The 143,849-nt window shown below is 40.0% G+C and overlaps 9 protein-coding genes across 17 annotated transcripts in view; 7 read left to right on the top strand and 2 right to left on the bottom strand.

Annotated features, from left to right (window-relative positions):
• LOC119477937 (inositol polyphosphate 5-phosphatase K) overlaps positions 1-212 on the top strand; it is a 12,589-nt gene extending 12,377 nt beyond the window's left edge. Inside the window, exon 13 of the mRNA XM_037752209.1 lies at positions 1-212. This exon is cut by the window's left edge and continues 1,164 nt beyond it. The gene's annotated coding sequence lies outside the window, so the exon portion shown is untranslated.
• Positions 213-6,584: 6,372 nt separating this feature from the next.
• mat2aa (methionine adenosyltransferase II, alpha a) lies at positions 6,585-23,110 on the top strand. The gene is made up of 9 exons (XM_037753828.1): positions 6,585-6,910; positions 14,410-14,487; positions 15,738-15,860; positions 16,300-16,412; positions 16,553-16,696; positions 18,601-18,819; positions 19,004-19,186; positions 20,149-20,282; positions 20,370-23,110. The coding sequence occupies exons 1-9, from the start codon at positions 6,817-6,819 to the stop codon at positions 20,470-20,472; spliced, it is 1,191 nt and encodes a 396-aa protein (XP_037609756.1). The 5' UTR covers positions 6,585-6,816; the 3' UTR covers positions 20,473-23,110.
• Positions 23,111-24,157: 1,047 nt separating this feature from the next.
• On the bottom strand, positions 24,158-34,363 carry LOC119478827 (prosaposin). Its single transcript, XM_037753829.1, has 10 exons — positions 34,235-34,363; positions 34,056-34,114; positions 30,018-30,092; positions 26,504-26,629; positions 26,261-26,374; positions 26,082-26,162; positions 25,731-25,914; positions 25,316-25,374; positions 24,846-24,905; positions 24,158-24,738 (listed from the first exon to the last, which is right to left on the bottom strand). The coding sequence occupies exons 1-9, from the start codon at positions 34,284-34,286 to the stop codon at positions 24,855-24,857; spliced, it is 801 nt and encodes a 266-aa protein (XP_037609757.1). The 5' UTR covers positions 34,287-34,363; the 3' UTR covers positions 24,158-24,738; positions 24,846-24,854.
• A 17,812-nt stretch (positions 34,364-52,175) lies between these two features.
• LOC119478823 (eosinophil peroxidase-like) lies at positions 52,176-95,399 on the top strand. 8 transcript variants are annotated; one of them, XM_037753825.1, is made up of 17 exons: positions 52,176-52,264; positions 52,619-52,684; positions 52,816-52,903; positions 53,069-53,244; positions 53,575-53,707; positions 53,896-54,022; positions 54,115-54,321; positions 54,411-54,768; positions 55,261-55,421; positions 55,536-55,794; positions 55,878-56,048; positions 56,132-56,369; positions 56,470-56,678; positions 56,845-56,873; positions 68,489-68,548; positions 80,128-80,145; positions 95,241-95,399. In XM_037753825.1, the coding sequence occupies exons 2-16, from the start codon at positions 52,621-52,623 to the stop codon at positions 80,134-80,136; spliced, it is 2,289 nt and encodes a 762-aa protein (XP_037609753.1). In that variant the 5' UTR covers positions 52,176-52,264; positions 52,619-52,620; the 3' UTR covers positions 80,137-80,145; positions 95,241-95,399. The 8 variants fall into 8 exon arrangements, with proteins under 8 accessions (XP_037609753.1, XP_037609750.1, XP_037609749.1 ...); XM_037753822.1 differs by lacking the exon at positions 95,241-95,399 and adding an exon at positions 57,091-57,160 and having other exon boundaries at positions 68,523-68,548; positions 80,128-80,151; XM_037753821.1 differs by lacking the exons at positions 80,128-80,145; positions 95,241-95,399 and adding exons at positions 57,091-57,160; positions 69,336-69,474 and having other exon boundaries at positions 68,523-68,548.
• On the top strand, positions 89,338-95,394 carry LOC119478825 (eosinophil peroxidase-like). The gene is made up of 16 exons (XM_037753827.1): positions 89,338-89,347; positions 89,622-89,687; positions 89,819-89,906; positions 90,072-90,247; positions 90,534-90,666; positions 91,050-91,176; positions 91,248-91,454; positions 91,544-91,901; positions 92,396-92,556; positions 92,672-92,930; positions 93,014-93,184; positions 93,268-93,505; positions 93,605-93,813; positions 93,980-94,008; positions 94,226-94,285; positions 95,223-95,394. Exons 2-16 carry the CDS (start codon positions 89,624-89,626, stop codon positions 95,229-95,231), a joined length of 2,289 nt encoding a protein of 762 aa, XP_037609755.1. The 5' UTR covers positions 89,338-89,347; positions 89,622-89,623; the 3' UTR covers positions 95,232-95,394.
• An 11,036-nt stretch (positions 95,400-106,435) lies between the features above and the next one.
• On the top strand, positions 106,436-113,275 carry loxa (lysyl oxidase a). Its single transcript, XM_037753612.1, has 7 exons — positions 106,436-107,303; positions 107,952-108,060; positions 108,534-108,671; positions 109,866-110,022; positions 112,316-112,411; positions 112,551-112,666; positions 112,757-113,275. Exons 1-7 carry the CDS (start codon positions 106,646-106,648, stop codon positions 112,761-112,763), a joined length of 1,281 nt encoding a protein of 426 aa, XP_037609540.1. The 5' UTR covers positions 106,436-106,645; the 3' UTR covers positions 112,764-113,275.
• A 1,521-nt stretch (positions 113,276-114,796) lies between these two features.
• Positions 114,797-121,796, top strand: snx24 (sorting nexin 24). The gene is made up of 7 exons (XM_037753372.1): positions 114,797-114,984; positions 116,646-116,729; positions 118,104-118,208; positions 118,728-118,822; positions 118,916-118,945; positions 119,174-119,238; positions 120,088-121,796. The coding sequence occupies exons 1-7, from the start codon at positions 114,916-114,918 to the stop codon at positions 120,156-120,158; spliced, it is 519 nt and encodes a 172-aa protein (XP_037609300.1). The 5' UTR covers positions 114,797-114,915; the 3' UTR covers positions 120,159-121,796.
• Positions 121,797-123,475: 1,679 nt separating this feature from the next.
• Positions 123,476-131,590, bottom strand: ggcx (gamma-glutamyl carboxylase). The gene is made up of 15 exons (XM_037753054.1): positions 131,360-131,590; positions 130,896-131,099; positions 130,626-130,784; positions 128,820-128,985; positions 128,658-128,736; positions 128,472-128,578; positions 128,226-128,389; positions 127,827-128,128; positions 126,811-126,942; positions 125,885-126,036; positions 125,640-125,809; positions 125,386-125,516; positions 125,157-125,304; positions 124,471-124,666; positions 123,476-124,386 (listed from the first exon to the last, which is right to left on the bottom strand). Exons 1-15 carry the CDS (start codon positions 131,382-131,384, stop codon positions 124,227-124,229), a joined length of 2,295 nt encoding a protein of 764 aa, XP_037608982.1. The 5' UTR covers positions 131,385-131,590; the 3' UTR covers positions 123,476-124,226.
• A 3,783-nt stretch (positions 131,591-135,373) lies between these two features.
• On the top strand, positions 135,374-143,211 carry gmcl1 (germ cell-less, spermatogenesis associated). 2 transcript variants are annotated; one of them, XM_037753424.1, is made up of 15 exons: positions 135,374-135,778; positions 136,715-136,892; positions 137,019-137,142; positions 137,263-137,359; positions 137,454-137,551; positions 137,672-137,784; positions 137,887-137,952; positions 138,225-138,309; positions 138,407-138,497; positions 138,606-138,746; positions 139,567-139,636; positions 139,793-139,868; positions 139,950-140,095; positions 141,037-141,124; positions 141,233-143,211. In XM_037753424.1, exons 2-15 carry the CDS (start codon positions 136,717-136,719, stop codon positions 141,371-141,373), a joined length of 1,512 nt encoding a protein of 503 aa, XP_037609352.1. In that variant the 5' UTR covers positions 135,374-135,778; positions 136,715-136,716; the 3' UTR covers positions 141,374-143,211. The 2 variants fall into 2 exon arrangements, with proteins under 2 accessions (XP_037609352.1, XP_037609351.1); XM_037753423.1 differs by having other exon boundaries at positions 135,375-135,778; positions 136,710-136,892.
• Positions 143,212-143,849: the final 638 nt, after the last annotated feature.

The raw sequence follows: 143,849 nt of genomic DNA, 5'->3' as shown, positions 1-143,849 counted from the left end.
AGCTGCGTGGCGTGTTGTTTTTTATTTCGGCGTCCATGCTAACAGGTTAGAGCAGCCACACTGCCGGTCAGAGGTCTGGCCTATATTTGACGCGAGCTGCGCGTCTCACAGCAGCAACAGACAGTGAAGGTGATCTATTGACAGTATATGGACATCATATCAGCTACATTACTACAGTTTCAATGTCTAGACATCTGTAGAATATGTCACAGACAGTGAAAGTGATCTATTGACTGTATATTGACTTCATACCAGCAAGACTTTACTACAGTTTCGAGGTCTATCTGTAGAATATATTACGGAGATGATAAAAAGTAAAGACTTATTTTTAAATCAACTTTTCCTGCTTTCATTTCAAAATAAAAGCCCTCAAGCATTTTTTCTATGGACAGAATTCCTTCATTCTTTTATTCTGAAATATGAGCAGTCAATGCTGGGGAACTCGAAGTGACTTGGAGAGCTCCATGAATTGATAAAGTATGGGGTTTAAATCAACACTTCCTGCTTTCATTTAAAAATAAAAGCCCTAAAGCGTTTTTTTCTGTGGACAGAATTCCTTCATCTGTTAACACGAGGCTTTTATTCTGAAATATGTGCCGGACAGTGTTCTAGAACATGCAGTGACTTGGAGAGCTCCATGAATGAATATAGTACAGTGTTTTAATTGTGGATTATTACTATTATTTACAAATTATCACACGTTTCTTAACCTTTCTCTATCTAAAATAAATATAAATCTCATTTATCATGACGTTAAATGGCCATTAAAAGGCAAACTCTATAAGGAAAGGGCTGACAGCAGCAGCAGACATGCAGCGCCGCGCAGCGCCACACGCTCCTGACGTTGTATGTGTGCCCCAAGGCTTACACAACCTGTTCTCAATTGTGAAATATGGCCGCTTTGTATGTGGAGACTTGTGCCTCGGTGTCAGAAGCCAACACAGCGGCGGCATTTGACTGCCTGAACGGGTGATTGACTGGAGGTTACACCCCCACGTGGGTCCCAAAGGATGTTTGCAGATGCCCAAAAGCGTCCTAAGTAAAGCCGTATAGGAAGAAAGGAGAAAATACAGGCAGAGGGCTGCAGGGTCTCTGCAGAAACAGACACCATCACTCACTTCTAGTGGGACATAAGTGATGATTGAGAGGGATTATTTTTGTATCAGTCTATACATTGATTTTTAGTTAATTCTTGCATATTATACCTTTAACAAACATATTGAATGTGAAACCAAAGTCAGAGTAAACCTGTGATGGATGTGACCAGTTATTACTGACAGCAATATGGATCCATGTATACAGTCTCATATCAAAATAAGGACCCTGGACCAGAAGTATTGATGGTATCATAGTTCACATCAGAGTGTGTTTGTGTGTGTGTGGGGGTGGGGTGGGGGATATGTGTTAAAATACATGTATGAAACCAACATTTTGGAGAGAGTGTTTAGGCTAATGTGTTTGTTTTGCTTCAAGGAACAGATACAAGTGGGCAAATAAAACAAGAACAAACAAAACTGACAAAATCCGCTTTACTGGACAAACACTCATTCACACTGTTAGAGGAAGTATATATTTGTGTGTACATGGGAGTTGTATAATGACACAAAGTGAGTCTATAAGGTTAATGCAAGACAGCTGCAGATAGGAAACAGCTTGTTCAGCATGAAATCATTGATTTCCTGATGGTGTTTTCACACAGACCAAATGCCACGAATTAATCTGACAATTTCAAACAGAAACAACAAAACAATATGTCAATCTCGTGGAATATCCGTACAATTAGTATGAAAAGAAGACAAAGAAGATCTTGAGGTTTCTACAGAAGCGTGGCAAAACATCAGTAACGCTCCCTCCAGCAGGATAACTGGACATCACTAACCCTAGAAAAATACATACATAAATATTTGGGTATACCACATTATTGACACACATTTTAATATATGATACTGTCTCCTCCACTCTGAGCCACTTGAGGAACTAGTTTTGAGAGGTCTGTAACTTCATTCTCAGGATCTTAGGGACGCTAGTATACCATGAAGTGCAGGCATAGTCAAAATGGCATTGTACAAGTTCCCCTGTCAATATTTCAAGAGCATATCTATCAATTAAAGGGCCAGTGTGAAGGATTTCAGGGGATCTTTCAGAAGAAATGGAATATAATATTCATAATATTTTCATTAGTGTATAATCACCTGAAACTAAGAAGTGTTGTTTTTTCGTTATCTTAGAATGAGCCCTTCATATCTACATAGTGAGCGTGTCCTCTTTACAGAGTCCGCCATGTTTCTACAGTAGCCCAGAATGGGCAAACCAAACACTGGCTCTAGAGAGAGCCTTTTACATTTTTATGTTACCTGAAGGCCACCGTAGTTCGAGGAGTGAGCGGAGGGATATTCAGTTGATTGCAATCTGCAACATCACCGCTAGATGCCACTAAATAAATCGTACACACTGGTCCTTTAAAGTGGATATTCTTGCAAGAAATTTGATTTTTTTTTATTCACATTTGACTTTTACCGCCATACTCTCTCTATATAGTTTATTGTCTAATATACACCCTAAGTATATAACTGATTCCTTGGCTCTAACTTCAAGGTCATCTACTACCACTCTGAACCCGGGAGACTTCTTTAGTTTTGCTTTAACCCAGAGAGTATTGACTCTGTTTTACCAAGATGGAGAGACAACTTATTTTCTGCTAACCAGATGCTTACTTTGTGGAGAACTTAAAATAAGAGAGTATACTTTCAGTTAACTTTTTATGCATATCAGAGATATACTTAACAAAAGTATACTTGGCTTATACTGACAAGTATACTTAAAAGTCTAAGTATACTTGACTTATATTGACAGGTATACAGAAAGGTCTAAGTATATTTGGCTTATAGGTCTACTTACTACATTGTCATCAGACACTTTAACAAAAGAAAACACATCAGCCTGGAGTCCTTTCTTTTGGTAAAATAACTATACATGTCTTTCTCCATTGTACCCTGACTGACTATAGGCACTAGCTGCACACACAGAGAGGAATCATCCAATGAGTAATAAAGGCCATCTGATGGGCAGCCAAAATGAAGGCATCTGATCCCAACTGCAAAGTCCCATGTAACTGTCTTCAGAAAGTTAAGGAGTCAGCCCTCAGTCATCATTACAAATCCCATCAAACAACTGCCACTAAGGGCTTTTTTCCTATAATGTTTGGTAGTGGAGGAGATGATATTCAAATAAGGTTTTCAAATTAGCTCAAGTAAATCAGTGGCTCTCACAACCTGGGGGGTTAGGACCAAAGGTAAATCTGCTGGGGAACGTAAAAACATTTACAGAAAATGATTTATCTTTTCTCAATTTCTGCTTTTTTTCTTGTGAAATACTGGATACGTTCACCTCTTCAGGACTATAAAAATCCTTAAAATAAGCAAAACGTGATACGTTCACCTCTTTAGCAATCCCTCAAATAAATACTGATACTTTAATGTTTGCCGGCCTCTGAAATTCTTCAATAAGTGAAATACTATATGCTTCATTGTAACTTTAAATCTGGTCAATTGTATTTGTAGCCTATTTTATTTAATTGTATCTATTTTTTTAAATCTAATTTTATTCTGCTTTTTATTTCTAACAGTTTTGGATGTCATCCTACTTCGCCTAGGCAAAGATCTTGCACTTGTCTGTGTTTGAGATGTGCCATAGGCTGTTATTAAAGCTGCCTTGCCTTGCCTTCAAGCTCCTACTAACAACTCCTCAAATACTGGCAATACTTTCACCTCTTCAAGCCTCTAAAGAATAAGTCGTGCAAAACACTTTTTTCCTCCAGTGTTTAAGGACACTATAAATATCCTATACTTAACAAAATGATCCTTAAGTATATTTGACTTATACTTGTACTTAATCTTTTTTTTCAATATATAGTTAAGAAACTTATAATTAAGTATTCTTGCCTTATAGGTCTACAGAAAGGTATACTTGGCTTGTAGTTGTGCTTACTATTTGATAGAGTAGCCTATTAAAGTGTTTGAGAATTATAAATGGATGTTTTGATATGAATTTACTTCAATTCATCAAGAATTTTCTACATTTTTGGATTCTCTGTTCACCATAGATGCATGCGAGATAAACTTTTTTTTCTATCTGTATACCTATCGCATAGTTTACTACAAAATAAAACTGAGATGTAAACTAGTAGTGTACTCAAAGTTTACTATTCTTACACTTAAAGTATAAGATAAGATAAGATAAGATAAGATAAAATTAACCTTTATTAATCCCCGGAGGGAAATGGAGGTGTCAAAGCAGCAACATCAGCAAACAACAGCAAACAGAGTGAAACACAGGAGAGGTAAAGGTATATAAAAATGATAAAAACAATACTAGAGATATAAAAGATACAGAGTGAATGGGTGAACATAGTGTGTACAGTCCGTCAATAAATAAATGTAGTATGTACAATAAATAAATGTAATATGTAAATATGTGCCGTCTATAAAGTGGTATATAGGATGTATAGTGTAAAGCATGTGTTAAGTGCGCCAGTGGTTACAGTCCAAGATGGTTGCAGATAGTGCATGTTTAAAGTTTTTAAAGTCCTCATAGTTCTCATATGGGAGTCAGCCTTGGTTGTGGAGCCTGATGGCAGCCTGATACCAGCATGAAAGACTGACCCAGGCGCTTTGTGTTGTGCCGAGGGGGGATCAGTATGTGGCTGGAGGTGCTCCTCATCTTGACTTGCTCATCATAGAGGGGGTGGGCGGGGTTGTCCAGGATAGCGTCCAGCTTCCTCCTCATCCTCCCCTCTGCCACCACCTCCAGTATGCTTAAAAGTATACTTTTATAAACGAAAAGGTGTGCCAATTTAGCCCCAAGAAGTATTGAAGTAGTACACAGTACAGTATATAATAATATATATTATAATAAAGTATACTTGGGTGGGAAATGTACTTGAACTTTACTAAAGTATGCTTCGTAAAATAAACTTGAGGTATACCACTTTTTGTAAGGATATATATAAGAAAACAACAATGACATTTGTAAACACAACAGTGCAGTGGTGCAGAGTGATGAATGTGAAAGGTTGCTTTATCGATAGATAGATAGATAGATAGATAGATAGATAGATAGATAGATAGTAACAGTATTGATCCCGAGGGAAATTCAAGTTTCCAGTATCACTGTTCCATAGTGCAAAAAATATGTTAGTAAAAAGGCAGTAAAAAAGTTAGTAGTACAAAGTACAAAAAAAATACCAGATATAAAAATACAAGGAGATGAAGAAAACTGTTAAAACTGAATATAGTGCAGGGTAACAGCTGTGGTACACGACTATTAAAAAAGTGAATATAGTGCCGAAGAGAATGTTAAAAGTGAATATAGTGCATTATTATATGTCCTGCAGACCGTCCTCCTTTGTCCCCCCCCCTCCCTAGAGTAAGTATTGAAGTAGTACACAGTACAGTATATAATAATATATATATAATAAAGTATACTTGGGGGGGAAATATAATTGAACTTTACTAAAGTATGCTTCATAAAATAAACTTGAAGTATACTACTTTTTGTAAGGATATATAAGAAAACAACAATGACATTTGTAAACACAATAGTGCAATGGTGCCGAGTGATGAATGTGACAGGTTGCTTTATAAACATGAGGTAGGTATATTGCTTCATTTTAAGGGCCCCAAGCCAAAGAAATGCTGAGGAATCAATTCCAAAGTAAACACGGCATGTATGTACACTGTAAACTATTGCATTTAATTTGCAGCAGGATTTCAACAGTAGTAACCTGTTATTGCTGAAAAACAGCGCTTTACTGTTAATACAAAAGAAAACCTGTTAAATTTCGCTCATAGGCCGTTTTTTAACTGAACTATAATGCATTCTTAAAAAACAGCACTTTACTGCTGATCAACTGTCTAAAGTATCATCAGTAACAGTTTCATGCAGTATTTTTTTAATTCTGGGACCTGATCTGCACATGTGAGGCTTGTACATTGTACATGATTGTAAAATCAGTGAATTAGCTCTGTTCTTCACACACATGTTGTTATACTGTGCTTGTAGCCAGCTATAGACAGACATTTTTGGGAAAAGTGTCAACAAGTCTATTATAGTGCCTTTAATTGTATTTAGTGTGACTATTCCTATGTCTGTAACCTGCTAAGTCTATTCATCTACGCAAAAAATAATGTTTATTATAATGAATGTAAAAAATACAACCTAAATAGTGCATTAAAACAAATCAGTAAGATAATGTAAAAGAAAGGTGGAAAAACAGCTATATAATGTATCTTTAAACAGTAAATTAACTGTAAAATACTGTGAAATTAATAAAAAACAACCAGTTCAAACTGTATTTTTCATTAACAGTACAAAGCTGTAAATTTCAGCGACAGTATAATAATGTTAATTTTACAGTAACATAAAGGCAACCCTGCTGCCAGTTCTTTACTGTTATTTTACTGGGAAATTCTTAACAGTGCAGCCGTTGAAGCTGAAGGTGGTCGCCTGGAGGAGTTATTAATCCTCCATGGGACTTTCTAACCTTCTTAATCAGAGCACGGCCCTCTGCACCACGTGCTCTGTGCTCAGCAGCAACATTGGCTGCAGAGAAACGACTCGAGGGGTCTGAAGAAGTTGTTCAGTCTCATAAATACAGCTGTCCTAACCCCCCTACTGCACTTCTTCACCCTGTGAGACACAACTTGAAGCAGCGTGCTCGCTTTGTGTGTGTCACCAGGAGACACAGGTAAAACACACTCTAACCTGTGCTATCTAACCAGGCTAGCTTGTGAGCTAACAGTGTGTTTATTGGCTAAAATGAACGGCCATCAGAACGGTTTCCATAACAACTCGCTCATTGATGAAGACTGCTTCCTCTTCACTTCTGAGTCAGTCGGAGAGGGACACCCCGGTGAGTTCATAACCTCTAACAGCCTGTTTGTCATGTAGTTTACCTCCTTTTAGCATAATAATCAGCCTGATAGCCTCTCAAACAAGGTCATGTTGCTGTTAGCTCAGCGTGTTGTTGTGTGTCAGCTGTCCACTACTATACCTGTCTGTCCTCTCTGTCCACTACTATACCTGTCCGTCCTCTCTGTCCACTACTATACCTGTCTGTCCTCTCTGTCCACTACTATACCTGTCTGTCCTCTCTGTCCACTACTATACCTGTCTGTCCTCTCTGTCCACTACTATACCTGTCCGTCCTCTCTGTCCACTACTATACCTGTCCGTCCTCTCTGTCCACTACTATACCTGTCCGTCCTCTCTGTCCACTACTATACCTGTCCGTCCTCTCTGTCCACTACTATACCTGTCCGTCCTCTCTGTCCACTACTATACCTGTCCGTCCTCTCTGTCCACTACTATACCTGTCCGTCCTCTCTGTCCACTACTATACCTGTCCGTCCTCTCTGTCCACTACTATACCTGTCCGTCCTCTCTGTCCACTACTATACCTGTCCGTCCTCTCTGTCCACTACTATACCTGTCCGTCCTCTCTGTCCACTACTATACCTGTCCGTCCTCTCTGTCCACTACTATACCTGTCCGTCCTCTCTGTCCACTACTATACCTGTCTGTCCTCTCTGTCCACTACTATACCTGTCCGTCCTCTCTGTCCACTACTATACCTGTCCGTCCTCTCTGTCCACTACTATACCTGTCCGTCCTCTCTGTCCACTACTATACCTGTCCGTCCTCTCTGTCCACTACTATACCTGTCCGTCCTCTCTGTCCACTACTATACCTGTCTGTCCTCTCTGTCCACTACTATACCTGTCCTGTCCTCTCTGTCCACTACTATACCTGTCCGTCCTCTCTGTCCACTACTATACCTGTCCGTCCTCTCTGTCCACTACTATACCTGTCCGTCCTCTCTGTCCACTACTATACCTGTCCGTCCTCTCTGTCCACTACTATACCTGTCCCGTCCTCTCTGTCCACTACTATACCTGTCCGTCCTCTCTGTCCACTACTATACCTGTCCGTCCTCTCTGTCCACTACTATACCTGTCCGTCCTCTCTGTCCACTACTATACCTGTCCGTCCTCTCTGTCCACTACTATACCTGTCCGTCCTCTCTGTCCACTACTATACCTGTCCGTCCTCTCTGTCCACTACTATACCTGTCCGTCCTCTCTGTCCACTACTATACCTGTCCGTCCTCTCTGTCCACTACTATACCTGTCTGTCCTCTCTGTCCACTACTATACCTGTCCGTCCTCTCTGTCCACTACTATACCTGTCCGTCCTCTCTGTCCACTACTATACCTGTCCGTCCTCTCTGTCCACTACTATACCTGTCCGTCCTCTCTGTCCACTACTATACCTGTCCGTCCTCTCTGTCCACTACTATACCTGTCCGTCCTCTCTGTCCACTACTATACCTGTCCTTCCTCTCTGTCCACTACTATACCTGTCCGTCCTCTCTGTCCACTACTATACCTGTCCGTCCTCTCTGTCCACTACTATACCTGTCCGTCCTCTCTGTCCACTACTATACCTGTCCGTCCTCTCTGTCCACTACTATACCTGTCTGTCCTCTCTGTCCACTACTATACCTGTCCGTCCTCTCTGTCCACTACTATACCTGTCCGTCCTCTCTGTCCACTACTATACCTGTCCGTCCTCTCTGTCCACTACTATACCTGTCCGTCCTCTCTGTCCACTACTATACCTGTCCGTCCTCTCTGTCCACTACTATACCTGTCCGTCCTCTCTGTCCATTACTATACCTGTCTGTCCTCTCTGTCCACTACTATACCTGTCTGTCCTCTCTGTCCACTACTATACCTGTCCGTCCTCTCTGTCCACTACTATACCTGTCCGTCCTCTCTGTCCACTACTATACCTGTCCGTCCTCTCTGTCCACTACTATACCTGTCTGTCCTCTCTGTCCACTACTATACCTGTCCGTCCTCTCTGTCCACTACTATACCTGTCTGTCCTCTCTGTCCACTACTATACCTGTCTGTCCTCTCTGTCCATTACTATACCTGTCTGTCCTCTCTGTCCACTACTATACCTGTCTGTCCATCCTCTCTGTCCACTACTATACCTGTCTGTCCATCCTCTCTGTCCACTACTATACCTGTCTGTCCATCCTCTCTGTCCACTACTATACCTGTCTGTCCATCCTCTCTGTCCACTACTATACCTGTCTGTCCATCCTCTCTGTCCACTACTATACCTGTCCGTCCTCTCTGTCCACTACTATACCTGTCCGTCCTCTCTGTCCACTACTATACCTGTCCGTCCTCTCTGTCCACTACTATACCTGTCTGTCCTCTCTGTCCACTACTATACCTGTCTGTCCTCTCTGTCCACTACTATACCTGTCTGTCCTCTCTGTCCGCTACTATACCTGTCTGTCCATCCACTCTGTCCACTACTATACCTGTCTGTCCTCTCTGTCCACTACTATACCTGTCTGTCCTCTCTGTCCACTACTATACCTGTCTGTCCTCTCTGTCCGCTACTATATCTGTCTGTCCTCTCTGTCCACTACTATACCTGTCTGTCCATCCACTCTGTCCACTACTACACCTGTCTGTCCTCTCTGTCCGCTACTATACCTGTCTGTCCTCTCTGTCCGCTACTATACCTGTCTGTCCTCTCTGTCCGCTATTATACCTGTCTGTCCTCTCTGTCCACTACTATACCTGTCTGTCCTCTCTGTCCACTACTATACCTGTCTGTCCTCTCCGTCCACTACTATACCTGTCTGTCCACTACTATACCTGTCTGTCCATCCTCTCTGTCCACTACTATACCTGTCTGTCCATCCTCTCTGTCCACTACTATACCTGTCTGTCCAGCCTCTCTGTCCACTACTATACCTGTCTGTCCACTACTATACCTGTCTGTCCTCTCTGTCCACTACTATACCTGTCTGTCCATCCTCTCTGTCCACTACTATACCTGTCTATCCATCCTCTCTGTCCACTCTGTCCACTATATACCTGTCTGTCCTCTCTGTCCGCTACTATACCTGTCTGTCCTCTCCGTCCACTACTATACCTGTCTGTCCACTACTATACCTGTCTGTCCATCCTCTCTGTCCACTACTATACCTGTCTGTCCATCCTCTCTGTCCACTACTATACCTGTCTGTCCAGCCTCTCTGTCCACTACTATACCTGTCTGTCCACTACTATACCTGTCTGTCCTCTCTGTCCACTACTATACCTGTCTGTCCATCCTCTCTGTCCACTACTATACCTGTCTATCCATCCTCTCTGTCCACTCTGTCCACTATATACCTGTCTGTCCTCTCTGTCCGCTACTATACCTGTCTGTCCTCTCTGTCCACTACTATACCTGTCTGTGCATCCACTCTGTCCACTACTATACCTGTCTGTCCATCCTCTCTGTCCACTACTATACCTGCCTGTCCATCCACTCTGTCCACTACTATACCTCTGTCCACTGCTATACCTGTCTGCCCATCCTCTCTTTCCACTATTATACCTGTCTTCTCACTACTAGACCTGTCTGTCCTCTCTGTCCACTATTATACCTGTCTTTCCAACCTCTCTGTCCACTACTATACCTGTCTGTCCATCCTCTCTGTCCACTACTATACCTGTCTGTCCTCTCTGTCCACTACTATACCTGTCTGTCCTCTCTGTCCACTACTATACCTGTCTGTCCTCTCTGTCCACTACTATACCTGTCTGTCCATCCTCTCTGTCCACTACTATACCTGTCTGTCCATCCTCTCTGTCCACTACTATACCTGTCTATCCATCCTCTCTGTCCACTATATACCTGTCTGTCCTCTCTGTCCACTACTATACCTGTCTGTCCATCCACTCTGTCCACTACTATACCTGTCTGTCCATCCACTCTGTCCACTACTATACCTGTCTGTCCATCCTCTCTGTCCACTACTATACCTGTCTGTCCATCCTCTCTGTCCAATACTATACCTGTCTGTCCATCCTCTCTGTCCACTACTATACCTCTCTGTCCACTACTATACCTGTCTGTCCATCCTCTCTGTCCACTACTATACCTGTCTGTCCATCCTCTCTGTGTCTCTGTCAACACTTAGCTAAAGAAGTGATCTGTAAAAGTGGCCTAGCTACATGTAATTAAGACAGAACCACATAAGCTTCTTGTATATTTTGTTTATAATGCTAATCTTATAGTCCTGTATCACAGCTGTTACTCTGCACTATATTCAGTTTTAACAGTTTTCTTTTTCATCTCCTTGTATTTTTATATCTGGTATATTTGTTTGTACTTTGTACTTTGCACTTTTAACTTTTTTTTACTGCCTTTTTACTAACATGTTTTTGCACTATGGAACTGTGATCTGTGAACTTTATTAATCCCTCGGGATTAATAAAGTTACTATCTATCCATCTATTTTAAGTCAGACAGGATAGCTATAGCTACCACACGGTGTTGCATCTTTGCAGTGTGTCACCTCACTAGATGTGTGACATGTGCTCTGTGGCTGCAGGTTTGTTATTGTGTGGTCAAGGAGAAACATGTTACTTTGGCAGAAACCCACAGACTACAAATATATGATGTATTGCTTTAATGCCAGTGGTTGCTGTCAAAAATTCAAACCATATGCTTTAAAGTCTGTTCATAAATGAGTAATAAGCCATCAGTTTTCTTGATTTCCTAATTCCAGAGTTAAAGTTTTGTTTTTAAAAACTGCACTTTGACATAGAAAATACCAATCTTTTGTAATATAAACTCATTTGCCAGTTCATTTGCTACACCTTGCTAAAACTGAATGCAGTCTCTAATACAACAACCCTTCATAAAAGGGACTGTTTGTAAGAATCAGAAATGCTTGTTAACAGCGACACCTGCGCCCGTTAAGTCAACGAAAGTCAGCGTCGGGCTCACGCTTGCTCGGTCTACATAGACATGAACGAGCATCGCTCAAAACAGTGAGGCAACACACGTCAGCTAAAACCACAATATCACTCTATGGTTTCACCTGCTTGGCAGTAATGTTAGCTGACCAGACGAAGGTCTCTCCATGAATCAATGCTGATCCTAGTGTTGGCTTTTACTGCTTCAACAACCTAACCGCGGAAGGAGGGAGACACCGGCACCCGGTCGGAGATGATGACATTTCTCGCTGCGGAGCCCTGTCACTTCAAGACACAGAAAACCTCTGTTGGTCTGGAGGAGCTGCAGCAGTTATTTCTGCACAAATGTCCACTGTACATTCACTAGATATTCTCAGAGCTACGAAGTCTTCTGCAGTGTGTAGTTTGCGCTCATGCACGTGAGGTGGAGCGAGCGGAGTGAAGGCAAGCAGGCAGGCAGAGGAGCAGAGTACAGCAGAGACTCCGGTCCTGGAGACCAAGGCTACGGTCTCCCCCGCGTACTCAGACCGCGGCCAACACTGTTTTGCAAGACGGGCTTCACTAGATATAACTTTGCGGTTTTGGTGCTTCCGTGTAGTTTGTGCTGGAGTCTTGCCTGAACAGCGTAGCCACACGTGAGCGAACATGCATTGGACACCGACCCGGGTGATTTATACGTGTAAGAAGTTACAAACAGTCCCTTTAAATCCTACATAGGGATGCACCGATACCAGATCAGATATCGGGCCGATACAGACTCAAATAGCTGGATCGGATATCGGTGACAATGGGGGCCGATCTATCAAATTCAATTTTATGTTAATATCCTATATACTGTAATTTTAATTCCTCTTTAAGTTTTGACCAATATGTTGCTGCTTTAAAAAGGGTTACACTTGAATTGCAATTCCTGTTAATTTTGAAGATTTTTACCAAGTTGCTGGTGTACGATTTATTATTTTAATAATAAATAACAATTCAGTTAAGTTATATGTTTGTTTTACAAAGTTAAGAAAGCAATGTTTGAGTCAAGCCTAATGTTTCTTTACACATAAATGAATGATCACTTCCACACAGTGAGGCATACAGCTTATTAATTAAACACTGGTATCGGTTCGGTATTCTGTATCGGTCGATAATCAAAGCCCTGGTATCGCTATTGGGACTGAAAAAGTCTTTGTTGAAGTTGTTTTTGGAGAGTTGATTTAGCTTTATAGTCATTTTGGTGCTGTGCTGTTATGTCAGTGAGGGTAGACTAAATGTTATAACACCTTTCAGCCTCCAAAACGTCCATAAACACCTCTATAAAATGGTTTCAATAAAAATTGCACAGTATAACCTTCATGAAGGTAGGATTTATTGTAGGGCTGCTGTTGTATGAGACTGCGTTAGTTCTAGCTATGTGTACCTAAAACTGCCAACAACTGTACATCTGTAACATACATTTTAATTGCAGAACTTCTCATCATACGCTGCAGTTTTCAGTCTTACATTGGGGCAGTGGGGGCAGCTCCATTGCAACAGATAATAGGCTTACCAGTAGTCCTAAATATAGGTACTGCAGGGGCTGCTGCTCTACTGTGGGTGTAACATAGTCACATATACACACTTTATGGTTGCAGGGCAATAGAAGCACCTACAGAGATCTCTATGATGTGCTTCGAAGTGTCCTTTCACTGCGTTTACAGAGGGCAGACTAAATATTCAAAACACATCCAGTCAGCTTCAGTCATTGCCTTGAAATGCTGTCACACCGGTTCTGAATTCCAGTACATTTCAGAGAGGGAGAGCCTCCAAGCCTTGAGGGATGAAGGAGGGGAAAGTAAACTTAAAACCCAAACTTGATCATTCACTGTGAGCTCTTGAACTAAGAAGAAAAAGTCAGAAGTTATCCCAAATATTCAGTGAGGTGGAGATCATCACTCTCCAAAAGTACATTTGATATTAAACCCTAACGAAGGGATCGCCAGTGACTGTATTGTAAATAATCTCATCAAGAAATCATTAATTCTCATTTTTGGAATTTGTTTTGTGTTTAATTTGCATTTGCTGAATTGTTAACACCAACACTTTCTTGGTGGCAGCTGTATTTAGACTATTGTAAAACTAATTCTGATAAATAGCTGCATCATGAAACAGGTGCAAGTTTTAAAACACTGTTCTGTTTAGTAAGCGCTACGCATCTGACCCGGATAAATATGCCATTGCTGCTGGAGTGGAATGAACCTAACGCCAATGTGTTGTCATCCGTCTTGCACCGAAATAATTTATTCTCATACATCCAGTAAAACAAGCAGAGTTTATTTTAATTAATGATCATTTTAATCTCTCCTTGTACCAATATAAAACCTCATTAGCCTGGAGTGTAAGCTAATCCTAAATGTTTTTATTTTTAGTGGAGTGAAACTGGTGGATAATCTATTTGCCAAATGTATTTAGTATAACAACACATAAGTCTTCAACAACGTGTGCATATTTACCAATAAACCAAACTGAAGCATTGCCATGTTTCCATTGGGGTTGACAGGAATTCTGAAAAATACTTGTGTGTTTATTCATGTCTATTCCACAGATAAGATTTGTGACCAAATCAGTGATGCCGTGTTGGATGCACACCTCAAACAAGACCCTGATGCCAAAGTAGGATGTGGTAAGTCTTCAGAAAGCAAAGCAGGTGGACGACAGAGGCTTTCGTTTACTGATGACTCATTGTTGAAACATGGATGTGCAAGCTGAGGCATTTAGCAAAACAGAGCTCATGTTACTTATTGCATCTTATTGATGTTTTCTGATGCATCTTATTGTTCCTGTGAGGTATAGGGCCATTTCAACCAAATAATGCCAGGAACTGAGGAGCCCCTGGAAGTAAACTTAGGGCCTAAAAGTCCCCTCTGGACATTTATAGTGTTCTTTGTTTTCATGGACATTTTTGAAATGACTACGCAGTGCACACCTGAATACACCAGCGATACAGGTGATGAAAGCTGGAAAGGCTTTCAGGTAGGGCAACTTTCCTGTTTGCTATGATAGCCTCTTTACCCTGCGACAGCCACACCTCTATATCACTGAGAGTCCAAAGTCAAAGCCTCCTAATATTAAAAATAAATGTAGCCATTAATTAATCGATAAACTGTGACATAAATTATATATGCCCTTATCTATTTACTCTTTTGTTTAATTTTCCCTTTTATTTATTTCTGTATTTATTTTTATTACTTTTAAATGTATTTATTTTTTTACATCTATTTTTTTATTTATTTATATTTTTGTATTTATTTTGTATTTATTTTATATGTAAGGGATAATGTAAAGCTAGCGGGTCATTGTTGTGAAATAAACCCAGTTTATTTCACAACAATGACCCGCTAGCTGTACATTATCCCGTTTATTACACGGCTACTTACTTAAGAAATCAATTATTTGACACAAAAATGGTCTGACAGAGTATTCAACAAAGCCGTGTAATAATTATTTTTAAAAATATGTATTTATTTATATGTTTATGCATTTATTTATTTCTGCATGATTTTCCCTTTGCACCCCATTTCATTAAAACAGAAATGTCAATTTATGTCACATTTTATCAATTAATTAATGGCTACATCTTAATATAAGTTTTGCTACATTTAATGACTTATTTATTTATTTATTGAGTAATTTATTTATTTATATAGGTTCTGTCCTCCATAGTGATGCACTTCATGCAACATATGTTTGCTTTAAATGTTGGTGACAGAGCTGCAACAATTGGTCGATTTATTAATCAATTAAAAGAAAATTCATTACCAACTACTTTGATAATTGATGTGTCCTTAATTCCCTTTCACCTCCTTGTTCTTAATGATCTACTACACTTAGTCTTACTCTCATCCCTCACACTGCATGTCATTGTGTCCTCAGAGACTGTTGCTAAGACGGGGATGATCCTGCTGGCGGGGGAGATCACCTCCAGGGCCAACGTTGACTACCAGAAGGTTGTCAGGGACACAATCAATCACATAGGTTATGATGACTCCTCCAAAGGTACTGTGATGAAAGTTGGAAGCTGTGAGTTCAGTTTGCGATTCATGCAGTTAAAGCCTCTTTCTTAAGTACAAACTTCAGCATTGCTTAGTGCAGTTATTCAAGTTTGTGTCAGTGATTATTAAGATTTACACATAGGATTGCATCAAATCCTTCATTCCTCAGTTCTATCGAAGTAGTAGAGGCATAAAATGTAGAGATAGAAGTAAGAGAGTCAATAACCAAGAGCTAACTGTCATTGTGCACTGTGAAGACGAGTCTAACTAGCTGGTAGCCTGAAACCAGTTAGGCTACCTGTTCAGGAGGTGATGAAAGTTATGTACTTTCCCAGGTAATGCCTTGTGGGCAACTTTTTATATTAAAGTGCATAATTGAAGGAGGCTTGGTGAGGATTGACATGTGAAACTGTTTACTGAGGCTCAGTTCTCTCATTCTACAGGCTTTGACTATAAGACCTGCAATGTGCTGGTGGCTTTGGAGCAGCAGTCCCCCGACATCGCTCAGGGTGTTCACCTGGATCGAAAAGAAGAGGACGTGGGAGCCGGTGACCAGGTAGGAAGATTCATCATGTTTGTTTTCTGATCAACAGCCGGGTAACTTCAACTGTAACCAGAAATGTCGCGGTAACGGAAGTTTGTGATGTTTATTTTGATCTCTGTTCATCCTGTGATTTGTGACTGCGCCTCTCACAGGGTCTGATGTTTGGATATGCCACCGATGAGACTGAGGAGTGTATGCCCCTCACTATTGTCCTGGCCCACAAGCTCAATGCCAAGATGGCTGAACTGCGCCGAAATGGAACGCTGCCGTGGCTCCGACCCGATTCCAAAACTCAGGTAGGACAAGGAAACGCTGCCTCCACTTTCACACAAATAAAACACTGAATCAGATTACAGTACAGTATGTGTGCACATGCAAGGAATTTGACTCTGTCATTTTGCATCTCTCTCGATGTAGTTTTACATAGAAATAGAAATAACAACTAGGAATTGTATTGCAGTTTTTTTGTTTTCCTCCTGGAAAATTTGATTTCAATGTGTCTTATTACCAAATATACATTTTTAGAGACTCAGTTCAGAGACATATTGCAACTACTGTAGATGAGCTGCATCAATGATTGCTTTTGTTATCGGTTGATACTTTTTAAGTGTATTGGCTATAAGATGTCAGAAAATGGTAAATGCAAATTTGCAAGTTCTCAGAGTGACGTCTTTTAAGTGTTTTGTCTGACTTAAAGTCCAAAAACCAAAGTTATTCAATTTACAAGGATATTAAACCGAGGCAATTATGTCCTTGCATCAAATATGATACCGCTCTAAAGGCCTTTTCAAAATGCGATATCCGTTGCCGATTTTTTTTGCGTTCAAACCTTTCACGCCAAGGCCGGCACGAATACGTTCCGTGCATTCCACCACAAATTCAAGTTTCGCACCGTCACACAATCATCGATGCATACGTTGTTTCTACTATATTAAAGCCACACTCAACTCTACACACTGGAGACGAGCTCGTCATTATTCCAAGTGTGCAGGTCTGTGTAGAAAAGTGACATAATTTCCTATGAAGCATGTTATTGTAACGTCTGTAAATGCTGAGCTTATTGCACTGGTTTTCATCATTCATGACTGGACTGGATATATGTAACCTATGTGTTTATTATTATGTGATACATGGCCTTTAATACAAGGCTTAATGCTCAGTTTACAATGGTCAGCTTACCTCTGGGGCTCCGTGGATTTCTCAAGGAAAGACCGTCATATGCTTCCATTGCTGGTAATAACAATAATAGGCTAATAATAACAAGGCTGTACCGGATAGTTTGAAGTGTCATTCATAACGTTGATATTGTAATTATTATTACTAATAATTTACAGAAACATTGCGTGAAATAGTCCTCCTTCTCTTTACCTCACGCACACAGAGAGCGAATTGGCAGCTGGCGTGCACCTGTATTAACTGGGCGGTCTAGCAGCAATCAGCTCCATAAACATAATTATGACATTGAGGTCTGAGAAAATCTATTGATCCTATGAGAAGAAGTCATTAGTTTATTGGTTGGTTGGTTTTTATTGGCATCCGAAATTCGCAGAAATCGAAACGGCTGCGGGAAAAATAAAATACTCCATTGCGAAATATAAAAGTTTCTGATTCGGTGTGGATAGCCTGGATAGACTCATAGTGATAGATGGGTTCGAAGTGAAGTGTAATTTATTCGCAATAATATTTGCGTTTGGTCTTAAAAGATCTTTTTAGAATCCCTTTAGGAAAAACTTAACATAATTTAAAAGTACATATTTACATTAGGAAAGAGAGATAACCGGTTGCTCGGTGTGTTCAATCGTAAGGCAAAACGTGTTGGGTGATCTTGGAAAATGGGGGAAAAAATCTGGATAAACAGGAAGGCAATCCAGGCACTCCAAAATATCAAAAAAGTTGCAACGAGGAAGAGAATGTATTAAAAAACCTTTATTGTAGTGGCTAAATCATTTAGAAAGCCAATATGTTTCGACCACTGTAGGTCTTTGTCAGGGCTTACAAACAAACACACAAACAAACAAACAAACAAACAGACAAGGCGGATGTGGCTTCACCTACAGTATATGGTATATAACATATTTACATTACTTTGCTCTAAAGGTGTGGCTCTAACCCCCGAACAAAGAGCATCTCACAGTAATCTCCTCCATCCTGTTTACTTTTTAAATATTTATTCTTCCTCGTTTCCCCCCCCCCCGCTCAGGTGACTGTTCAGTACAGACAGGATCGAGGCGCCATGGTGCCGCTGCGTGTCCACACTATTGTGATCTCTGTGCAGCACGATGAGGTTGTATGTTTGGATGAGATGCGCAAACTTCTGAAAGAGCAGGTGGTGAAAGCGGTGGTTCCCAGTGGCTACCTCGATGATGACACCGTGTACCACCTGCAGCCCAGTGGACGCTTTGTCATTGGAGGACCGCAGGTGAGACAATGAATCCATTTAAGGAATTTGGATTTCAGTGAACACGTCATCCAAGTCTTGAGATCTTAACTACAAAACAAATATTGAAGTAGCTGTTCTTAAACGCTTCAGTCAAACAACATCATGTGAAATGTGTTTGTGTTAAATTCACATAAACTTCAAAGTCCTGTGTTTCTTCCCGCAGGGTGATGCTGGTCTGACTGGGCGTAAGATCATTGTCGATACCTACGGCGGTTGGGGCGCCCATGGAGGTGGAGCCTTTTCTGGGAAGGACTACACAAAGGTGGATCGCTCGGCTGCATATGCTGCCCGCTGGGTGGCCAAATCTCTGGTGAAAGCTGGGCTCTGCAGGCGTGTGTTGGTCCAGGTGAGCGTACAATATACCACAAGTCTATATATTACACCATCAAAGACTCAACCACCTGTAGGCTTGAAGATGGCTGTTAAAAGTTGGTAGTTTCCCAAGCAGCTTGAAATATTTGCTCACATACCATCCTGTTTGTCAGATTCCACTGCAAGAGTGGTTTGTGAAGTTTTGACATGTTTTTCCTGCTCTGAAGGCTTGTTAAAAGTAAACAAACTGTGTGCGTGTGTTTGTTTCCTGCTTCCTGTTCATAGATAATTTAGTTTGGTCTTTTTATATTTTCAGACATCACCATCCAATGTATATTTGTCAGGCTGTCACGAAAGCTCAACCAGTACTGGATTTTTAAGGCTGAAGTCAATATGAGAGTTTAAAAAATGCAATAACAATAATTCGCCCAGTACACTTTTTCTTTTCTGTCTTGTTTTTTTTTTTTTTGTTTTGTTTTTTTACATAAACATAACATGACATAAAGACAATAAGAAGGCCTTAAATGTGGTTAAATGTTTTCGTTACACTGCTAATAATCACTAAGATATGTAATGAGCGGGACATTTTACAACTGAAAAATAAAGTTCTCAGTGCTCTTATGGTATATGGACAAACTATGTAGCCCTGATCTAAGCCCGGAGTTTGCATGTTCTCACTGTGTTAGCGTTGGTTTTCTCCGGGTTCTCCGGCTTCCTCCCACAGTCCAAAGACATGCAGGTTTAGGCTAATTGTTGACTCTAAATTGCCCATAGGTGTGAATATGAGCGCGAATGGTTGTCTGTCTCTATGTGTCAGTCCTGTGATGGTCTGGCGACCTGTCCAGGATGTACCCCGCCTTCGCCCAATGTCAGCTGGGATCAGCTCCTATTGAAAAACTTGGCACAGTATATGCTGACTGAGTGCTTTCTAGTTTTAGAAAATGTCTCTCCTCTCTCTCTCAGTAAAATTCTTAATGTGTGCATAATCCATTTCAGGTATCCTATGCTATTGGAATTGCCCATCCGCTCTCCATCTCCATCTTCCACTATGGGACCTCCCAGAAGAGCGAGCAGGAGCTGCTGGACATTGTGAAGAAGAACTTTGACCTCCGTCCGGGAGTCATCGTGAGGTATCCTGTGATTTCAGATTTTAGCAAACAAACATGCAGTTAATATTACACAGGTTTTTATAAATTCTTATTTTATTTCTGTCTCAGGGATCTTGACCTGAAGAAGCCGATCTATCAGCAAACAGCAGTTTATGGTCACTTTGGACGCGACATGTTTTCATGGGAGGTGCCCAAGACGCTGAAATACTGAACCCCCTCCACTAATCTCCAAGCGGGCCTTAGGTGTACTACAGATAAACCTGTGTCTGTCTACCTCCCTCCCCCCACCCCCTTCCTCCTCTTCACACACACACACACACACACGCACACACACACACACACACACATACACACAGCCACATCACCACAGCCTCTACTTCATGAAAAAAAAATGCCCTTTCTCCACCTGTTAGTATTGTACACATCTCTATGAGATAACAAAAGTATTTCAGTCGCAGATATTAAGTTGAACAAGCATGTGCGTACAGATTTGAGCAGTGCTGCCAGCTTTTGTGACACTGCTAGTTAAGAGAGGATTAAATTCAATCTCTGCAGTGTATATTTAAACCATATTTATAGCAGATTTCCAAAACGACCCTATGGATATTTACCAGTACTGATGGTGTTTTGTAAGACATTTCTCTCTTTTAAATTCATAATCTCACAGTTGTTTAAGTGATCAGTGGTTGGTGGTTGGCATGCCATTTCCCATTTCACCAAGCTTTGTTGGGTTAATGGCAGTTTAGCATCGCAAAAACACCCTCACCCTGTCTGTTTTTGAAATTTTGATGGCACAAATGGGGGTCCAACACTTGTCAATTTGATATAAAATCTGCTCATTTCCTTATTTGTGCCAAGGCCTATAGAAAGGAGGCTGGGTCACGCGTCAACGCGTCACATCTTTGGGGGTTTAACACATGCGCAGTAAAATCTGGCCTGCAGTCGCCAAAATTGAGCCAATCGCAATGCACGAACGTAGCTTCAGTTACACCGCGCACGTGTTATACCCCATACCCCAAGACCCATGTTTGCCTGTGACCCAGCCTCCTTTCCATAGGCCTTGATTTGTGCTGTCCCTTCAGGCCATTCTTTTCCTGACGTTTTACAGAGAAGTCAGAAGCTGCTAATGACCTTGTGGTTATGTTGGGCTGCGCCATGAAATCACTCCCTTTTTTCTGTAATTTATTTTGTTGGTTTAAATCTCATGTGAATGTTCCAAATAATGTTAAATGTGTAAATTTTCTACTGACCAAGATAAGGCGAGGTACATTCCCCCCTCCTCCCCTCCTGAGAGTGACCCTGGGTGTAGCTACAGAGAAACCCAGCTCAGTTGCCTCAGGGCAGGGGCTGCCGTCATCGTACTTTAATGTATAGAATGCCGTTTGACTATTGTGGGACCTAACAGTTTGACCATCAAACTGAATAATGTGTGCCACAAGTTTTTTTTGTTTTTTTTTTATCTTTAAAATTGTTTTCCGCTCAGTCGCACATGTCTAGGGTCATGACACCTTCAGTCTCAACCTGCACACACTGTGAAAGGTGGATTTGCATGGAAGAACTTGAAGAGTAGAGCCAAAGACAAAGGGATAAGAGGCAGCACACAGTCGGCTTAGTGAATGTAAGACATGGTATTACTGCTCTCGTCCTCTCAGCAGAGTTAGTTTTGTGCACATGAGGGCGTGGGATCAGAGTATGTTACCGTTATATTTGTGGATTTTGAATCTTCCACTGGACTTGCACAGCACATTGGTTCGTAGAGTTACCACAAGTGGGAAAAGGCCTCTATTTTCAATGTACAGTAGTTACAAAATGAATGTTGAGGTTGCAGCTGAAGCTTTTTATTTAACTTATTTATTTGTTTTTAAAAACATTCTTTACACCATACCCCACGGGTCATGGATGGCACAACACAAGTCTGATTTTTTTTTTTTTCCTGATTTGTACACTTGAAATAACCCGGATTTGTCACGTTTGCCCCCCTCCTTGTCCTTTCTTAAGACGGTTTTGTTGAGAGTTTAGTGTAGAAATGCAGATAAAGTGAGAAAAGATGAGTCGGAGGGGTCCCGAGAAGTTGTGAATACACAGTATATGCCTTTGAATGCTTCTCCTATCTTCACAATACAGTTGCAGAGATGAGGCTAAGCCAGCTGTAAGCTTGAGGGAGGTTGGTATTCACCTTTTTAAAATCCACAGTTGGTACTTGGTCTGAGCTGTGTGTGCAGTTAGTGTGTTTAAAAATGTCCTCATCGTGTAGCTAGGTGGCACTATGTCCTCACATATAATACAGATTGTTTTCTACTCATGGTAATAATGATATCTCGTCCTTAGTTTGGCTCCTGAAACACCACCTGGTGGTTCTTTGAGTGTACTGCAGAGAAACCTCAAATAGGAGCCAATAGAGTGGTGCTGAGAGCATTTCTAGATTCTAGATGAAACAACTCAACCTCCCAAAGATTTTTTTTATTTTTTTTTTTACAATATGTTCGCATCCTCTAGCTCATCCACAGACGAGACAAATGATTGGTTGGTGTTGTACAGAGAAACCAGCCTGTTTACATGGTCTCCTGTGGGGGGTGTTGATGAGCATTTTTTCTCTGTTAAATCATTTTTCAAATGATTACAAGTTAGTCTGTTAGTGTGGTTGCTGAATGTGTAAAAGTGCCTTTTGCTCATTTTCTGCAATGCCCCTTTCCCTTTCCCCCAAATATCCTCCCCCCAGTTTCTACCCCGGGGTTGCAAAATCCCGCTCTCCAACAATTCACACTGAGGAGTCTGATTTGTTGTTGAGTTTCTCTTTCAATCCATTTAAAAAAATAAACTGCACTCTTCCTTGTGCTCATTGGCTGTGATTTTGGCTATTTATTTTGTCGCATGAAAGCAGATCCAAGTGATTCCTTGTTAAGGCCATACTGAATCCCACCTTACTTTATGCAAATGTATGTATACATTTATTATTGGAAATCCATTAACAACACAGAACAATGACAAATATTGTACAGAAACCCTCACAGGTACGGCATTTAGCATAAAAAATATATGCTCAAATCATAACATGGTAAACTGCAGCCCAACAGGCAACAACAGCTGTCAATGTGCTGACTTGACTATGGCTTGCCAAAACTGCATGTGATTATCATAAAGTAGGCATGTCTGTAAAGGGGAGACTCGCGGGTAACCATAGAACTGATTTTCATTCACATATCTTGAGGTCAGAGGTCAAGGGACCCCTTTGAAAATGGCTATTCCAGTTTTTTAGCACAAGTTTGGAGCGTTATTTAACCTCTTTCACAACAAGCTACATAGTATGACATGCATGGTACTGATGGATTCCTTAGGTTTTGTAGTTTCATATGATACCAGTATCTTCACTCTAGCTTTAAAACTGAGTCCCCTACAACTTAAAAAATGTAAGTTGCGTTAATGTGTTAAAGAAATTAGTGGCGTTAAAACAAATTTGCATTAACGCGTTAGTATCACGTTAACTTTGACAGCCCTAGTTACCACCCTCAATAATTAGTTCAAATGATCATTTTTATATGGAAGTTCTTACCAACAACAGTTGACAAAATGTTGTAGATGGAAATAAAAATTGTAAGAAAAACATGAAAGCAGAAGTAGAAGATGTAAATGGGATCACTTCCTCAGGCAAAATAAGTTTGACACAAAACCGTGTGAGTAGTTTCTATTCAGCAGCAACATACCTATACACACCTTAACACTGTGTGAAAATACATTCACTTCCCTTTACTTTGAAACCGCAAATACTAAAGTTCACTAAAGTTGTACTTTTACTATCACAAGGGTCAGGATTTAGACCTGTGAAAAGAGCTGCCAAAATACAGAGTGCTGAAATGTATTAGATAGATTAGATTAAATTCACATACAGTAGATGAATCTGAAATGGTCAAATGCTCCTTTAATCGCAGAAGAGAAGAAATCAAGTGATGTTTATTTAATGAAATTTATTCAGATAATTCTCCTGATCATCTGACCGTTGTGAAAGATTACAAGAAGAAACTTAAAAGCCGTTGAAGCCATAAAACTTTATATATAGAATAGAAGCTAGTACAAACATTTTAAAAAAGAAAATTTGTTAAAAATAGAAATTTCTTATCAAGTATACAGACTATTTGTGAAAACTTTTCGTTTTATACTAATCATTCAATCACATTTAAAAAAAAATTCTGATCCCATAGCTGAGCTCTCATATCTGTTCAACATTCCTTTTCTCCTTTTCCCCTGAAGTTCAAACAATCCTTTTGTCCAGGATATTTTGTCAAGCTATGTAAGTCCTGGTTTTCTCCACTCAGCGCAGACAGTGTAATATAACGCAAAATCCAAAAAATGCAGCAAGATATCAAATCAGTATCTGAATGCCACAGGTGTCAAGCAGTAAGAGAAATATTTGCAGTTAGATGTTGAAAGATCTGGGTCATCTATGGGGGCACCGAGGTTGACTCATGCTTTTAGTCCCACCCTGAAAAGAGAAATTTTGAAGTATTTTATATGGCACTGTGTGTTCTGGCCTATTTTTTAACAACACAGATTTAAATTCTCACAAACTTTTCATAAAATTCGACTTACCATAACATTTTAAAGTGCGTTGAGAGGCTTCCAGGCAAACTTCTGACAGTAAAACATAGTCTGCACAGAGTAGACAAAGTGATCACAACTTAGTATTCAGTGACTGTGTCAAGTGTATAGCTTGATAGTCTTTTATAGAGCTGCTACGATGAATCGATTAGTTGTCGACTATTAAATCAACTAAAATAAACTATTAGTTGATAATCGATTAATCGGTTTGAGTAGTTTTTTAAGAAAAAAAAAAGTCAAAATTAAATGTGATTATTTTCTGGTTTCTTTTCTCCTCTATGACAGTAAACTGAATATCTTTGAGTTGTGGACAAAACGAGACATTTGAGGACGTCATCTTGAGCTTTGGGAAACACTGTTCGACATGTTTCACCATTTTATCGACCAAACAACTAATTGATTAATCGAGGAAATAATCAGCAATGAAAATAATTGTTAGTTGCAGCTCTAGTTCTACTTACTCCACATTTGAGGGCAGTCTTCATGTCTCTGCACCTGTACGTTGTCAAAGTGCATGGGTCTGAGAGTGAACAAAAAAAATAGGGTTATCTGAATGATAATTTGTTGATAGACGGAAAATCTATTCATTTTGATAACTGATGAATCATCCTTTATTAAGTAAACATGTGCTAGTTCCAGCTTCTGAAAATATGTGAACAAAATGTGTTCTTTATCTGTGTTTTTTATGTTTATACAATTTGTAAACTGAAAAGAGCTTTTTCACAGTGCCCATTTTAAATTGTCAAACTTCCTGCTATGACAAGTTGAACATTGCAGTGAAGAATTTTCTTCATTGGGTTTGACATGGTGGATGGACAAAGTGAGTCATTTGAAGATGAAACCCTGCACACATCACTGCAGGAGAGGCAGACTGACCTACAAGAGGAGCCTCCTGCCCTTTACACAGGTGCATGAGAGCGCAGATGGCCTGCGGGGTGGCGTAGCTCAGGATTGCATCCAGCACCGGCTTGCTGAATTTGCCAATGACGGCTACGCACTGATCTCGGTAGGTGTGGGGCAAAATGTGACAAATTTCTGCCAGCAGCTTGATCAGGGCATCCTGTAAAAGTAAGAAGGGAGACAGTGCATTGTGTCGCCCAAAGGCATCAGTGCTGTCTGGAGGCATTTAAGTGTCTACTTACACGTGTTTTCAGTGGGTGTGTGTGGGACAAAGAGATAATTGTGTTTTGTTCATGTGCATGTGTGTTCTTTCACTGCATAACATACCTCAGTCCTTTCTTTTGGCAGAATGTCCTCCAAAGTCTTGATGAGAAAAATGCAGAAGGTACATTCTGTTGTGGGCTTCACCTGATTGACACAAACACAAAAGGCAGTAAAGCACAAAGAGTCTTTCCACATATTATTCTATTCTTCAAATGTGTCCCTGTTACATATACTTAACCTACATTTTCACTTGTCACAGCAACCTGAAGGGCCTCCTTGACAAAGTAGCTGAGCATCTTCTCCTGCTTGTCACAGGAGCCACAGAGCCCAATGAGTTTGCAGACCTCTGCTGGTTTCTACAGAGAAAGAGATGTGACCTCTCAGTAGCATCAGAAACACACCGACAACAAAGACTACAGAACACACCATTACTGTTTTACTCCTGATGTTATTCTGAGAAACACAACCCAGAGGACGCAACTTACTACAACACCAACAATGAAGTGGATGGCCACTGGAAGCATCTTCTCCACCTCTTCTTTGCAGAGTTTGGCAGTGGCTGGCCCAGGCAGGTGGTCACACACATTTTCAATGCCATCCATGATCTTTTTCTGAAATAAATAAGGTGTTTGGTCTTTAAACCGGATGATCAGGAAGATAATGGGCCTATTATGGGTATATAATCTAAACATAGTCATTGATTTTAGGAGACATGCAACAGTATTCCCTCTACCAACCACAATATAAGGTCAGAAGATTGAATGGGAAGTTAAAGTGCTATGATTGACAACCTACTAATTCGTTTTATGTAGTATTTCCTGCCAAGAATAAATGTATTGTGGTAATTTTTTATACGCCCTGTGGTTTGGACTGGAACTTTACATGTGTAGGGCTTGGCATACAGAAGTTGCAAAACATGAAACAGGCAATAAAATAGTGGTCAATTGCATCATCATCTTTGAGCAACAGGTGTAATGCAAAGCCAGTTGCATTACATGGGTCTGAGAGTGAACAAAAAAAACAGGGTTATTTGAATGATCATTTGTTGATAGACAGAAAATCTATTCATTTAGATAACTGATGAATCATCCTTTATTAAGTAAACATGTGCTAGTTCCAGCTTCTGAAAATCTGTGAACAAAATGTGTTCTTTATGTGTTTTTATGTTTATATAATTGCCAGTTGCATTGCTGCTGGTCAAATCACCCTTTATAGGAAGAGTTTTAGCTTTTACCTTTTTTAGGCAAAAGCAACAGGCATACAAACTTATACTAATTAAGATAAGATAAGTAATATTCCTTTATTAGTCCCGCAGTGGGGAAATTTGCAGAGTACAGCAGCAAAGGGGATAGTGCAAAAAAACAAGATGCATCAGCTAACAAGGTAAAAAAAAAGAGCTAAACAAAGTGTCGCAAAATATGAACCATTTAAATAGAAGGAAGTATAAAAATAGGAGCCATATATACAGTATTGACAATAAACAGACTATTAACAAAATTGCACAAATGGGAAATGATATTGCACAGTGAGAATGAATGAAATTCCACCTGAAAATGAACAAATAAACTAGATAATGTAGTGAAAATCAATGTTTTGTTGTTGTTTTTTAAAGCAAAAGTGTTTATTTAATTGGACTTCAGTTTCATTCAATTTATTAAATTAGTGTAATTGACACGACCGTGATGCCGTCACCAGGCCCCGCCCCCTCACCTGTCTGTCAGCCAATCACCTGCCTCCAAACAGGCTCATTTGCATACAGCCAGCGTATGTGCTACCGTTAACTAGCGTCAGTTGTATCGGATAGATAGATATTATATCAATAGTTGTGTCTTTCTCCGAGGAGGAACATCTTCATAGTCACCAAGCTGTCGAGGTAACTGCATTTAAAAAAGTGTTTCTCTGCTGTTAGCACCAGCTTTCACTTTAAATACAAATAAAAGTCAAAAGACAAGACGAGCTAGCAGGCTAGCTAGTTAGCATGGTGGCCCGCGTTAGCCTTGTCAAGCTAGGTATGGTGTTGTCTGTGGACTGTTTTGTTTTTGTATTATTTATTTGGCATTGTTGTGGCTTACAGGAGCTAACTTAGCTGGCTAAATTGTAGCAGTTGTGATATTGTGAAATAAACACAAACCTTTGTAAAAGGGCATTTTTAAATAACATAAAGATGAGTTAACACGGGGGTCTCTTAGCAACCTGGGGGTCTCTTAGCAACCTGCAGCTCTGGAACCACATGCAGCTCTTCAGCTCCTCTCCAGTGGCTCCATGTGGAGTTATAAACATGGAAATGAATAACTGTTTTTTGTTTACATTTTCATTTTATTTATTATTGTTGTAGGTCTGTGGTACGACAGTACGGCGGAGTATTAAGGCCACATTGAGGAAAAAAAATACATCTGAGATTTTGAGAAAAAAGTCATAATATTATGAGAATAAAGTCGTATTTTTATGAGAATAAAGTCATAATAGTTTGAGAATAAAGTCATAGGTTTACGAGAAAAACGTCGTAATATTATGAGAATAAAGTCATAATATTATAAAGTAGTAATTTTACGTGCTATTTTCTTTTTTGCTCGTAAAGTTATGACTTTATTCTTGTTATATTCCGACTTTTTTACCTGTAAAGTTATGACTTTATTCTCGTAATATCACAACTTTTTTTCTCGTAAAGTTATGACTTTATTCTCGTAATATTACAACTTTTTTTCTCGTAAAGTTATGACTTTATTCTCGTAATATTACGACTTTTTTTCTCGTAAAGTTATGACTTTATTCTCGTAATATTACGACTTTGTTTCTCGTAAAGTTATGACTTTATTCTGGAATATCCCTCAATATGGCCCTAATACTCCGTAGTACATTTGCACTTTGGCCCTCACTGCATTAGACTTACAGTATATACTATATACTTAGACTAGACTTTAAACTGTGTTACCTTCATCACAATGCTCAAATGTTTTGCGGCTCCGGACAGATTTTTTATTTATTTTTTTTGTCTAAAATGAGTCTTTTGATAGTAAAGGTTGCTGACCCCTGAGTTAAAGTTACAACCCTGCTAGGATGAAAGTAAAAGAGCTTCATCATAATGAGTTAAGTTTTGATTTATTATGATTATCTATTCCACAATGTTAATTTATTTGATAAAGTTATATTTACTCCTAGTGGTAGGTGGTCTAACGTAAACCATGCAAATGTAGTAGTTTTAGTTTTATGTGATTGTTTTGTGGTACTTCATAGCAAATTACATTTTACAAACCACAGACCTCTCTGGGAAGACTTTGTTTATGGCAATCTGTTTAAGACTTAAATCCATACTTGGTAACAGGTTTTATGTTGTTTCATATTTACACTTTGCCTTGTGAAGCACTATGTAATTGATAACATTGGTAAATAAAATAAAACTTAGTATAAACACAGAACTGAGACAGTACCAAATCCCAACCCACGGTTTTCATCGAAATAGAGGTTAAGGTGAGTGGTGAAATGTCTTTCTATAATCACGTATGACTCAAAATAGTTAATAAAAATCATAGAAATTAACCATTTTTCTCTCTGTGGACTCAGATGGGAGTGACTCCTCACAGACCAGAGGAAGCTCAGAGAAAAGAGGATCTTCAAGGTCAGGTGAGAAACTGAAACAGCCTGTTTCTTTTTTCAACTTTCATTAGACATAGAAAATAGGAAGTGGCTTAACACCCAAAAGAAAAGGGGACCTTTACTTTATTGTTCTTGTTGACTTTAACTGAATGCACGACTGATCACAAATGATTTGCATCGCTGAATGTGAAGAATGGGCTTCAACTTATAAAAGAACAGGAGTTTTTTTATTTAATGAAACATACTATTCAAACAACTATTCAACCACAGATCTTAGCAAGCACTTGAGATAGCATAGTGTGTATTTTAATCTTGACTTATGAATATGGACATACACAGTATCAATAGTAATATCAGTGAGCAAATATTAATCCTCTTTGCTGCTTAGTGGACTATTGTACTCACCTGGAGGTCTGCATTGGACAACAGGTCAGCAAGGAGTTCAAATATTTGGGTGCAGTCCTGGCAGACGTCCCCAGTCTGAGTATAAAGTAAAAGTTGCATAAAGAAAATAAATTAATCCCTTAAACTGATTTAATCACTTACATACACCAGGTGCCTCTTTCTAAGTTGTTGCATGCATGAGATATATTTGTGAAAGGTACCTCTTGTTCTATTTAATGTTAATTGCATTTTATGAGGAAGAAACTTGTTTGTTTGGCTTCATCGGTTCCTCTAGGTCACATATGTCAAACTCAAGGCCCGCGGGCCAAACCCGGCCCGCAGTGGTATTATCTTTGGCCCGCAGGATAATATCTAATTACTATTAGAGCTGGCCCGCCGGTATATTGCACGCACCACTAATACTACAAATCCCACAATGCACTGCCAGTGCGTTGCCTAGTGAGGGCCTGCAAGCGCGAGCCTGCAAGCGCGAGCCTGCAAGCGCGAGCCCTTGCACTACTCGCTCATCAGCAGCTTTATGGAGCTAGTCACCTGTGGCTAACTTTCAGCTATCCCACTCCCCAAAAAATGGCTAAACGAAAGGTGGACTTTGAAAACAGAGGTTTTCAAGGCAGGTGGGAGGCAGAGTATATGTTCGCGGATATAAAGGGCAAAGCTGTTTGTCTTGTGTGCGGAGACGGTGTGGCTGTAATGAAAGAATATAACGTAAGAAGACATTATGAAACGAAACACCACGACAGGTACAAGCATCTGGACATGAAACAGAGGCTCCAGAAGGTAGAAGAGTTGAAAAGAAGTCTGGTGTCACAGCAGGCTATGTTCACAAACGCCAAATCACAAAGTGAGGCTGCTGTAAAGGCTAGTTTTATTGTGGCAACAGAGGTTGCTAAATCAGCCCGGCCCTTTACCGAGGGAGAATTTGTCAAAAACTGCATGATGAAAGTTTGCGACGTCGTGTGCCCAGATAAAAGGCAAGCATTTTCAAATGTGAGCCTGAGCAGAAACACCGTTGCTGATCGTGTACGTGAGCTTGCCACCAATCTACAACAACAGCTGGTGGGAAAGGGAAAAGATTTCATCGCATACTCCCTTGCTGTGGATGAGAGCAGCGACACTTCTGATACTGCCCAGCTGTCAATTTTCATCCGTGGAGTGGACTCAAGTCTGTGCGTAACAGAGGAACTTTTGGGATTAAGATCAATGCATGGCACAACTACGGGAAAAGATCTCTTTGAAGAGGTATCCAGATGTGTAAATGAAATGGGGTTGCCTTGGGATAAACTTGTGGGACTGACAACAGATGGAGCGCCCGCGATGTGCGGTCAAAAGAATGGATTGGTGGACAGGATCCGGGAGAAGATGCGGGAGGAAAACGGCGCAGGTGAGCTGACAGCTTATCACTGCATCATACACCAGGAATTGTTGTGTGGCAAAGCCTTGAAAATGGAACATGTAATGAGCACCATAACACGAGCAGTTAACTTCATAAGAGCCAGAGGTTTAAATCACCGCCAGTTCAAGTCTTTTCTGGAGGAGTTGGGTTCAGAATATGGTGACTTGCCCTATCACACAGAGGTGCGATGGCTAAGCCAAGGAAAAGTGCTGAAAAGATGTTTCGAGTTGCATGAGGAGATCTGTCAGTTCATGGAAAGCAAAGGGAGAGACACAACAGAGCTCCGGGATAAAAAGTTGCGGTGTGAAGTGGCGTTTCTGTGTGACATCACGAGCCATCTCAATGCGCTCAACCTGCAGCTTCAGGGGCGAGGCCATGTGATCACAGAGATGTACGCTACAGTGAGGGCTTTTAAAACCAAGCTGCGCCTGTGGGAGACGCAGATGCTGCAAGAAAACTTGAGCCATTTTCCGTGCTGCCAAACTATGAAAGAGCAGGTCTCTACCGCCGTGTTCCCAAGTGCACAGTTTGCTGAAAAACTCAGCATACTTGGTGCCGACTTCACACGGCGATTTGCCGACTTTGAAGCCCAAAAAAGCAGGTTTGAATTGCTCAGCAATCCATTTGCAGCTGACGTGGAAAGCGCACCAACCAACCTCCAAATGGAGCTGATTGAACTCCAATGTAGTGACACACTCAAGGCAAAGTATGACTCTGTGGGTGCTGCACAGTTTCCACGTTTCATCCCCGACACAATGCCCCAGCTGCGTACCCAAGCTGCTCAAATGCTCTCTATGTTTGGCAGCACATACCTGTGTGAACAACTGTTCTCCTTGATGAAGATAAACAAAACATCACACAGGAGTCGTCTTACTGATGAACACCTTCACTCAATCCTGAGGATTTCCTCAGCTCAGAGCCTGACCCCAAACATTGATGAACTTGCATCCAAGATGAGATGCCAAGTATCTGGCTTAGACTAGTGTGCATCACAGAGCAGCAAACTGAGCTTTAATGTATGTTTCCTTTTTGCACTTTTTTTCTTGTACAAAAATATTCAACATAAAGTAACTTGCACATAAAATAAATATTTAAAATGTGGGTTTACATTGTAGGGTACTGTTTCTGGGAATTCTAATATTTTTAGGTTAAATATCTTTTAAATGTGAATCTTTTTAGGCAAGAAATGTTAAGGAAAAAAAATAGATTAAAGGGGTTCAGTATTTCCAGAGGGCATGTTTGGTTTTTCTTTGGAGTAAATTATTGTTTGGCTGTTGTTGGCCTGTGGAAAAATGTCTTCATTAGAAATTACTCTGGAAAAGCTGCAGATAGAGCCATAAGAAATGAATGCAACAGATTGTTAATTTATTTAATGTTTAATGTTGTTTTTATAGGCAATAACTTAAGCTTTGTTAGTTCCAGGTTCAATATGTGCAATAAGTTAATTTCAATAAATTTTGCAATAAACATTGAACCAGTTCGGCCCTCGACTTGTACCAATTTTTTTAATTTGGCCCACTGTGTATTTGAGTTTGACACCCCTGCTCTAGGTAGAAAAACATGTGAAAGTTTAAGAACACTTTAAATATTCGATAAGTGGAAGTGTGCAAAGTTGAAGAGACTTCCTGATTTTGAAGAAATGGAAATCTCACTTCTCTCTGTGAGAGGCCGATACTATTTTTATACATTTGTCACATTGTTTTTGATTTCATTGTATACAGTTTGAATAATTGCACGGTTTCTCTTAAAGAATAGAACAATAGTGTTGAAGTATCATATTGTGCTGTGGCGCCATCATTACACTTCCAAAATAGCAGGGGTGTAAAGTAACTATCTACATTTACTTAAGTACTGTACTTAAGTACAATTTTGAGGCACTTGTACCTTTTTTCCTTGAGTATTTCCATTTTATGCTACTTTATATTTCTACTCCACGACAATTCAGAGAAGTATTGTACTTTTTACTCTGCTGCATTTATTTTTACAGATATAAATACAAGATAATGTACAGATTAAGAATTTAGATTTAAATCCATATAATCAGTTTATATGCAGCATCTAGTTGGGACCTCTTGAGATGTTTCAGATGTCTAAAGGTTGTTCCACCAAAGAGTTATTTCCACTCTAAACTCCTGGTTAAACTACTGAACTGTAAAAATGTTAAAACTAGCTCAACCTCCACCAGCTACAACAGTAAAATGCTCACATGGGCCAAACATGTACTTTTACTTTGATACTATAATAATAATAATAATAATAATACATTTTGCTGATAATAAGAAGGACTTTTACTTGTAATGGAGTATTTTCACTCTGCTGTATTGGTACTTTTACTTAAGTAAAGGAGCTGCATGAATACTTCCTCCCCCGTTTTAAAATAGGGTGTTTAACTCATTATAACATACAATTTTAGCCCACAATATACAACATGCTTTCGTAAACCATTTCTAGAATTCATGGAAGATCCTTGAATTACTTATAATTACATTTACAGTATTTGTTTCTTTAAGAAATATTTGTTGTTCGGTAAGTTTTTCAGTTAGTTTTTAAGTGGTAGGATAAGTAATATACACATCACACTTTGAACCTGCACATCATAAAATGTGTGTTTTGTTGTATATTTTAACAAGAAATCATAAACTTACTGCTCTCAGGCCATCTGGAACATTTTGCAAACCATCGACGTTAAAAGCGGAAGTCAGAGCTGCAGGGGGAAATATTCATCATTAAAAATCCTCATTGTAATACAGTATGTCTCATCACTTGACTTTTTTACTATTTACTTCATAGTACATCATCTTAGTACAATTAATTTTAGTCTCACCATAGCCTTCAAGACAGACGAAGAGAAGCAGAGCAATCTTGAGCGAGGCCATCTTCTGGTATCTTCAGGCTTTTTGTTGAACGTCGTCCCTCCTGAGTTCTGTACAGGGAACTGTGAGTGCAGCTTATATTTGACAGGGTCCACCTGCAACCTACAGTATAGCCCCCACCAACGAGATTTTGAGGGGACAAACAACCTCATGCTAGTGTGATAAGATTTGTTTTCAGCACAGCGGAACTGTTTTTTTCTCTCTCCCTCAATAAGCTTATAATAGTCAAGTTTCATATTCAGTTCCTCACACTAAGGTGCAAAAACTTGACATTTGTTTTCAAGCCTCAGATGTGCTAACAGATGTACTGAAATTACATTTAAAATATGCAGTGGATGCATTGTGCCACTTATAGTTTGGTTCATTCTAGCTGTGAATATTGACATATATTTAGCAGTTTTGTTCGTTATAATATCTGCCATTCTACTATACGTTCACCAAGTGTATCTCAGGACAATTAGAGTTGGTGTTATGGTGAAAAAGGCCTTATTGCCTTGGCCCTGTTATGGTGAAAAGCAACAGCACAGCTCCACATTGTCTCTCTTAGTACTATTTAAGACTAGAAGGGCACTCAAGGAGAGCAGACTTCCGCCAAGGCCATTTCAGTAAGTGTAAAATAATGATTGTATCCGCCCTGTGATTTGGATCCACTCCAAAATTGAATGGGTTAATTGGCCCATGCTACCCCCCTTCCACAGAATTCCATGACAATCAGGCCAGGAATTTTTCCGTAATCCTGCTGATGGACAGACAAACAAACAAACTGAAAACATAACCTCCTTGGTGGAGGTACATGTAACTATAATTTACCATACATACACAACCTGGTGCCCATACTGAAGCTACCACCATCGACTGATTTCTAATCAGTTTTGGTCATACGATACAGCTGCTTCAAAACGGCCCCCTCAACTTTCCAGAAATTGTGATATATCAGCAAATAATTAAAGAAAACATGCAAGGCAGTCAGTATCACCTCACATTTCATCATTGGGTATCTTTTGAACACCTGTCATCCTGAATCATGTCTGTGCTTTAATAACTGTTTACCTCTGGTTGTAATTTATTCGTTTGTGTAGGGGTGACGATTTTGGGGTTTTAGGATTTTAACCCTTTTTCTTCAAAGGCAGTGTTTTTCTTATCCCCATACCATCTTTTTGGCCATACTACTCCGGCGACTTCTAGTGGTAGCTTCAAATAAGACATGGTGGCAGTGAGAAATGCATTCTTCCTGCTTCCTGCTCCATAGATCTGACCTGGGAACACTGAGAGGAATGGGCTGAAAGCAACACATAGAGTGCACCAGTTTTTACTGCGATAGCCTCACCTTTGCTATTAGAATAATGTGAAAGATGCTATATAAATACATACAAATTAACATGTTTTAGGGATGGCAGTACCTGTCGGTCTATCTGTCGGTTGCTCCACCACTTTGGGCCATACTGAAATATCTCAACAACTATTAGATGGATTGCCATGAGATTTTGTACAGACATTCATTGTTCCCAGAGGATGATTCCTATTTACTACCTATTTACTTTGGTGATCATCTGAATTTTCCTCTAGCAGTTATCAAGTGAAATATCTCAACATTTACCAAGTTAATTGGCACAACATTTTGTACAGACATTCATGGTCCCCAGATGATGTACCCTAATGACTTTGGCGATCCCCTGACTTAGTGCCACCATGAGGTTGACATTTGTAGTTTTAAGTTAAATGTCTCCACAAAAAAATATCTGTGTATTGGAATGATCAGATGAGATGAAGATGAAAAATGAGAAGAGCCATCTGTGTGTGCCTTCTTGACTTTACTCGTTGGCTTGTTTTCCTCACTGCTGTTTCTCTTTTTGTGCACTAGTTTAAGCTGAACAGCCAATCAGAGTGATTTCTCTCACCGACGGGCTCTGCCGCCGATTCAAAATGCTGAATCGGCCGAAAAACTTCTGACACAGGCAGAGAGCCGATGGTACGGGACACACAGAAAAAACTAGGCCCCAAACAGGCCGACGGCTGACCGTCGCTTACACACACCAGAGGCCTGTTTCACAAAAGCAGAATAAAGAAATCCAGGATATGAGAGAAAGCGAGGCTTGACCTAGTCTAGTCAGTTTATCCTGGCTTAATGCGTTTCACGAAGGCCAAGCCAGGCTGAGGAGGGGCGACTAGGTTGAGCCAGGTGTAAGTAATTCAGATAGATGCACGTTCACTGTTTTCCTCAATAGACCACAAGGTCGATCACAGTTAATATATTAGATTAATTACAACCACTAATCCACAATGATAGAATACGACGATACCATATACTGTATATATAACAATGATTAATACATGATGTTACATACATGCTTACAGTGTGCACTGGAATGATCACTTACTTTTACCTTCTAATTTCCTCAATGTCTTTCTTTTTATCTCCATATCTTGGTCCAAGTCCTGCAGGTTTTTTTTGTGGTTTTAAATGTCGACTCTTTTTAAATAAATCACTTTTTTCATTGATATTTGCACATCTGCAAACTATATTTGCTTTTTTAAGTGTGTGCTGTATGCCTACAGACATCTGACAGTTTGTCAATTATTTAAAACACATATTAATTAGCACAGCAAGAAGTGTGTATGGTGTGGCCCATTACGACCATTATTTCTTTTGAAAGAAAGAAAGAAAGAAGGCTGGATGTAGCCTAAATGTCAATCTAGTGGAAATACTTATTTAGTCCATAATGGATAAGAAGTCAGTGATGTGGTTCTCATGGAAAACATAATTTTTACCAGGACCCAGACACTGTACAGCCTGAGAGCAGCCTGGCAACAGAGTGAGTGTGGGACATCCACACCATGCAGAATTAAGAACTGATATGTGTTTTACAGATTTCACAAATTGTGAGATGTCTGTGCAGCACACACTTAACAATACATACTGAGGGTATTAGAAAGGGAAGTAAGTGATAATTTCAATGTACACTGTAAGTATACACAGTAACAGGATGTATTAATCATTGCTGTATGTTTCTCTCCCAGCAGACCAGTGATGCAAGGAAAATAAAAGGTCAAAGCATTGTGGTGTTCTCTCCCTGTTGTTTCATGAATATACAGAACAATATATAGTTACTGGTCCAGTGAACTTTAGCAGACATTTCTAATCAATAATATATTCATCAAACCTCTAACAACAATATGAACAACAGTCTTCATAAACACAATGTAACTGTAATAAGGACTATCACATGCATGGTTATAAAAAACAAAAATTAATGATGATCGCAATGCTAAAAAAAGTACTTAACTGAATGATGGTATGTATTCAGTTAAGTTCTTATTTTTATTAGCCTGCATTAAAATATGGTATTTTAATGCAGGCTAATAAAAATAAGGCAAAATACATGCATACGGTTATGGACTAACTGTAAAAAACACATTGGTTTCTGATCGGAGTGACTGCTGACTAAACGGATAAGGCACCAGGATAAATTAAGCCTGGCTGTTAGCCTGGTCTAGAGCAGGTTAGCTGCAAAGAATAAATCTCCATGGTAACTTATGTGCCACTGCCTTCGTGAAACCGAGTCAAGGCTAAACTGAGCCAGGATAACTGGAAAACCTCGGCTTAATCTGTTATCTTGGTTTTGTGAAACAGGACCCAGGTGTCTCATTCAAAGTTGTTTGCCTGAACGAGATACATTTGTGAACGGTACTTTTTGGTAAAAATCAGTTTCATGTTCATTCAAAGTTTATTTCTTAAGAATAAACTCAAAACCAAACCAAACAACGAATTATTCTGGATTGGATTTGTTAGTCTTTTTCAGTTTATATTCAGTTATTACTTTCTGTTTTGTTCCATCATCAGCCATCATCATTTCATGGTGAGGGCAATTTGATGACTGGCAAGGAGAGACTTTTTGCTTGCCAGATAGCTGATGTATCTCAGAGACGGATGTTAGGCAAACTGCTTTAGAGGGCAGTGTTGAGAGTGTGGGTGATGTTAAAGAGGTTCTGGGATGCTGGAACACGCTCTTGAGCTTTCTCAGTGTCGTGGGCCCAACTCAACGAAACACCAGTTATTGAGAGAGTGCCCACCTGGTGACCCTGTAGACATGTCTGTTTTATTTCTTTCTTATTTTTTTATATAGCCTTATTTAAACAGGTTTGTCCCATTGAGATCAACGAATTCTTTACAAGGGAGACCTGGCCAAGAATAGCAGCAACACAGATTTTCAACAATTGAAAGAAAAAAGCACATACTGTAGAACTGAGTAACATTGAAACTTATCAGATCAAACATTTGCACATCGACATCCTGGATTCAATAGATTTTCTAATTTTAAACTCGTTCAGGGTTATTATATTTTGAAGCTTAAGATCAGTCTGTAGATTGTTCCATGTAGTAGGTGCAGAAAATCTAAAAGTTTTTTTTTCCAATTCAGTTCTGATTTTGGGAACAACAAAATGCGAAAAGTCCTGCGAACGGATATCATAATTTCCATAATTCAAATTTGAAAGAGAAGATCAGTAAGTAGGAATTTTACCAAGAATAGTTTTGTAAATAAAAACATACCAGTGACTGAGGCGGTTTGGACATAAAGCAGGCCAATTCACTTTTGAGCATAAAACACAATGGTGGGTAAGAGATCCAAAGTTTGTATTGAATCTCAGAGCCGCGTGATGCACGCTGTCCAGCATGTGAGAACAGCGAGCAGAGCCATTCATGTACAAAGCAGAGGCATTCATGTACAAAGCAGAGGCATTCATGTACAAAGCAGAGGCATTCATGTACAACGCAGAGGCATTCATGTACATGTACATTCTGTACTATAATACAAAATGTACTGGCACACAACTTCATACTGTATGTAAACCATTCTGGCAAAATTATATATTTCCTGTGTACAAGTGAGCAGGCCACAGCATTCAGATGAAACTGCCTGTCAATCTTCGTATTTCGTCATATCTTTGCTTGGGTTGGGTAGGAGTCAAGAATGGTTGAGGTGTGTCAGGTCAGGGTTCAGGTTCATGTGACTTTATTTGTACCCGTAGGCAGATTTGTTTTGCAGCAAAAATAGAAGATGGCATCCGTATTGACAATAAGGTAGAGCACAGACAAGAGACAGACATAACAAAAACATGACAAAGAGTACTCAAAGGCTTACTGGGATCAGATTTTCTTTTGCTTATGCTGTAACAATAATTAACCATTGTTGTTGACGGTTAACTATTATTATGACATGTAATTATCTTATTGTTGCGTTGCCAGTAAGTGTCAATCATGTCGGGTTAATCCTGTTCCATTGTCATTTTATGTCCTTGAAAGCTGTTCTGCTGCTTGATGAATGTGTTCAGACTTAATCCTGTCTATCTGCAGACATACGATGGAGGTCCATAACCTTCTTGCTTCTTAAAGCCTACAAATCACAGTTTCTGGTCATTGAACCAGCTTGTTAAAGGTTGAGGACATGACTCATTCAATTTTGAAAACTTCTCCCTCCTTGTCATTAACGGTAATACAGGCTGGAGGCCATGAGTCATAAACTATTTCCCATAAATCAAGGACCATCAAGGCTTTAGTAATGATAGTCATTGTTATTTTTAATGAGAAACACCTGTGAAATTAACAAAAAGCACAGAGGAGGTGCATTACTAAAAAGTAAAGAACAATCGGTAATGGCAATTTTCATATCTGCAGTTTAACACTGTACTTTTAGATAATCTCAGGGCCTCACATGTTCATCTTTGTCACCATAGGACAGTGACCTGACATTTTAGATATCTGTAACTGCAAACAACAGATTGCTGAAATACTTGTTATGTCTTGTGATGCTTTGTTGTCTGCTGTGTGCTGACGCATTGATACACTTTCGATCCTTCTCTTCTTTTCTTCTTTGCACTTATCTTCATGTTATGCTTTAAATGTATAAATACTGACTACTCTTTGTATTCGGGGCTCACTTGCCACAGTCCATCTGCAGATGCTTTAGTTATTAATGTATGCCTTTTTATTAAATTCACTGAAAGACAAGTTGTTACGTTGGTTTGTGTCTTGTTTTAACAGAAACTGCCACCACAATTTGGCGTTGTCGGCAGGATCACTCGTGTGAGCGGGACCGCTGGAACTCTGTGCGAGGGTAAAGACCGTGCACTTCTGGAGTCCGGGACTCTAACCTCAACCTCCCCATAAAAAGGGTGTTGAAGTGGGGGCCTGACGCCAAGGAGGACCAAGTCTCGCTCACCGCTGTGATCCAAAGAACCAGGTGGCAAAGAAAAAACAAAAAACAAACTCTGTCTTTCTGGTAAGTAAGAATTCATTCAGAAAAAGCATACATTAATAGAATTCATTCATACAGCGTCTGTACAGGGGGATAAAAGAATCTGTACAGGGGGATAAAGCGCTGTGGGGGGAATGAAGAGAAAGTGAGTCTCCCACCTCGAGGGTGGTTGTGACAGACGTGTCAACAGGGCAGGTTTTGGAAACCGCTGTAGAATCCAGGGCTAGCGCAATACGGTACCAAGTAAGATTTCATTCATACGGCGTCTGTACAGGGGGATACAGTATCTGTACAAGGGGATAAAGCGCTGTTGGGGGAATGAAGAGAAAGTGATTCTCCCACCTCGAGGGTGGTTGTGACAGACGTGTCAACAGGGCAGGTTTTGGAAACCGCTGTAGAATCCAGGGCTAGCGCAATACGGTACCAAGGAGTTCAGGGAACTCAAAGGAGTTCTGGGAACTCAGAGGGATAACATCCATACACTGTAATTCGCTAAGTCCCGCCCCTCAAATGCCAATCATAGCATCGACCAGCTTCGAGCAGGGTCTGACAACTATCCGGCTCTGCTCCATAGACTATCATGCAATCGTTTCAGATTTTCATTATTTTCAGGCTGGTTTTGTAGATTTTGAGCTAGTCATGGTTAAAACGTTGTGTAGTGATACTCAAAAGAGTCAATTGAACATTCATCAGGAAACAAAAATCCAATAACCCTTGTGTAGTTCTGCTTGTCATCTTCCCAACACTTTCATTCAGATCAAAGATTGTACGAATCATTACGATTACAGAGCAAAGTCATACGATGGATGTCCATAAACTTCTTGCTTCTTAAAGCCAACTAATCACAGTTTCTGGTCATTGAACCAGCTTGTTAAAGGTACAGTGTGTACATGTGTGTACGATCTGACGGTATCTAGTGATGAGGTTGCAGATTGCAACCAACTGAAGCCTCTCCCGTGCGCTAGTATAAGCATAAAGTGGAAGCAGCCCAGGGTATCTCTCCTACGATTGAAGGACTGATAAAGGCGGGAGTATTAAGAAAATCTTACTCTCAGTGGAACACTCCCATTTTGCCAGTAATCAAACCCTCCGGCTCATACAGAATGGCTCATGATTTAAGAGCCATCAATGACCTGGTTTTGACTCCTGTTACACCAGTACCGAACCCCCACTCTGCTCTCTCGATGCTCACCCCAGCCCATACATCTTTCACATGTATAGATTTGGCTAACGCCTTCTTTTGCCTGCCCTTAGCAGATCATTTACAGGACATTTTCTCATTTACATATGAAGGCCAAAGGCTGACATATAATGTGTTACCTCTTGATGGGAAACAATCTGCTCAGGCAGCAGAACTTACGGCTGTAGTTTGTGCTCTGCGGTTAGCGGAAGGGAAGGCAGTGAATATTTTCACAGACTCTGCGTATGTGTGCAATGCAATTCACAGAGATATGTCTGGCTGGGTGCAAGCGGGTTTTAAGACTAGTCAGAATAAACCTATGGCTCATGAGGAGTTGATGAAAGAGTTGTTGGAAGCAATCCAGTTACCACAGAGGGTAGCTGTGATCAAAGTGAAAGGACACAGTCAGGGCACTGATTTAGAGAGTATAGGAAACGAAGCAGCTGATGCAGCCGCTAAAAAGGCGGCAGGGTATTTACCTACTATGATGGTCATGACCACAGCAGATCTCGGTTCTGAGATAACTGATTTCTCCATCATACAAGCTCAGGAATCTGCCACAGCAGCAGAACGAACCATCTGGGAAGATAAGGGAGCTATAGAACAGTTTGATGGTATATGGTATAACGGAGATCAAATAGTTATGCCCCCCTGTTGGATGTCCTCAATACTGACTCAGACTCATGGACTTGACCATAAAAGCCACAAACAGATGTTACGAGATCTCCGCCACTGGTGGATTCCCCGGAAACATGCTACTATAACTGACTTCTTGAATAAGTGTGACGTATGTAGTACATGTAACATCAGACCGACCATCACTCCTAGGGCAGGAAAACATCCTTCTCCCACTGCCCCGGGACAGGAAATCTTTATGGATTTCACAGATATGGGAGTAAGGGCTGGGGGGAAAAGATTCCTCCTAGTAATTGTGGACGCATTTTCACGTTGGGTTGAGGCCTACCCTACGGGAAAAGAGGACGCAAAATCAGTCATTAAATATCTGGTGAATGAGTACATTCCGAAACATGGGTTTCCTAAATTGATCAGGTCAGATAATGGTTCACATTTCAAAAATAAAGACCTGCAATCTGTTGAAAAGGCTCTGGGACTACACCACAAATTTGGCACTGTGTATCATCCACAATAACAGGACTCACACCATTTGAGCTTACGTGTGGCCGACCTTTCCCAGGGCCGTCCCAAAATCCCTCTCCCCTTCCTGACCTCGGTTACAGACCATACTATTTGAAGGCTAATGCTCTTGTGTCAGCTCTCTCCTATACAGGTGACAAACCTGTCACCCCTGTCACAGAGGACGTTCCAGGACCTGACTCCGGACCCCCGGAACACCTTTGGTTGAAGGTGTTAAAGAGGAAGTGGTCGGAGCCACGTTGGACAGGTCCACACAAGGTTCTGGCCAGAACTGCAACAGCTGTGCAGCTTGCAGGAAAAGGACTCAACTGGTGGCACCTAACACAGTGCTCCAGCAGCAGGACAGGACCTGAAGCAGAGGAGGCAGCCCCACAAGGAGCCCAGGCTACGTGAAAAGAGGGTCACGTATAATTTTTTATTTTTCATATACTGTATAAACTGTGACTGTGATGAGATACACATAAGGGAAAGAAGGTTACAAGGTCTTGCCTGTATTTACAGTTAAATCAGGCTAACATGGTTGTTTAGGTGGACTCATCTAGGTGGTTTTTGAAAAACATTATATATCACATTGTATTAAAAATTGTTGCTTAGAATAAATGCTAAAATAGACAAAAATAGACAAAAATAGATAAAAATAGATAAAAAAGAGAAACCAGGGGTGGGGAGAATCCACCAGAGAGAAATTTCACTTCCTTTCCCAAACCAGTATAAAATAGGATCACCCAGATAAAAGTTTTTCAGTTGCGCGCAGGAAAACAAACTAGAAGCATCATGCAGTACGGCAAACTGCTAGTAGCGTTTGCTGTAGCATTTGTGTTTACCTCTCTTGTCCTCGTTCTTCTGTACAAACTTTCTTCATGTGATTTGTCATGTATTTTAAATGTTTTAGGGAATGTGAGAGAAAATACCATGACCCTTGTGTAGAGTTTGTGTACTCAGATAAATCTGAATAACCTGGGAAAGCACAGACTGTACTAGTTTAGATACATTACTTATCATCCTCGCCTCTGCACTCTGCTAAAACTGGCTAATCACAAGTAACTCTTTAACAATAGACAATGCTTTCACTCAGAAGCAGGGTGGAAGGTGTGGGCTACAAGGGGGGGAAGGCTAAACCAAGATTATAAAGAATGATGTAGTGAGGTAGCTCCCCTAATGAATATAAACTAGCTGACCAAATAGCTGCAGGTTTTGAAAACATACCTATAATGAGCGCTCTGATCCCTATCACTCCTAACAAAAATGTTGACCGCATTAACTACATCCACTATAATGTTCTCCGTTTGACTAATCTAACTCGTGATGCAATTGCCGGACTAGCTGAACAAATGGCTCCTACGTCACTGATGGTGATCCAAAATAGAATGGCATTAGATATGCTGCTGGCAGAGAAAGGCGGTGTATGCTCAATGTTCCAAGACTCATGTTGTATTTTCATCCCTAACAATACAGCGCCGGACGGGACTGTAACTAAGGCGCTAGAGGGGCTCCGGACGCTGTCTGAATCCATGCACGATGACTCAGGTATCAACAGCCCCATTAACGACTGGTTAGACCGTACCTTTGGGAAATGGAAGTCCATGGTGGTATCTCTATTCTCCTCAATCCTTGCTGTGTGTGCATGCTTAGTATTATGTGGTTGTTGCTGTATTCCATGTATTCGCCACCTCACTGAGCGCGTGATTATTTCTGCTGTGCAACAAAAGCATCCGGATGCACCTCCTTCTTATCAGATGGCCATGTTCCAAGCGGAGAGACAGGGTCTCCTGGAAATGGTGGGGGATAGTGAAGATGTTGATCCTGAAGAACTACGGGGGCCGACGCAAAAATGCAAACATCCCTCTTTAGAGCCAGTTGTTGTAAGAGTAGCGTAGGTCATTTGGAGCAGTGTTTGGTTTGACCGTTCTGGGCTACTATAATAAACATGGTGGTACAACAATGGCAGACTCTGTGAAGAGGACCCGCTCCCTATGTAGATATAAATGGCTCATTCTAAACTAACGAAAACAACGATTCTTAGTTTCAGGTGATTATACACTAAAGAAAACATACTTGTTAATATTATATTATATTTCTGCCAATAGATCCCCCTTATTGTTAAACACTGATCCTTTAAAGGTTGAGGACACGACTTTGACATTTTTAAAACTGTATTACTTCATCCTTCCAACTCCTTAAGGACATACTCAACCCAACATGCCAAGCATTGCTAAATGTCAGCATGTTAACATGTTTATTATGCTCTATTAACTGTGGGCAAGTTAAGATGCGAATAAAGCATATTGGCATTCAGCAGCAGGGTGCAGCTGAGTATGGCTGAATGCTCATACTAAAATATGTAGTTCAGCTTGTATAGTATATGTAGCCTTCTACTAAAATTCTATCAACATTATGGGGCGCCCCGATAGCTCACCTGGTGGAGCGGGCGCACAATGTACCAAAGGCTGAGTCCTTGCCGCAGCAAAAAATAAATAAATCTAGCAACATTATAAATGGCTTCAATGGAAGCTAAGAATAGCATATTGGCATTCAGCATCAGGGTGCAGCTGTGTACAATGGTCATGTACTAATGTTCATGTTAAAGTATGTAGTTCAGCTTGTACCGTTGAAAGCTGCACAATGTCTGACAAGATAGAGCTACACAAGTTGAGTTTGAGTTGTCCTAAAATGGCCACTGAGCAGAGTATTTAAAGGGACTGTATGTAAGTTTTTACACATATAAATGTTTATTAATCATTTTTATTGCCAAGGTGTGAAGAGGTTAGGCTAAACGCAACCTTTCTTGCCGACATGGTCTGAGAATAACAAAGCTGTTTCCAATTTTCTTCCATCCTTCTAACAGTTTTCTTATGTGTAGTGAGTGGTACAGCCTCAAATGGTTGCAGACTGATTGTAGTCTTTTTATGTTGTGAATAATGATAAACAAATATTTCTCCTAGGACTGTGTGAAACATAGAATGCTCACTTAAAAAAAGACAGTCTGGCTTTCTATTATCATGCTTGTTTCCAAACCTAACATATCACATCATGATATAGTTTAAAAGTCTGTGCCTTCTAGACGGCGACAGTAACGTTAATATTGCCAATGCTTCGCAGCGGTGTTCTCATGTTCACTTGAACGCCAAGCATATTGTGTACACGACTTCCCATGTTGCAAACACAAGCTCATGCGTTTCATTGGAAGGAACCATAAGCCCAGACTGTCTGGGGCGGAGGTGAGGGTTATTTCTAATAGTAATGTTAAGACAAAAGCTCTGGACAAAATGGACATCTGCAGTCACCAATCAAAACTGTCTATGCTTATCTGTTGACAAACAGGGACTTCAGGTTTTACTCACTCGTGAAAAATGTTGATGAGTTTTTAGTTCAGTGGTGCTTTACGAAACATGTCTGTTCAGTTGTTGAGAGGGATGTGCTTTAACCCTGTGTTTCTAGGAGACCTTTTCCCTGTTTAATCTGGTAACACTAATGTTAAAATTGTCTTTATTTATTGAAAAATATTTTTTTTTAAAAATAAAAAAATACTGTAGGCTATCTCTCCATCATCTGCTACTGTCTCTCTCTCTCTCTCTTCTCTGTCTGTCGGTCTCTCTCTCCACTGTGACTTTAAGAAAATGCATTCGCATAGGTTTCATAGTAAAATGAATTAGTCATTAACCGGTTTAGTTTGATTCGGAGCCACACCGTAACGTAACGTAATGTTATGGAACGTGAGGTTTGTAAAATAAAATAAAACGGCACCTACCCTCATGATGAAAAGTAATGTGATTAAAATGTGAATGCCTCCCTTTGTCTGCTGCAAGCGGGAGAGCCAATAGGTTTTCTGACAGCAGTGAAAATGTTCTTGAAAGGCTCAACGCCAACAAATATGAATTGAGGCGAAATATTTCGTTAGATGAAAACGTGTTGTGAGTTTAGGAAATGATTACATCTCTTTTTTCAATAAATGTTGACTTTTGGACTTCACAACGCTCCGGAGTTATTGGAAATGTTTGGATCACTCGAGTCGTAAACAATCCTACAGTACGCAGCCACCTCTGGAATCTAATTCTATAAATAGTATATTATATTATTAGTGTAGCCTGAACTTGATCTGCAACTGTGCGGAAATACCGGGTTTAAACAGAATGAGGTCTATTAAGTATTCTAGTATTGATTTTAGTTTCACATACGCTTACATTTGATATTATATTCGGGGCTACACTGGAAAAATGGCCTGGTTACGCCACCGTGTCGGATATGTTTTGTTGCCCTAGTGCCCTAGATTAACTGTGTACATGGGTCCAGTCGGTTTCCCGAACATGTTTCTTGGCTTATCTTTATGACCAGTAGTTTATTGTAGAACAAGTGTATCATTCCAGTAATTCAGACCAGGTTTCAGATAAGTGTACCGATCTGGGATTATATATTATACAGTAATAGAAACCATCTTGAGGAGAAATACAAGGTTGTATTGCTACCATGTTAATAATAATAACCGATAATGATCTCAGGAGGGAGAGAGTTCCAGAGGGCGGGGGCTGCCCTCTGGGAATTTGAGCACTTATACAACACTGTACTTCCTGCTGAGCATATAGTGAGATTAGCAGCCATTAAGACACCTTAAAGGGAAGTAAAAACAAGAGGTGCTGCTGAAAGAGACATGATAATGTCAGGTTTAAGCATTGTGTTACGCTGTTGCGTGATCAAGATACCTAGCATCACAATAGTTGTCATGGGTATAATGGTAGGCGGTGATTCCATGACAGCGTTGCGACATTATGTTCCGCTTGTGGTTTCTTCCTTCTCACGTTCCAAGTTGGTACTTTTTTCTTTGTTTCAGCTTATCTTGTGACATCGCTTTGACATTTTGCACATTGCTGCTTCCTGCAGGATTCGAATTTGCGAGCAGGTGAATCATGGGCTTTTTCTTTGCCAAATGTAATTTTTTTAATTTTTTTTTATTTAACCTTTGTTTAACCAGGTAGGACTCATTGAGATTAAGAATCTCTTTTGCAAGAGAGACCTGGCCAAGACAGCAGCATTTAAACATACATTAAAGTTTCAGATGCCACAACATAAAACAAATGCAACATAAATACATAGCATAATATCATACAAAACACATTAAAATCAAGTGTTTGAAGCCAACGTTAAAGTGAAAATATTCAGAAACACAGACAGCTCATCAAAAGTAATCAGATTTCCCAGTTTCAACTTAGCTTGCAATGTATTCCAGGAAAAGGGAGAGGAATAGCTAAAGGCCATCTTACCTAACTCTGTGCGGACCTTAGGTACAGATAATGAGTACAGGACAGATAATAAGTACAGTACGGTAATTCACCCAGGAGATGCTGGAGCTCTTTTTGTCCGTGCTGTTTTAGATGAGCTGAGGACAACAATCACCAGAAAATATAAACCAAACATTGAAAATTAGGGCCACAAATTACTACTGTATACTGCATGTGTTTATCCACATAATCAACACATATTCCATGATGTTTGAATAAAGCAGACGTGCAGGTGTTAAAAAGTACAGAGGCACTAAGGTAACCTTACCAAAACCATTAGGAAAGTAAGTTCACTTCAGCTGTCAGACATGTGTGACAAGCATGTGCAGCAGCTGCTCCGTCATTAACGTCATTGACAGTAGTATAGGGTGGAGGCCATGAGTCACAAAGAATGTCCCATTATTCAAGGTGCAGCAAGGCTTCAGTAATAATCAACAGTGTTATTTTTAAATATGAAAACTCCCTGTAGAAATAACAAGCATGGAAAAAGTGCATCAATACATCATGGGCTATAAATGTCGACGTACAAACATCTGCTCCATGTCCAATAATAGTATTTGTACATGTACTGCTCTTATTGTTGCAACAATACAGTTTATCCAGAAATCATTAGACACTTATGAAATAAATAGCTTAGTTAAATATGTACACAAATATTGAAGCTATATTGTCACTACAGAGCATATTTTGCTTTTATCTCTGTGTTCAGATCTGATAAGTGAGCTGTCTTAATGATAAACTCACTTGACATTTTCGCAGCTTTTGTGTGTGAATAGTGAAGTAAACTGTTTAAAGAATCTTTTAATACTGACCAAATTGATCATTAATCAGGGAACCAAAATCCAATAACCCTTGCATAGCTCTGCTGGTCATCTTACGAAAAGTTTCAGATCACAAAGTTTAGCGAAGTAAAAGAGAACCCAAAACAGTAACTTCAGATTGGAGAATGGCTTAGTATCATGGATAGATATACTGATGGCAAGAAAGTATCTGTATTTGTGTGTAACAACAACAATCATGACCAGGAGCCAAAAATACTGAGGCCAAGAGGGGGGGGCAGTTGTAAACTGGGTCAAGATATGTTCTTCTTTTGTACTATAATGTAGTATTTTATGGAAAAAAAGGCATTTAATGAAGCATTTTTAAGTGTAAATGCTCCAGATTAAGCTCATTCCTTTCTGACATAAATTGGTCTTTGTGTGAAAAAAGGAAATATATGCTACATGAAAAAAACAAAAACGTTACCTTGTGTTCCTCAAATTGGCGTTTAGTTAAGCAAGACACTATGAAACTAAAAGAACACAGACCTCACACTCGGGTCAAATATAATGCAATGACTGTTGTTTATTTAATGGCATAAAAAGGCATGAATCTTTTTAATGCTTCGATAAGCCTGCCAGGTGTCGCACAAGATGACAAACCGAGAGTTGCCAATTGTAAGAACAAACACTTCTCAGCTATTCGTGCAAGCTGATCATGCGCATATTTGTTAACCTCAATAATGTTGGCTGTCTCCGTGGTGAGTGGAAGTCAGACAGGACGTCTGTAAAATGAGAAAGCTGCACTTTTCTCTGCTCTTTTTATTGTCATGTTTGTCTTTTGTCCTTTCTCGCTGCAGAGCTGATATTGTTTAGTACTATTTTGTATTTCATTACTTTGGGCAAATTGTATCTATGTTCATTAAGCCTTCGGTTTTATACATGAATGGACATAAGCACTTGCACTCCTTTTCTAGCTTTTTATATGCATAAAAAAGGGTTTAATGAAAGTGATTTCAAAATTTGCGGATGTTAGTCTAATCAGAAATGGGATAAGATTTCCTGCATGTTGGAAACTCCTTTTAGCGTAATCCGTCTAGTGAAAGACACCTTGAATTTATGGTCTCCAGTTAAAAGTACACTGCTTCCTTGTTATGCTCACAGTCAAGGTGAGGTGAGGTCTGTATTATACAACTTTATATACAAAGTCAGTGTTATCATCAATGGCATAAATGACTCATGCATTGTCTAAAAGAGCTGTACTTCCTGCACATGTGGGAATTACGCTTCTCACCAACAGAACTGTGAGGTGTTGTCCAGCTCACTAATGGATCATCTACAAAACTGGTGTTTTCAATTTGAATCTATTATTGGTTATGGAATTATTGTTTCCTCTGACTGTGCAAAATCGTTGCTTGATTGTAAAAGCAGAATTTCTCAACAGCACTCACTAACCAACCCACTGGCGAAATATGATTTCTTGCCAAACCCTGATGTTGACTACCAGTGTTTCAGCCATTGCTTATAATTTCTGCTTTTTTTTTATACGTCCTTCAAAGAGGGAACTGGACGTGATTAGTGCAACTCTCCTGGGGATGTTGCAAACACAATGATGGGCAGAAAAGTGAACCCGTACTTTAACAAGCAGACAGCTCATTGAAATTGATGAGAAAACAATGATTTAAAATATTCTTTCTTCTGCATGAATTTGTTCCTTCACATATTAAAGTAAGAAAATAATCCCACTATCACTCTCTGATGCTCACTCACGATGTGCAAGAATTTTTTTTGTTTTTTGTATGATGTCTGTGCAACCTTTTCCTCAACTTTTCAACAATTTCTACTGAAGCAAATGAAGCCATACGTGTTAAAATTATTCTTTAAATAATCTTAATGCAAAGAAGGGGGTAGTGTGCACATCCAGCCCCACAGCTGGGTGCAGGTACAGGACAAAAACAACAGGAGAGGTTGTCCACACTGAAATTTGCAATGCATTCCTGACTACGACCTTGTAGGTCAAAGGGTTGCATCAATACATTTTTCGGGGAGCGTACAAATTTATGTTTTTTCTTTTGATTTCAATAATGTTCACACCTGACTTGGTTGAAATGAAGGCCAAGGATCAGTGGGATGACGGATCAATTTGCAGGGAGTTTAGGATTCAAATCTCTCGCCTCCTGAGTCACAACATGCAGTCGAAATAGTTAAATCAAACATCCAACAAGATCTTGTAGTCTGAGCTATGTGTTTGTCGACAGCTGTAATCTGTCATTAAATATCGGATGCTGATTGTTCATATTATCAGTGACATTACTGTAAGCCAGGCTTTTCATGGCCGATTAACTTTTCTCAAACCTCTGTTCTTTGTTTTTTTATCAGTGAAAACTTTGCGTGACAACTTTGAAAACACCTTTGTATACACAGCAGCCATAGGGTTTCCCCACCCAAACACACACACAGACACACACACACACACACACACACACACACACACAAATACAATACACAAGGTAAACTTATGTTTGACTCTCTACCTTTCCTCATTCCACAACAATGTCTCACACATGCAACCTATTATTTATTTACCTGTTATTCTCTGGGGTTACCACCTTAAGTGTGCACCTTTTCCTCTTTTCAGATACTTTCTCAAGTGCATCAGTTTCTGTGTGGCAACACTAAAGGCCATCAGCCACAACATGGAACATCAGTAGACAAGTGAAAAAAAAAAGAAAAGAAAACTGTCCAAATGTTGCAAATCTCTTTGCTGTTGGCTATCAATATAGAGTAAAATAAAGTAAAAGATTCATACAAAAATCCAGTGAGAAAAGACTGGATCCGGTTATGTCAAATAATATCATGAAAAAGGCCAGTATGATTTACACAAAGAAGAAGGTCAAGAAGTAGAAAATAATATTTTCTAAAATTTGTCTGAAATAATCCTTAGACACCTCATTAACATTAAAATTATAATAGTGAATAAGAAAATTATTTATTCAAATAACTTCATACTGAAATACTAAAAAAACACCTACAATTACTGACAATGCTACCCGTAGTTTTATATAATGGCTTACTGTTACCACAATCACTCCCTACACTGCTACTTATTATGTGCGTTTCTAAATGAGAACATCACACCTATCAGTTTCCCAGAAACAATTACTGATAAGAATGAAGGATTTCCTTGAGCAGAGAGAGAGAAGGAAGAAGGAAGTGTTCCTTACTGACAGGTGATTCACCTGTACAACCCCAAGGGGCGGGGCCTCAGGGCCACACACTGAATATAAAGAAGGCGTCAATACTGCAAACTCCACATCTCCAAGAGCACCTGAAATCTTCACAATTATCTTTACAGAAACAGGTAACGAAATTTGTTTTTGGGGTTTGGATGCTTAGATATTTTTTTATAGTTATAAATGTTTTTACATTTTAAATAGTTATATATATATATATATATAGATTTGCTTTTTGCTTAGATATATTTTATATAGTTATATATACTGTATATATACATTTGTTTTTTTCCTTAGATATTTATTTATATAGTTATATATATTTTTATTTTTTATATAATGATATGTATACATTTGTTTTTTGGTTTGGATGCTTAGATATTTTACCATATGTTACATGGTTCTGAAGACGTTTTTGTGCATGCCTTTTGCCAAATACAGTAAATTAATTTTTTATACTGACTTGTATTTATGTGTTTTAGAGATGATTTTCTCTGCCCTTCTTGTTCTGGGCGTCTGCCTGGTTCCTGCTCACTCCAAACCAACAGGTAGGCGACATCCTTCACTCTGTGGACACGTTTCTAATCCACACCTGAATTTGTCTGTGTTACATCACTGGTCGAGATTAAAATAATTTTGTCGTGATGAACAATTTGATGAGTGTGTTGTTACTTTGCAGGAGAACATCTGGACAGTTCTCTCCTTCAACACTGTTTTGAGGAGGCAAAGAAACTCGTTGACGATGCGTACAAGTACTCCAGAGAAGAGTGAGTTCATTATTGCGGTTATTTCATCTCACAGAGTGAAATAGAAGATTATCTTTCAAATTAATTCAGCATAAATTTACATTGTTAGTTACAATTTACAGAAGCTGCAAAGAATACCACAATTCAGACTTCATTGTTCGACTGTGTGAATTTTTCCTTCTCCAGGAGTCTGAGACGAGTCCGCAAGGAGGTGGTGCGTCCTCACGATGCTCTCCGTCTTCTGAAGCAGCCTCGTGGTGACACACGCTCAGCCGTGAGATCTGCAGACTACATGGCACAAACCCTCCGTCTGCTGCAGGAGAGGGCGCATCATGTGCACAAACGCTCACTCAATGCAACAGGTCAGACATGCAGCAAACAAACAAACACACACACACACACACACACACACACACACACACACACACACACACACACACACACACACACACACACACACACACACAGTGCTCACATTGTTTTTCTGCCAACATTTCCTGGTCTTGGGTGAGGGTCTTAGGTTTACTGTTTTGTAATGTAGGGCATAGTGGAGCACTTCAAAGCTGTAATTAAGGACTATACAATATGAAGTTGACAGGCATGCACACACACGCACACACACACACGCACACACACACACACACACACACACACACAGGGTTAATCCATGAAATGTCTTTCACATTTTTCAGATTTGCTCTCTGAAGAGGATCTGATGAATCTTGCCAGAATAACTGGATGTGAGGCTCGAATCAGCATTCCATCATGCCGCACCACACCAAACATTAACAAGTATCGGACAGCCACCAGCGTCTGCAACAACTTGTAAGAGAAACATTCAAGTGTGAAAAAATGCTGGTTCAAATCTCACTTAACACCATCTTGGACACAAAAAAAAAAATAGATCAACTTTTTGACATTATAAAACTTCTAAAGCCGCAGAAGATGTGTTCACTTCCCTGAAAATTCTCAAGCAGCGTTTCCAAACATGGACGTCTTCTGTTTGCTTTTAGAAAGAACACTCGCCTTGGATCTTCAAACACCCCCTTCGCCCGCTTGCTGCCTGCCGAATATAACGACGGCATCTCCCAACCAAAAGGCTTCAACAACCACACAATAAACAACTTCTTCCTCCCACTGGTATGACCTCGAAATCCCAGACACTTGATTAATATACATAAAGAAACATAAATGCTGATTTTAAAATTAAAACACTTCTACTCCACTCTCAGGTGCGTCAGGTGTCCAACAACATCCTAAGCACAACAGACGCAGGCGTGGTCAACGACAGAGAATTCACTCACATGGTGACCTTGTTTGGGCAGTGGAACGACCACGATCTCACCTTCACTCCCTTCTCCCCCAGCATCCGCTCCTTCAGCAATGGGATCAACTGTGACGACAGCTGTGAGAGCACTGAGCCTTGCATCCCCATCCCGGTTGGTGTGAAAGCTCAAACCCACACATTGTGATGTTGTTTTAACAAAAATATTCTCTTCATAACCTTTGGTCTCTTTCCTACAAACAGATTCCTCCCGGCGACCCCCGCTCTCAGACAGAAGAGTGCATCCCTTCGTTCAGATCCGCCCCAGTTTGCGGAACGGGATACTCGGCCTACAATTTTGGAGGAGAAGCCAACAAGAGAGAGCAGATCAACGCCCTCACAGCCTTCCTGGATCTCGGCCAGGTGTATGGCTCTGAGGAGAAGCTTGCCATGTTTCTTCGCGACCATCAGAGTGATGGCGGCTTGCTGCGCGTGAACACAGAGTTCAAAGACAACGGGCGTGAGCTGCTGCCATTCAACCCTCTCCCGGTGAACATGTGTGCCACTCGCGGAAGAGTCACCAACGACTCAAACGCCAGAGAGGTGCCGTGTTTCATTGCAGGTTGGTCATCAATAAATAGTTAATTATTTATTAAATAACTAATTTTGGGTTACCAGGTTGTGAAAATCCTTTATCCTGCTTTAGCCTCTAACCTGCTGTCTGTCTAAACTATCTGGTAACACTTTATTTTAAACCCCACTATTTGATATTTATAAGCAGCAATAAGTATAACTAACTTTGATGACACTATAATGATGATGTACACACATGATGAATAAGAATATGATATAACAAAGTTGTAATAATGTCAAATATGTTCTCACAGGAGAAGATATAATTGTTGAGAAATACTGTAGAACAACAAACACTTAAAAATACACCACATAATAGTGTGTTATAAACCATTTATTCAATATATATTCTACTTATAAATGATTGATAGGGGGTTTAGTAGTTATTAGTTAGTGTAACCAGTTATCTTAATGAAAGAGCTGCCATCTAAAGAGGAAACGAACACTTCTGATCAGGTATTTTGTACATTGTGTCCTTAAGGTGATGTCCGCGTGGACGAGAACATAGCTCTGACCTCCATTCACACAGTCTTTATGCGTGAGCATAACCGTGTGGCTCGTGCCCTGAAGAGATTGAACCCACATTGGGACAGTGAGACACTCTACCAAGAGTCCCGCAAGATCTTGGGCGCTTACACACAGGTGGGTAAACCTGAGAGTCAGTCAGCATTCACGATTTATATTTTTACATCTTCAAAGCAGATGTCATACACTCCTCTGTCTTTTACTCAAAATAGATCTGTCTCTCTCTCTCAGGTGATTGTGTTCAGGGACTATCTGCCTCACATTGTAGGTGACGTCGCAATGCGTACACAGCTCGGCCGTTACCCCGGCTACGACGCTAGCGTTGACCCCAGCATCTCCAACGTCTTTGCAACAGCAGCTTACCGCTTTGCCCACTTGGCCATACAGCCAGTCTTATCCCGTCTGGATGCAAACTACAGGGAGAACGCTAATTTCCCCAATGTCCCCTTGTTCAAGGCCTTCTTCGCCCCCTGGAGGATCATCTTTGAGGGTGAGTTGTACAGAGAGAAGGCTAGTAACTTATCAATCACTCTTCCTCAAACTGTCACCCTAACTTTTATTTGATCTCTCCAGGTGGCATTGACTCTCTGCTCCGTGGTTTGGTCGGCCGTCCTGCTAAACTGAACACTCAGGATAACATGATGGTGGATGCTGTGAGGGAGAGGTTGTTCCAGTTTGTGATGCATCTGGCTTTGGACTTGGGCTCTCTCAACATGGCGAGGGGACGCGACCACGGCTTGCCTGGTACATCCCTCACCCTGATTTTCAGCCTTTTCTAATATTTTGTTGTCATCCGCTCTTTGCTTACTTGTTGTTTACTCCTCTAGGCTACAACGCCTATCGCAAGTTGTGTGGCCTGTCTGAGCCCAGGAACCAGGCGGAGCTCGCTCAGGTCCTGAATAACGCAGACCTGGCCCGCAGGCTGCTGCAGCTCTACGGTACCGCCGACAACATCGATGTCTGGATGGGAGGCGTGGCAGAGCCGTTTGTCCGTGGCGGCCGTGTGGGGCCTCTGTTTGCCTGCCTCATTGCAACACAGTTCGAGAAGATCCGCCAGGGTGACAGGTGTGTGTGGATACATACAGTTATAATAACACATTCACAAAAGAAATGCATTTTAAACACAATTTTTTGTTGATACTAATTTCTTGTTTGAAATAATCAGGCTGTGGTACGAGAACCCGGGCGTCTTCACCGCGGCTCAGAGAACTGCTCTGTCCAGGGTCACCTTATCCAAGATCATCTGTGATAACACCGGCATAAAAACTATCCCCACTGACGCCTTAAGCGTCATCTCAAACAGGAACCGGCTCGTCAATTGCAGAACCCTCCGAAGCTTGAACCTGTCATCCTGGAGGGAGAGACCCTGCAGAGGTGAAACAACACTGGACCAAACTTTTTGACCAGACTCTCAGATCCAAATTCAAAATAACTTGTCACCTAATGAATTGTTTCATTCTGTTTTTAACCTGGTGTGTTTATGTCTTCTCTAACCACTTGTGTAAAAATCGTTCTTCATATGTGGTGTTTGATCTTGCAGGCGCGGGCTGTAATGAAGTCGGAAACGAGGTTGGTTTTAACTTGTGGTAGTCATATTTTAAGAGCACAATGATGAATTCTTCTTAAAATGTCCACATTCAGATCATATAACACCTGTTCTCAACTTTTTGTCATCTTGGTGAAGGTTTTCCTAACTCCATTCAGAATTTACTAATACTAGCACATTTTGAAAAAATTCTTAAATTACGAGGATAAATGAATTTAACTTCTACATCTTGATATACAGACTGCAAGCGACCAGGCCGCCCAGGACGACCAGACCCCACCAGCCTCCCCGGCCCCCCCGGCCCCCCAGGGCCTCGAGGACAACGAGGTAATCTATTCATTTATTGTCTCTTCTTCCTTTTGTACATCGTATATAGTGCTGAAAGTCACAGATTGTTCAATTTTCACATTTATGAATTTATATTTATTTTCATATTTATCAAGACAACAACTTTACCCCACATATAAAACAAACAACCTCAGTGTCTTCATATCTGGTCAATTTAAATGAAGTATGTGAAATATAGATGAACATAAATATACATCCTATATACAGTTAATCTTCAAATACAGTTCATCTCTGTTGAGTACACCCATCTTTTATCCTAATTGAAACTTCCACAGTGCAATCAGGGCCTTTAGATTCTGACCACTTTATTATCATGTCTTAGATGTGATTATTGTCCACCTTTCCTACATTCTCAAAAAAAAAAAATAACATTTTCATGATGATTTTATGAGAGATTTCTTTAACTGAACAATGCAATAGGGCTGCAACTAACAACTATTTTCATATAAAATAGTGAAAAATGTCCATCCCATGTCTTTAAATGTCTTGTCCTGTTTGTCCAAAACACAAAGATATTTGTATAAAACAGAGAAAAGCAGGAAATCTCCATACTTGAGAGGCTGAAAACAGCATTTTCTACCATTTTTGGAAAAAAATTACTTTAACGATTAATCGATCAAAAAAGTTGGCGACTAATCGATTAGTCGACTGATCGCGACAGCTCTACAATGTATCATGTTATAGAAGATTATCATATATTTTGTATAAAAATGATCTTCAAAATAACTAGTAATTATATAATGGAGTAAAAAGTGCAATATTTCCATCTAAAATGTAGTGGATTTGTATCTCAAAAGTGTACTTAAGTAAAGAAATTGAATAAATGTGTAATTTTAACATCTAGATCATTCATATTGTAGCAGCAGATCAGTAGATTTAAAGCAAATATGTAATCTATACTTTTGTTCCTCTGCAGGTCCAGTAGGACCCCCGGGACCCCCTGGACCGCCAGCTTTTAACACAAATGCTACACAGCCACAATCTGCCTTTTCCGTCCGCCTGGGCGAGTACAACCCGTCCTCAGAAAAAATCATTCGTTTCCATCAAGTCATCTACAACAAACAGTACCATTACAGCACTAAGACGGGCCTGTTTACATGCTTCATCCCTGGTGTCTATCAGTTCAGCTTTCTCTGCACGTCCTTCATCAATGCCAAAAATGTGGACCTGAGTCGTAACGGTGAGCCGGTGCTGCGTGGGTTCAATATTTATCAGGGGGGTCACCACTTGTCATCAGGGGACACGGTACTCCAGCTGGAGGTGGGAGACAAAGTGTGGCTGGAGGCCAGCGACGGGACAACCGGCCTGAGCACCAGAAGCTACTTCTCAGGACACCTACTCTACGTAGCGTGACACAAGAACCCACCAGGCTGAAGCACCACCCATAAATACACCAGTGGTCCGTTTGCTTCAGGTTTCATTACTGAGCCTCTCTGCACTGATCTTCCCTTTCCATTAATCACATCACATTTAATATCTATTATTAATAATTTACTTTTTTTCTCTTTTGGGCTGATGGAACAGACTAGAGCACACTGTACATGTTTTATATCTTTAAGAAAAATTAACTGAATTTGATGAGTTGGATCGTTTTAGCCAGCTAATGAACGTGAAATTTATTGCAGCAAATCTGTTTAACTCTGTTACAGCATGCGATCTATTGGACCGAAAATTAGACAGGAGCCAATTTTGATGTGGGATTTACCAGTATTATTATGAATATTTTGTGCACTGATGAAATTGAAGCGTGCCTTCAAAATGTTGTGTTGTGCTTTTTCTATGAGGCCTGTTTCCCTGTAACTTTACCTGTTGTATTTTTCCATTCTTTAAATAAACCAAAGAAACTGAGCCATATTAAACGTTGTGTTCATGTGTTCATATTTCTGAGATATTAGGAGATATTTCATGGGCTCCTTGTGTGAATCAGAAGAAGACAGAAGACTACCCAAAATGTAATTTACAGTTTTTCTCATTCGCTTTGGCTCAATTTCTCGAGTGAGAATTATTTTTTTCAAAACAGTGAGCTCAAATCTCTGAACAATTAGTTTGTTGTTCACAACAGATTAGAATTTCTCATTCATTCAAGCAAATTGCGCTAGTTTTGGCACATGTGTGCAAAAAGGTCAGTACAATTGTCTACAATTTGCACAATAACCACTTGCACATGGCTGCTGATCAAAACCGATGATTTGACTCACAGTGAGATTGTCATCCTCTTCACAACTAAATATTCTTCCATCGTTTGAACCATCACATGTAAAACTAGAATGGCACTCGGAGAGCGCAGACCTCCGCCAAGGTGCCCAAGTACGATTGCCCCCCCTCTCCGTTCAGCTTGCACCATCATCCACGTGTAATTTTGATAATGTTGAGATCAGCTGTACGTAATTTCACCGAGCTTAATGTGAAAAAACCCAGAATCTACACACGCTCTCTCTCTGTCTCTCTCTCTCTGCAGAAAGAGGTGGGGTCATGCGTCATCAACGCGTAATCAGTGACACTGCGCATGTGTTATACCCAGAGGTCTCAATGGTCTGGCTGATCGGAATCCTTAAAAAAATTCCTGTATCAGGATCGCCACCAAAATCGAATGGATTGCTCATTGTGCCACACCCACCCCTCCAAAAAAATTCATTCAAATCCATCTCGGACTTTTGGAGTAATCCTGCTAACAGACAAACCAACGCCGGTGAAAACATCCTCCTTCCAAGGCCTTCGGCTTTGGCGGAGGTAATGATCCATTCAACTATCAAAACCTGTCAGACCTACATGTATATTCCATAACTATCATGACATGGTGTTACTTACTGTGGGGAGGTACAATTAGTTGTTTTTTACTGAACTACCGCAGTTTTTTTCATCATTGCAGGGTATTTAATTGTTTTTTTTTATTGGCATGGATGTCATTTTGTGGCAAATTTTAGGTTAATTTTATCTTTACAGTACATGTAAAACATTGCTACACAAATACATTTACATTTTCGGAAATATGCTGATTGGCTTTCATGCGGAGAGTTAGATGAGATGATTGATAATACTCTCATGTCTGTTTGTGAAATATGAAACTACAGCTAGCAGCCAGTTAGCTTAGCCTAGCCAAACACAGGAAACAGCTAGCCTCTCTCCAATGATGACACACTGTGTGTTCCAATACCCATACTACCATACTATTTAGTATGTATTTAGTATATATTCAGAACCTTGTAAGTGGAAAGTTTCTGACAGCTCCGAGTTTACGAGTTGTGAAGTGTTTGTTGACGTTGTCAGAAATGGCGGAAGCCATGGAAGTTCATTTTTCGGTACATAATAAGTTAATATATTGTTATTTTAGTCATATATTGTTTTTCTTTGTAATTTTATAATATGTCTGAGGAAAATGTTGATAACGGCCTCATCTTTTTCCTCTGTCATTATACCTTTGCATTTCCTGCATCATGTTACCCTCTTGCTAGCTTGCTAAATTGTTAGCCTCTGTGGCTTCTAGACGCAGACAGTAACGTTAATGTTACCGTTGAAAGCTGCACAATGTCTGACAAGACAGAGCTACACAAGTTGAGTTTGAGTTGTCCTAAAATGGCCACTGAGCAGAGTATTTAAAGGAACTGTATGTAAGTTTTTACACGTATAAACGTTTCTTAATCATTTTTATTGCCAAGGTGTGAAAAGGTTAGGCTAAACGCAACCTTTCTTGCCGACATGGTCTGAGAATAACAAAGCTGTTTCCAATTTTCTTCCATCCTTCTAACAGTTTTCTTATGTGTAGTGAGTGGTACAGCCTCAAATGGTTGCAGACTGATTGTAGTCTTTTTATGTTGTGAATAATGATAAACAAATATTTCTCCTAGGACTGTGTGAAACATAGAATGCTCACTTAAAAAAAGACAGTCTGGCTTTCTATTATCATGCTTGTTTCCAAACCTAACATATCACATCATGATATAGTTTAAAAGTCTGTGCCTTCTAGACGGCGACAGTAACGTTAATATTGCCAATGCTTCGCAGCGGTGTTCTCACGACCTAACCACTTGAGCGCCAAGCATATTGTATACACGACTTCCCATGTCGTAAACACAAGCTCACGAGTTTCATTGGAAGGCACCATATGTCCCAATACTTAGTATGTCAAATGCAGTATGCCAAAAGTACCAGGATGTCCTACTACACCCGGTCATATTTTGCAGTATGCAGGCCAGCATGCTTCTCGGCTATTCTGACCCACAATTCTCTGCGCAGGGGATATATGAGCAAGAGGGTCAAAGTTCAAGGCGCAATGTTATGATGAAGTAGTATGTCCCAAATTGTATGCATACTGATGCAACAGTACATACTTTGTAAGGGCAGCTGCAGTATGTGCTAAAAGTAAAAAGAAGAAATACGTGATTTGGAACGTAGCAATAATCTCCCTACCAGCACCTGTAATGCTCACTACTAAACAAAAACCTCACCAGTAAACTGTGAACCGCTTTTACAGGTACAGGACAAAAACAACTGCAGAGGTTGTCCACACTGAAAATTGCACTCACTTACCAACCAACCTTCTGGAGAAATATGATTTCTTGCCAAACCCTGAGGTTGACTAACAATGCTTTAGCCATTGCTGTTAATTTCTGCTTTTTTTTTGTATACGTCCTTCAAAGAGGGAAATGGACGTGATTAGTGCAACTCTCCTGGGGATGTTGCAAACACAATGATGGGCAGAAAAGTGAACCCGTACTTTAACAAGCAGACAAACTCATTGAAATTGATGAGAAAACAATGATTTAAGATATTCTATCTTCTGCATGAATTTGTTCCTTCACATATTAAAGTAAGAAAATAATCCCACTATCACTCTCTGATGCTCACTCACGATGTGCAAGAATATTTTGGGGGGTTTTTGTATGATGTCTGTGCAACCTTTTCCTCAACTTTTCAACAATTTCTACTGAAGCAAATGAAGCCATACGTGTTAAAATTATTCTTTAAATAATCTTAATGCAAAGAAGGGGGTAGTGTGCACATCCAGCCCCACAGCTGGGTGCAGGTACAGGACAAAAACAACAGGAGAGGTTGTCCACACTGAAATTTTCAATGTATTCCTGACTACGACCTTGTAGGTCGAAGCGTTGCATCAATACATTTTTCGGGGAGTGTACAAATTGATGCTTTTTCTTTTGATTTCAATAATGTTCACACCTGACTTGGTTGAAACGAAGGCCAAGGATCGGTGGGATGACGGATCAATTTGCAGGGAGTTTAGGATTCAAATCTCTCGACTCCTGAGTCACAACATGCAGTCGGAATAATTAAATCCAACATCCAACAAGATCTTGTAGTCTGAGCTATGTGTTTGTCGACAGCTGTAATCTGTCATTAAATATCGGATGCTGTTTTTTTATATAGACAATTAGAATTTTCAAGGTCTTCTAGTGTGTTTTGGGCTCAGATAGTACATTATGTAATAAAGCCTCTTATTCATATTATCAGTGACATTACTGTAAGCCAGGCTTTTCGCGGCCGATGAACTTTTCTCAAACCTCTGTTCTTTGTTTTGTTATCAGTGAAAATTTTGCGTGACAACTTTGAAAACGCCTTTGTATCCACAGCAGCCATAGGGCTCCCCAACCAAACACACACACACACACACACACACAAACACATATAATATACAAGGTAAACTTATGTTTGACTCTACTTTTCCTCATTCCACAACAATGTCTCACACATGCAACCTATTATGTATTTACCTGTTATTCTTTGGGGTTAACACCTCCAGTTGATACTGCTGCACTGTACCTCAACCTGCCAAAAAAAAAAGTCATTCAGAGGCTAAAGATGGATAAGTGTGCACCCCTTCCTCTTTTCAGATACTTTCTCAAGTGCATCAGTTTCTGTGTGGCAACACTGAAGGCCATCAGCCACAACATGGCAACATCAGTAAACAAGTGGAAAAAAAAAAGAAAACTATCCAAATGTTGCAAATCTCTTTGCTGTTGGTTATCAATATAGAGTCAAATGAGGTAAAAGATTCATACAAAAATCCAGTGAGAAAAAAGACTTGATCCGGTTATGTCAAATACTATCATGAAAAAGGAGAAGAAGGTAAAAAAATAGACAAAAATATTTTCTAAAATGTATCTGAAATAATCCTTAGACACCTCATTAACATTAAAATTATGATAGTGAATAAGAAAATTATTTATTCAAATAACTTCATACTGAAATACTAAAAAAACACCTACAATTACTGACAATGCTACCCGTAGTTTTATATAATGGCTTACTGTTACCACAATCACTCCCTACACTGCTACTTATTGTGTGCGTTTCTAAATGAGAACATCATACCTATTGGTTTGCCAGAAACAATTAGTGATAAGAATGAAGGATTTCGTTGAGCAGAGAGTGAGAAGGAAGAAGGAAACTGTACAACCCCAGGGGGCGGGGCCTCAGGGCCGCGCACTGAATATAAAGAAGGCGACACCACTGCAAACTGCACCTGAAATCTTCACAATTATCTTCACAGAAACAGGTAACGAGATTTGTTTTTTTGGTTTGGATGCTTAGATATTTTTTAATATTTATACATTTTTTTTATATTTTAAATAGTTATATATACATATATACACATTTGTTTTTTTGCTTAGATATTTCTTTATATAGTTATTTATATATATTTTTATATTTTATATAATGATATATACATTTGTTTTTTGGTTTAGATGCTTAGATATTTTTAATGTCTACGGTTCTGAATTTATTTTTTATACTGACTTGTATTTATGTGTTTTAGAGATGATTTTCTCTGCCCTTCTTGTTCTGGGCGTCTACCTGGTTCCTGCTCTCTCCAAACAAACAGGTAGGCGACATCCTTCACTCTGTGGACACGTTTCTAATCCACACCTGAATTTGTCTGTGTTACATCACTGGTCAAGAGTAAAATAATTTTGTCGTGATGAACAATTTGATGATGTTGTTACTTTGCAGGAGAACATCTGGACAGTTCTCTCCTTCAACAATGTTTTGAGGAGGCAAAGAAACTCGTTGACGATGCGTACAAGTACTCCAGAGAAGAGTGAGTTCATTATTGTGGGTTATTTCATCTCACAGAGTGAAATAGAAGATTATCTTTCAAATTAATTCATCTTAATTTTACATTGTTAGTTACAATTTACAGAAGCTGCAAAGAATACCACAATTCAGACTTCATTGTTCGACTGTGTGACTTTTTCCTTCTCCAGGAGTCTGAGACGAGTCCGCAAGGAGGTGGTGAGTCCTCACGATACTCTCCGTCTTGTGAAGCAGCCTCGTGGTGACACACGCTCAGCCGTGAGATCTGCAGACTACATGGCACAAACCCTCCGTCTGCTGCAGGAGAGGGCGCATCATGTGCACAAACGCTCACTCAATGCAACAGGTCAGACATGCAGCAAACAAACAAACACACACACACACACACACACACACACACACACACAGTGCTCACATTGTTTTTCTGACAACATTTCCGTTGTAATTAAGGACTAGACAATATGAAGTTGACAGACACACACACACACACACACACGGTTAATCCATGAAATGTCTCACATTTTTCAGATTTGCTCTCTGAAGAGGATCTGATGAATCTTGCCAGAATAACTGGATGTGCAGCTCGAGTCAGCCTTCCATCATGCCGCACCACACCAAACATTAACGAGTATCGGACAGCCACCAGCGTCTGCAACAACTTGTAAGACAAAACATTCAAGTGTGATAAAATGCTGGTTCAAATCTCACTTAACACCATCTTGGACATAAAAAACATAGATCAACTTTTTGACATTATAAAATATCTTTATTAACTACTTTGTTTACCTATTTTGGCTCCAGAATATAAGTTTCCCACATACATGTAGGTAAAAAGCAATTGTGTGCTTTCTCTCCAAAAAGCAAAATGTGTTGAATTAATGGAAACTGGTCAGTTCTGTGAGTTTGAGTGTCGATTACATTCAGCGGAAATGTTTGTGAAATACACTTGAAACTTCTTAGGCCATACACCGCAGAAGATGTGTTCACTTCCCTGAAAATTCTCAAGCAGCATTTCCAAACATGGACGTCTTCTGTTTGCTTTTAGAAAGAACACTCGCCTTGGATCTTCAAACACCCCCTTCGCCCGCTTGCTGCCTGCCGAATATAACGACGGCATCTCCCAACCAAAAGGCTTCAACAACCAAACAATAAACAACTTCTTCCTCCCACTGGTACGACCTCGAAATCCCAGACACTTGATTAATATACATAAAGCACTAAAACACTTCTACTCCACTCTCAGGTGCGTCAGGTGTCCAACAACATCCTAAGCACAACAGACGCAGCCGTGGTCAGCGACAGAGAATTCTCTCACATGGTGACCTTGTTTGGGCAGTGGAACGACCACGATCTCACCTTCACTCCCTTCTCCCCCAGCATCCGCTCCTTCAGCAATGGGATCGACTGTGACGACAGCTGTGAGAGCACTGAGCCTTGCATCCCCATCCCGGTTGGTGTGAAAGCTCAAACCCACACATTGTGATGTTGTTTTAACAAAAATATTCTCTTCATAACCTTTGGTCTCTTTCCTACAAACAGATTCCTCCCGGCGACCCCCGCTCTCAGACAGAAGAGTGCATCCCTTCGTTCAGATCCGCCCCAGTTTGCGGAACGGGATACTCGGCCTACAATTTTGGAGGAGAAGCCAACAAGAGAGAGCAGATCAACGCCCTCACAGCCTTCCTGGATCTCGGCCAGGTGTATGGCTCTGAGGAGAAGCTTGCCCTGTTTCTTCGCGACAACCAGAGTGATAGCGGCCTGCTGCGCGTGAACACAGAGTTCAAAGACAACGGGCGTGAGCTGCTGCCATTCCACCCTCTCATGGTGAACATGTGTGCCACTCGCAGAAGAGTCACCAACGACTCAAACGCCAGAGAGGTGCCGTGTTTCATTGCAGGTTAGTCATCAATAAATAGTTAATAATTTATTAAATAACTAATTTTGGGATGCCAGGTTGTGAAAATCCTGTATCCTGCTCTAGCCTCTAACCTGCTGTCTGTTTAAACTATCTGGTAACACTTTCTTTTAAACCCCATTATTTGGCATTTATAAGCAGCAATAAGTATAGCTATAACTCTGATGACACTATAATGCTGATGTACACACATGATGAATAAGAATATGATATAACAAAGTTGTAATAATGTCAAATATGTTCTCACAGGAGAAGATATAATTGTTGAGAAATACTGTAGAATAATAAACACTACTATACACCACATAATAGTGTGTTATAAACCATTTATTCAATATATATTCTACTTATAAATGATTAATAGGGGGTTTAGTAGTTATTAGTTAGTGTAACCAGTTATCTTAATGAAAGAGCTGCCATCTAAAGAGGAAACGAACACTTCTGATCAGCTATTTTGTACATTGTGTCCTTAAGGTGATGTCCGCGTGGACGAGAACATAGGTCTGACATCCATTCACACACTGTTTATGCGTGAGCATAACCGTGTGGCTCGTGCCCTGAAGAGATTGAACCCACATTGGGACAGTGAGACACTCTACCAAGAGTCCCGCAAGATCTTGGGCGCTTACACACAGGTGGGTAAACCTGAGAGTCAGTCAGCATTCACGATTATATTTTTACATCTCCAAAGCAGATGTCATATACTCCACTGTCTTTTACTCAAAATAGATCTCTGTCTCTCTCTCTCAGGTGTTTGTGTTCAGGGACTATCTGCCTCACATTGTAGGTGACGTCGCAATGTGTGCACAGCTCGGCCGTTACCCCGGCTACGACGCTAGCGTTGATCCCAGCATCTCCAACGTCTTTGCAACAGCAGCTTACCGCTTTGCCCACTTGGCCATACAGCCGGTCTTATCTCGTCTGGATGCAAACTACAGGGAGAACGCTAATTTCCCCAGTGTCCCCTTGTTCAAGGCCTTCTTCACCCCCTGGAGGATCGTCTTTGAGGGTGAGTTGTACAGAGAGAAGGCTAGTAACTTATCAATCACTAGTAACTTATCAATCACTCTTCTTCAAACATCACCCTAACTTTTATTTGATCTCTCCAGGTGGCGTTGACTCTCTGCTCCGTGGTTTGGTCGGCCGTCCTGCTAAACTGAACACTCAGGATAACATGATGGTGGATGCTCTGAGGGAGAGGTTGTTCCAGTTTGTGATGCATCTGGCTTTGGACTTGGGCTCTCTCAACATGGCGAGGGGACGCGACCACGGCTTGCCTGGTACATCCCTCACCCTGATTTTCAGCCTTTTCTAATATTTTGTTGTCATCCACTCTTTGCTTACTTGTTGTTTACTCCTCTAGGCTACAACGCCTATCGCAGGTTGTGTGGCCTGTCTGTTCCCACGAACCAGGCAGAGCTCGCTCGGGTCCTGAATAACGCAGACCTGGCCCGCAGGCTGCTGCAGCTCTACGGTACGGCCGACAACATCGACGTCTGGATGGGAGGCGTTGCAGAGCCGTTTGTCCGTGGCGGCCGTGTGGGGCCTCTGTTCGCCTGCCTCATTGCAACACAGTTCCAGAAGATCCGCCAGGGTGACAGGTGTGTGTGGATACATACAGTGATAATAACACAATCACAAAACAAATGCATTTCACACACAATCTTTGTTGATTCTAATTTCTTGTTTGAAATAATCAGGCTGTGGTACGAGAACCCGGGCGTCTTCACCGCGGCTCAGAGAGCTGCTCTGTCCAGGGTCACCTTATCCACGATCATCTGTGATAACACCGGCATCAGGACTATCCCCAGTGACGCCTTCAGCGTCATCACAAACAGGAACCGGCTCGTCAATTGCAGAACCCTCCGAAGCTTGAACCTGTCATCCTGGAGGGAGAAGAGACCCTGCAGAGGTGAGACAACACTGGACCAAACTTTTTGACCAGACTCTCAGATCCAAAATTCAAAATAACTTGTCACCTAATGAATTGTTTCATTCTGTTTTTAACCTGGTGTGTTTATGTCTTCTCTAATCACTTGTGTAAAAATCGTTCTTCATATGTGGTGTTTGATCTTGCAGGCGCAAGCTGTAATGAAGTCGGAAACGAGGTCGGTTTTAACTTGTGGTAGTCATATTTTAAGAGCACAATGATGAATACTTCTTAAAATGTTCACATTCAGATCATATAACACCTGTTCTCAACTTTTTGTCATCTTGGTGAAGGTTTTCCTAACTCCATTCAGAATTTACTAATACTAGCACATTTTGAAAAAATCCGTAAATTATGAGGATAAATGAATTTAACTTCTACATCTTGATATACAGACTGCGAGCGACCAGGCCGCCGAGGCGCCTCCAGCCCCCAAGGGCCTCCAGGACAACGAGGTAATCTATTCAGTTATTGTCTCTTCTGCCTTTTGTACATCGTATATAGTGCTGAAAGTCACAGATTGTTCAATTTTCATATTGATTTATTTATATTTATTTTCATATTTATCAGGACAACAACTTTACCCCACATATAAAACAAACAACCTCAGTGTCTTCATATCTGGTCAATTTAAATGAAGTATGTGAAATATAGATGAACATAAATATACATCCTACATACAGTTAATCTTCAAATACAGTTCATCTCTGTTGAGTACACCCATCTTTTATCCTAATTGAAACTTCCACAGTGCAATCAGGGCCTTTAGATTCTGACCACTTTATTATCATGTCTTAGATGTGATTATTGTCCACCTTTCCTACATTCTCAAAAAAAAAAATGATGATTTTATTAAAGATTTCTTTAACTGAACAATGCATTGCTGAAAACAGCATTTTCTGCCATTTTTGGAAGAAAATTACTTTAACGATTAATCGATTATCAAAAAAGTTGGCGACTAATCGATTAGTTGACTAATCGCGACAGCTCTACAATGTATCACGTTATAGAAGATTATCATATATTTTGTATAAAAATGATCTTCAAAATAACTAGTAATTATATAATGGAGTAAAAAGTGCAATATTTCCATCTAAAATGTAGTGGATTTGTATCTCAAAAGTGTACTGAAGTAAAGAAATTGAATAAATGTGTAATTTTAACATCTAGATCATTCATATTGTAGCAGCAGATCAGTAGATTCAAAGCAAATATGTAATCTATACTTTTGTTCCTCTGCAGGTCCAGTAGGACCCCCAGGCCTCCCTGGACCGCCAGCTTTCAACACCAATGCTACACAGCCACAATCTGCCTTTTCCGTCCGCCTGGGCAAGTACAACCCGTCCTCAGAAAAAGTCATTCGTTTCCATCAAGTCATCTACAACAAACAGTACCATTACAGCACTAAGACGGGCCTGTTTACATGCTTCATCCCTGGTGTCTATCAGTTCAGCTTTCTCTGCACGTCCTTCATCAATGCCAAAAATGTGGACCTGAGTCGTAACGGTGAGCCGGTGCTGCCTGGATTCAATATTTATCAGGGGGGTCACCACTTGTCATCAGGGGACACGGTACTCCAGCTGGAGGTGGGAGACAAAGTGTGGCTGGAGGCCAGCGACGGGACAACCGGCCTGAGCACCAGAAGCTACTTCTCAGGACACCTGCTCTACGTAGCGTGACACAAAAACCCACCAGGCTGAAGCACCACCCATAAATACACCAGTGGTCCGTTTGCTTCAGGTTTCATTACTGAGCCTCTCTGCACTGATCTTCCCTTTCCATTAATCACATCCCATTTAATATCTATTATTAATAATTTACTTATTTTCTCTTTTGGGCTGATGGAACAGACTAGAGCACACTGTACATGTTTTATATTTTTAAGAAAAATGAACTGAATTTGATGAATTGGATCGTTTTAGCCAGCTAATGAACGTGAAATTTATTGCGGCAAATCTGTTTAACTCTGTTACAGCATGCGATCTATTGGACCGAAAATTAGTCAGTAGCCAATTTTGATGTGGGATTTACCAGTATTATTATGAATATTTTGTGCACTGATGAAATTGAAACATGCCTTCAAAATGTTGTGTTGTGCTTTTTCTATGAGGCCTGTTTCCCTGTAACTTTACCTGTTGTATTTTTCCATTCTTTAAATAAACCAAAGAAACTGAGCCATATTAAACGTTGTGTTCATGTGTTCATATTTCTAAGATATTAGGAGATATTTCATGGGCTCCTTGTGTGAATCAGAAGAAGACAGAAGACTACCCAAAATGTAATTTACAGTTTTTTCTCATTCGCTTTGGCTCAATTCTCGAGTGAGAATTAATTTTTTCAAAACAGTGAGCTCAAATCTCTGAACAATTAGTTTGTTGTTCACAACAGATTAGAATTTCTCATTCATTCAAGCAAATTGAGCTAGTTTTGGCACATGTGTGCAAAAGAGTCAGTACAATTGTCTACAATTTGCACAATAACCACTTGCACATGGCTGCTGATCTGACTCACAGTGAGATTGTCATCCTCTTCACAACTAAATATTCTTTCATCGTTTGAGCCATCACATGTAAAACTAGAATGGCACTCGGAGAGCACAGACCTCCGCCAAGGTGCCCAAGTACGATTGCCCCCCCTCTCCGTTCAGCTTGCACCATCATCCACGTGTATTTTTGATAATGTTGACATCAGCTGTACATAATTTCACTGAGCTTAAAAAACTGAATCTAGACCCGCTCTCTCTCTGTCTCTTTCTGAAGGAAAGAGGTGGGGTCATGCTTCATCAACGCGTAATCAGTGACACTGCGCTTGTGTTATACCTAGAGGTCTCAATGGTCTGGCTGATCGGTATCCTTAAAGAAATTCCTGAATCCGGATCATGATCCGGTTCACCACCAAAATCGAATGGATTGCTCATTGTGCCACACCCACCCCTCCAAAAAATGACATTTAAATGCATTGTGGACTTTTGGAGTAATCCTGCTAATAGACAAACCAACAAACCAACGCCGGTGAAAACATATCCTCCTTCCAAGGCCTTCGGCTTTGGCGGAGGTAATGATCCATTCAACTATCAAAACCTGTCAGACCTACATGTATATTCCATACTATCATGACATGGTGTTACTTACTGTGGGGAGGTACAATTAGTTGTTTTTTACTGAACTACCACAGTTTTTTTCATCATTGCAGGGTATTTAATTGTTTTTTTTATTGGCATGGATGTCATTTTGTGGCAAATTTTAGGTTAACTTTATCTTTACAGTACATGTAAAACATTGCTACACAAATACATTTACATTTTCGGAAATATGCTGGTTCACTTTCAAGAGTTAGATGAGATGATGGATAATACTCTCATGTCTGTTTGTGAAATATGAAACTACAGCTAGCAGCCGGTTAGCTTAGCTTGGCACAAAGACAGGAAACAGCTAGCCTCTCTCCAATGATGACACACTGTGCGTTCTAATACTCATACTACCATAATATTTAGTATGTATTTAGTATATATTCAGAACCTCGTAAGTGGAAAGTTTCTGACAGCTCCGAGTTTACGAGTTGTGAAGTGTTTGTCTCCGTTGTCAGAGATGGCGGAAGCCATGGAAGTTCATTTTTCGGTACATAATAAGTTAATATATTGTAATTTTAGTCGTATATTGTTTTTCTTTGTAATTTTATAATATGTCTGAGGAAAATGTTGATAACGGCCTCATCTTTTTCCTCTGTCATTATACCTTTGCATTTCCTGCATCATGTTACCCTCTTGCTAGCTTGCTAAATTGTTAGCCTCTGTGGCTTCTAGACGCAGACAGTAACGTTAATGTTACCGTTGCTTAGCAGCGGTGTCTCACGACCTAACCACTTGAGCGCCAAGCATATTGTGTACACGACTTCCCATATCGTAAACACGAGCTCCCGAGTTTCATTGGAAGGCACCATATGTCCCAATACTTAGTATGTCAAATGCAGTATGCCAAAAGTACCAGGATGTCCTACTACACCCGGTCATATTTTGCAGTATGCAGGCCAGCATGCTTTTCTGGCTATTCTGACCCACAATCCTCTGCGCAGGGGGATATATGAGCAAGAGGGTCAAAGTTCAAGGCGCAATGTTATGATGAAGTAGTATGTCCCAAATTGTATGCACACTGATGCAACAGTACATACTTTGTAAGGGCAGCTGCAGTATGTGCTAAAAGTAAAAAGAAGAAGTACGTGATTTGGAACGTAGCAATAATCTCCCTACCAGCACCTGTAATGCTCACTACTAAACAAAAACCTCACCAGTAAACTGTGAACCGCTTTTACAGGTACAGGACAAAAACAACTGCAGAGGTTGTCCACACTGAAAATTGCACTCACTTACCAACCAACCTTCTGGAGAAATATGATTTCTTGCCAAACCCTGAGGTTGACTAACAATGCTTCAGCCATTGCTGTTAATTTCTGCTTTTTTTTTGTATACGTCCTTCAAAGAGGGAAGTGGACGTGATTAGTGCAACTCTCCTGGGGATGTTGCAAACACAATGATTTGCAGAAAAGTGAACCCGTACTTTAACAAGCAGACAAACTCATTGAAATTGATGAGAAAACAATGATTTAAGATATTCTATCTTCTGCATGAATTTGTTCCTTCACATATTAAAGTAAGAAAATAATCCCACTATCACTCTCTGATGCTCACTCACGATGTGCAAGAACATTTTTTTTGTTTTTGTATGATGTCTGTGCAACCTTTTCCTCAACTTTTCAACAATTTCTACTGAAGCAAATGAAGCCATACGTGTTATAATTATTCTTTAAATAATCTTAATGCAAAGAAGGGGGTAGTGTGCACATCCAGCCCCACAGCTGGGTGCAGGTACAGGACAAACACAACAGGAGAGGTTGTCCAAAAGTGAAATTTTCAATGTATTCCTGACTACGACCTTGTAGGTCAAAGCGTTGCATCAATACATTTTTCGGGGAGCCTACAAATTTATGTTTTTTCTTTTGATTTCAATAATGTTCACACCTGACTTGGTTGAAACGAAGGCCAAGGATCGGTGGGATAACGGATCAATTTGCAGGGAGTTTAGGATTCAAATCTCTCGACTCCTGAGTCACAACATGCAGTCGGAATAATTAAATCCAACATCCAACAAGATCTTGTAGTCTGAGCTATGTGTTTGTCGACAGCTGTAATCTGTCATTAAATATCGGATGCTGTTTTTTTATATAGACAATTAGAATTTTCAAGGTCTTCTAGTGTGTTTTGGGCTCAGATAGTACATTATGTAATAAAGCCTCTTATTCATATTATCAGTGACATTACTGTAAGCCAGGCTTTTCGCGGCCGATGAACTTTTCTCAAACCTCTGTTCTTTGTTTTGCTATCAGTGAAAATTTTGCGTGACAACTTTGAAAACGCCTTTGTATCCACAGCAGCCATAGGGCTCCCCAACCAAACACACACACACACACACAAACACACACAAACACACACAAACACACACATACAATATACAAGGTAAACTTATGTTTGACTCTACTTTTCCTCATTCCACAACAATGTCTCACACATGCAACCTATTATGTATTTACCTGTTATTCTCTGGGGTTAACACCTCCAGTTGATACTGCTGCACTGTACCTCAACCTGCCAAAAAAAAAAGTCATTCAGAGGCTAAAGATGGATAAGTGTGCACCCCTTCCTCTTTTCAGATACTTTCTCAAGTGCATCAGTTTCTGTGTGGCAACACTGAAGGCCAACAGCCACAACATGGCAACATCAGTAAACAAGTGAAAAAAAAAAAAGAAAACTATCCAAATGTTGCAAATCTCTTTGCTGTTGGCTATCAATATAGAGCCAAATGAGGTAAAAGATTCATACAATAATCCAGTGAGAAAAAAGACTTGATCCGGTTATGTCAAATACTATCATGAAAAAGGAGAAGAAGGTATAAAAATAGACAAAAATATTTTCTAAAATTTGTCTGAAATAATCCTTAGACACCTCATTAACATTAAAATTATGATAGTGAATAAGAAAATTATTTATTCAAATAACTTCATACTGAAATACTAAAAAAACACCTACAATTACTGACAATGCTACCCGTAGTTTTATATAATGGCTTACTGTTACCACAATCACTCCCTACACTGCTACTTATTATGTGCGTTTCTAAATGAGAACATCATACCTATTGGTTTGCCAGAAACAATTAGTGATAAGAATGAAGGATTTCGTTGAGCAGAGAGTGAGAAGGAAGAAGGAAACTGTACAACCCCAGAGGGCGGGGCCTCAGGGCCGCGCACTGAATATAAAGAAGGCGACACCACTGCAAACTGCACCTGAAATCTTCACAATTATCTTCACAGAAACAGGTAACGAGATTTGTTTTTTTGGTTTGGATGCTTAGATATTTTTTAATAGTTATACATTTTTTTATATTTTAAATAGTTATATATACATATATACACATTTGTTTTTTTGCTTAGATATTTCTTTATATAGTTATTTATATATATTTTTATATTTTATATAATGATATATACATTTGTTTTTTGGTTTAGATGATTAGATAATTTGAATGTCTACGGTTCTGAATTTATTTTTTATACTGACTTGTATTTATGTGATTTAGAGATGATTTTCTCTGCCCTTCTTGTTCTGGGCGTCTGCCTGGTTCCTGCTCTCTCCAAACAAACAGGTAGGCGACATCCTTCACTCTGTGGACACGTTTCTAATCCACACCTGAATTTGTCTGTGTTACATCACTGGTCAAGAGTAAAATAATTTTGTCGTGATGAACAATTTGATGAGTGTGTTGTTACTTTGCAGGAGAACATCTGGACAGTTCTCTCCTTCAACAATGTTTTGAGGAGGCAAAGAAACTCGTTGACGATGCGTACAAGTACTCCAGAGAAGAGTGAGTTCATCATTGCGGTTATTTAATCTCACAGAGTGAAATAGAAGATTATCTTTCAAATTAATTCATCATAAATTTACATTGTTAGTTACAATTTACAGAGACTGCAAAGAATACCACAATTCCGACTTCATTGTTCGACTGTGTGACTTTTTCCTTCTCCAGGAGTCTGAGACGAGTCCGCAAGGAGGTGGTGCGTCCTCACGATACTCTCCGTCTCGTGAAGCAGCCTCGTGGTGACACACGCTCAGCCGTGAGATCTGCAGACTACATGGCACAAACCCTCCGTCTGCTGCAGGAGAGGGCGCATCATGTGCACAAACGCTCACTCAATGCAACAGGTCAGACATGCAGCAAACAAACAAACAAACACACACACACACACACACACACACAGTGCTCACATTGTTTTTCTGACAACATTTCCGTTGTAATTAAGGACTAGACAATATGAAGTTGACAGACACACACACACACAGACACACACACACACACACACACACACAGGGTTAATCCATGAAATGTCTTTCACATTTTTTAGATTTGCTCTCTGAAGAGGATCTGATGAATCTTGCCAGAATAACTGGATGTGCAGCTCGAGTCAGCCTTCCATCATGCCGCACCACACCAAACATTAACAAGTATCGGACAGCCACCAGCGTCTGCAACAACTTGTAAGAGAAACATTCAAGTGTGAAAAAATGCTGGTTCAAATCTCACTTAACACCATCTTGGACATAAAAAACATAGATCAACTTTTTGACATTATAAAATGTCTTCATTAACTACTTTGTTTACCTATTTTGGCTCCAGAATATCAGTTTCCCACATACATGTAGGTAAAAAGCAATTGTGTGCTTTCTCTCTAAAAAGCAAAATGTGTTGAATTAATGGAAACTGATCAGTTCTGTGAGTTTGAGTGTCGATTACATTCAGCGGAAATGTTTGTGAAATACACTTGAAACTTCTTAGGCCATACACCGCAGAAGATGTGTTCACTTCCCTGAAATTTCTCAAGCAGCGTTTCCAAACATGGACGTCTTCTGTTTGCTTTTAGAAAGAACACTCGCCTTGGATCTTCTAACACCCCCTTCGCCCGCTTGCTGCCTGCCGAATATAACGACGGCATCTCCCAACCAAAAGGCTTCAACAACCAAACAATAAACAACTTCTTCCTCCCACTGGTACGACCTCGAAATCCCAGACACTTGATTAATATACATAAAGAAACATAAATGCTGATTTTAAAATTAAAACACTTCTACTCCACTCTCAGGTGCGTCAGGTGTCCAACAACATCCTAAGCACAACAGACGCAGGCGTGGTCAACGACAGAGAATTCACTCACATGGTGACCTTGTTTGGGCAGTGGAACGACCACGATCTCACCTTCACTCCCTTCTCCCCCAGCATCCGCTCCTTCAGCAATGGGATCGACTGTGACGACAGCTGTGAGAGCACTGAGCCTTGCATCCCCATCCCGGTTGGTGTGAAAGCTCAAACCCACACATTGTGATGTTGTTTTAACAAAAATATTCTCTTCATAACCTTTGGTCTCTTTCCTACAAACAGATTCCTCCCGGCGACCCCCGCTCTCAGACAGAAGAGTGCATCCCTTCGTTCAGATCCGCCCCAGCTTGCGGAACGGGATACTCGGCCTACAATTTTGGAGGAGAAGCCAACAAGAGAGAGCAGATCAACGCCCTCACAGCCTTCCTGGATCTCGGCCAGGTGTATGGCTCTGAGGAGAAGCGTGCCCTGTTTCTTCGCGACAACCAGAGTGATAGCGGCCTGCTGCGCGTGAACAAGCGCAACGACAGCGGGCGTGAGCTGCTGCCATTCCACCCTCTCATGGTGAACATGTGTGCCACTCGCAGAAATGTCACCAACGACACAAACGCCACAGAGGTGCCGTGTTTCATTGCAGGTTAGTCATCAGTAAATAGTTAATTATTTATTAAATAACTAATTTTGGGTTGCCAGGTTGTGAAAATCCTTTATCCTGCTCTAGCTTCTAACCTGCTGTCTGTCTACACTATCTGGTAACACTTTATTTTAAACCCCACTATTTGATATTTATAAGCAGCAATAAGTATAACTATAACTCTGATGACACTATAATGATGATGTACACACATGATGAATAAGAATATGATATAACAAAGTTGTAATAATGTCAAATATGTTCTCACAGGAGAAGATATAATTGTTGAGAAATACTGTAGAACAACAAACACTTAAAAATACACCACATAATAGTGTGTTATAAACCATTTATTCAATATATATTCTACTTATAAATGATTAATAGGGGGTTTAGTAGTTATTAGTTAGTGTAACCAGTTATCTTAATGAAAGAGCTGCCATCTAAAGAGGAAACGAACACTTCTGATCAGCTATTTTGTACATTGTGTCTGTAAGGTGATGACCGCGTGGACGAGAACATAGCTCTGACCTCCATTCACACACTGTTTATGCGTGAGCATAACCGTGTGGCTCGTGCCCTGAAGAGATTGAACCCACATTGGGACAGTGAGACACTCTACCAAGAGTCCCGCAAGATCTTGGGTGCTTACACACAGGTGGGTAAACCTGAGAGTCAGTCAGCATTCACGATTATATTTTTACATCTCCAAAGCAGATGTCATACACTCCACTATCTTTTACTCAAAATAGATCTCTGTCTCTCTCTCTCAGGTGTTTGTGTTCAGGGACTATCTGCCTCACATTGTAGGTAACGTCGCAATGCGTACACAGCTCGGCCGTTACCCCGGCTACGACGCTAGCGTTGATCCCAGCATCTCCAACGTCTTTGCAACAGCAGCTTACCGCTTTGCCCACTTGGCCATACAGCCGGTCTTATCTCGTCTGGATGCAAACTACACGGAGAACGCTAATTTCCCCAGTGTCCCCTTGTTCAAGGCCTTCTTCACCCCCTGGAGGATCGTCTTTGAGGGTGAGTTGTACAGAGAGAAGGCTAGTAACTTATCAATCACTAGTAACTTATCAATCACTCTTCTTCAAACATCACCCTAACTTTTATTTGATCTCTCCAGGTGGCATTGACTCTCTGCTCCGTGGTTTGGTTGGCCGTCCTGCTAAACTGAACACTCAGGATAACATGATGGTGGATGCTCTGAGGGAGAGGTTGTTCCAGTTTGTGATGCATCTGGCTTTGGACTTGGGCTCTCTGAACATGGAGAGGGGACGCGACCACGGCTTGCCTGGTACATCCCTCACCCTGATTTTCAGCCTTTTCTAATATTTTGTTGTCATCCGCTCTTTGCTTACTTGTTGTTTACTCCTCTAGGCTACAACGCCTATCGCAAGTTGTGTGGCCTGTCTGAGCCCAGGAACCAGGCGGAGCTCGCTCAGGTCCTGAATAACGCAGACCTGGCCCGCAGGTTGCTGCAGCTCTACGGTACGGCCGACAACATCGACGTCTGGATGGGAGGCGTGGCAGAGACGTTTGTCCGTGGCGGACGTGTGGGGCCTCTGTTCGCCTGCCTCATTGCAACACAGTTCAAGAAGATCCGCCAGGGTGACAGGTGTGTGTGGATACATACAGTGATAATAACACAATCACAAAACAAATGCATTTCAAACACAATCTTTGTTGATACTAATTTCTTGTTTGAAATAATCAGGCTGTGGTACGAGAACCCGGGCGTCTTCACCGCGGCTCAGAGAGCTGCTCTGTCCAGGGTCACCTTATCCACGATCATCTGTGATAACACCGGCATCAGGACTATCCCCAGTGACGCCTTCAGCGTCATCTCAAACAGGAACCAGCGCGTCAATTGCAACACCCTCCGAAGCTTGAACCTGTCATCCTGGAGGGAGAAGAGACCCTGCAGAGGTGAGACAACACTGGACCAAACTTTTTGACCAGACTCTCAGATCCAAAATTCAAAATAACTTGTCACCTAATGAATTGTTTCATTCTGTTTTTAACCTGGTGTGTTTATGTCTTCTCTAATCACTTGTGTAAAAATCTTTCTTCATATGTGGTGTTTGATCTTGCAGGCGCGGGCTGTAATGAAGTCGGAAACGAGGTCGGTTTTAACTTGTGGTAGTCATATTTTAAGAGCACAATGATGAATACTTCTTAAAATTGCCACATTCAGATCATATAACACCTGTTCTCAACTTTTTGTCATCTTGGTGAAGGTATTCCTAACTCCATTCAGAATTTACTAATACTAGCACATTTTGAAAAAATCCGTAAATTATGAGGATAAATGAATTTAACTTCTACATCTTGATATACAGACTGCGAGCGACAAGGCGCCCCAGGCTCCCCTAGCCCCCAAGGGCCTCCAGGACAACGAGGTAATCTATTCAGTTATTGTCTCTTCTGCCTTTTGTACATCGTATATAGTGCTGGAAGTCACAAATTGTTCAATTTTCATATTGATTTATTTATATTTATTTTCATATTTATCAAGACAACAACTTTACCCCACATATAAAACAAACAACCTCAGTGTCTTCATATCTAGTCAATTTAAATGAAGTATGTGAAATATAGATGAACATAAATATACATCCTATATACAGTTAATCTTCAAATACAGTTCATCTCTGTTGAGTACACCCATCTTTTATCCTAATTGAAACTTCCACAGTGCAATCAGGGCCTTTAGATTCTGACCACTTTATTATCATGTCTTAGATGTGATTATTGTCCACCTTTCCTACATTCTCAAAAAAAAAAAATGATGATTTTATTAAAGATTTCTTTAACTGAACAATGCATTGCTGAAAACAGCATTTTCTGCCATTTTTGGAAGAAAATTACTTTAACGATTAATCGATTATCAAAAAAGTTGGCGACTAATCGATTAGTCGACTAATCGCGACAGCTCTACAATGTATCACGTTATAGAAGATTATCATATATTTTGTATAAAAATGATCTTCAAAATAACTAGTAATTATATAATGGAGTAAAAAGTGCAATATTTCCATCTAAAATGTAGTGGATTTGTATCTCAAAAGTGTACTGAAGTAAAGAAATTGAATAAATGTGTAATTTTAACATCTAGATCATTCATATTGTAGCAGCAGATCAGTAGATTCAAAGCAAATATGTAATATGTACTTTTGTTCCTCTGCAGGTCCAGTAGGACCCCCAGGCCGCCCTGGACCGCCAGCTTTCAACACACAGCCACAATCTGCCTTTTCCGTCCGCCTGGGCGAGTACAACCCATCCTCAGAAAAAATCATTAGTTTCCGTCGAGTCATCTACACTGCAAGGAGTTCATCACTTTCCATTAATCACATCACATTTAATATCTATTATTAATAATTTACTTTTTTTCTCTTTTGGGCTGATGGAACAGACTAGAGCACACTGTACATGTTTTATATCTTTAAGAAAAATGAACTGAATTTGATGAGTTGGATCGTTTTAGCCAGCTAATGAACGTGAAATTTATTGCAGCAAATCTGTTTAACTCTGTTACAGCATGCGATCTATTGGACCGAAAATTAGACAGGAACCAATTTTGATGTGGGATTTACCAGTATTATTATGAATATTTTGTGCACTGATGAAATTGAAGCATGCCTTCAAAATGTTGTGTTGTGCTTTTTCTATGAGGCCTGTTTCCCTGTAACTTTACCTGTTGTATTTTTCCATTCTTTAAATAAACCAAAGAAACTGAGCCATATTAAACGTTGTGTTCATGTGTTCATATTTCTGAGATATTAGGAGATATTTCATGGGCTCCTTGTGTGAATCACATAAAGACAGAAGACAACCCAAAATGTAATTTACAGTTTTTCTCATTCGCTTTGGCTCAATTTCTCGAGTGAGAATTATTTTTTTCAAAACAGTGAGCTCAAATCTCTGAACAATTAGTTTGTTGTTCACAACAGATTAGAATTTCTCATTCATTCAAGCAAATTGCATTAGTTTTGGCACATGTGTGCAAAAGAGTCAGTACAATTGTCTACAATTTGCACAATAACCACTTGCACATGGCTGCTGATCTAACTCACAGTGAGATTGTCATCCTCTTCACAACTAAATATTCTTTCATCGTTTGAACCATTACATGTAAAACTAGAATGGCACTCGGAGAGCGCAGACCTCCGCCAAGGTGCCGGAGTACGATTGCCCCCCCCCCCCCCCCCCCGTTCAGCTTGCACCATCATCCACGTATATTTTTGTTTATGTTGAGATCAGCTGTACGTAGCGGAGCATCGTAAAGCACTTCATTCAAACTGGACAGAAACAAAATAAAACTCACCTAAACCGTTGTCGTTACTCTTTCCAACAATCAAGTGTGCTTTGGTCGAACTCAACTGTAATTTCACCGAGCTTAATGTGAAAAAACCCCAAATCTACATCTGCTCTCTCTCTATCTCTCTCTCTGAAGGAAAGAGGTGGGGTCATGCGTCATCAACGCGTAATCAGTGACACTGCGCATGTGTTATACCTAGAGGTCTCAATGTTCTGGCTGATCGAAATCCTTAAAACAATTCCTGAATCCAAATCATGATCCGGTTCGCCTCCAAAATCTAATGGATTGTTCATTGTGCCACACCCACCCCTCCAAAAGATGTCATTTAAATGCATCGCGGACTTTTGGAGTAATCCTGCTAACAGACAAACCAACAAACCAACGCCGGTGAAAACATAACGTCCTTCCTAGGTCTTCGGCCTTGGCGGAGGTAATGATCCATTCAATTATCAAAACCTGTCAGACCTACATGTATATTCCATAACTATCATGACATGGTGTTACTTACTGTGGGGAGGTACAATTAGTTGTTTTTTACTGAACTACTGCCGTTTTTTTCGTCATTGCAGGGTATTTAACTTTTTTTTTATTGGCATGGATGTCATTTTGCGGCAAGTTTTAGGTTAACTTTATCTTTACAGTACATGTAAACATTTGCTACACAAATACATTTACTGTAAACACAAATGTGCATATCCTGTTTACAGTTCTCAATCGCTTTGGCTCATTTTTTGAAACAGTTTCAACTTTGTCTAAACTGTAAGTGTAGTTGTCACAACTGTTTGACGGGACATCACAACTCTATTGTATGTCCGCAAAAGATAGTAACTCACCCAAAACACTTAATTTGTGCTTCAAAACCTAGTTATTTTGTCAGTAAATTGGCCAATGGCACCAAAATGAAGTCATTTTGTCATTGTGTGAGCCACACTGGACAAAATGTTTAGATGTTTTTTCACCACGGCAGTCAATCCTGGAATTGTGTCTTATATGCAAATCTCTGTTTTGTTCCACTTTTTGTTGACAGTGACTGCTTACTGTACCAGATTGTCAGTTCTATCTAGCTGAAGGCTGTGTACCACGAAGAGCTTTTTAGATTCCTGTTTCAACAGCATCAACATTTACTGGGAAAAGTTAATACTGTACATTGCTGTAGTACACAGATATTTACATGTGTGTTATTCAGTAAATGTATTTGTTTAGCAATGTGTTACATGTATTATAAATAGAAAATTCACCTTTGAGCTGAAAATGTGCCACAAAAAGACATCCATGCCAAAAAAATAAACATGTCATAGATATTTATGCAATATACATGCATGTCTGACAGATTTTGATAATTGAATGGATCATTTTACATATGATGACTCATAGGGATGAAAGAATGTTTTGAAGTTGTGCACAGGATAACAATCTCGCTGAGAGTCAACTCATCAGTTTTGATCAGCAAGACGTGTGCAAGTGGTTATTGTGCAAATTGTCGACAATTGTACTGACTCTTTTGCACACGTGTCAAAACCCGTGCAATTTGCTTGAATGAATGGAAAATTGTCCTCTGTTGTGAACAACAAACTAATTGTTCAGAGATTTGAGGTTATTGGTTTGAAAAAATAATTCTCATTTGAGAATTGAGCCAAAGCGAATGAGAAAAACTGTATTTTTTAAAGTTTTTTTCAGGCAAACATACAATTGCAAAAGGACAAACATACAGAGCATTATGGCATAAGCTCCATTTGTGCAAGAAAGACACTGAAAACAAAATAGAAATATTGGAAATATATATATAAATATATCATTTAAATATTTCAAAATATAGAAATTGCATGTTTACCTAAAAACACTAAAAAATAGATCAAGCTTGGATACTTTGAATCATAGAATATATTTCTTTCAAGCATTAACAAAACAATAATCTTAATTTTGACTTAAGTTATCTAAATGGAACAACAAATACCTAAGTGCAGTCATCATTTTAATGTACGACATGTCTCCTGTAGATGGAGCCATTGTTCCTTTTTAACAAAATAAATGTATGCTTCAGCAATGCAGCTGGGAAGGATAGACAAACTAACATTTACACCTGTGGTTATCTTATTGTATATTCTCCAGCCCACCTGGGCTGCATGTGTTCATACTGAGGGAAACTGCATCGAAAGGAAACTAGAGGTGAACATGCAAACGTTATACAGGAAGGTTCTGTGCTGAAATTCAGCACGTTCGTACTGAGAGGTGACCGTGTTAACCACTGAGCATGTTCGACATTTTCGGAAATATGCTGATTGGCTTTCTGGCGGAGAGTTAGATGAGATGATTGATAATACTCTCATGTCTGTCTATGAAATATGAAACTACAGCTAGCAGCCGGTTAGCTTAGCTTAGCACAAAAACAGGAAACAGCTAGCCTCTCTCCAATGATGACACACTGTGCGTTCCAATACCCATACTACCATACTATTTAGTATGTATTTAGTATATATTCAGAACCTCGTAAGAGGAAAGTTTCTGACAGCTCCGAGTTTACGAGTTGTGAAGTGTTTGTTGACGTTGTCAGAAATGGCGGAGGCCATGGAAGTTCATTTTTCGGTACATAATAAGTTAATATATTGTAATTTTAGTCATATATTGTTTTTCTTTGTAATTTTATAATATGTCTGAGGAAAATGTTGAGATTCCCTCATCTTTTTCCTCTGTCATTATGCCTTTGCATTTCCTGCATTATGTTACCCGCTTGCTAAATTGTTAGCCTCTGTGGCTTCTAGACGCCGACAGTGACGTTAATATTGCCGTTGCTTAGCAGTGGTGTTCTCGCGAGTTAACCACTTGAATGCCAAGCATATTGTGTACACGACTTCCCATGTCGTAAACACGAGCTCACGAGTTTCATTTGAAGGCACCATACTGTATGTCCCAATACCTAGTATTTGTCAAATGCAGTATGTCAAAAGTACCAGGATGTCCTACTACACCCGGTCATATTTTGCAGTATGCAGGCCAGCATGCTTTTCTGGCTATTCTGACCCACAATCCTCTGCGCAGGGGATATATGAGCAAGAGGGTCAAAGTTCAAAGGATCAATGTTATGATGAAGTAGTATGTCCCAAATTGTATGCATACTGATGCAACAGTACATACTTTGTAAGGGCAGCTGCAGTATGTGCTAGAAGTAAAAAGAAAAAGTACGTGATTTGGAACGTAGCAATAACCTCCCTACCAGTACCTGTAACTCTCACCACTAAATAAAACCTCACCAGTAAACTGAACCGTTTTAACAGGTACAGGACAAAAACAACTGGAGAGGTTGGCCACACTGAAATTTGCAATATATTCCTGACTACGACCTTGTAGGTCAAAGCGTTGCATCAATACATTTTTTGGGGAGCGTACAAATTGATGTTTTTCTTTTGATTTCAATAATGTTCACACCTGACTTGGTTGAAACGAAGGCCAAGGATCGGTGGGATAACGGATCAATTTGCAGGGAGTTTAGAATTCAAATCTCTCGCCTCCTGAGTCAAAACATGCAGTCGGAATAATTAAATCCAACATCCAACAAGATCTTGTAGTCTGAGCTATGTGTTTGTCGACAGCTGTAATCTGTCATTAAATATTGGATGCTGTTTTTTTATATAGACAATTAGAATTTTCAAGGTCTTCTAGTGTGTTTTGGGCTCAGATAGTACATTATGTAATAAAGCCTCTTATTCATGTTATCAGTGACATTACTGTAAGCCAGGCTTTTCACGGCCGATGAACTTTTCTCAAACCTCTGTTCTTTGTTTTGTTATCAGTGAAAATTTTGCGTGACAACTTTGAAAACGCCTTTGTATCCACAGCAGCCATAGGGCTCCCCACCCAAACACACACACACACACACAAACAAACACATACAATATACAAAGTAAACTTCTGTTTGACTCTACTTTTCCTAAGTCCACAACAATGTCTCACACATGCAACCAATATGTATTTACCTGTTATTCTCTGGGGTTAACACCTTCAGTTGATACTGCTGCGCTGTACCTCAACCTGCCAAAAAAAGTCATGCAGAGGCTAAAGATGGATAAGTGTGCACCCCTTCCTCTTTTCAGATACTTTCTCAAGTGCATCAGTTTCTGTGTGGCAACACTGAAGGCCATCAGCCACAACATGGCAACATCAGTAAACAAGTGGAAAAAAAAAAGAAAACTATCCAAATGTTGCAAATCTCTTTGCTGTCGGCTATCAATATAGAGTAAAATGAAGTAAAAAATTCATACAAAAATCCAGTGAGAAAAGACTGGATCCGGTTATGTCAAATAATATCATGAAAAAGGACAGTATGATTTACACAAAGAAGGTCAAAAAGTAGACAAAAAACATTTTCTAAAATTTGTCTGAAATAATCTTCACACCTCATTAACATTACAATTATAATAGTGAACTAGAAAATGCATTTCCTGCTGAAAATGCGTGGGAATGCTGACAGCTGAAATTTATTGCAAAGCATTGCTGAAAATGCAGAAATGTGAAATGATTTTCCTAAAAATGTTAAAGCTCAAATGCATTGCACTGCACTGCTGAAAACCCTAGAAATTGAAATGTACAACTGACAGAGTTGGAAACTGAACTGCATTACCTAAAGAAGCTAAGAGCTGAAATACATTGCTAGAAAAGCTGGAAGCCAAACTGTAATTGTGTCAAAAGTGGTAAATTAGAATTTTCCTGAATAGGCGGAAAGAAGAAATGCTTTGTATGTATATCAGACAGATGAACTGCATTGCTAAACACAAAGAGAGAGAGAGAGAGAGTAGTCTTTGGGTGAAATAAACCTTTAAAACTATAAGTGCTTGGACAGAAATAGTATTTTCACTGAATGAACCTTAAAAACTATAAGTTGTTACACAGAAAGTGGTATTTGGGTGGAAAGTAGTAGTAGTTGTAGTAGTAGTAGTAGTAGTAGTAGTAGTAGCAGAAGGAGCAGGAGCTGTAGTAATAGTAGCAGTAGTGGTAGCAGTAACATCACTAGTAGTAGTAGTAGCAGTAGCAGTAACAGTAGTAGTAGTAGCAGTAGTGGTAGTAGTAGTATTAGTAGCAAAAGCAGTGGTAACAGTAGTAGTAGCAATAGTAGTAGTAATCCTAGTAGTATTAGCAGTAGTAGCAGAAGGAGCAGCAGCTGTAGTAGTAGTAGTTTTAGTAGTAGTAGCAGCAGTAGAAGCAGTAGGAACAGAAGCATTAGTAGTAGTAGTAGTAGCAGCAGCAGCAACAGTAGTAGTATTAGTAATAGTTGTAGTAGTAGTAGTAGTAGCTACAACCTTTAAAACTGTAAGTTATTAGCCAGAATATAGTAGATAGAGTTACTCTGTAGAGAACTGGCAGTTTAAAAAGTCTCCACAGTTGAGTTTTTGTTCCAGACTTTTAGAGATGAATTAACATTGCAGCGGATGAGAGAGAGGAAGTGATCTCTTGGTGCTTTGAAGCAGATAAATCCCAAGCTGTAAGATCTATTGCTTAAATGGGCACATCATCTGAAAGAAGACAAAAATACCTACGTTTTGATGTATTAATTGTGTATGAGGAGTGGAAGATGTGGTTAGAGAGCAATTTGTTTGGAACATTTTCAAAAGATTTTAAAGCTTTCCTCCACTCTAGCTGTGATGTCACGCGCTCTAGCTTTTAACGATCCACGCTAACACACCCATTATAAAATCTGAAATGGTCTGAAAATGTAATAAAACATAAACTGTGATAAATCAAAAACTGTAAAAGTTATCAAAAAGCTGAAACATAGCTTAATAGTTCAAAGACTTGTAACCCGTTTAAAGTTTAAATGAAGTCTGTAGCTGAAAGTATGCGGAAGCAGTAGCATTTCAAAGTGGAGTAGGTTTAAGACGATTTGAAGATTTTCTCCATTGAGTTACATTGTAAAAAAAATTTTGGAAAAAGCTTAAAATTTTTAAAAGTATAAATAATTGAAACAAGAAAAGTCATAGCACTAATGTCCTTAAAGAGCTGAATATTTTGATAGTTGAACGTTTTCTGTAGCTGAAAATATGCAGGAGAAGTTAAACTGCAAAAAACGTACGGAAGAAATGATTGAAGTTGAATAAACCTTAGAAGAACAATACTGGGGTTTAAGTGCTGAATCAGCATTCCCACAATAAGAAGATTATTTATTCAAATAAATTCATACTAAAATACTTAAAAGCCACCTACAGTTACTGACAATGCTACCTGTAGTATTATATAGGGGAGAGTGGGGTAAGATGAGCCAATTTTTACTTATGCTGTCCTCGAGGTTAGGAAAAATGAGACAGAAGCAGAATGAAAACTTGAACCTTAAATTCAGGATCTCTCCTATCAAATGAAATGATCAGCATGCATCCATCACAAAGCTGTCTGGAAAAAATTACCTTCCCAAAAAAAGTGCTCCTGTGGCTCAACTTGCCCCAGGTAAGGGGTAAATTGATCCGAGTCAGTGGGTAAGTTGAGCCATCGTGGGGTAAACTGAACATCTGAGTTTTTAAGTTTAAACCTCAGCATAAGTGTGTTAACAAACAGTTTCACAGTTATGAACTTGTGAGAACAAACCACCTGTGAGTTTCAAGACCATTGAACAATCAAAATATCATTCAATATTCGACAATATTCCAGTCGTCAAGGTTGCAGTGAAATATGAACTGTTGCTCCCTCCTTGCAGTTCCTCCAGCCTTTTGAGGTTGAGGTAGCTCCTTCAGCACATCACTCAGTGGAAAAGATGCCTCATCCTTTTCCTTGAATACAAAGGTGGGCTTCTCACGTCAAGTGTTCCCCCGGATTCTTCTGAAAAATCTTGCACTCACTTCGTTGCCCTCCAGGCTCTCAACCAAGCCAATGTAATGGTAGCTTCTGCCTTTGGATACAAAGTTTATTATGACAAAGTCACCAACTGACAGATCTGAGATGTCTGATTCACTTCTCTCATCATTAGAACTCTCATGCTCAGAAGTGTCATCGAATGGGATGGCATCACACTCTCCTCAGAACTGCTGTACGCTGTGATTTTCGTCTTGGTCTTTGGTTTGACCTAGGCCTACCTGCTAAACCCTGCTCTTTCCAGTTGTTGGGGACAGGAAGGTTGTTCTTTCTGCCAATTCCAATGCCAGTTCACAGCATTTCTTTGGAGTAAGGCCGTGGAACTGTTCAGCCAGCTTCTTGATATGGTCTGCAAGCTCCTTCTCTACCTCCTCTGTGAGGACCCTCTTTGCCTCTGCTGTTCCACTATAACCAACTGTTTTAACTTCCTTTATCTCCCTCTTCTATAAAGGTTAACACATAAAAAAAAATCAAACCAAGTTGTGTAACACTCAACAGTAATACCATTTTATACATCAGAGAATTAATTTGGTTAATTTATGGTGGGGTAACTTGAGCTAGTGGCTCGGAATAATAGTAGAATATTAGTGAGCCAGTGGCTCAACTTACCCCATAGCCTTTGGCTCACTTTGCCCCATAGCTACCATTTTGGAAAAAATGGCCCAGCTTAGCAATTCAGGCTAATATTTAGCAAAGTGATTAACATGGTTTTATACCTTAGTAAATCACCAACATGTATAATATATTTTTTTAGACCTGGATAAATTTGCTTTGACCTAACATTCATTATTCCTGACATGCAGAAAATTTACTTTGATAGGGAAAAAACTGTTTTTGGTGTAAAAAAGTACTTACTACTTCTCCCATGTGCTTAACTCCATCACAGCAAGATAGAAATGATGGGTACTTCCTGAATTTATGGTCACATGACAAAACATAATCACAGTTGCCAAGATACAGGGGGTGGGTCAACTTACCCACTGGCTCATTTTACCCCACTCTCCCCTAATGACCACAATCACTCCCACCACTGCTACTTATTGTGTGCGTTTCTTAATTGAGAACATCACACCTATCAGTTTGCCAGAAACAATTACTGATAAGAATGAAGGAATTCCTTGAGCAGAGAGAGAGAAGGAAGAATATACCTGTACAACCCCAGGGGGCGGTGCCTCAGGGCCGCACACTGAATATAAAGAAGGTGACAACACTGTAAACTCCACATCTCCAAGAGCACCTGAAATCTTCACAGAAACAGGTAACGAGATTTGTTTTGTTTTAAATATTTTTTATATTTTAAATAGTTATATATATATATAGATTTGTTTTTTTCTTAGATATATTTTATATAGTTATATATATATACATTTGTTTTTTGCTCAGATATTTCTTTATATAGTTTTATATATATATATTTTTATATTTTATATAATGAAATATACATTTTTTTTTTGGTTTGGATGCTTAGATATTTTTTATGTTACATGGTTCTGAATTTATTTTTTATACTGACTTGTATTTATGTGTTTTAGAGATGATTTTCTCTGCCCTTCTTGTTCTGGGCGTCTGCCTGGTTCCTGCTCACTCCAAACAAACAGGTAGGCGACATCCCTCACTCTGTGGACACGTTTCTAATCCACACCTGAATTTGTCTGTGTTACATCACTGGTTGAGATTAAAATAATTTTGTCATGATGAAGAATTTGATGAGTGTGTTGTTTCTTTGCAGGAGAACATCTGGACAGTTCTCTCCTTCAACACTGTTTTGAGGAGGCAAAGAAGCTCGTTGATGATGCGTACAAGTACTCCAGAGAAGAGTGAGTTCATTATTGCGGTTATTTCATCTCACAGAGTGAAATAGAAGATTATCTTTCAAATTAATTCAGCATAAATTTACACTGTTAGTTACAATTTACAGAAGCTGTAAAGAATACCACAATTCAGACTTCATTGTTCGACTGTGTGACTTTTTCCTTCTCCAGGAGTCTGAAACGAGTCCGCAAGGAGGTGGTGAGTCCTCACGATACTCTCCGTCTCGTGAAGCAGCCTCGTGGTGACACACGCTCAGCCGTGAGATCTGCAGACTACATGGCACAAACCCTCCGTCTGCTGCAGGAGAGGGCGCATCATGTGCACAGACGCTCACTCAATGCAACAGGTCAGACATGCAGCAAACAAACAAACACACACACACACACACACACACACACACAGTGCTCACATTGTTTTTCTGACAACATTTCCTGGTCTTGGGTGAGGGTCTGAGGTTTACTGTTTTGTAATGTTGGGCATAGTGGAGCACTTCAAAGCTGTAATTAAGGACTAGAAAATATGAAGTTGACAGACATGCACACACACACACACACACACACACACACACACACACACACACACACAAACACACACACAGGGTTAATCCATGAAATGTCTTTCACATTTTTCAGATTTGCTCTCTGAAGAGGATCTGATGAATCTTGCCAGAATAACTGGATGTGCAGCTCGAGTCAGCCTTCCATCATGCCGCACCACACCAAACATTAACAAGTATCGGACCGCCACCAGCGTCTGCAACAACTTGTAAGAGAAACATTCAAGTGTGATAAAATGCTGGTTCAAATCTCACTTAACACCATCTTGGACATAAAAAACATAGATCACCTTTTTGACATTATAAAATGTCTTTATTAACTACTTTGTTTACCTATTTTGGCTCCAGAATATCAGTTTCCCACATACATGTAGGTAAAAAGCAATTGTGTGCTTTCTCTCTAAAAAGCAAAATGTGTTGAATTAATGGAAACTGGTCAGTTCTGTGAGTTTGAGTGTCAATTACATTCAGCGGAAATGTTTGTGAAATACACTTGAAACTTCTTAGGCCATACACCGCAGAAGATGTGTTCACTTCCCTGAAAATTCTCAAGCAGCGTTTCCAAACATGGACATCTTCTGTTTGCTTTTAGAAAGAACACTCGCCTTGGATCTTCAAACACCCCCTTCGCCCGCTTGCTGCCTGCCGAATATAACGACGGCATCTCCCAACCAAAAGGCTTCAACAACCAAACAATAAACAACTTCTTTCTCCCACTGGTATGACCTCGAAATCCCAGACACTTGATTAATATACATAAAGCACTAAAACACTTCTACTCCACTCTCAGGTGCGTCAGGTGTCCAACAACATCCTAAGCACAACAGACGCAGGCGTGGTCAACGACGAAGAATTCTCTCACATGGTGACCTTGTTTGGGCAGTGGAACGACCACGATCTCAGCTTCACTCCCTTCTCCCCCAGCATCCGCTCCTTCAGCAATGGGATCGACTGTGACGACAGCTGTGAGAGCACTGAGCCTTGCATCCCTATCCCGGTTGGTGTGAAAGCTCAAACCCACACATTGTGATGTTGTTTTAACAAAAATATTCTCTTCATAACCTTTGGTCTGTTTCCTACAAACAGATTCCTCCCGGCGACCACCGCTCTCAGACAGAAGAGTGCATCCCTTCGTTCAGATCCGCCCCAGTTTGCGGAACGGGATACTCGGCCTACAATTTTGGAGGAGAAGCCAACAAGAGAGAGCAGATCAACACCCTCACAGCCTTCCTGGATCTCGGCCAGGTGTATGGCTCTGAGGAGAAGCTTGCCCTGTTTCTTCGCGACCATCAGACTGATGGCGGCCTGCTGCGCGTGAACACAGAGTTCAAAGACAACGGGCGTGAGCTGCTGCCATTCAACCCTCTCACGGGGAACATGTGTGCCAGTCGCGGAAGATCCACCAACGACTCAAACGCCACAGAGGTGCCGTGTTTCATTGCAGGTTAGTCATCAATAAATAGTTAATAATTTATTAAATAACTAATTTTGGGATGCCAGGTTGTGAAAATCCTTTATCCTGCTCTAGCCTCTAACCTTCTGTCTGTTTAAACTATCTGGTAACACTTTATTTTAAACCCCATTATTTGGCATTTATAAGCAGCAATAAGTATAGCTATAACTCTGATGACACTATAATGATGATGTACACACATGATGAATAAGAATATGATATAACAAAGTTGTAATAATGTCAAATATGTTCTCACAGGAGAAGATATAATTGTTGAGAAATACTGAAGAATAATAAACACTTAAAAATACACCACATAATAGTGTGTTATAAACCATTTATTCAATATATATTCTACTTATAAATGATTAATAGGGGGTTTAGTAGTTATTAGTTAGTGTAACCAGTTATCTTAATGAAAGAGCTGCCATCTAAAGAGGAAACGAACACTTCTGATCAGCTATTATGTACATTGTGTCCTTAAGGTGATGTCCGCGTGGACGAGAACATAGGTCTGACATCCATTCACACAGTCTTTATGCGTGAGCATAACCGTGTGGCTCGTGCCCTGAAGAGATTGAACCCACATTGGGACAGTGAGACACTCTACCAAGAGTCCCGCAAGATCTTGGGCGCTTACACACAGGTGGGTAAACCTGAGAGTCAGTCAGCATTCACGATTATATTTTTACATCTCCAAAGCAGATGTCATATACTCCTCTGTCTTTTACTCAAAATAGATCTCTGTCTCTCTCTCTCAGGTGATTGTGTTCAGGGACTATCTGCCTCACATTGTAGGTGACGTCGCAATGCGTACACAGCTCGGCCGTTACCCCGGCTACGACGCTAGCGTTGACCCCAGCATCTCCAACGTCTTTGCAACAGCAGCTTACCGCTTTGCCCACTTGGCGGTACAGCCAGTCTTATCCCGTCTGGATGCAAACTACAGGGAGAACGCTAATTTCCCCAATGTCCCCTTGTTCAAGGCCTTCTTCACCCCCTGGAGGATCGTCTTTGAGGGTGAGTTGTACAGAGAGAAGGCTAGTAACTTATCAATCACTCTTCCTCAAACTGTCACCCTAACTTTTATTTGATCTCTCCAGGTGGCATTGACTCTGTGCTCCGTGGTTTGGTCGGCCGTCCTGCTAAACTGAACACTCAGGATAACATGATGGTGGATGCTCTGAGGGAGAGGTTGTTCCAGTTTGTGATGCATCTGGCTTTGGACTTGGGCTCTCTCAACATGGCGAGGGGACGCGACCACGGCTTGCCTGGTACATCCCTCACCCTGATTTTCAGCCTTTTCTAATATTTTGTTGTCATCCGCTCTTTGCTTACTTGTTGTTTACTCCTCTAGGCTACAACGCCTATCGCAGGTTGTGTGGCCTGTCTGAGCCCAGGAACCAGGCGGAGCTCGCTCGGGTCCTGAATAACACAGACCTGGCCCGCAGGCTGCTGCAGCTCTACGGTACGGCCGACAACATCGACGTCTGGATGGGAGGCGTTGCAGAGCCGTTTGTCCGTGGCGGCCGTGTGGGGCCTCTGTTCGCCTGCCTCATTGCAACACAGTTCCAGAAGATCCGCCAGGGTGACAGGTGTGTGTGGATACATACAGTTATAATAACACAATCACAAAACAAATGCATTTCAAACACAATCTTTGTTGATACTAATTTCTTGTTTGAAATAATCAGGCTGTGGTACGAGAACCCGGGCGTCTTCACCGCGGCTCAGAGAGCTGCTCTGTCCAGGGTCACCTTATCCACGATCATCTGTGATAACACCGGCATAAAAACTATCCCCACTGACGCCTTAAGCGTCATCTCAAACAGGAACCGGCTCGTCAATTGCAGAACCCTCCGAAGCTTGAACCTGTCATCCTGGAGGGAGAGACCCTGCAGAGGTGAAACAACACTGGACCAAACTTTTTGACCAGACTCTCAGATCCAAATTCAAAATAACTTGTCACCTAATGAATTGTTTCATTCTGTTTTTAACCTGGTGTGTTTATGTCTTCTCTAATCACTTGTGTAAAAATCGTTCTTCATATGTGGTGTTTGATCTTGCAGGCGCGGGCTGTAATGAAGTCGGAAACGAGGTTGGTTTTAACTTGTGGTAGTCATATTTTAAGAGCACAATGATGAATTATTCTTAAAATGTCCACATTCAGATCATATAACACCTGTTCTCAACTTTTTGTCATCTTGGTGAAGGTTTTCCTAACTCCATTCAGAATTTACTAATACTAGCACATTTTGAAAAAATCCGTAAATTATGAGGATAAATGAATTTAACTTCTACATCTTGATATACAGACTGCGAGCGACCAGGCCGCCGAGGCGCCCCCAGCCCCCAAGGGCCTCCAGGACAACGAGGTAATCTATTCAGTTATTGTCTCTTCTGCCTTTTGTACATCGTATATAGTGCTGGAAGTCACAAATTGTTCAATTTTCATATTGATTTATTTATATTTATTTTCATATTTATCAGGACAACAACTTTACCCCACATATAAAACAAACAACCTCAGTGTCTTCATATCTGGTCAATTTAAATGAAGTATGTGAAATATAGATGAACATAAATATACATCCTATATACAGTTAATCTTCAAATACAGTTCATCTCTGTTGAGTACACCCATCTTTTATCCTAATTGAAACTTCCACAGTGCAATCAGGGCCTTTAGATTCTGACCACTTTATTATCATGTCTTAGATGTGATTATTGTCCACCTTTCCTACATTCTCAAAAAAAAAATGATGATTTTATTAAAGATTTCTTTAACTGAACAATGCATTAGGGCTGCAACTAACAATTATTTTCATATAAAATGTCATAAAATAGTGAAAAATGTCCATCCCATGTCTTTAAATGTCTTGTCCTGTTTGTCCAAAACACAAAGATATTTGTATAAAACAGAGAAAAGCAGGAAATCTCCGTACTTGAGAGGCTGAAAACAGCATTTTCTGCCATTTTTGGAAGAAAATTACTTTAACGATTAATCGATTATCAAAAAAGTTGGCGACTAACCGATTAGTCGACTAATCGCGACTAATCTACAATGTATCACGTTATAGAAGATTATCATATATTTTGTATAAAAATGATCTTCAAAATAACTAGTAATTATATAATGGAGTAAAAAGTGCAATATTTCCATCTAAAATGTAGTGGATTTGTATCTCAAAAGTGTACTTAAGTAAAGTAATTGAATAAATGTGTAATTTTAACATCTAGATCATTCATATTGTAGCAGCAGATCAGTAGATTCAAAGCAAATATGTAATCTATACTTTTTTTCCTCTGCAGATCCCTTAGGACCCCCAGGCCCCCCTGGACCGCCAGCTTTCAACACCAATGCTACACAGCCACAATCTGCCTTTTTTCTCTTTTGGGTTGATGGAACAGACTTCAGAGTTTCACTGTAACTTTATCTGTTGTATTTTCCATTCTATAAATAAACCAAAGAAACTGAGCCATATTAAACGTTGTGTTCATGTGTTCATATTTCTGAGACATTAGGAGATATTTCATGGGCTCCTTGTGTGAATCACAAAAAGACAGAAGACTACCCAAAATGCAGTGGAGGCGGGTGGACATTTTTCTAGGTAGAGCTGTGCCACATCCAATCAATTTCAGGAAACATCCCAGTGTGATTTAATGCAAAAAAGTGAAGGTATCAAAAACACATTACTACTTTGCATTTAAGTAATCAACAATTATTTTATTCCAACGGGAGCACTAAAGAATGCTTAGAAAAACACAACAGTATAACATGTACTCGGGGGTGGAAAGTAACTAAGTACATTTACTCAAGTACTGTACTTAAGTACAGTTTTGAGGTACTTGTACTTTACTTGAGTATTTTCATGTTCTGATACTTTCTACTTCTACTCCACTACATCTCAGAGGGATTTATTAGACTTTCAACTCCACTACATTTATCTAACCACTTTAGTTACCTTACAGATTCAGATTATTAATACAAAATATAATCAACGAATAAATGATGTATTATTATAGATTAAACTACCCAGCAGCATATAAAGTCATTAAAATGAGCTCCACCTTAACCAGCTGCAACATTGAAGTGATGAACACATTAATGCATCAATAAGTATAATCCAATAATATACATTATTCTGCATAATGTGTACTTTTATGTTTGGTACTTTAAAGGGACTGTTTGTAAATTTCAGAAATGCTTGTTAACAGCGACACCTGTGGCCGTGAAATCAACGAAAGTCAGCATCGAGCTCACGCTTTGCTCGCTCTAAATAGACATGAACGAGCATCGTTCAAAACAGTGAGGCGACACACGTCAGCTAAAACCACAATATCACTCTATATTTCACCTGCTTCTCAGTAATGTTAGCTGACCAGACGAAGGTCTCTCCATGAATCACTGCTGATCCTAGTGTTGGCTTTTCCTGCCTCAGCGCAGGCTGAGGCAGCGGGGCTCCGCAGCGAGTAACGTTATCGCCTCCGCACGCAGCTGGAGTGAGCAGGAGTGAAACCGGCACCCGGTCGGTAACGAGACGACAACGTTACTCTCTGCGGAGCCCCGTCACTTCACAAGACACGGAAAACCTCTGTTGGTCTGGAGGAGCTGCAGCATTTATTTCTGCACAAACGTCCCCTGTGCATTCACTAGATATTCTCAGAGCTAAACTAACTCTTCTGCAGTGTGGAGTGAGCGCACGTTCACGTCTAGAGGTGGAGCGAGACAGCGAGGACGCGCGCTCTGTCTGAGTGAAGGAGAGCAGGCAGCGGAGACGAGGCTCCGGCCACACGCGAGCGCGCATATGCGAACGCGCATGTGTGCCGACCCGCTACATTTATACGCTTAAAAAATTACAAACTCCCTTTAAGTATATTCATATGCTAATATTTTTTGCACTTTTACTTAAGTATGATTTTGAATGTTACTTGTAACAGAGTATTTCTACATGGTAGTATTGCTACTTTTACTGAAGTACAAGATCTTAGTACTTCCACCACTGCATGTACTATAATACAATAATAAACATGAAATACAACACTAATGTAATATATCAATATAACATGTAATAGAAATGTTCACTTAATGTGATGCCCCTATTGACCTTGCTTTGTTTGGTAAACAAATAGTGAGGTAAACATCAGGGGAAGTAAACATGAAGTGTAATTAGGAAAACTGCTGTTAAATCCTGAAGCTATGCAGACACCTGAATATACACAAGCACGGGACCCAAGTGCCCTGAGGTGTAGAGATAGTAATAGTGGTGTTAAGTCCTGAAGCTACTCAGACACCTGAATGTACATAAGCATGGAACTCAAGTGCCCTGAGGTGTAGAGATAGTAATACTGGTGTTAAGTCCTGAAGTTACTCAGACACCTGAATATACATAAACATGGACTCAAGTGCTCTCCTTTCTCAAAAGGCACAACCACAACACATCCACAGATATTAATACTACATAAAATACAGTTAACAAAAACAATACAATTAATTTACCGGTCTCTATTAAATTGTGATGCCTCCATGACCAATTTAAGCAAATGAGACTGAGGACAACTATGTACAAGACAAGTCAATGTGGGGAGAAAGCCTGCATGCTTCGTCGCTTCATGGTTCTGGTGCTGCTGGTCAGGTTCACTGTCCTCATACAGAGAGGAAATGGAGGCCCTGGTCCAAAAAATATAGATTGAGTTGCTAATTTGCCATCAGACTCTTTAATGTGCAATTATATTCATTGTGTGCAATATACTCACTGTTGACTACAGTATGTTTATATAATTCACTCTGGGGCGATTTCTCCGTCGCCCCAGAGCTGAACTTCAGACATACAGACAGGCAGAGGGGAGTCAGACAGGCAGAGGGAAGTCAGACAGGCAGAGAGGAGTCAGGGAAGTGTAGGAAAACCATATATTTTGCACAGATGATTTTCTATCATATTTTACACATATTACTGGGTGCATTCCATATTTTAAACACACAAATATTGAAAATTTGTATAATTTCTTATTATTATTATTAGTAGTAGTAGTAATGTTTTTTTTGTGTGTGGCTGTCTGGCTCAGGACCCGCTGTGTGACAAGATATATATTCATTCCACTTGGTGTCACTCCACAATAAAGTTGTGCCTGCTGTGTTTGTGTTGCTCTGCAATTACACCACCAAACCGCTAGTTGGCGGCGGCGTCTCTATGAGTTTCCTTCTTCTTCTTGTACTACAAACAGAAACTGAGCGGCAGTTGGAGCTAATAACTGTTGAACCACAGAACTTTTACTGACATTACTGCAACGCCGAAAAGAGAACATATATCTGAGTGGATTTGTGTGAACAAACATTGAACAGATGGAGGCAGAGAGAAGTAGAACTTGGTCCTGGCCGCTCAGCATCGCTGAGAGACTGGACCAATCACAGCTGTTGCGGTCTGCGTCGCCGCGACGTGTAGTTACATTTCTGGAGAGGTGCACGTCAGGCTACGGCGTCGATTCAACGCAGAAGTATAAATCAAGCTTTAATCAAGCTTATGCGATGTTACACGGGCGCCGCCACAGTTGTTGTGAAATGTTTCTCTGCTTGCATCAAGCCCGGCCGATTGCCCGCCCCCGGGAGCCATATACCCCGCTGTGATTGGTAGGTTCGTTCAGCTCGGGCTCGCGCAACAAAGGGACCTTCCACGGCAAACTGCCATTCACATAAATCTCGCGGGCCGAGGGCGCCTGGTTAGCTCAGTCGGTAGAGCGGGCGCCCATGTAACAAGACTTGGTCTTGACCGCGGCGGCCCGGGTTCGAATCCGGCCTGTGGCTCTTTCCGCATCCACTCTCTCTCTCCCCCCTTTCCAAGACTCTATCCACTGTCCTGTCAATAAAAATGAAAAAATGCCCCCAAAAAAAAAAACTTTATAAAAAAAAAAAAAAAAAAAAAAATTTGCGGGCCGCACTAACATTAAACTTTCATATCAAGGTGGGGGCCACAAAATATCGTCTTGCGGGCCGCAATTGTTCCGCGGGCCGCGAGTTTGAGACCCCTGATCTAAACACAACACAATGTTGAAAAAAAATATAAATGTGTTCCCTTTTTTTCCCTATTTCTGTGAGAAACTTACATACTTGCCTACATCTTCAAAATATCACATTTTATTCATAAGATATAGGGGAAAAGATATTCATTCCTTATTGTCTTCCCCATTTCAACCAAGTTATAAAGGTTACTGGAGGCTGGACTTTACCCACCATGAACTGCATATGGGGGGAAGGGTAGACAAACATTTACACCTGTGGTTATCTTATTGTATATTCTCCAGCCCACCTGGGCTGCATGTGTTCACACTGAGGGAAACTGCATCGAGAGGAAACTAGAGGTGAACATGCAAACTTTATACAGGAAGGTTCTGTGCTGAGATTTAGATTCAGCACCCTCTTACTGAGAGGTGACCGTGTTAACCACTGAGCATGTTTGACATTCGAACACACAGAACCTGGACTCATCACTGAACATGACATTCCCCCACATGTTCAGGTTCCATTGTCTGTGTTGTCGACACCAGCGCAAACGGGCCTGACGGTGAAGGGCAGTCATTGTAGGCTTCCTGGCAGCCTTATGAGCTCTGAGATTGGCTGTGTGCATTCTGTTCCTGACCGTATGCCATAACGTCCAGCAAACCTTGCCTGCAAATCTCTAGAAGACAGCCTACGGTTCCTCAGTGCTGTCAGGGTGATGAACCGGTCTTCCTGGGGTGTTGTCTTCCTGGGACGCCCACTTCACGGTCTGTCTTTTACATCACCGGTTTCACGGAACTTGGCCTTCAGTTTGGAAATGGTACCAGGGCTGACTCCAAATAATGCTGCAACTTGGTTTTGAGGAACACCAGCTTCAACTTGCCCTATCATACGGGCCTTATCCAAATTAGATAAACGTGGTATGTCGATGCTTGGAGCAGACACCAATTGATCACTTCAGTAGGGCGCAGTACCCAGCAGGCTCCATGCACACAGGTGCTGCCAATCAGGTGCCTGATTGGCAGCACCTGGAGATCAAAACAAGAGTCAATTCTAACATGAGAATACACTGTTTACCATTGGCAGAGCATTTTGGCAAATTTTTCTTGGGCGTTACCCACATAATCAGCTGTGCTGCTCATCCCACAAATGCATGATCCTTAAGTTAAGGATATAAGTTAATATATTGTAATTTTAGTCGTATATTGTTTTTCTTTGTAATTTTATAATATGTCTGAGGAAAATGTTGATAACGGCCTCATCTTTTTCCTCTGTCATTATTCCTTTGCATTTCCTGCATTATGTTACCTACTTTCTAGCTTGCTAATTGTTAGCCTCTGTGGCTTCTAGACACAGACAGTAACGTTAATGTTGCCGTTGCTTAGCAGCGGTGTTCTCACGACTTAACCACTTGAACGCCACGCATATCGTGTACACGACTTCCCATGTCGTAAACACGAGCTCACGAGTTTCATTTGAAGGCACCATATGTCCCAATACTTAGTATTTCAAATGCATTATGCCAAAAATACCAGGATGTCCTACTACACCCGGTCATATTTTGCAGTATGCAGGCCAGCATGCTTTTCTGGCTATTCTGACCCACAATCCTCTGCGCAGGGGGATATATGAGCAAAAGGGTCAAAGTTCAAGGCGTAATGTTATGATGAAGTAGTATATCCCAAACTGTATGCATACTGATGCAACAGTACATACTTTTTAAGGAAGAAAAAGTAGAAGAAAAAAAGAAAAAGTATGCAATTTGGAACGTCGCAATAATCTCTGTACCAGCACCTGTAATGCTCACTACTAAACAAAAACCTCACCAGTAAACTGTGAGCCGTTTTTACGGGGTGCTATGTGCCGGACTATTTCTTGGCTCTGAGACTTCAGGAAGTTACTGTGCCCATTCAAGAAATAGTCTAGGTATGGAGCTGCAACACGTTAATCTTTTTTAACCTTCTGACAGAGCCAGGCTAGCTGTTTCCCTCCTGCTTCCAGTCTTTTGCTAAGCTAAGCTAACCGGCTGCTGGCTATAGATCCATCCATGTTTGACTGACAGATATGAGAGTGGTTTTCAATCCTCTTATCTAACACTCCGCCAGAAAGCCAATACACATATTTCCCAAAAGGTCAAACTATTCCTTTAATGGGTGATAATTTATCAGTGTGTTCACAGCTTGTTTCTGCTGCCGCCAAGTGGCCAAAAGAATCAGTTACTGCAGGTTTGATTTTGACTGAAAATCATCACCATTTCACATGGTAACTTTGACATGTTAACTACTACCAAAGTTCAGTCATGAGTTTCAAGGCATCCACCAAACAACACTGACTTCTAGTGTGATTAATGTCTTATTAAGTTACCCCCAAAGTTTAGTCTGCTATTGTCTTGGTAAATAGAGTGACACATAAATCACTGCTGAAAATTACTAATACAATAGAGCAAATATCTTTATCATTGGATTTACTGGAATTTCTCCCTTCTCTGTGGTTGTGGAATGGGAGGACATACTGGGAGTAAAAAAAAAGAGTATATCTGCATGAATCATTGCACAATGTAAAGTTTTCTGGGCTGTGTCCTGATAAAGCGCTCCTCCTCCTGGTTGCAGAGTCCACAGTGCATGTGCAGAGTGCCACGTAGTCCACCAGACTGTGTGTGTGTGTGGTGCTCCAGGAGTAATGGAAACCCAGTATTTATGAAGGAGAAGAAAATATTTGAATTGTCTGTTTCTGTCGTAGAGTTTTGAGCTAAGATGAACCTGAGCTTATTTGAATAGGCTGAATGGGTGGGGGGGGAGGGGAAGCTACTACTGGAAGGAAATGTGTAAAAAGCTGTAAATTAACAGAAGCAGGGATTTTATGGGATAGAAGTTGTGGGGTTAAAATAGAGGGATGTGATAGAAGAGACCGGAGGAAGTGGGCCTTGCTGTGGATGTTTTGAGAGATGTGTGTGGTCCTGTTTGACTGTGATGAGATCATAATGATAATGGATGATTCAATGCAAATGGAGAAAAAAATCCGAAAAAAATACTTTTTTTCAAACTGATACTTCTGCAGCTGGATTTTTAACAGCCCTCATTTGATAAATCGAAGCCACCAAAAGTGCAGTGGTTTTCTATCATATGCAAAAGGATATTTAATAAAATATGCCTTAGTTTGGCTGCTGCAAATGCTTAAATGTAGGGTTCACGTCTCAAGCGAAGTGGCTGATGTCTGCCAGATGTTGACTCAGTGATGGCACTGAATAATTGGTGCTGGTTTTATGGTAAATTTAGCATCATGAAAGGATGGAGATCTTTTTTTCCCCTCTTTGCTCAATGACGTGTCTTATGCGGGAGGCCTTGTCACTATTTTCCTTACGTATTCTGCAACCCAGACGTGAATTTATTTGAATTCTTTTAGCTCAGCCGAGTGCCCAAAAGAATCAGGAATGGGGGGTGAATTCCAGCAACGTGGACAAAAGAACTCGGCTAATTCCTTGCAGATGTGTCTCTTCTTGAGCTGTGTTGGGGGAACACTGTGCTGCCCTCGCTGGAGAGAAAAAGGACTCTGCATGGAGAAAGTTCAATGAATTACGAGCGAAAACAACACCAGCGACCCGGTACAGCTGGTCCTGACTGTCTGGTGTTCCAGGGAAGAGAAAGGAGGAATCCCAGGGACACATAGTTTTCACTCTATGTGTGCAGATTCCGAGAAATGTAGGCGATGTTAATCATCCTCTAATCAAAAAAAACAAAATCACATGTTGGTTAAAAAAAAAAAAAGTGCATGTGTAGGTGTTTTATACTGGAGACAAATCCTACATAGATGAATGAAAATAAAACTGCTAGAGGGCATATCTGAAGACAAAACATTTACAAAAGAGCAGCCAGATTCACTGCTGATGTTTGTACTCTTTTCACTTTTTAATCCTCCTTAGTGAGTCACAGGAATCCTGTTTCTGCATCGAACATTTCACACTTATCTTTAACTCTTGAACAAGTCTGCAGGGAGGATACATTTTCAGTAGCTCATATAAGTCCTCTTGGCTCTGATTGGCCCTCACAGCTTACACAAGCTGATATGTAACGTCACGTGACTGTGAGATGATGTGCGCCCTCCGTTATCCAAGAACAATACAACTGGCTTAACTGTAATTTACAGCATGATTTAATCAGTTTACTCTATCATTAAATACCCATTAAATCGAACCCATTCTCAGACTATAAAGTATTTTAGTCCGCCCTTGGTTCCTGGTCTCTTTCTCTGCTACTGTTTGTGCAGAATAGATTTTCACTGGAATCATGAATGTTATGTAATGTTAAATATTCATAACTAAATCAAACAAAGAACAATCAAAGTAAAAGGTACCCTGCGGAGTTGTTGGCCACTAGTAGTGTTATGGAGCGGGCCCCTGTTGTGTTTGTTCTCAAGCATGAACTCGCACGAGCAAGCGGGTGACATGATACACATTCCTGCCGATGGTTTAACATTACTCCACTGATGTGAGCTACAGGTGGCGGTAACGCACCAAGAAATGCAGCAATGTGCCCAATAAAGACTGCTAACAAGTAAACATGGGTGTAAGCAATAGAGGTTTCAACATTTTTATAAAAATTGGCTTTGCAATTGTTTTGTGAGGAAGGAAATGCATTCAACCCCGTTTTGTTAGACCTCAAGGATACACACATTTTGATGAATAACAAATGCAAGCATAATTTTGTTTACAAAAAATCGTTATTATCTATTAAGAGTTTAACACTCAAAGATTTAAATGATCTGCTTCTTCATAACTGTGTGGAAATAGCCCCACATCTCATCAGATGTTGATTCAGTATTGCTTTTGGTTGGTTTCAGGTGATGCACGAAGAGCATGAACAGTCTGACAAACACTTCAGTTGAAGCATACTGACACCTTAAAGGAATAGTTTGACATTTTGGGAAATATGCTTATTCACTTTCTGGCGTAGAGTTAGATGAGTTTGATCGATCGACCATCTGTCTGTTAAATATGAAGCTACAGCCAGCAGACGGTTAGCTTAAGAGTCAGGTTCGCTGTTTACAGCGAACCTGACTCAAAGCAACTTGACTTACAGCGAAGCTGACTCAAAACAAACTAAACATGATTTTTCTTGTTTGATTAATCTGTACAAAATCTGAAAGGAAAAAACGACAATCGGTAGTTTTATTACCATTGAACAGAGCCGACCTAGCGGTTTCCAACGTATCCTCATAAAAACGGCTCTTATGATATCCTACGAAAAATTATGCACATTTTTTTTTCCTACGAATGTCCAGCAACACGTGATATCAATTTCTGCTCCAGTCTTTTCAAAATAAACTTCTGTCTTTAAAGGAAACAACTTGGTTACGTTTAGGCAACAAAACTACTTAGTTAGGTTTAGGAAAAGATTGCGGTTTGGGTTAAAGTAACACCTGAAGTGGTGTTACTTAAACCTGCAGTTGGCAGAATATTTTTGGCATCATTGGGAAAAAATTCCATAATAACCTTTCAGCATATTGTAATTCAAGTATTCTGAGAGATAACTAGACTCCTGCACCTCCTCATGGTTTCTGAAAACATTTGAGGCGAGAAATAGGCAACACAGTAAAAGAATATTGATTCATATTTGATCAGCGCTGCTTAGTTTGACCGTTTGATCGGAGTTCGCGAGTGATTGACAGCTGCTCAGAGACGTTAAGACTCCAGCTCAGCTCTGATTGGTTGTTTTCCTCCGGTCTGTGAAATCTTGCAGATGCCATTAGGAGCATCAGAGGACACAGAGGCCCATGATTTTTTTCAGATTACATGTCTCATGCACTACAGTCAGGGTATACTGACTGTTTTATAAAAATAACTTTTTTTAGTCATATATCCTCCAATTCTACCCACTGCTGCTTTAAGTACGGAAGTTACGTGACAAATAAATCAACGTTGGCTTCTGGTTTCACTCGGGGTGGGAACCCACCCATCCACCCATCCACCCCGACATCCTCCCTACATGGCGTTTGTCGCTCTTTATACTTCCTTGTTCATGATTACGTGGATTACATACAAATTGATGTAGCTCCAGTGTTGCTGCAAATACAGATCAGACTACCGTTGTACTGGCAGGTTCCAGGTGCAAATGTGGGTAACTGTGTGAGTGTGAACATAATGCTCCTGAAAAAGAGAGCATTGCTCTCAACTCTTTTGGATAAATACAGGTTTATTACTCTATATTACATACTTTTTCCCATGATTCTAGTAAATGGCAGAACCACTTGATTCACTGTCTCTATAGGTGCTACCAGCAACTACTTTTAGCACTATTTCTGTTTGTAGAGTTTGTCTACAATCCCCCACTTCCTAATCAACTCCCTCAGGTACAGATAAGAAAATGGCATGCAGCACTCCAGTGTTATTTGCAATCATCTGCCCCCTAGTGTCAGGATATGGGACACTGTGATTAATGAATTATTAGATCAGGGGATCTTTATTGTATTTGGTTATTTGTTGCTTGTGCACTTCTAGTAGTTGTTTTTTAAAGATACAGAACAGCTAATAATCAATCTCTTGTTGTGTTGAACAAACGTCTTCTCATATAATCCAATCTTTTTTTTTGCTTTGAAGCTCTCTAAAACTTTGTGATTTGAGAAGCTGTAAAATGCCTGTGAGTATTCGCTGTGGTTTCACAGCAGCCATGCTGCGGTCAGTTGTGTAGATGCTAGAAAGAATTTCCTAGTTGGCTAGACGGAGGAAAATGAAAACCGTGGATTAAGTTACCCAAGCTATGTATTATACCTCTGGTGTTAACGGCAGGGCGGTGATTTGACTGGACTGCTGCAAATGACTTCAGGAGAGGAGCGTGGGGTCACCGGTCTGCCACCAGATGCAGTAATGCAGATATCAGGTGTCACCACAGCCTCATTTTGATTATTGCTCAGAATAGACTAATTATGACTTTATAGAAGATTACTGTGAGATGCATGTGTGATGAGTCTTTCACGTTGTCAGCAAAGCTCCAAGGACTGGGTGGAGGGGGGTTTGTGGGAGATGGTTTCCCAGAAAAAAATGGTAGATGTTGCAAGGCCATCAAACAGTGTTTAGGTTTCTGAGATCCTCCTAAGAGAAAGTGCAGTTGCAGAGACTTCTGGCAGAGTGTGTTGCAATTTGGTTGGGAGTTCATCCAACAGTCAGGGAAAAGGCTATTTATCATGACATTCTGTTGATCTGGCAGAGAAAGAAAAAAATGAGGACAATATACAGTAGTTCCTGGAATTGGGTCGTATTATTCATATGAAACCCATCCTAACGAAGTAAGAAGAAAGTTTGCATCTGTTTTTTTATGATTCAAAATGTGCATATTTTCTTTGTGAGGAAGAAAATAAGTCACTGGTTGTTTTGACCCACATCAGCCACCTTTCAAAGGGGCCAGACTGAGCAAGTTATCAAACACTTGGCTGGGCATGATCACACATACACGTATCCAACCAGTGGTTATATGAGCAGCAGCACCAGACTTGTGTAACAGATTCAAAAACTACAAATGCTGAACTCCTCCTCCTCCTCCTCACCATCACCACCATCATCATCTCACTGGGCGCATCTGCAGGCTGCAGGAGCAGAGCGATATGAGTTTACACGGATTCATTTAAACTTTTCCTCTCTGCTCATTTGGATATCCTTCAAATAGAGATGAAGGGTATTTGAGCTAAAGACAAGTGGCACATTTGAAACATTCGCTTTGTCGCATTAAATCCCCTTTTAGTTGAGTTCATAATGGCATTACGCACATTTGGCACGCCACTTTACGCATATGCGTGCGTCTATTCTTTTGTTTTCATCCTGCAAGCTGCTCAGTCTCAGACGAATCCGGAGACTAACCAAAGAGCTGCACTCCGGCAGACGCTACAGTGGTCACACAACGGCAAGGTTTTTAGCATTTTAAGCCAGGGCTCGGAGTACCAGCCGCCGAGGCGCAGGGGCGCACCGACGCAGGAGCAAGTGCAGGCGAGACCTGTCACCATCATCCGGGATGTGGACGTGAAACAACCGGACACCTCGAGCCAGCCGCAGCAGCAGCCCCAGCCGCAGCACCAGTCCAGGCAGCAGCAGCTTCAGGAGCAGCACCAGACCAGGCAGCAGCAGCTTCAGCAGCAGCAGCAGCCTCCTCGGCCTCTGCTCCAAAGGCTCGTGAGAGGACACGAGCACCGCCAGCATCACAATGAGCGCACGGGGACGCAGACGAGCAACAATGAGACCAAGGTCACGGTCAGTCCACCTGTGCCCAGGAGAGATGACATGATGGTCGGTGATGACCCCTATAACGACCCCTACAAGTCCAGCGATGATAACCCATATTACAATCATTATGACGTTTACGAGAGACCGAGGCAGAGATCGAGACCCGGATATGGCACAGGGTACCATCAGTACGGTAAGAGAGTGGGGTTCTTAAAATAAAACATTAATGAGATATACATATGACCCATAAAGTGGTGTTTATGATCAATCTATCAAATGACCAATGACTTAAACTATTAATCAGTTTGTTTCTCTATATCTTGTCTCACTTTGTCTATAAATGTCTGCATGTGTATATCTATTTGCCATCTGTTATTTTGTTTTATTTTATTTTATATTATTTAAAAGGGACCATGTACAGTTTAAAACATAAATGTCCCCATTTGATGCACCGTACCAGATTATAGCTTTAAGCTAATTCACATCTGTAGTCCTTTGGCAGGTCAAAACAAAGGAACATACTACAGTCATACAAGAAAGAACATACAAAACGCACAATACACAGCTACAGCAATAGCACATCACCAAGTATGCTTGTCAAGTAAAAGCGAGTCATGAAGACCATGGAATAAAAATCAGTGAGTACAGAGCTGAGCAGCTTTCAACAGACGTTTTAAGTTGGTTTTGAAAATACTGATAGAGCAGAAGCTCCTGTAGTTGTTAAAGTGTTTGTTTGTATATGCAACATTAATTTACTGATTGATTCATGTTTTATGTGCCACTTTTATTTTCATTTTTAATATAGCTATTGTCATTATTATAATGTTGTTTGTTGTTTTAGGTCTGCCTGATCTCGTACCTGACCCGTACTACATTCAAGCTTCCGCTTATGCCCAGAGAGTCCCAATGTACAACCTGAGATGTGCAGCTGAGGAGAACTGTTTGTCAAGGTAGGTAGACTGCTGTCAGGACTTTATCCACAGGGGAAAGAGAGAAAACACAGGGTTTGCATCCAAGTCTGAGTGTGATTCAGAGAGCTTTGAGCCATAACAACCTCCTAAAGTGTTTGTGGGTGAGGGCTGCCCAGTGGAACCATGAGATGAGGTCAAATTAACCGAATCCTGCCTCTGATGGTGGCGACGGGTGGAGTGGTGGATTTCTGTAAAGCTTAATCATAGTTTGCCCAGGGAGAGAAAGCCCGACTGGTAAACACATTATTGAAAACTAACCCAAACAACCACTTGCCTCCAAACTATTTTTCCACCCACCAGTTACACACAGACTGCTTTCACTCAGACACTGAGGATCTGCTCCACTCAGAGGAGGGGGTCTAGCAGGAAAAACAATCTCAGTGACGTAATTGTGTCCACATATGACCTGCGTTTTTTTTCCCTTATGCTCTTCCTTTGCTTTGTGCCTGCAGCTCAGCCTATACATCTAGCATTAGAGACTATGACACCCGTATGCTGCTGAGGTTTCCTCAGAGAGTCAAGAACCAGGGGACGGCGGACTTCCTCCCCAGCAGGCCACGTTACTCCTGGGAGTGGCACAGCTGTCATCAGTGAGTATAATGTCATGTCAACTCACCACCTCACCATCACAGACAGAAATAGGACGTCTCTGTGACTTGTGGCTGCTCTCTTGCATCATTTGTTCTCACGGGCCAAAAAGCTGACACCAATTAGAGGCATTCACAGGAAGATTTCATGCACGAAAACATAAACCAGGCCTGGATCCAGTTTTGGTGAGACGTTTCTGAAGCAGATATAAACCTAAACCATTTAACTAGTGCATTATTCACATGTTTTTAAGTGTTTGAAGTGGAGACAGAACAATTTCTTCACACATTGTAACTCTGTGTAGTTGCTTTGCACATCAATTGTTTCCAAGAGATACCTAGTATTTGTTGCTTTTGTCTTTTCCAGTCTGTCGTTATGGTATGGCACCCCCTGTTGAACCACAGTCGTGTTACTTTTGGCTGTTTTATAGCTTTTGTTGGCTGTGTTATAGCTTTGCTGAGATTGTGATACCACGACTGACATCTTAACATGATTTTTATTTGTATTTTTAGGCTTTTAAAGATGTCATTTTGTATTTTTACAATCTAAGCATAAAGGCAGTAAAACTCGCTTTAGGGATATGACTGAACTTCACCTGACCTTTGAATTCAGTTAATTTACAGCAGCAAAGCCAGACGTTGTAAAATAAAGTTGTGTGATGAGGATAATGAGCAAGAAAGGAAAACCGCTGGTGTGTTTGTTCCTTTATTGAGCTTGTGGGAAAAGTGCCAGTTTTCCTTGATTCCACAGAAACTACCTCAGCCCATAGCTATGTTGTGAAACAACCAGTCCACTGTGCTAACCCCCAAGATGGAGCACATGTGGCAGAGATCCAGCACACTGTTACTGTAGACTGTATAGATTTTTTTTGAAAGTCTACTTGTGTTAAAATCCAGACGGCTTTTGTCACAAACAGCCTTTAAGATAATGGAGTGAAATTGGATTCAGATTCGCTTTAGTACTACATGTACATGATAAACACCTCTGATGTTTGCAGTCACAGTGACTTGCAGTCATTTGAATGAACGCCGGGAAATGTCCAACAGAATGTATTTAAGTATTAATCAGTAACTACGTGAATGTGGCTCAGGAACAAAACAGTCTCTGGTGTGTTTCAACATGTTAAATAGTGTCTGGTTGTTTTAATAAGTCCCAGATTCATTGAATTGTTGAACATTGCTGCTGCTGATCCACAGGCACTTCCACAGCATGGATGAGTTCAGCCACTACGACCTGCTGGACGCCTCCTCTCACCACTCGGTGGCCGAGGGCCACAAAGCCAGCTTCTGCCTGGAGGACACTTCCTGTGACTACGGCTACTACAGACGATTTGCCTGCACCTCACATACCCAGGTCTCACAGATACCTGCTGAAACTGTTGAAATGTTGCTATTACTGACTTTAAAGCTGCTCTTATCAATGTTTAAATATTAACAATGGATTAGTACTTGTATGTGAAAATGGTTGTTCATAGTGACAAACCCATAGAGAATTATCACCCAACTCTAAACTTTTCCTCTCCTCTGCGTTATGCATTTTTCAGCTCTTGTTTTTTTAAGCTCTTTTCAGCATTGTTTTGTTTTTACTGCCCACAACTTTACTGTTTTGGTTCACTCTCACCGCTCTCATCTGCTCCTTTCCTGCCGCAGCAACCGGGTCTCACTCCCAATTCGTCAAATAGTGCCAATTGGGCAGCGCATCTCGCCATCGGATACCGACGCACGGAGGCACTCTTTAGCGACAGTATGTGACGAACTAGGTTTTCAACTAACTGCAATATAAACCCACCCACGGCATTATCCGACAGTCGGAGCAAGTGACGTGGTATTAATAGCATGAGAGTCCGCAAAGGGTGGGTGGGATGTTTTTTTGGGCCAAACACACACAAGACTTTCAACCAGGAGACCGTTGTTTGTGTCCCATGTGAAACTAAAAGTAATGTTGACTTATTTTGTCACGTCAGTTGTTAGTCACATGACTCGTTAGTATCGTCAGTCCCATGAGTCCCATGAGTCACATGAGTCGCTAGTCAGTGAAGTTACCGTCAACTGTGACCATTTCCTAACCCGAACTAAGTGGTTGTGTTGCCTAAACCTAACATCCTGTGAAAACGAAGGTTAATTTTGAAAGGACACTATGCATGTACGAGCATATACTGTATCAACACGCCATCCCCGGTCCGTCCAAAAGTAACGTAAGAGGGGTACCCCGTGTGTCGGTCTCCAATGCCGAGGGGCACTGACCAAACAACGGTATTTTAGGAGTTGGGAGTGAGAATGTGTTGACCACAGCAGGCAGTAAAACCTCTGATGAATCCACTGTACGCTAACTGCACAGCACCAAAGGAGACAGCCAAAGTTAGCAACTAGCTGGTGAACATAGTGGATCATTTAGCAGCTAAAGAGACAGATATTTCCCTCAGGAGTTGGTGGAGACCAAAAACAGAGCTAAAAGGACAGTTGATATTGGACTTCTATTCATCAGGTGGCCAGAGACACGACTCCAAATGAATGTTGCCCTCTGTTTGCTGGATGTGTAAATAAGCGACTTTTTGCAAACAAATTAGCCACATCTACTTTATAAGGTTATAATATATCAGTCTTCTGTTTACAGCTTGTTTCCGCTGCCCCCAAGTGGGCAAAAAAAATCAGTTAATTCAGGTTTAAACTCGCAAGCTAACACAACATTTAGCCAGCTAGGTCCTGTTAGCTACTGCAGCAACAATGTCAAAGTCATTCTGAATCTACCAACTAGCTGCTGCTGTAAATAAACACAGCGCACAGACACAGTTACTTCTAACTAACCAAAAAAACATTTATTGCAGGTTTAAACCTTTTATACACACCCCTGGAGATGCCATATTTTAATGGTTACACTTGTATACTCTGCCCTCATTGTGTCTGGATTATTTTTTACGATTGGGCATTCTTTTTGAAAATGACCACAATAACCAAAAAGACGAGGCTAATCTGTTGATACAGTTTCATCAATACTAAGACCCTGAAACTGAAGCAGCTAAATGGAATTGGCCACCATTAATTTTATTGTTTATACTTGTGCGTTTCCTACTGTGACATGTCAAAATGTCATGGTTGCATATAAAAGCCAGTTCACCTCAGGAAATACAGCTATAAAGATAACTAAAAACTGCAATGATACCTTGTTGCATATTCACATTATAATGATTTAGTTTCATTAAACCAAAATAGAGGATAACGACTTCACTGACTGGATTTTGGTTCCTAAATTTCGATAAAGGAGAGTGGAACTAAGAAAAACAAGTGCTCTTTTACTGAGGCAGATGTCCTTTAGAGAACAACTTCAGTATTTCCTTTTTGCACGAGCCAGTGGTGATTTAATGATTTCCTGTTTCTCCTGTCAGATGATCCCACCTTCCTGAACGTCTGTGATCAGTTGTTTGGCACATGATTTCTTTTTCCATCCTCTTTTCTTTTTTCGTTTTTTTTTTATTTTGACTGGCTTTTTTTTTCTTCTCTTTCTTATAATTGTTGTTCTTTTTTATTATAAGCGTTTTAGACTTCCCATTAGATATCATACTGTAATATAATATATGTAAAGGGCCTTATATTGTTTCATAAGTAGTTTGTTTATATAATGTTTCATGTGGATGCTGTCCAATGTGCAGGGCCTGAGCCCAGGATGTTATGATACCTACAACGCAGACATCGACTGCCAGTGGATTGACATCACAGATGTGAAACCTGGAAACTATATCCTCAAGGTTTGTCAGAAATACCAGATGACATTTGTCTTCCTCATGAGACACTAAAAACCCTTTTAAAGAGTTACACTGTGTGCAATCCCATTTGTTGCTGTGTTTTTTGATTCTTACATTTCGTATATTATATTGTTCTCTACAGATCAGTGTAAATCCGTCCTATCACGTCCCAGAATCAGACTACAGCAACAACGTTGTGCGCTGTGACGTTCGCTACACTGGCAACTACGCCTACGTGTCAGGTTGTCAACTGTCATCGTGAGTATCAGGTCTCAGGCGACAAATATTTCTTTGATATTTTCTGGCATCCTCCATTAATCCTCATGCTGTTTTTATTCCTTTTTTCAGGTATTAAGCAACTCAGAGAAGATGTAAATGACAATGCAGAGGACTGCATATGAAAGCTTATGAAACATTAGGAAATAAATGTTGAATTGTAAATTTAAAATACTCCCAATTTAGAAAGAAAAAGTAGGAATCATTTGACGTCATAGTGACGGATAATGTCTCATTTCTTTGCTTGTTTTTCTCCATACTGATATATTCTTATCTCTTCTTTTCTTTAGAATATTTTTAAATTTTTTTTACTTCTATTGCATTGTACTGTATGCTTGTCTTTTATACCACTTGTAAGATAGTTCAAGAATAAAATCCATGACATTTTTAATCTTAGCAAGTTAGAAATGTAAACCACCTTACCCTCCTTGTTAAATCAATATCAATTATATCACAATTTTAAAATGAACCAGCTGTAAAGGAAACTGTATTTGTTATATTTATATGCAACAGGAGAAACTCACTTTACTTCAAAGCTTTTGTTGAAACTGAGTTGAATAAAACTTTGTGATATTGTATCACTTGAAGTGACGTCCCTGTCCTGCCTTTGTTTCTTACCTTTTTCTACGTCTCGTTGTCTTCTCCACACACACACACACACACACACACACGCACACACACACACACACACACACACACACACTATAAAAAGGGTGGATACAAAAGGTTAAAACTAGGACTGGAACCTACTGATAATAAAATCAAATGTAGTTTTGGGCAAGTCATAGTCAATATTTGTTATGCTAAATGCAGTACCTGTGAGGGTTTCTGGACAATATTTGTCTTTTTTAATTGTTAATTGATTTCCAATAATAAATATATATATATATATATATATATATATATATATATACATTTGCATAAAGCAGCATATTTGTCCACTCCCATGTTGAAAAGAATATTAAATACTTGACAAATCTCCCTTTAAGGTACATTTTGAACAGATAAAAAATTACTGTTTGTAACTTCTTACACGTATAAATCAATCGGGGTCGGTGTCCCATGCACGCTCGCGTGTGGCTACGCTGTTCAGACAAGACTACAACATAAACTACACGGAAGTACCAAAGTTATATCTGGTGAAGCCCGTCTTGCAAAACAGTGTTGGCCGCGGTCGGAGGACGCAGGTGAGACCGTAGCTTTGGTCTCCAGGGCCGGAGTCTCTGCTTCTCTGTTCCTCTGCCTGCTTGCCTTCACTCCGCTCGCTCCACCTCACATGCATGCGCGCACACTCCACACTGCAGAGGAGTTAGTAGCTCTGAGAATATCTAGTGAATGTACAGTGGATGTTTGTGCATAAATAAATGCTGCAGCTCCTCCAAACCAACAGAGGTTTTCCGTGTCTTGTGAAGTGACGGGGCTCCGCAGCGAGAAATGTTATCGTCTCCGACTGGGTGCCGGTGTTTTCCCTGTTTCCTCCGGCCTCGGAGCCAACACTAGGATCAGCATTGATTCATGGAGAGACCTTCGTCTGGTCAGCTAACATTACTGCCAAGCAGGTGAAATATAGAGTGATATTGTGGTTTTAGCTGAAGTGTGTCGCCTCACTGTTTTGAGCGATGCTCGTTAATGTCTATGTAGAGCGAGCACAAGCGTGAGCCCGACGCTGACTTTCGTTGACTTAACGGCCACAGGTGTTGCTGTTAACAAGCATTTCTGATTCTTACAAACAGTCCCTTTAATCGGGATTAACTATGGACAATCATGCGATTAATCATGATTAAATATTTTGATTTGCCAGCCCTAATGTATATCAATATCACATGAATAATTGTGTAAAATATATACATGCCCAAATCATCTGTATGTGTGTACATAATATGACTAATAATTATAAAATATCAAATCATTATTATTTTATTATTAATAACTTATTTGGTCAGTTACACAATTTATTCATGAGATGATTTTATTAAATAATTAGTGATTTAATTTAATTGTTTTAATATCTAACAAATTGGGGCTCCTATAATAAATCACAACCTGTCCTGTGTGTGTCCTCCAGTCCAGCAGGAGGCAACACAGAGACTTCAATGTCCATGTTGTTTGAATCCAGTGATTATTATCAGGCTGTTGGAGAAAGTGGAGTCAACCACCAGCAGTGTGAGTGTGTATGTGTGTGTGGATCAGATATATATTACCTAGTTAATCTGTTAGTTTTTCATGTTACAATGCATCCAGTCAGAGTGTCGATCCCGTCGTTTCGTTCAGAGACCAACCCGATGGAGAAAGGATTCACGGTAAGCTGCTGTATAATAATAATAACCTCTGTGTGTCGTCTGCTCTGCTGCTCTCATCAGTTTCTCACTCTGATGCTATTTATGGACCCTTGAAATAATAAACCATCGTCTGTTTAACATCAACATGTCGGTGTTAATACAACGTTTGCTGTCTGGTTGGTTGTCTTGAATGCAAATTGTTTTTATACATTATATAAACATGTCAAAACAGAGAAAATGTTAGCTCTATATTTTAATGTTTGTTTTGGCAAGAATTTGTGTCTATACTAATAGTAAACCTCCCCAGCTGTTTGACATAAATAAAGACTGATTAGAATAAACAGGGAACCTCATATTATGTGTTAATGAACCCTTTAATCCCCCTTAAATTTCACCTTAAAGGGGCATACCAGATATATAATGTTGCAATAAGACTTTTTTTTAAATAGACTAGTAGTCACAATACAGCAGCAGAGGCTGAGATATACTGACTTTTAGTCCTTATTAGTGGAGGTAAACCTCCAAAATCATTGGAGCCTACATTTCCCATAATGCATTCAATAGCCTAGGGCGAGGCATTTTGGCCAATATATATATATATATAATTCATTTTCTTCTTTTCAATTCACTCTGTTTGCTGTTCTTGCTGCTTTGACACTTGAATTTCCCTGGAGGGATTAATAAATGTTCATCTTATCTTATCTTTATATCTCGATAATGAACATGCTATATAGCATGTTTTCTGGTAATTCAATAAATAAATAGTCCATATGAAATAACCACATGGTAAAGCCTATTTTTGTATACTCCTGTTTGAATTAGTAACCAGTATTTTTTTGTTATTTATTATTAAAATATTAACTCTTACACCAGCAGCTTGGTAAAAAGAAATCTTCACAATCAACAGGAATTTCAATTTAAGTGTAAACCTTTTAATGCAGCAACAAATTGGTCAAAACTTATACGAACTTCAACGATATCACGATCCGTCAGTATCGGTCCAATATCCGATATCTCTATCGGTGCATCCCTACATCTAACTCCTGGTTCCTGGTAGGAAAATGATTAACCACGTTTCCCAACATGTCGAACTATTCCCTTAAATTCTGTATTCCTTACGTAAACTGAGACTGCCGTCTCTTTGGGCTGTTTTTCACTTTTTTTACAGTTTTTTGTCCACAGTGAAGACATCATTTTATGCTGTGCTGTTGTCTCATTTTAAAACCTCCCAGGATTTGTTAATAATTCGTACTTGTCAGCTCTCTGTCATGGGAGATGCAGTATGCGTTGACGTTGCCAGTACAGAACTGCAGTAACAACACTGCCGTCATTTAAGAGTGGATTTCTTCATTTACATAATGCTGGCGAGAAGAGCAGACGTTTTACGGAAGAATCCAGCAGAGTGAGGGAAGTAGATGTCTGTTTAGGGATGTTCGTATGACAGTTACTCTGACAGGTCACATTTTTCACAGCAGCCAGATGTTTCCTTTTGGTAACTAGCTGACATAGACAGTAACTGGCAGCTCTGCAGTCAGCTGGTCACTGTGGTCAGTCAGCACTGGGAGGGGTCGCGTTTGGCTGATGGTGATAAATCATGATTCCCTTAACTGAATCTCAACAACAGAATTAGCCCTTTTTGGCAAGAGTGATACTAACGTTTTTCTTTCTTTTCTTTCTTTCAGGTCTTTAGAATTGACGTGTTGATGAACGGCAGACAACATGCTGTTGAGAAACGCTACAGTGAATTCCACGCTTTGCATAAAATGGTGAGCTTCAATGCATCCCCAAAGTTTCTGATCTGGTGTTGAGTATTAACAGAGTCCTCCTATCTCATGAGTTCATAGTGTTCAAGTCCTTAACCTTCAATAAGTGGAGATCTTATGATTAACCACCACTTTTCACTATAGTTTATAATATTTGACCAGCAGAAACATTTTAATGTCTGCGCTTTATGGCATAATGTGCTAAAGAGGATTAATCAATGAATCAATTCGTCAAACTACTGAAAATTGAACGACAACCAGTTTAATCATGGTTTATAATTTTAAGGAATTCATCAAACGAAAATGTCTGACATTTGTAGGTTGCAGTTTCTTCAATGCAAGCTTTTCTCATATTATTATTATTAACTGATGCTCTATGTGCTCCATCTTCAATGTCTGACATTTTAGAGAGTAAACGATGAATTGGGTGATCAAAAACTAATAAATGAAACAAATACAACTTTATTTATTTAGCCCATTTCATTCAAAAATATGCAATGCAGAGGGCTTCATAAAAAACATGAAAACAAATAAACAAACATAAAAAAGAAAGATGCAAGAAATGTGAACGTTAAACATAACATTGCCTATTTACTATTTATTTACTAGCGCAAAATTCCTAAGTGTGTAGTCACACTTAGGAAATCACAGCAACAAATGAATAAATGATTAATGTGCTTCCTGGTGGTTAACCACGTTCACCATACCAGTTTGTTTGAGGTCGTAGCTTTACAGCTGAGTTCCTCTTCCTGTCCTGCTCAATAGCATTCAGCATTTAGTTGGATTGGAAGGCCGCTTTCTGTACAGGCCTGTTTCCACTGAAAACTGTCACAGTATTCAAAGCACAGGTGTAAGCCATCATAATAAAGTAATGATGGCTTAGTTTCATTTAGCTGCCTCAGTTTCAGGGTTCTGGTATTGTGCATGCTGCTCCTGGTAATTAACAAAAGTCAGCATGCTAAAATGCTGCTAGTATGGCTATAGACTCTTGTTTGTCCTGTTTATTTTTACCATCTGTGAGAGTGACGCTGTGTTGTTTTTACCTTGTCAGTCTGTGTGTATCATCATGTAAATATGTGGTCCTGGAGACACTTACTGTAGCAGGAACTACCACAGAAGAAGTTTTGAGCACTTTGACAAGATGTTTTTTAGTTCTGTCTATGGACAGATTTGTCACTGCGATGGCGTCACAACCGTGCAAGATGCAGTCACGAAACTTTACAGGAGTGTAGTTGACATCAAGATGAAGGCTGAGTTTGAAGATGGATGTGGTCCAAGCAAGGCCGCCTGAAGTAGGGGGGTAGTAGGAAGTTTGGAAGGGATGTGATCCCATCGAAAGATGGTCTCTAGTTTAATGATGTTTTTGAATCCTTCCAGCTAAAGAAGAGCATAAAGCCTCCTGAGATCCCTTCCAAACATGTTAGAAACTGGGTTCCCAAAGTCCTGGAGCAGAGGAGGCAAGGTCTGGAGCTCTACCTGCAGGTACTGTGACACACCTCCACCCCACCTGCTGAAAATAAAGAAACAAAACATTTCTTTATGTATATGAAGTCAGTATCGTGAACGTGTGAACTTTATTTATTTCACCAAATACAGATTTTGACTAACTCAAAGTAAATGGTCTTGTATTTATATAGCACCTTTCTAGTCCACTTAAAGCGCTTTACAACACACACACAGACACACACTGATGGCAGAGGCTGCCATGCAAGGTGCAAACCTGCACATCAGGATCTAATCTAAGTACTCACTCACACACAGCCTTCAGGAGCAATTTTTGGGTTCAGTATCTTTCCATGCGGACTGGAGGAGCCGGGGATCGAACCGCCGCTCTTCCTCTTGAGCCACAGCTGTCCCAAAGCAAACACACAAAGCTCCCAGTACAGATGTAGGCAGATTAAACAAACCGTTCACCCAAAAGGTCATGCAGGTCACTGCAGTTGTGTGCCGCTGCTTCATGTGCACGTTGCAATTTGCTTTTGTTCTTGTCTGTTTTGTCAGTCTATAATTATGGAAAACGGAGTTCTTCCAAAGATATTCCTGGATTTCCTGAACATCCGCCATTTTCCTTCAGTGCCAAAAACAGAAAGCTGTGGGTGAGTTGAAACTCAATTTCATGGCTTTTTCTTTTTTTTATCTGTTTGTTGCCAGGCTACTAGAAGACTTAACTTTTATTTTTCTTCTCTCAGGTCGTTTGATACAGAATCAGAAGAATCAAGGTGAGTCGATTTGTTTCAGTGAATATTTTAAAAACTAGAGTATGAAAACAGCACGTCAGATTCTGGTTTTGCACCATTTTGAACCGGTGAGTCACTATCTGCTCTGCTCTTGAGCTTCACCCAGCAGCATGTCAGTGACACCACCTACGTTTCTTCATCCTGTTAATTCATATGCAGCATGTTGCCTCCCACAAACCCTCTGATTTCTCCTTTTTTGTCTCGTCTCAGTAAACTTTCACATCAGCCGGTCTTGCTGTTTCTGAGAGACCCCTACCTGCTGCCATCTGCCCACGGTGAGTTCAGGCTACCTACGTCTATATCGTAATGTCTCTGTGCTTTATGGTAAATTGTACTATTATATGTACTATTGTACATATCCTTTTCAGGCAAAAAATAGGCATGAACTTCTTACTCATCTTATCTTTAATTTGAAAAACTTTCTTTTAGGGCTGTTAAAGTTAACGGGATAATAATGCCTTAACGCAAATTGGTTTTTAATGCCACTAATTTCTTGAATGCAACTTGTGATTTTTAGGTTGTAGCGGGCTCAGTTTTAAAGCTAGAGTGAAGATACTGGCATCATATGAAACTAGAAAACCATGTCAAATTAGCTTGTCGCAAAGGAGGTTAAATAACGCTCCAAACTTGCGCTAAATGTTTGCGAGGAAAAACTGGCATAGCCATTTTCAAAGGGGTCCCTTGACCTCTGACCTCAACATATGTGAATGAAAATGGGTTCTATGGGTACCCACGAATCTCCCCTTTACAGACATGCCCACTTTATGATAATCACATGCAGTTTGGGGCAAGTCATAGTCAAGTCAGCACACTGACAGCTGTTGTTGCCTGTTGGGCTTGAGTTTGCCATGTTATGATTTGAGCATATTTGTTATGCAAAATGCAGTACCTGTGAGGGTTTCTGGACTATATTTGTCATTGTTTTGTGATGTTAGTTGATTTCCAATAATAAATATATACACACATTTGCGTAAAGCAGCATATTTGCCCACTTACATGTTGATAAGAGTATTAAATACTTGACAAATCTCCCTTTAAAGTACATTTTGAACAGATAAGAATTGTGCGATTAATTGTGATGAACTATTTTAATCGCCCTACTTTCTTTTCTTCTTTCCTTTCAGATGCATTTTCAAATGTTGTGATTGAAGGTGTGGTTCATGGAATTTTCTACCCAGATCTTCAACCAAGGTAGAGCTGCAGAGCTGAATCTACGGGCACGTCACTACAAACGGACGCTTCGTGTTTTCACACCTTTTCAGGTGTGCATCAGGAAGGGCGTGGCATGTTACACTGAGCCTCATTTACATTTTCCAAAGCATAAAACAAAAAACCCATACATTTATTTTCTTCTCTCGATAAACGACTGGCACCGTCACCATCAGTTGTTTTTAAAAGAAGCAATATTGACCCATATTTCAATGGAAAGAAATAGTCAGCTATAAAATGTAACTACATGCGAAACAGTTTGGCAACTTAACTTGGATGTTTCGAGGCATTAGAATCGAAATAATTAAGTAAAGACTACAAAGATTATTTTCAGATTATAGCAAATAAATTAACTTCTATTTTCCTTCTTTCTTAAGAAAGTAATGAGTGAAATTAACACACAGGATCAACTGGAAATAGAGATAAGAGGCAGATCAAAGTACGTGAGAACTGAAGTGTTGTTTTGAGAGCTTTTAGTACGTAAATACCAGAAGTTGAAACTCTGGGGAACCAGAAAGGAAATGCTGATGCCAGCTGGACTGAAGGTTAGTTTGCCAGACATAGAGCACGCCTTTAAGAGCGGAGCTGGATGTTGGCCTGCAAACAGGGAGGTGCCCTCTCTCTTTGTAGCACAACTACTGTGGTTTCTTCTGAGCTGCCAAATCTAGCCATCTGAAGGAGAGCAGTGGGACAGCGTGGAACAATTTTGAGTGTGTTTTGTGCATTCTGGTGGAGTTGACAGCTATGTGCCACATGTTAGGGTAGAAGTGAAATGAGAGTTGTGATGTGGAGCTATTTTTATTGAGCATCAGATGTCTGTGAAGGAGAACTGTAGTGTTTACAGTGGCGCTACTGGAGGAACAGTAGCTCAGTTTGGGGAGGTGATGAGCTTGAGGAATTTGAAATGTAACCTAAGACAGACGGAAATATATGGCACAACCTGTGAGCAAGGAGTGATGTCATCAGAGTTGTAGTTAAACACATTTTATTTCACGTATTCCTAGTAGTGGCTAATGTAGCCTCAAGCTTCTAGCCTCAAGTTAAAATTAGGAGCGACCTACAGAGGTCTGTTAAGCTCTTTCAAACTCCACACTCCCAGATTTTTTAGTTATCAGACTTGTTGTTTTCAGCCCCAACTGATGCTGACTCAATTAACAATTGAGGCAATTTATCAGATTTGGTGCAGCTCCGTCTGGAGCTCTGGAACTTTTTTCACATATGCAGTATTCCCCCCCCCCCCCCCCCCCCCAATGTAAAATTGGTGGAGTTCCCCTTTTAAGAGAGGATAAGGTCAAACTCAAGGGCACTTCTCCATTTGTTATCTATGCCTTCTTGCTTCCTTCATTTGCATTTTGACAGATGTTCAACAAAAGATGCAACGATGAGATATGAGGACTGACAGCTGATAGCATAGCAGAAGAATGAGCCTGTTTGTTGATGTCCCACAGCACATGCTAAAACTAAGTACAACATTTGAAAATAGTTATAGTTTGTTCAAAATAACATTAAAGGGTAACTTAGCTTTTTTTCAACTTGGACCCTATTTCTCCATGTTTTTGTGTCTAAGTGACTAATGGGGACAACAATTTTTGAAATTGGTCCAGTATTGAGGGATAACGCTGTAGACGGCAGCCATAAAACAAGCTGCGAGGGCAAGTGAGCAACGTCATTGTAACGCTATGTTCACTAAAAGTGCTTGTTTTTGCCACGGACAGGCTCAGATTGTTATTATAAGTGGCTGACAACATTATGGAAAGAAATATAGCATTTTCTTACCTTTCGCTAGATCCGGTCTGTTTGTTCTTGTGTCCAAGTCCCGCTCAAGGAGAAGTCTCGTTGTGAAATCTGAATATCCGTATACTCTGGCTTAAATAAATATGGTCGTTCATCGAATTCAAAGACCTCATCGTGGAAATCATCTAAATATTCAGCCATGACATTGAAAATCTTTTAGATAACACTAAGCTACCCTCTCTGTACTCAAACACAACAAACTGCCCGTCTGGCCCTTGCATTTTCACCATGGATGTATACCACTATTCCACCATTGTCTTCCAGCAACACGTCACCTCGCCAGATTTCAGAACGAGACTTCTCTTTGAGCGAGACTCTTTCCATAATGTCAGACACTTATAATAACAATCAGAGCCTGTTGTGGCAAAAACAAACACTTTTAGTGGTTGTACTGTAAATAGCGGTGCCAGCTTGCCCCAATAGGATTAATTTGCACCCCATGAGCAGCTGCCGTCTACAGCACTCTCCCTCAATACTGGAACGAAATTGTCCCCATTAGTCAGTTAGACACAAAAACATGGGGAAATAGGGTCCAGGTTGACAAATACAGAAGTTACCCTTTAACTCAAGAAAACAAAAGGATATTATAATCATTAAGTCAAAGCAGAAATCTCGGACTAGAGCTGGCACAGACCTGTTCCTGTTATATTGTCCCAAAAATAAAAACACACGTTTGGTAGATTTTGGTGCAAGTAGATTTTCACATTATTTTCGCATGAAAATGAGGATCATGTTTGATTTGCGTACACAAGTAGGAAAAAAATGCCTCTGATAACACTCACTAAAGGCCAGTATCTAACACTAATACCAGTCCTGTTAAGTTTAATGTTGAATTTACACATAATATAGAAGGTGAGTTTTTCACTTGTGGTGATTATAGGTATAGTCATCCATCATTTAAAGGGATGCAACGTGTGTTTTGTTTTACAGAGCATTTTTAAAATAAGGGATGGTAATTTAAAAGACTTAGAACCAGTAAAACACTGTGCAATATGAAATAAAATACATATATATATTGTCTTTATATTGTTCCTTGTTAAGTACAAACCATCTCCTGATGTGGACACTTGAAATGACTTGTAGCTCTTGTGAAACAATATGTTGCATGTCACTTTTTGGGCAGTAATTAATGACACTTGTCTGTTTTATGTGACTGGACCTCAACTACAGCACAGTGACGACTACATATTTATACTGAATCAAATGAATTCTTAACCTCAACTAAATACATCATGATTTTATGTTTTAACAATCATTTCCTAGAGATCCATCTTGTAGATTTATAAATGTATTTATATTGTGTAACGTTTTACTGTTTGTGCTCTGACTATATGTGAAAAGTGTCATTTATGTGCCATAATGTCAACCTACAGTGAACACTGGATTTCTACTGTAGCACTTTAAGATGGGCGACATGTTACTGACACCAATAAAATTCGTTATTTCCACAAAACCTTGTTTGTTGGACTGCAAGTCTTCAAGTTGATTCTTAATTAAAATAACATCAAATGTATTGACACAAGCTCTTTATTAGAAAAGTGACTAGAAAAGGCTGTCGATTGACACGCTAACAATTGCTCTGAACTTCAATCAGTCAGTTTTTATCACATTGTAGGGTTAGCATAAACGATCAGAGAATTATATTCCCTAAAAATTGACCAGAATTATTGAAATTCAAGCCAACAGGAGGAGGAGTTATCGCCCAACCTGATCCTGTTCATGTCAGTATGTTTGCCAAAATCTGTCCCCTTAAAATTCAAAACGGTTCAGTAACATGCTTGTTGGTTTTAATTCAAAACAAAGAAGCATTTAGCGTATTTAAATTAGGATCCTCCAGCATATCATGTATTGCATCTGTCATGGAGCACTTTTAATTAATTGTCAATGTGTTGTCTTGATATTTCTTTTTGGTCATGTCACCGAGCCGTAATTGCAATTATAAAATTAACAAAATTTAACAAATAGGAAATGTAATATTGCACAGCAAAGTAGTGCACATCTGTTGACATAAAGTATTCTGCTTTTGCTGCAGCTATAACAGAAACATTAATAAATTCAGGTTCGTAAACAAAATACTGGCTTTACATTTAGAAATAATCTTGAATGCAGAATATTTCAGAGGCATAGAAAATTAAAAATCCTTTGATTTTCTGGGCAGCGATGCCCCAGTAACAGTCCAGTAGTAACAACACACATCTGTTTTATGATCTGATGTGTGATCCAGCACTTCAACACAGCATCTTTGGTCCCAACGACGGCTTTAAAGTTCTTCGTGACCGACTTCATCTTTCAGCCGTTTGTCCTGGTTGGCCTCTGCCTGAGGTTCTTTCATGTTGGCGAAGGCAACTTCTCTTGACAGCTGTTCCAGAGGAGGGAGACCCACCGCCAGGTTTCTCATAGCGATGGCTGTCATCAAGAATCTAACGGAGAAAGGGACGGAGTTAATGAGACACATTCATGGATGTTTTTGGCATGTTAGTGCGCCGTTAGAGGACAAGACTCACCCCCTCCTTAGCGTATAGTACTTCTTCACTGCAAAGCGCTCCAGTCGCTCCAGTGCACCGGCCTCCCTGCGCTTCTTCACCTCCTTCATACGGCGTTGCCTCTTCAGGAACATTCGCACAATCGGGTCAGTGGCGTTGACCTCTGAGCCTTCATCGTCAATAAGAGGCTGCAGCTCAGGAGGAAGGGGCTCGGTTTCTGTGGGAAGAGACCGTGCAGTCTGATGATTTTCTTTAGCACATTTTTTATAAATTTTGCATTGGACTCTATTTTTCCTCATACAATAATTCCATTATTAAACGTTGCGCTACATGGTGTTAACCAGGTGGCAACCTCCGGGTCTGTAAAGTGAAGCCAATGCAGAAGTGTCTTAAACTTGCATTCTTTCTAATAGCCAGCAGGGGGCGACTCCTCTCGTTGCAAAAAGAAGTGTGATTGTACAGAAGTCTATGAGAAAATGACCCTACTTCTTACTTGATTTATTACCTCAGTAAATATTGTAAACATGAGTTTATGGTCTCAATCGCTGGCCACCCTCCCATGTCACTCCTGGTTGCAAATAACCAAGATGGCGAAGGCCAAAATGCCAAACTCGAGGCTTCAAAACGGTAGTCCACAAACCAATGGGTGACGTCACGGTGACTACGTCCACTTGTTATTATATACTTATATTTATATTCTCATTTACCTGTCCCGTTGCGAACACGCTCCTGAAGATCATGCAGCTTGGTGAAGTTCTCCTGTAGCGCCGCCTCCGTGGTGTTGACGTAGATGTACATGTAGCAAGACGGGTCTTCAGACACTGTGTACACCTTATGGTAAGCCCCAGCAGGTACCTACACACATACACATTATGGTGAATGCTTGCTTGTGTGTCCAGGTTAAACAGTAATGGCGATGATGGCGTGTTGCTTTACTTTTATCTGTTCGCCAGGCTGAAGAGTGTAGTTCTTCTTCTCCTCCACTATCTCAACGCTCACTTTGCCCTGCAGTACACTGATGCTGGTGTTGCCCAGATCTTCACTTACAAAGTTTTCTAAGTGGAGACCTAAAAGTTGACACACTGTCAGTTAGCACAAAGGCAACCCATGTAGCAACAATAATTAATAAAAGGTAAACGCAACAACAAAATGTTCCATCTAAATAAAAAGGACGAGGAGAGATTTGCAACCTGGGAAATCGGCGATAAAGACGATCTCAGTCTGATTGTCCAAACTGCCCTCAATCTCCTGGAACTTGGTCCTCCACGGTGAGAGGTCTACCAGTAGAGGCATCAGCCATGAGTTTGGTCGGAAAGGTGACCAATCAGCCTTCACAATGTCCACACGGGGATCAAAGATCCTTAGAGGAAAAAAAACATTATTTATTTGATACATCTGGAGTAATTACATTAATAGCATCTTTTTTCTCTCATACCTTTGCTGGAAGCGTTCGTTGATGGACACCCAGATGTCAAAGTAGATTTCAGGATCAGAGATGTTATAGCGGGGCAGGAAGTGATTGAGGCACGTGGAGTACTGCTTCAGCATGTCTCCGTGGTCTTTCCAGCGACGGCTTTGTGTGAACACCTTCAGTACACAGACAGTGTAATTATATACTTAATTAGTAGTCGGCGAAACTGAACTTAAGAGAAAATGACATTCTCAAAAGTCGTTTAAATAGTGATAATAGTTTTTCTTAAACAAGCAAAACTTGTTTTTGCTATCTAAACTTTTAAGCGTGTTATCATGACATGACTGAAGGGCCCGTCATGTACATGATTTGCAATGTGACTCATGGGCTGCACAATTAATCGAATATTAACCGCTATCACGATTTTGTCTTCCTTCAATTAAATGAACATGATCGACTGCGATATTCACGTTTAAAATGTGCGCTCCACTCATAGAAAACTCTGCTGCATATCAAATCAAGTGCTACAGCTGCAGTCTGTGAAAAACTTCAGTGCAGTCCAGAGTAGGAGAGTAATATACTGTATATTACTCGCTTTGCCCGACAAAACGAAAATGCAACGAACTTTTTTAAGTCTTATTTTGACGCAAAGACTTGTACGTTAGCAGGAATGTAGCACAACATGGAAGTAAAAGCACTCTGTTTATTTAAATGTGAAAGTGCAATAAAAATATGTTGTCCTTAAAATCAATGAATAATTGTGATAAATAATTGTGATCTCAATATTGATCAAAATAATCATGATTATCATTTTGGCCATAATCGTGCAGCTCTACTTGCGTACATACGTACTCTACATCATGATCGTCTATGCTGCACTGATATACCGTTAAGACAAACTGTACTGCTCTCATACTCTGTGTCTGACAGTGTTTTTCCCTGTAACTCACCCCCGGGTTCAGATATCCTATATCTCCAGTTTTTCCGTCTTTGTAGGTGATCTTAACATGCTGATGGCTGCGGGAGTGAACCATCATGTCCCACGAGTAGCCGTACAAGCCATTGGTCCAGTTGTTGTAACCCTGCAGAAAAACAAAAATATTAGGATACTAATAGAAATCACACATTAAAATATGTCTCACCCTTGAACCAGTTTTTATTTAAGTTATATATAAACCAAGACTTTTTTTTTAAAGGTCCTCTTTACAATATTCAGAGTATTAATATAGCAGCAAACAACTATTTGCTATGTAAACATATAGAGGAGTAATGTCTACCTGAGCAGAGAATGAAGTCTCTCTTCCTCAAGCTTCTATCTGTTTTGTTGACATTGCTGGGCCAACCGCACATGCTTTGAGTGCATGTGAGCGCCACCGCTCTGCACTGCTCTCATACTGCAGTTACAGCTGATAACGCTGTACCGACCGACGCCGCAGTTGTTGTGGAAGTGTAGCACCCACCCTCTGGTTCCCCCCCCAGGTTAACACTGTTAGCTCTGTCAGCTGTGTTACCTTTGTTTTCACTGTTAGCTACAAGCTAATCTGTCGCCATGTTGAGAGCTGTGCAGAGGCAATAGAAATGCTCCCAATCTCGCATTTAGCACCTTTAAATTAATAAAGAATCAAGAGAAAATGCAAAATGTTCATATCAGAGACTGGATGATGAGTATCTTTCTCTTTGAGTAAGCTTTCACCCTCCTGCTGACAACACCGGTCTGAGCTGTTGTTTGCTGTGGATCAATGACTGTTGACTCTGATTGAGCAACTATCAGTCTGGTGACTCAGAGAAGGTTTAAATGGCTTTTGCTGACAGCAAAGTACAATCTTATTAAACAGAATTTCTCTGTGTAGAAAAAAGTGCCGGAAGAACGTTATGCAACAATTTACTAATTGGTTCTTTAGATCAAGTCAGCTGTAAAAGTCTTTTAGGATCTTCAATGTTGAAAAAGACAGTATCTTAGACGTACCTGTGTGATGAAGTGGGAGTAAGGCAGGAAGAACTGTTCCATTATGTAGAGAATAGTGAAAATGGAGGCCAGCTTGTGCTTTAGTCTCAGTTTGGAAACTTTGGCGACAGGCGGGGTCTCCTGGCGTTCGGTGCTGGTGCTTTGGATCTCGTTGTAAACACAGGAAGTACTGGGCTGAGGGTCCGGCGAGGTGAACGGCAGGACAGCCCCGAGGAACGCTGGGAAACGGGCGAAGAATTTTCTTGGCCAGTCGGTGTAGCAGAAGAGGAGACTGGTGGCGAGCATTGTGTAGGAAAACATCCCTGTGGAGGATTAACATTCGCAATAAGATTATACAAATTAAAGGCAGAATTTAAAGTATCCACGGTAACGAGAGAAGTGTTTTTAATGACGACTCACCGATGCTGAAGAGCTGAGAGTTCATGCAGTGAAAGTAGGAGACGAAGAATATCCCATACGGTCGTGTGACATCAAAAAACAGTAGGTAGCCGGCCGTCAGATCGAGAAAGAGACCGCCTCCGTGCACCACCAGCAGATTAATTAACTCCACAGGAAGGAGCACTCTGAAAAATAATGTGTGGTAGATCAGCGAGAGGGTACTGAGATAAAACAGTCAGTGATCGAAGGCTGCTAAATAACACCTACTTGAAAGGATCAAACAGCCAATGGTGAGCCAGGTATGACATCGAGTATCCCTCCACCCAATCAGCATCCAATTTTTTGATTCCAGCGAGGAAGTATACAATAAATATCTTTGAGGAGCAAAAAGCATCATTAGATTACCTGTACCAAAGCCGTATGCAGTATTTTCTGTTAAACTAGTGCACAAACCTGCATCCTCAACATGGTGTAATTCCACAGAGGCACGTGAGCATTTCTTATAGAAGGCCTCCGCAATCCATCAATTGACCTACAAATAAGACAGAGGCATCAGCTAAGTTGAGCTCGCACATATATAGACGTACAGACACACACCTATAACCATCATCTCACCAGTATCTGTTGGCGTCCATCAATGTGAGCTGAAACCCGATGAGGCCGTACAGGTACGAGTGATTGTTCCACGCCGTTTTGTCCAGAAAGAAGATGTACCAGTACGTCGAGATGAACATGAGGCAGGAGAGGCGGTAGAAACAGCCAAGCATGATGCCCAAAGCACCTTGAATGAGAAACAAACACACAACTTCAGTTAACATAGGGGGCTGTGTATTGGCATGGAAGCTGACAATACGATCTGTATCATGATACAGGGTTACCATTCAATATATCGCGATACTGGTAAGCAAGGCGATATAATGCAATTTCTTTTTTTTTTATCTAATTTTAGGACAATTCATTGTAAAAAGAACACACCACCATATGCATAAAATCTGAGGAAAAAAAAGTTTGCTTTTTATGCAATCAGAACAGTGGGACCTGCATTTGCATTTGCCACAGTCCCTGTCACATCCTGCATCATATAGCACTACTTTTTGTGCAATCTGAGCCACGGTCTGCCACAAATATTTGCATATAAACTATTACTTAAAAGTCGAGTGTTTTTGAGAATCAATACAGTATCACAAAACATAATATTGTGATACTCACGTGTATCGGTAATTTTTTACACCCCTTGTTAATAATAAAATACAGTTGTTACTATTAATTTATCTATTTTTACACATAAATATCTGTTAACTAGTCCATGGGGAGTGCTACTCAGCTGGTGAATACAGTTGTTTAATGTCTTCTGTAGTTCTTTGGGATTGGAGGGTACAAATATTAAACCGAAAGCGTGCGTTAAAAAATGGAGGTGTAGAGTTTCACAGACGTGGGTATTTCTAGATGCTATAGAGTGTTGCATTATGGGCAATATAAGAGTTTGACCCATGCTAGGGACTCTTACAAGTCCCCCAGCTTTATGGCAGTGCAATCCTAAATTTGCTGAAGAAATTTGGACAAAATCAAGACAGTAAAATAAAACATGCAAAATGATTACAATTTATAATGAATTTACTTGCCACAAAATAGAGAATCAGGGAGAATAATTGACATAGTAACATGTGCAATTACATGATTTGGATATGAACATACAATTTATTTATTTTGACTGAGATAATTCTTGCCACTTTTTTGCCACACAATTTGTGCATTATAATGTATGTTGTATGTAAATAATCTACGTTAAAAGTTGTATAATATGACAAATATCAAATACAAATGGAGTACTTAAGTACTACATACAAAACAATATATTTTAACAGATGGTTTTAATGTTGGAAATGTCAGTTATTAAGTGGGTTTGAAATTCCTCTCTGGTGTTAAATCAATGTGATTTTTTTTAGGAGAAACCAATTTGAGAGGTGAAGTGTTGAGATTAAGAGCAGAACATGTATTTGTACCCAGGCTGGTGCATCCGCTTGGTAAAGTACCAGGTTTGTAACCCCAATTATTTTATTTATCAGTATTTATTTACGTTCTTTACGTTATGTTCTGCTTTCAGTTTGCATTCTTGCATAAACTAGTGAATGCCACATTTGCATTAGTTGTCAAAATCTTTGTAAGACTCAAACTAGATGTTGCATGGGTGGGTTGGCTTGGAGGGAAAACTGCAGGTCTGGTATATGTGCTTTCATCTTTCCCAGACAGCCACCCCACAGAGACCGTCTCCTATTAAACGTTTGCATCCGCTTAGACTCAAAAAGACGGGGGTCCCCTTCCCTCACCAAACCCCAGGGAACACTGAAGTGTGAGAAAACAACCTGTAACCTTTTGGACACAAGCTTCTAACTTTAAAAAAAAAAAAGGAGTGTGACCCACCGAAGAACATCACCACATACACCAGATACATCAAATCCAACGGCAGTGGCTGTAGGAAATTGAAGAGGGGAAAGCGGCACACGGGGGCCCCATCCAGGTACTTATAGTCCAGGTGACTTAGGCCACGTTCCTGCGTGATGTCGATAACCATCAGCAAACCTGCATGAAAGACACATGATGAAGTTGTTTTATTAGCTCCTATAGGAGCAATCTCAACCCTGTTGCAAAATCCCTTAAACCCTGCAGGCAGTCTTGGTCTAAGCAATTTACCAAACAAGCAGCGGAAGATGCCCAGGGATGCAGGGTCAGTGGGGCGGTTCAGGAGGGTCACCAGGCTGTGCCAGGAGGTCAGGTCCTCCTTCCTGAACCCAAAGATCATCTCCATCTTGCTTTTGGTCTGTGTTTGTGCATCTTTCTTGGAAGCTGCATCCTCCTGTGCAGTTTGTTCCTCTCCATCACTGCTCACCAGAGCACCTGGACGTTGAACAGGACCATAAACGTGATACAAGGTACAATGTTTTTAAGACTAAGCAATATATTGTGTTTTGAACACTAGGTCAACATAGTCAACATGTAGCATGCTAATCCTTGCATGATTTACAAAACATTCAGCTCTTATCTATACACCAAACTATGGTTTAAATTACAGCTTCTGCTTGGTTAAATGCAATTATTACACTGGCTAAACAACAACACAACGCCACAATGACTCTCACTGCTAACAATAAACTCACCTGCAGCTGCGTCTCTCGCCTCCATGGTGCAAAATGTTCAGTATAAACGGTAAAAACGGGTTTTGTTTGGGGACAGGGGGTCAGAAAGGTCCCGTCTCTTCTCTCCCTGCCCCAGGTGGAGGTTTGCTGCCTAGTCACGTCTCTGAAAGGGGACAAAGTTACGTGTCACAGTCCCACACACACTTGCGAGTCCGGGCAGGGAGAGGAGGGAGCATGATGGGAGGTTCGGGAGGGATTGGAATGTTGTGAAAGAGATACTCGTCGTTCATTGGCTGATTCTTCATGTGGCCATGCCCATTAAGGGAACACACCATACGTCATATCCGGTCGACAGTAGCTCTGTTTTAGAAGATACAATATTTTTCCTTACATCAACAAAAACAAAAGATTTGTGTATTATTTGTCATTCATTTTCAAAAACTGATAAATTTAGAATAATCTTAAAAAAATAAACATTTATCTTTTGTATATTATGTAGAGTATATATATTTGTTTATTTATTTCTGCAGTCTTATTGGTTTTATTGTTATTATTGTTTTCTTTTTTGTTTCTGATGTATTTGTTGTGTAATGTAACCTCTCTTGGAAAAACAATAAAAAAAAAAAAGAAAATCAGGTCACACTTAAACATTTTGTACCACATTTTCCTCCCTTTTAAAAAAGAAGAAAAATACAATAAAATAATTATTTAAATTGAAAAATAGATATTCATATGTATTTATTACATTATATATAATATTATATTTAGGGCCCGAGCACCGACAACGTCGGGCCAGCGAAGGCCCTATTGAAACTGTAAGGGTTCTTATTATTTTTCTCCTCCGAAATGAATCGCCTTTTTGACGACCTTAGCCATCTCAAAAAGTTGCTTAACTTCGCAGACTTATCAGACGCGGTGAAAAATTAGATATTTTAAGGGTCTCGGACTCGCCGTTGCAAAATGGCTCGCTAGCGCCCCCTTATGACTCGCTAGCCCCCCTTATTTTTCTTTGCATCAATACATTTTTCTTCTTATTGTACAACAACTGCATGTGTACTCAAGAGGAGGGCAAACCTTGGTCAACAAGTCAGACTGACAAACATCTGTGCTCTTTGCTACATGTTGTGTTTTCATAGTTTACCACACGTATACATCTTGTGACTCTTCTTGTGACTCCTTTTCCTTCAATATGTGAAGCTACTGTCATGACTAGAATACCACAGGATACCACTGGAGGGCAGTCATGTGTTGTATAATCATATCTGTTTGCCTGCATTGTGTTTATCGACCCAGGGGTTTTGGAGTAAAGATAGTGCTATGAGGGATTTAATCTCAGGATTTAAGGAAGAGGCCAGTCACATTATTAAAGACAGGTGGCAATGTCAGAGTTGTTGATGCTAAATGCTATTTACTCTGCATCTAAAAGAAAGAGGGAGTGAAGTGTTTAATGCCTTGTTTTGAATTAAACACAGATCACCATATCAGACATTGTGTGTATATCTTCACAGAAGAAAATAACTATAGACTTGACTTTCTCCCTAGAATAGTACGACCCAAGGAAAACTTTTTACGCGCTACTAGAATACAGTAACCCTTCACAAAATCGCTGTTGTTGCATAAATCATTAATCAGTTTTATATATTTGGATCTGGCTTTTGTGTATGGATAAGTCCTCATTGAATATAGTTTTTGGAGGCTGATTAATAGTGCAGAATCATTTCCAATTTTATGTATCCCTTCTTTCACAGTGGCAGGTGGAGTCAAGTTTTTAATTATTTCTTTAAGGGTTTGGAAGGTGATCGTTGACTGAATCTCAATTGTCTGTAAAAACTGGTGGTATGTTTTGACCACACTGCAGATGGTTGTAGACTAAACACTTCATCATACTCAGGTATTAGCTTAGCCTCCATTCAGTGTGGTCTTGGTCTTTCTGGGTGTGTATTTATAATGTGAGTGGTTAAGGGTGTAAGAGGTTTTGAAGTGGTCTGAATGGGCAAAACAAGAAAGGACTTTGTGCACTGGTTGCCTTGGATGCACTGACACTGTCTCACACAGACAACTCAAGTGTACATAATAAAACCTGTCAACATTACAAGAAAGCGTGTTGTTTCAGGCAGTGCTTTCATCAAAGACTGTGTAATTTGGCCCTAATTATAGGGGAAATAGAGACAGCGCTCTTTGCTTGCTTAGTTAGGATTTAGTTAGTTGTGTTTCCAAGCAGTTTTTAACTCCCAGACTCCCTCTCTTTAACTCCCTTTTCCATTTAAACCCATGTAAATAATCACACATTATTCATTAGTTATTGGAAACGTTGCAAAAGAGATCCTGATCTCAATGAGACAACCTGATTAAATAAAGAATCAGAATCAGTTTTATTTGCCAAGTACATACATACAAGAAATTTGACTCCGGTTTTTATGCATCTCTCTAAATGTACTTACACAGAAACATTAAAAACAGCAAGGACAAGTACAACAAAACTGGACACATAAAGGTGAGGAATAGACAGGACTGCTATGTACACAAGTAGTGAAAAAATAGGGGTATATATAAGTAAGGTTAAATATACAGTATTTTACCTATAATTGGTGACAAATTACATAATCATTTTTTTCCTTAAAATTTACTGTATGAATTATAGGCTATTTGTGTAATGTTTAATAAGATAAAAGCTGCTGTTGTTGTTTTTACCCTCTGAATTAACCAACAGAAAGCAGGAGATGACACCTTTTTTCAACATGATATTGAGCAGGCTTTTCACACAAAAATAAATGGTGGCTGTACCACCCTTCCACCCTGCTTTCTGCTTTCAGTATTGATTCAAACATATCTCAAAGTTAGCCTATCAAATCAATGAAAACAAAAAAATTAAATATAATTTAATATCCCAAATATACATTTTTGGGACATTTTTTCCTCAATGTAAATGATTAAATCATAATCTTCCTCTCAAAGGTTTCAGTGCAGTCTTAATTAAAGTCTGAATTTAGCAAAGGCATCAGGGTTAACCTAAATGATTAAACACTGTTGGTTTTGCAGTGCCCTTTGGACTCAAAAGGAGCCAGATGGACTGGTCAGTAAGGTTCAGCTCTGGTTATCAAGTTTTCATGTTGTTATTTTTTTACTTTATCATTATCATATTTATCTGTTTTAGACTTGTATGGTGAATTACATTAATGGGTGCAGTATTAAATAATTATTATAAAATGTGTATGACACAGTGTACCACTACTAGTTCGCGAGTATGGAGAGAATTTGGATGGAAAAATCTTACTAGGTTCTTCATAACACCGCAAATCAAAAGCAGACAGCTAAAGACCCAGCAATCTGTGGCAATCTGGAGGCCAACCATACCTATGTTTTCTGGAGGTGCACTAAACTAAAGCCTTTCTGGAATAATGTAAATGTAACTATTAATGACATTATGTGTTATATGTTATTCCAAACAATTGTGCTGTAATGTACCTATAGGGAACATTGAAGAGGTTGTGCATGGAGCAGATAGATATCTGGCAAAAATTCTGCTTATAGCTAGCAAAAAAGCTATAACAAGAAACTGTAATAAAGCGGAACCTCCAGGGAAAGATCACTGGTTTGAGATTGTCTGTGATATTTTTTCAATGGAAAAGCTGACATACCAACTAAAAATTTAACGCAATATCTTTAACAAGAACTGGGAAAAATTGATGATTTACACGGAACATGAAACATGATGCATGTGTTGTTGGAGAATATATACATGTTTGACTGCCCCTGACAACTGTTTTTGTTAAATGTTGTACTGTTCGCTCAATTTGTTAAGTGTTGTATTGTTTGTTGAATTCTGTATGGATGCTCATGATGTTCAACCCAGAGCTGGAAATGCAAAATAAATATCAAAGTTAAAAAAATAATTAAAAAATAAATAATTATTTAAGCCACCACAATTAGGCAGACATATTCAGACAAACAGTGTTTTGATAGATTTGAAGGCCATTTTCCAGGTTTGTGCAATACCGTCCGTCTACCAGTAGGTGGTGCCGTTGAGCAGAGAAGCCGCCTGTGACGTAGAAAGCTACCACTATTCAGCGAGAGAAGAAGAGTAACAAAAGCAGCCACAGCTCTTCTGAGGCAGAAACAACACCTCATCATATCTTGCCTCCTGGTTCATTAAAGCTGTAATTTAGAAACATGTGACTGGAACCAGAGAGAGTTTGGCGGTCTGGAGGCTTGTGTGGAGCAGCAGCTTGTCAGAGACATCTCTGTTATTGTTTTCAGACCTGTTTTCGTTGGTGAATCCTGCAGCTAAGCTAGCTGTGAGGCTCTGAGGCTATCTCTGAGACTAGCTCCCCTCAGGTTTGTTTGTCTGACAGACTGTCTGACCCAGAGATAATCAGCCGGTGTTTACCGTCCACATTAACCCTACACCTCTCCCTCAGCCTGCCCGGTGCTGATCGTCAGGTGAGTTAGCTTTGTGGTTGTTTGTGTTGAACACACTGTAATGTTACATCTGGTTTGCATATAGGCTGCAGGAGGGAGCCCCTTGCATCAGACTGTGTTCTGCACAAGTGGAGCTACTTCATAAAAATACAAGCATATGTAAATCTCTAAGCCTTTTGGGCCAAATGTTTACCTTTCTTTTAGTTTAATAGGTAGATTATTATAGTCCTAATATATGTTTTAATGTCATTTGCTTCATTCTTGAACATTAACTTTTTTTATGAAGATGTATACTACATTCTCAATGTTTATTTTACCAAATACATATACCCTGTATGTGATCAGAAGTGCTTATATTTTGGAGATGATTAGTCTTACTATTTATTATCAAAATGTGTAATATATTTAATTAATTTCACAAGACATTCAAATAAGTTAATGCAATTGCATCGCTGAACTGTAATGTAGCCTTTAGGAAAAGTGAATCAACAGATAATTAATCAGCAACAATTTTGATAATCAATCAATATCATGTCATTAATCGAGCAAAAATGACAAACATTTGCTTGTTTCAGCTTCACAAATGTGTGAATTTGCAGTTTTTTTCAGCTATTGGTTGGACAAAACAAGTAATTCAAAGACGTCACCTTGGTTCTGTGAATTTGTAATAGCCATTTTTCATTGTCGTCTGACATTTTATAGACTGAACAGTCAATTAATCGAAAAATGAATCGACAAAATAATTAGGAATTAAACTAATTGTTAGTTAAAACCCTAAAGAAAAGTAACAAAAAACTCCCAACACAAGCTATATCACGATACTGCAAAAGCAAAGTCCCCAACAGTATCTGCTCTAATGATTTTGATATTATATTGATCTATGCAGCTCTGTTGCAATATCAAGATCAATGTGCAGCTGACTTGTTTTGTTTATCTCACGTCTCTTTGAAAGTGTAGAGATGGGAAGTCTGGGCAGCAGGTTCCAGTCGCCCTCTCAGGAACCAGAGGAGGTTGCAGAGGGCACAAGTACCAGTCACAAGCATGGATGTGAGTGTAAGAAGAGGAAACGAAATGCCCAGTGTGACTGTGACAGTGAACAAGAGGAGGACGACAGCATACTAGATACACCTCGCAGGCAAGTCTGGTTAAAAAAAAAAAAAAAAGCAATTCAGTGTCAAATATCTTTAAGTCATCAATATTTTGTTTTAATTTGTTTTTGTCTCTCGTTTGTTGTTTGGTTGTGTTTTCCAAACTTGAGCAGGAAGAAATTGAAAAGCACATCACGATACATTTATCAGACTTTGTTCCTGAATGGGGAAAACAGTGACATCCGCATCAGTGCTCTGGGACAGGAGTGGAACCTCCACAAAGTGTACCTGTGCCAGGTAAAACATCAATGCAAAAACAACACAAAGACAATCAGTGCTATATTGATGTGGGTTATCATTGTCTATCCTTTAATACTCTTTCTTTTTCTTGTTTCTCTCCCTCCTTGCATGTTGCAGTCAGGATATTTCTCCAGCATGTTCAGCGGCTCTTGGAAGGAGTCCAACATGATGGAAATCAACTTAGAGATCCCCGACCAGAACATCGACACTGAAGGTGAGAAGCCTTCAGTCACAGAGAGCAGCAGTCGATTGTGTTTGTTTATGTGTTTTACTGATAGTGCTTTACTGTTTTGTGTGTGTGTGTGTAGCTCTACAAGTCGTGTTTGGATCCCTGTACCGGGATGATGTTCTGATCAAGCCCAGCAGAGTTGTCAGTATTCTTGCAGCTGCTTGTATGCTACAGCTGGTCAGTACATTGAATGAAGTCGGCTATTGTCTCAAACGCAAAATTACCATCTTGACTTTTGTACACGCAGTCATATGATACAAAATCGAATCAAGTCTCGTGGTTTGCTGTTGTCTACAGGACGGCTTGATCCAGCAGTGCGGAGAGACCATGAAGGAAAACATCAGTGCGAAGACCGTGTGCGGCTACTATGCTTGTGCCAGCATCTATGGCCTGGATTTAGTCATGAAAAAGTCAGATTTTAATTATTTCAAATCGCAGTAACTAAAGGGTAAAACTGTTTTATGCTGTGTTCTCACATCACACTGTATGTGTTTGTGCATCTCTTTCTGTAGGTGTCTTGAGTGGCTTCTGAACAACCTGATGACCCACCAAAATGTTGACTTGATGAAGGAACTTGGGTGAGTGTGCTCAGATCACAGTTTTTTAGTTTTTCTTCTAGCCCTTATCCTCTCTTTAGGTATCATTGTAACTTTTCTGATAATGAAGGTATCAACTCTAATTTTTCTGATTAGTGATTAATCTGATTACAATGTGTGTTCTCAAATAGTTTTAGTGCTGTGACCTTTTTAATAAGGACAATCAAATGTGTTGTTAAATTATGTTTCGAACCATGGTGTGAAAATATTGTCTTTGATCATACTCACCATTTGTCTCTGCCCTGCATTCACAGGGCAGATATGATGGAGCAGCTCATCCAGTCCTCAGACCTGTTTGTCATGCAGGTGGAGATGGATGTATACACTGCTCTAAAAAAGGTACATGAAGACGTTTAGCTTTACAACTCCCAGATACACTCGCTGTAGCATCAAACCTGTTCCTAAGAGCTCTCTTTGTCATTTCCTCTCTCTGCAGTGGATGTTTCTGCAGATCAATCCGTCATGGGACGGCCCGATCAAGCAGCTTCTGGCTGACGCCGATGCCTGGCTTTGCAAACGCAGGACAGGTACAGTAAGGCCACATCTTATGAAAGAGTGATCTTCATATGCAATCTTTTTCGTTGGCAGCCACACACAGATGTTTGACATTGTTTCCAATTGACTTCATTCCACAGACCTGTGTGAGAAAGAGCCCTTCTTGATCACAGAGGAGGGCGAACCTTTTCGTTCAGTGTTCAAATACGTTCGTCTCCAGTACATCATCAACGATCTCGCATCTGCACGCATCCTGGAGAGAGACAATATTTTGCCCCCTGGTAAGATGTGGCTCTGTCTGACTTAATTTCATCATGAATGTGTCTTTCTTCTATGCTCTGGAAAAAGAAATCTTTAATTTCATTATCTAGTATAAAAGCCGTAAAGTGGTAAGAGTGTAACGATACATTGATCCGGATCGATTGATTCAATGATCAACGATCCAATATCATCGTTGCAATGTGAAAACATCAATACATATTGTCGTCTTTAAGATAAATCTTTATTTTTGAAATTCCCACTTTATATTTATTCTTTTTATTAAAAGAATAGATTGTTTTCAGTTAGATATCTATAAGAGCTCAGTAATAACATTGTCAAATCATAATTAACTTGCTTTTTGTGAGTTAATATAAATTTAACTGATTGTGTTAAATGGCCATATGATATTATCTCATATCGATCGCAGGCCCCTGAATTGAATCAAATCTAAATTGTATCGTAGCAGACTTTGTGATATCTGCAAATAACGTGTTGTTGTTCAAAGAATCTATATAATATCGTATTGTGATGAAACCTGTGATTTACACCTCTATAAAGTGGTTTTGAATACAGTGAAGGATTTGATTTAAATTCCGTTTTCATTGGCTTTCTCGTTACTTGACTGATTATTCTAGGAAAAATAAGCCCAGTTGTATAGATCAATATGCTGTTTCCATCTTTGTACTTAATTCAGTTGCTCAAGTTGTCTCATTTCATTACTAAATTTAACAAAAACTTTAAGACAAATTGTAAAGCAGAGTTACCATCGTTCATCCTAATGTTTACATCTCTTTCCATGTGTTAATGAACTGCTGATATTTTCAATTTTTTCACTTCCAGAATGGTTAACGTCGGTGTACAAAAACCAGTGGTTCGCTATGCTCCGGACAGAATTTGACAATGATAATGGGTGAGAACCTGAGAATGAACAATTGTAATGTCATTAGACTGTTTAATTTCACCTGTATTTTTCAGCTGCTGCGGCATCTTTATACAACCACAGAAACTGTATGCATAATATGATTTTAATGCTGTTGGGATGACAAAGACACCTGTCTGTCATTAGTCCCCAGGAAGCTAACAAAGATGAATTTGAGCTGAGCAGCATGAGGTGCGGCAGGAAACTGACTAAAGATGGAGATGTGAGTCGGACAATTAGATTTTGCTTATGTATTTTACTTAATTTTTACAGTACAAAAACAATAATATTTTCCTTTCCTCAGTACTGCTGGCGGTGGACAGGCTTCAACTTTGGTTTTGACCTGCTGGTGACCTACACAAACCGTTTCATAGTCTTCAAAAGAAATACTCTGAGTCAGCCATGTGGGGGCGCCGTGAGTCTGCAACCTCGAAGGCATCTGGCATTCAGGTATGTAGTGCAGCCAACCTTTGAATATTTATCTAAGCTGTGGATATAATAAGAAAACTAAGATGATCATTTTATAAACTTGATAAAAATGGTATAATCTGGAAAGACAATAGTAACTCATCTGCAAGAATTTTCTCAAACCAAACAAATATGTAGTGATATAGCTGTAAAGTTGCACTACTTTGTAAGTTGGGGATACGTATTGGAGTTCAACTGCAACAGAATTGGGAACCTTTTACTAATGTATTGTGTACCTATTTTATCTGAATTTAATATGATGAGTAGTTGTTACACTTCTCTATCACATTTCTCATTCACATTTGTACAACTGAGCTTATTTAGCTGTTGTAAATAATAGTCATGTATTGAAACTAGGTGTCTGATGTTTGTTTTGACATTTTGGGAAATACATTCACTTTTTTCGCGATAGTTAGATGTTATTCTTGGACAGAGCCAGGCTAGCTGTTTCCACCTGTTTGCAGTCATTATGCTAAGCTACGTCAGCCATCTACTGGTGGTGGTAGCTTCATATTTATCATACAGACATGTGAGTGGCATCGATCTTCTCTATCTCTCGGTAAGAGAGCAAATAAGCGTGTTTCCCAAAATGTTACATATATATAGGCTATATATATATACATATACAGTATGTGTGTATATATATATATGTGTATATGAGATAAAGTTTATGAATTAATGGATTATTAGCGAATAAGGGGTAGGAATAAATAAGCGTATACTTCCTCCTACTCTTCGAACATGTCAGATGTAAATCGTGTTGTTTATGATAAACATTTACTGAGTATGTGTATAGGTTTATTATTCATTTAATTTTACTGTTATCTAGTTTTGTTTTTACATGTTTGAAATAAAGTATAAACAGACAAATTCCTTTTAAAACAATGTGTATGTGACCTTTTGACACTTTTTTATCTGTTCAGGCTACGTCTTGCCTCCTTCGATAGCCGTGGAAAGCTGGTTTGCAGTCGCTCAACAGGTTACCAGCTTCTCACCCTTGAGAAAGACCAGGTCAGTGAGCACTGTTAACCTAATAGATGGCTCAGTTTATCAATTACCTTGTATAAGATGCTCTTCTTGACTTGTTAAATGTTCTTACTGTCCCTCCAATGACTACAGGAGTATGTGGTGATGAACCTGGACAGCCGGTTGTTAACATTCCCCCTCTACGTGTGCTGTAACTTCCTGTATACGTCGCCTCACTCGGACCACCGTCCAGACTCCTCAGAACAAGAAAGCACTGCTCGCTGCGTGTCTTGATGCCCGTTCAGCAGCCATTAACTGCTCCTTTCACTCTGGTAAAGCTGAGACACTGACACAAGCTTGTACGTACAATCCACCGCCACATTTAACATCACTTCGACATTGGACATACCATCAGCATGCTATGTAACACAGTGAGGTGTTTCGCAAAAATGTTTTGTATCTGTGTATTCAGTGTTTTGGCACATTGGGGGTCAGCTACGCATAAATAGGATTTACGGTGTGGCAGAGGCAGTGGCCAGGAGGGATTCGGCCACCTTTGACTTCAGAGCAGCTTCAAACTTTGGACCTCTGCCATGAACTGTCTACACTGGGATGTTGGACTATTTCCCAAGATGGAAACCCCCCCGAGTTACTTCTATCAACCACCAGGAATTTGTTTATCATCCTGGAATATGGGAACATCATCAGGGAACAGCTTCAGAGGGTGAAACTGGACCTTTACTGACTTGTATGGGAAGTTTCAAGTCTGTTGCTCGTTTTGACCATTATGTAAACTGACTGTGGGATTTGGTCAGAGATGTGTCCCTTCCATCCTGATGGGTGCGCTCAAAAACTCACCTGTTTGTTTGCACTGACTTGAATCAACTGCTCTGTGCATTGCAGCAAGCACGCAAAACACCACGTATACCAACGGTGTCATTAAACAAACTTGGCACACATTTCACATGACTTGTTTTGGCTGAATCCAAATGGGAAAGATGCTGTACAATCTCTGCCAACACTTAAAAGGTGCAAAAAGAGTAAATTAAATCTTGACACAGCATCTCTACCACTCGTAAGACGTAACGTAAGCAACCTTCCACGCCTGTGCCGCTATGTGAAAAGTTGTACGGTCAAATGTAGCGCAGCTGATGACGACATTCAACAGACATCCCTTTTTGAATTGTGAAAACTAACTGATATATGCAGTAAAAGCAGGAGTTTCAGCCTGTGTTTTTATCACTCTTTAATCCCTTGAGGTCCATCTCACTCAGTCTTAAATTGGACATGTCTCTGTGCGATTCTACACCAGAGTAGCTTCTGTTAAGGCTTTCGGATTGGAAAGTCCACCACCCCCTCTCCCAGATTACACCCAGTATCAAGTATCCTTTGTACTTTGTAAATAACATTTAAGGCAGTATTCACATTATAAAACAAGTGATAAAAGTAAAGTCACAAAGCCCAAGTAACCATGATGTTACATACCTAAATGTAAACCTGCATCGTGAGGTAAAAAAAATCCATATAAACCCAATAATCCTTTTTTTTTTTAGCCTTCAGGAGTTTTTGTTCATTGGCCTGATTTACACTATTTACACTTGGATGTACGATCATTGACACCAGCGTTCTGATGTTGACAGCATAACAGAAATGTTGACAGACTTCAGATTTTGAGACTGTCTGCAGTGTTTACCAGCTACGCTGTCAAATGTCCATTTACTGCTGTTACTGGAGCCCACTGCTCCTCTTTTACTTCCTTGTGTGACACATTTGGGCAGGCTATTTAGACTGCTCCCATCACCACACGAAATACCTTTGCAGTTACGTCGTTGTACACTTTTGTGCTATTGATTTGGTCACTATTTGTTTGGCAATTTTGGCAATCAGTTACCTCATGCTGTTTTGAAAATCTGTAAAGCGAACATGTACTGCTAACTAATTCTAGTCAGTATGGCTCACCTGTATAGCTGCAACTGTAACTGGCATGAAGTTTTAAGGTGTTTTTGTTCAGTTTTTATTTATTTTTTTCACTTCATTTGTATTTGTATGGATTTATTTTTTGCAAAAGAAAATACAATTCTCGACAGCCAATAAAACTGCCCATTCACATGGGCTGTGGTGCTATCACATGATCCTATCTCTTTTTCATTGTAGGTCTTTACTACAGAGATAGATAGATAGATATTACAAAAGTTTTTGCCTGATTTCCTACTAGGTGACGTTCACTGGCACACTCTTACAGTAACATATTTGACAAAGCTGTCCAGCAATTTTATTCTATTTATGTCAGTGATTTAACACTTGATGTGATGACTAAGCCTTTATTGCATACATGTATCATTTTCATTTATCAGATGATCAATGAAAAACTTCAACAAAATGGTCCAGATTCAGGTTGATCCTCCTCTGTTCAGTAGGAGCAACGAATGAATAAGGTTGGATGAAGAATGAATGAAGAAACTAGGAGATCTTAGGCTCAGCACTAATTCGAAACTAGAGTTACTGTCTTGCGGTTCTATGCCTCTGCCAATCAGTCAAGTTGCAGTTTAGATCTGTCCAAAATGTCATCACTTCATCATTTTATCCTATTAGACATTTGTGTAAAATTGTCATAATTACTGTATAGTATATTTTAAAAAGCCATAGTATAGCAAGTTGAAAAAGTCATAAAAAAAAACATAGTATAGTAGGTCAAAAAAGTCATACGTATAGTAGTTGATAAAATGCATAAAAAGTCATAGGTATAGTACAGTATTTCGAAAAAAGTCAT

Source organism: Sebastes umbrosus, chromosome 19, assembly GCF_015220745.1.
Source record: "Sebastes umbrosus isolate fSebUmb1 chromosome 19, fSebUmb1.pri, whole genome shotgun sequence".
Taxonomy (NCBI): domain Eukaryota; kingdom Metazoa; phylum Chordata; class Actinopteri; order Perciformes; family Sebastidae; genus Sebastes; species Sebastes umbrosus.
Note: the sequence above shows the minus strand (reverse complement) of the source record. Positions and strands in the feature narration are given on the sequence as shown.

Excerpts from the sequence above, each read along its gene's own strand:
- ggcx (XM_037753054.1), bottom strand. The coding sequence starts at position 131,384 with ATGGAGGCGAGAGACGCAGCTGCAG. Across the intron at positions 128,390-128,471 it reads TGGCTGTTTGATCCTTTCAA|AGTGCTCCTTCCTGTGGAGT; the intron begins GTAGGTGTTATT and ends ATTATTTTTCAG. Across the intron at positions 126,943-127,826 it reads ACTCCCACTTCATCACACAG|GGTTACAACAACTGGACCAA; the intron begins GTACGTCTAAGA and ends GTTTTTCTGCAG.
- LOC119478825 (XM_037753827.1), top strand. The coding sequence starts at position 89,624 with ATGATTTTCTCTGCCCTTCTTGTTCTGGGCGTCTGCCTGGTTCCTGCT. Across the intron at positions 89,907-90,071 it reads TACAAGTACTCCAGAGAAGA|GAGTCTGAAACGAGTCCGCA; the intron begins GTGAGTTCATTA and ends TTCCTTCTCCAG. Across the intron at positions 93,185-93,267 it reads ACGCGACCACGGCTTGCCTG|GCTACAACGCCTATCGCAGG; the intron begins GTACATCCCTCA and ends TTACTCCTCTAG.
- gmcl1 (XM_037753424.1), top strand. The coding sequence starts at position 136,717 with ATGGGAAGTCTGGGCAGCAGGTTCCAGTCGCCCTCTCAGGAACCAGAG. Across the intron at positions 137,360-137,453 it reads CCAGAACATCGACACTGAAG|CTCTACAAGTCGTGTTTGGA; the intron begins GTGAGAAGCCTT and ends GTGTGTGTGTAG. Across the intron at positions 137,785-137,886 it reads CTGGATTTAGTCATGAAAAA|GTGTCTTGAGTGGCTTCTGA; the intron begins GTCAGATTTTAA and ends CTCTTTCTGTAG.
- mat2aa (XM_037753828.1), top strand. The coding sequence starts at position 6,817 with ATGAACGGCCATCAGAACGGTTTCCATAACAACTCGCTCATTGATGAA. Across the intron at positions 14,488-15,737 it reads TGATGCCAAAGTAGGATGTG|AGACTGTTGCTAAGACGGGG; the intron begins GTAAGTCTTCAG and ends TTGTGTCCTCAG. Across the intron at positions 15,861-16,299 it reads TTATGATGACTCCTCCAAAG|GCTTTGACTATAAGACCTGC; the intron begins GTACTGTGATGA and ends CTCATTCTACAG.
- loxa (XM_037753612.1), top strand. The coding sequence starts at position 106,646 with ATGGCATTACGCACATTTGGCACGCCACTTTACGCATATGCGTGCGTC. Across the intron at positions 108,061-108,533 it reads GAGGAGAACTGTTTGTCAAG|CTCAGCCTATACATCTAGCA; the intron begins GTAGGTAGACTG and ends TTGTGCCTGCAG. Across the intron at positions 112,412-112,550 it reads CTGGAAACTATATCCTCAAG|ATCAGTGTAAATCCGTCCTA; the intron begins GTTTGTCAGAAA and ends TGTTCTCTACAG.
- snx24 (XM_037753372.1), top strand. The coding sequence starts at position 114,916 with ATGCATCCAGTCAGAGTGTCGATCCCGTCGTTTCGTTCAGAGACCAAC. Across the intron at positions 114,985-116,645 it reads CGATGGAGAAAGGATTCACG|GTCTTTAGAATTGACGTGTT; the intron begins GTAAGCTGCTGT and ends TCTTTCTTTCAG. Across the intron at positions 119,239-120,087 it reads CCTGCTGCCATCTGCCCACG|ATGCATTTTCAAATGTTGTG; the intron begins GTGAGTTCAGGC and ends CTTTCCTTTCAG.
- LOC119478823 (XM_037753820.1), top strand. The coding sequence starts at position 63,559 with ATGAAGGATTTCGTTGAGCAGAGAGTGAGAAGGAAGAAGGAAACTGTA. Across the intron at positions 64,253-64,418 it reads TACAAGTACTCCAGAGAAGA|GAGTCTGAGACGAGTCCGCA; the intron begins GTGAGTTCATTA and ends TTCCTTCTCCAG. Across the intron at positions 66,146-66,637 it reads GGTGCCGTGTTTCATTGCAG|GTGATGTCCGCGTGGACGAG; the intron begins GTTAGTCATCAA and ends TGTGTCCTTAAG.
- LOC119478827 (XM_037753829.1), bottom strand. The coding sequence starts at position 34,286 with ATGGCCTCGCTCAAGATTGCTCTGCTTCTCTTCGTCTGTCTTGAAGGC. Across the intron at positions 26,375-26,503 it reads ACTTCATTGTTGGTGTTGTA|AAACCAGCAGAGGTCTGCAA; the intron begins GTAAGTTGCGTC and ends CTTTCTCTGTAG. Across the intron at positions 25,915-26,081 it reads TGCCAAAAGAAAGGACTGAG|GATGCCCTGATCAAGCTGCT; the intron begins GTATGTTATGCA and ends TTACTTTTACAG.